The sequence below is a fragment of the Antedon mediterranea genome, chromosome 3 (assembly GCF_964355755.1).
Source record: "Antedon mediterranea chromosome 3, ecAntMedi1.1, whole genome shotgun sequence".
In the NCBI taxonomy this organism is placed as follows: Eukaryota; Metazoa; Echinodermata; class Crinoidea; order Comatulida; family Antedonidae; genus Antedon; species Antedon mediterranea.
In genome coordinates this window covers 28,660,084-28,786,171 of record NC_092672.1, presented here as the reverse complement: position 1 = coordinate 28,786,171, position 126,088 = coordinate 28,660,084, and the positions used below count along the sequence as shown (strand labels likewise).

The window sequence follows — 126,088 nt, the reverse complement described above, 5'->3', positions numbered from 1 at the left end:
CCTTGGTTGCCATTCTGTTAATCTGTATGTCCATCTATTATCTTGAAATCTCGCCACATGCCCAGCCCATCTCCATTTGGAGTGTCTTACTTTCTCCATTATATCTGTAACACCTGTCTTTTTTCTTATGATTGTATGATTTACCCTGTCTCGAAGCGATAAGTTCATCATCTTCCTTTCCATTGCTCTTTGAGTAGTTGTAAGTTTCTGTTCAAGTTCCTTTGTTATTGCCCATGTCTCTGAACCATATGTCATAATTGATAGCACACAATGGTTAAATAATTTCTTTCTCAGTGACATTGGTATACTCTTGTCAGTCAACATGTGTTTGTGTCTGCCAAAATTCATCCATCCTGCTTTTATTCTTAACATAACTTCTTCCTTCGTGGTGTCTTCCATTTTCAGTGTTTGTCCTAGATATTTAAATTCTTCCACTTTTTCTAGTTTCCGGCCCTCTATTTCAATGTATTCATGTGTGTCAAAGTTAGTCATGTATTTTGTTTTGTCTTTGTGCATAGTTAGTCCGATTGATTTACTCTCCTTATTCAGACTTGAGAGTTGGTTTTTCATATCTGCAACTGATGTTGAAATCAATGCCACGTCATCCGCAAAACGGAGGTCTGTAAGCATTTCTCCATCAATAGTTATACCTCCATTAAGCTGAGCCTTTTTGAATACTTCTTCGATGGTTGCTGTGAATATCTTTGGGGACAGAGTATCACCTTGTCGTACCCCCCTCTGTATATGAACCTCTCTTGATATATCATTATCAATATGGATTCTGGCTATTGCATCAGTGTAGATATCTTCTATGATTCTGACGTAACCTTCATCAACATTTATTTTTCGGAGCGCCTCAAACATATCCAAATGATCAATAGAATCGAAAGCCTTTTGGTAATCCACAAAGCCAAGACAGAGTTTGAGTTGGTATTCACTTGCCTTTTCAATTAGCTGGTTTATTGCTTGTAGATGATCTATTGTCGAGTACCCTGCTCTGAAACCTGCTTGTTCTCTAGGTTGGTTGTTGTCTAAAACATCTCTTATTCTGTTATGGATTATTTTAGTGAAGATTTTGTACAGATGAGACAAGAGGCTAATGGGACGGTAGTTTTTAACATCTGCTTTGTCCCCTTTCTTGAACAAAAGAATGATCTTGGCTTCTTTCCATGCTCTTGGTATCTTCTGTATCACTAAGATTTGGTTGAAAAGTTTTATTAGCTGTTGGATTATCTCCTCCCCTCCATGCTTGATGATGTCGCTTGTAAGTTCATCGTTTCCTGGTGCTTTATCATCCTTCATGCTCTTTAATGCTTCCTCCACTTCTTTTTCCAGTATCGGTGGTATATCTGTATTTCTTGATGAAATGTTTATATGTTCAGACTGTTGGGTTGATGATTTGTAGAGATCTTGGTAGAAATCTGCACAAATATCTTAGCAGTTCAGATCTCTTTGAGGTTTCTGTTCCATCTTTTTTCTTTAGTTTACTCATTGTAGATTTTTTGCATTGCTTTGTTTTTGTATTGTCTTTGGCCCCCCTTCTTCTTTCCAGTGATTCTAAGATGAATTTAGCAGTTCTCCGCCTCTTTCTTTGTCTGCGCTTCTTCTTCACTGTTTTCACTACTTCAGCATATTCCACCTTTTCATGTACAGACATTGTTTCTTTTAATCTAAGTTCTTTCCTTCTTTGATCTAACTCCTCTATTTCTTTATCCTCCTCCGATCTTTGGACCTTTATTTTTTCTGCTGGAGCTACAGCTCTGGCTTCTTCTAACATAATGGTTGTCACCATATTACATTGCTCATCAATATCCGACTCTTCCAACTCCAACCCTGCGAAGCGGTTTTTTATTTTTAGTTGAAATTCCTCTCTATTCTCTTTCAACTTCATGATGTTAATTCTTCTCTTCTTTTTATTTTGGATAAACTTCAGCCTGGCTAGTCTTTTGTTGATTTTGAGAGTTGCCCTGACCATTCTATGGTCACTTGCAATATCTACACTGGTTATTACTTCACAATTCTGAATTATTCCCCGCTGGTTGCTTAGTATGTAGTCAATCTGGTTTTTGTGTTTTCTGTTGGGACTCTTCCAAGTCCAGTACCTAGTTTTGTGTTTTTTGAAATACGTATTTGCCACATTTAGGTTGTGTTTCATTGCAAATTCGATCTACCATTCTAACTCCTCTCTTGTTCCTTTCTCCTAATCCAAATGTTCCCATTATGTTTTCTTCCCCCTCTTCTCTTTGTCTACTACACATTAATAAAGATCAAATTAAATATATTCATAAAGCATCGGAGTATATTGTGGGGAATAGTATATAGAATTACTTCGGGAGAACTGATGATAAGACCATTTGTTTGAAATCGAGTAGTAAAACCCCGATAGCCGAATTTCTGAGTAAACTGGCAGGACTGTATAACTGTGCGCTATCTGTGTCCCGTTAGGATAGGACCCTGGGATATTTTTCCCATGTTGCAAGCCGTCTAAAAAGTTTCATTTTTTAGGTCTAAACGGCCCACTGTGTTGCAGAAGTTAGTTTCAAAAGATGTTTAAACTAAATAGTGTATTAATTATACCAAATATGATGGTATTTATTTGAATAAAAACGCCCAACACCTCCCCGAGTTTCACTCGATTTCACAACAAAAGCCATTGAAAACATGCAATACAAGTTTGACTCTCGTACACATGACGTTATTCTCCTCGGGGATTTTAACTTGCTTGAAATTATATGGAATGAGGATGTTATAGAAAATTTTAGGATGGCGAGAAGTAATTCAAAAAAAATGTGTAGATTAAAGCACAAAAAGTATATTCATTCATTCATTCATTCTCAGTTAACATATGGGTAAAAATCCAAAGCGCTTTCGGTCTTGGGTGAATACAACAAGAAAATATTCCAGCACTCTCCGTCTGTAATACAATATGACTGTAACGGTAGTGGTGTCGAGGGCCAAGACAATAACGATGGCACACAATTATTCAATGTACAAAATATAATATTTATTCAATCAAAAAGTAATATTATAAAACAATGTGAAACGTAGTGATTCTGACTGATGTTATAGTCTCAAGAATCAATACCCGAACTAACTAACTTAACTACAAAACATATATTTATATTAAGGGGACAGGAAGGATGACTAATTAAATGGTACCACATCCTGATTGACTTTCCTTGGAAGACCCACCTCAGGAATGTAGTGTTCCAAGTTAAGTAGGCATCGGGGAGAGTAAGGGGTGAATAGCCTGTGTGACTAATAGCAAAGAACTTATAACACAAGAATCTCCTGTTCTTCAATTTGCATTCAAAACACAGTATCGGAAGTACAGGGTTAAAAGGTCAAACTGGGCGACGCCATTTCACCGCATGGAGCAGCGCCCCCTCCAAACTAGGAAGTCAATTACTCTACCCCCCTAGAGTATTAGCAGATCCCCTCTATGATTTTGACTTTCTAATTTGATGCGGGCGCCCTACTCCTCAGTCAATTACTCTATACCCCCTAGAGCATTAGTAGATCCCCTCTATGATTTTGACTTTCTAATTTGATGCGGGCGCCCTACTCCATGGCTCACAATGGCGCCACCCATAGCTCTATTCTATCCCACAATGCCTTTCGAAATTGTTACGCGCTTCGGACGAACAGGAGATTCTTGTGTTATAAGTTCTTTGCTAATAGGGTTTGGTCCCACCATGTTACAATGACAATGATAGCGCATATACATCAAGTTTTACGATTTAACTCCTAACCATTACCATTACCATTACACTTATATCAAATTAATAATCAGAACTTGGACAAAAGCCAATACCATAAGCATATTGGTATATTGTTCGATTCCAAAAGTGAGTGAGTGGCCGAGCGGTTAAGACAGTGGAACCGTAATCACGTAGCATAACATCGGCAGGGGTTCGAGGCTCACTCACTCCATGGTTCTGGTGGTAGAACGAGTCTTCTCGGATAAGGACTATAAACCGTAGGTCCAGTGTACACAACTTGCTCGTGTGCACTTTAAAGAACCTAGTACATCTTTCGAGACGAGTAGGGGGTTACCCCGGTGTACTAGTACATCACAGCCACTGATCACCAACTGGGCCCTCTGGGAGATCAGTCTTTGACTGAAGAGGTCACCCAGTATAAAGATAAAACAAACAAACAAACAAACAAACTTTTATTTTCCAAGCATTCCAATAAACACCCTTCCTTATTTATACACAACATGCCAGAAATCCTTGATACCCGAGTCATTATCATTCCGAGAAGCATCGTCTACATTTCTAAGAGGCTAGTACAAGTAATTATACTTAAATGAACTAATTACAAGTCTACCATATTATGGTATAATAATCCTTAGAAAGGGCAAGAAGTTCAGCTTCAAAATACTGTACACATGGAGTGTCAACGTTTTTAATAATTTCCACTAGAACGAAACTATGATTGATTTTGATCCATCGCGTCGTGATTAATCAAATTAGTCGCGTTTACGTCCTTACGTATCGCCTTACGGCCAATTTACAGATACAAGCGGTAACGATGGGCGGTTAAAGGAAGCGGAAAACTAAAACATAAAATGTTATGTTATTTCCTACGAATATTTTACAAAAAACGCAGAGCGGGCGTTTGAGCGGAAAACCATCCGCAAGCTACGCGGTTTTCCGCTTACCGTTACACCTCGCATGTGTAAATTAGCCTTTAATGGGAACCAAGCTTAAACCAATGTAAATGCTTTCTATTAAGATTATTAGATACTTACCAACTACTGTGCTGTTTGGCTTACAAATAATGCTTCCCCAACCACTTTGTTTTTTGTCAATGCCATACCTAAGGGAAACGGTACTTTGTATTATTATGGCTCAGCTAGCTTAGTAATTTTCACTCGAAAGAGAAAAAAACAATCTTGGTAATGAACGAGTCACACAACCTGGTTAATTCGATCGATGCCGAATTGATCTAGCTATCGAGTGTTGATCCGAATGATTGGTAGGCGATGATTATACAGTATACTTACACAGTTCCTGTTTCTTGGTCAATAGGGTCACAAATGCTGGATCCCATATATATCCTTAAAATAAAAAAAAAATAAATAAATTTAGACTGAAATGAACCACCGTCGTTGACTCTAGCCATAATGTATTGGATACTTTCCTGATGCTTTACTTTGGATTAAAGAAATATAGTAGCTATAACTAGTAGTCTAGCCTAGATAAGCCTCTGTGCACAGACAGCATATATGGGGTAGGGCCTACTAATCTAAGATTCTCAGACCATTGAACATACATATGATAGACAGTCGTCTGTTCGTTGTCTTTTTCATTTTTTTTCTTGTTGTGGCAAGCACCACTTTTATTCAATTTCATTCAATAATATCATGTATATAATGCATAATAAAAAAATTATTGTACATAATCAATACATAGCTATAATCATTTACTCATTTATCAACATTAATCATAATAATTTTTTAATTATAGAAATTATAGAAGTGTAAAAGGATAGGCATCAATAAATATAAATATAAAAACGAACTGTACTGTAGAGGTCCGCATGTAATGGACTGTACATCATGTATCCATACACGCAAATCTTTGCACATATTATAATATTGATATTAATTTACTATTTTATTGAGTTATTTTTATTCTACAAGGTTTTAATAGATCATTACTTTAAATGCACACAACATATTATTTCTCGCAATAGTTACTTACACAAATACGAATTGATGTTTACAGCAATACATTATAGTTCATAAGAATGTGCAAAGTACAAAAAAATTTATCCTTTTTCATTATACGATATTTTTCACACGCCCGTTATCCTTTAATAATAGTAATAGCTTACCTTTGAATTTCAACTGCGGTATTAGAATCTCTATAATCATCTGATTGAGTTTGACTGGGTGTAACAATATCAGATAAAATGTACCCATATATATTCAATCTGGTATCTATAAAAAAAGAACCAAAGTAAGAATATTATTTGTTTACCCACTAACGACAAAATAGGTTTAATACATTAGTTACTTTTTTAGTTATTATTATTATTACTATAATTGTTATATATAAAACATGAAGGTCAATGCCAAGTACAATAACGCTTAAAAATTAGATTTTGTTATGAGCATGCGCAGTGTCTAAAATGACTTATTTTTACGCGTTTGATAGTTGTATAGCATAACACTGGCAGTATTCTGTTTATTGGGTGCTGTGCGTGGTCCCTTGATCTACATTCGTTGTTTCTTCATTATCTTCATACTTCCTCTATTGTTTAAACAAAAATTCATAAAGGAAGCTATAAGCCTTGTCTACACTATCAAACTTTATGTGTAAACAAAGTTTGATGTGCCCATATATATGGTAGTGCTATGCTTAAATATGGTAGTGATATGACATCATCATGTCCATATGGGCACATCACATTTTTTGACACTTTAAGTTTGATAGTGTAGACAAAGCTTTAGGCCTACCAGAAATGGAATTTCGAACTTACCTGGAGTTCCAGATCGTGGCGAGACACTTTTTATTGTTGGTGTTTTGCTACTTGTGTACTGGTTAGGAATAAGAAATTAATAGAGATATTACGTAGGCCTAGGTTTGTCACAACCTGTTTAGATTGAAGAACACTATAAACCACCACCAAGCTGATAACGGTAGGCATACTTTATGTTTAATAACTTATTTATTGCCTGTACAATTAGATAACGTTACATTAATAAAGTATCATTAGGCTAAGCTAAACTACTTTCCTACCTCAAATTTGCATCTATTTTCAAATCTCAAGCAATATTTATCAACTTCTTTCCCATCGATTTCAAGGTAAATAGTATATTTACCGGGAGTTGCAGCTCTAAAAATAACAAAAACCACAACTCGTTTACATACATTGTTTGCTTCATCGTTTTTGTAATTTACAAACTTGTGATATTTAGTTATTGGCAACAAATAACTTAAAAATAACGAATATAAAAAAAAAACACTAACCGATCAATAAATCTATAGTAGTAATAGGATTTGTTAAACTCGGAAGAACGTAAGCTCAACGTAAGCAACTTGACCAAATCACAAGCGATAGATTATCCGAACTGTCGCTTGTCATTGGTCAATTCGGTTGCGTTGGGCTTACGTCCTTGCGTTGCGTTCTAGTGGGATCCAAGCTTAAGCGAACATTTCCACAAAAGTTTTAAAAAACTCTATAGATAAGTAATACAATTGCTAATAATTTAAATTATTTAATATATAATTCATTAGAATCATCTCTAAATGAAGCTAATTATATCATAAATAGCGATACAGAAATGGAAATGCTATTATAATTGCAAACCTATACCTTGTATCACAGTAAATTCTCTTTTCTGTTGTCCAATATGCGATGACGTCACACTCTACAGTCGCTGTGGTTGATCGTAAATAAACACGATTACCTTTGTTTTCATTGCCATAGCCATAACTAAATTGATCAGGACTAAAACCTAAAGTGGTTTGACAAAAAAAGTGTGATGTGCTCAAATTACATACTGCAGTCAAGCATACAACAGCATTCAGATATAAAAATAAGTTATCTATTATAATCTTTATAAAAGGAAAGGAATACGAACGAATATCAATACGATATCCAGCAGCACGTTGCCCTCAAATGTGCAAACAACCACATTTTTGCAAACATGGTGCCCTCAAATGTGCAAATCTGTAAAAATGTATAATCAACTAATGTGCAAACATCACACCGTTAAATATAACAAAAACTATCAGTTTTGACGTTAAATGTGCCAATGAAATTCTACAAATGTGTAAATCGTTTTCTCTTAACAACATTAATTAACAGGAAAATAATAAAGTAGGTACAGTATATAGATAAATATGGTATAAATGTAAATATGCGTTAGGTTAGGGTTGGGGGTTAGCGAAGATGTTGAGCAATTTGAATCTGCACAGCTTTGTGTAATTTTAAAGAATTAATGTTTTATTCTTTTACCTGCATTTTTTTATAAATGTATACGGATTTATATGAGCTTTGGTTTTATCAAATACTGAAAATACTATGCGCTGTTCGAAATTTTCTGCGCAATTTAAATATTGATTCAATTTGCGCAAGAAAGTCCTCACAATTTAAAATAGTTCAAATCGCACATAACAGAAATACATTTTACAAACAATAAAACATAGTATAAAATCTAATGAACTCAGTTAATTATGTTTTGTGAATTTCATTTAAAATAACGGACTGGAAGTTACAATCTCCGCAAGCAGCGACTACGTGTCAGTCCTGCATCCCCGTACATGATTGTGTGTTTTTCTCAAAACAGATTATTTCAGCCTGTATTACTACAATTAAATATGTAAGTCTTGAAATCATTGTTAGAAAACCCCGTGACTGTTTAGAATTAGGTTATCATTTTTAATCAACGAGTTTGTTTGAGGGCAGTATGTTTGCACAAATGTGGTTGTTTGCACAAATGTGACTTTTTGCACATTTCACGTCTCAACACGGGTATGACTTTAGCGGTGGCCTACATGTTCACACGCACTAGTAACAAAGCGCATACGACTTAACTCTATACCGCTATATATTTTTTGCAGCAGACACATGCATGTAAATAGTGATTGCTACAAATGATAATAAATAAAAAATAAATTACCATTTCCATATATGGTTATTCGTGTTGCGCCTCGATAACTTCCACTTCTTGGCGATATCTTATTAATTTTGGATTCAGCTGCTCCTTTAAAAAAAATATACATCAGACTTTATCATAGGCTATGTGTGTAATATTGGTAATACAAGTTGTGTGTTGTGTTTGTATTTGAATGGCGTTATTTTAATGTGTTTCAATCAATCGCTATAGCTCAGGAGGAATATTTGATTCTTAAACAAGATTAATAAGGTGATTTAAGTTGTTCAGTGGAAACACGCCCCTATAATTATAGATGAAGTACGATTTTACAATCGGATAATCGTGCTTTGTCAAAGTTTCGCTGTTTTTAGTGTCACATTGGTATGAAGTTTACATGGATATACGTTTACTAAAACTTGTTTTCTACCACGGCTGTACTCTTTGATGAATTATAGTCAAATTGTCTAACATACCGCCGCCCACGCCTTCTTAAAAAGGTGAAAAAAGACAGACCAACGCGGTATACAAACATCTACAGGATTTTAGGAAATCATCCAAATTAAAACAGCATGAGACGGGCATAATTCCCTTCACAAACGCTTCTTGTTTCTGTTTATCACAACAGAATAATTAAGCGATTATTTGTGTTACTTTTTCTGTATTTAGGCCTAAGTTTATTTCATTTTCACACTTTAGGGGCATGGGTCACTTGTTAGTGTTTTTGTTTCACTTTTTGAAAATCCCGTCTACCCCCAAACGTGCTCTGTACCTTGTGACCTGTTGGTTTGTTATTATTTATAAAAAGACGAAATGAATGAAATGAAATGAATTAACAATTGAATAATAGTATCGCTTTTAATAATAGAATTGTTGTACATTTCGAAGCATGCATAATCATGTTGAATTGGATTATTATTACATTATCAGCAATTTATAATAGCCTACTATGTATTACTACTGTTTTTTTGTGTAGTAAACAATTACAAAACACAAAATGTATTCTGTTATAATAGCTAGTTAATTATATAGAGTTATAGTTGGCCTATATGAGTATATGGTATGTATGTGTGTTGTTATGTATTTTAGTTTTACGATGTCTGTGCAGTTTGAAGTTTTTTAACTTCTTGTTCACTTTACAAGGTACCTGTATATGTATTACGGAAATGCACAAAGTATTATCCCCCGATGGTGAACTTTGTCAACTTCTACAATAGGCCTTATGTCAAGCACGATTTATATTACCAATCTGAAGATTTCGTCATGGTGATACAGTAAACAAATACTATGTTGATATGGTGACCGACACAAACAAGAATATTTGAAGAAAAAAAACATTCAAACCAGTTTGCATAGTAATTAACTAATAATAATTAATTTCCGCTTTTAAAAATTGTGCATGGTATTATGATGTTTTCCTTTCCTCCTTAATTAGACCTAATCATATTTTTTTTGTAAGTGAATATTATTTTTTTTTTAAATTGAGGATGTTGAAACGTCGATTCTAGGAGATTATCAGGTGTTTTATTCTGTTTAGTATATTAATTAATAACCAAATTCCGTATATGATCGTATGGTTGAGGGTAATAATAATGTATTGTCCCCCTTGTGTTGAATATGCCATTTTAATGTAACATAATAATTATCAACTTTCTACGGAAGTGATTAAATTTATTAAAACTTATATATCTTTAATTTATAAAGTAAAATACAATTCTAAGCCTACGAACGCAAAACATTAACAAAAATAAATAAACAAATCTATAACTTACCATATTTCCAATGTGTAAAGATGAAGAATAATAAAATCAAACGAGGAGGCACCATGTTCTAACTATCTATTGTTGTTTAAAACAATAACAATTTAATCTATGAAACATATATGAAAAATACTCGTCTATGCAGATTGCGGCAGGTGTGAACGATTGTTCATGATCTTCATCCAAAAGTTAATGAATACAATGATTGTTGACAATATGAGCTTGAGACAGTAATTACAGGCAATTGCTCCGAAGAAGAAAAGAAATGTTGCGAGAAGCGACTTTAAGCCGATTTACAATATGGCGAATTTGTTTGCGTGAATCGAAAACATCAGCTTATACGCATGCGTATTCATGTTTACATCTTTCATATCTCCCTCTTTGCGACGAATTCTAGTTCCTGAATTTTTTGCTTCTAGTAGAGCAGTTAAGGCCATAAAAATAGCCAAGTTGTGCACTTTATTACCAAAGCATGAAACTTGCCACAAAGTTTCTTTGATGTATATAGATTAAAAATATCGGGGGGTGCCAAGTGTCCAACGTCCGGTATGGCGGCCATCTTGATTTCAAAATGGCCACCATAAAAACAAAAAGTGTTCATATCTTGGCAACTATAAACAGTAGAGACTTGATTCTGGTGTTAAATTGTTCACAAACCACATATTTCTATTTGCTCTAATGAAAAGTTTCGTCAAAAAATGACCGGAAATGACGTTTCTTCCAGTTTGACCTTTGACCTCTTATCTGTATATCTCGGTAACTACTGATCATTTTCAATCGATTTTGGTGTGATTTTGTTCAGAATAGAGACATTTATATTTGTAGTAATGAAACATTTTCACATAAAATGACTGGAAAGACAATTTTTAACCTTTGACATATATAATTATGTGAACATACTGTATGTGGTTTACATTGGTATAAATGCACCTAATTTGTTTTACCGAAATAAATGACACTTAATGCAAAAATGACCAGGAATTTATTATTCTGAATTTTTGACTTTTGATGTGATAGGATAGGCGTAAAATATGACAGATCACTGAGAAACAGCAATCACTGAGCTCATCTATGCCGACTTGTTTGCTAAACTGTGATGTGTCAATCGTTATATAAAAGTTTTGGTCCTCTCTCCTTCATCTTTTCTTTTTTTTTTTGTAATGTATTAATTATACCATATGGACAATTGTCTGAAATAAAAGTTGAATTGAATTGTTAGATGCCATTTGGAAATATTTTTGATGTAAAGTAGCATTCTTTCGTTGGCCTCTTTGATGTTGCATATGAGACAAGTTCGGAAAGTTCTCATTTTCATGAGTTAAGAGAACACCGTCTTTCAAAGTACTTACTACAGTAGACCTACTTTCATTAATCTTGGTCATTTTCGTTGCATCTAAACAAATGTACTCAATTTTTATGGTAATGAGCCTTTGCTGTAAACCATCTGAATCCTTTTCCTCGATTTTCTCTAGTCATTGATTTTTTAGCAAAATCCGAACCAAATCAATTCGTAAAAGACATCTCAATATAATTATTCAAGTAATCCTCAAATTAGTGACATGGACCTACAATATACTGTTCTGTACAAGACCTTTTTAGGCATCCACTTGTGGACTTTCACTTTGAAGTTCTTGGTCTCCTAATCATACAAGAAACAATGTCTGATTTAATCAATCAAAGTAGTGGGTCCAGACCATCCACAGACAAAGAAGGGGGTATAGGACCACTTACAGACAAAGAAAGGGGTATAAGACCATCCACAGACAAAGAAGGGGGTGTAAGACCATCCACATACAAAGAAGGGGGTGTAAGACCATCCACACACAAAGAAGGGGGTATAAGACCATCCACAGACAAAGAAAGGGGTGTAAGGCCATCTACAGAAAAAGAAGGAGGCGTAGGACCCTCCACAGACAAAGAAGGGGGTGTAAGACCATCCACTGACAAAGAAGGGGGTATAGGACCACTTACAGACAAAGAAAGGGGTATAAGACCATCCACAGACAAAGAAGGGGGTGTAAGACCATCCACAGACAAAGAAGGGGTATAAGACCATCCACACACAAAGAAGGGGGTATAAGACCATCCACAGACAAAGAAAGGGGTGTAAGGCCATCTACAGACAAAGAAGGGGGTGTAGGACCATCCACAGACAAAGAAGGGGGTGTAAGACCATCAACAGACAAAGAAGGGGGTGTAAGACCATCCACAGACAAAGAAGGGGGCGTAGGACCCTCCAGAGACAAAGAAGGGGGTGTAAGACCATCCACTGACAAAGAAGGGGGTATAGGACCACTTACAGACAAAGAAGGGGGTATAAGACCATCCACAGACAAAGAAGGGGATGTAGGACCATCCACAGACAAAGAAGGGGGTGTAGGACCATCCACAGACAAAGAAGGGGATGTAGGACCATCCACAGACAAAGAAGGGGGTATAAGACCATCCACATACAAAGAAGGGGTATAAGACCATCGACGGAGAAAGAAGGGGGTGTAAGACCATCCACAGACAAAGAAGGGATGTAAGACCATCCACACACAAAGAAAAAGGTGTAAGACCATCCACACACAAAAAAAGGGGTGTAATACCATCCACACACAAAAAAAGGGGTGTAATACCATCCACAGACAAAGAAAAGGGTCTACCATCAACAGACAAAGAAAAGGGTGTAATACCATCAACAGACAAAGCAAAGGGTGTAATACCATCAACAGGCACAGAAGGGGGTGTAATACCCTCCACAGACAAAGAAAGGGGTGTAAGACCATCCACAGACAAAGAAGGGGGTGTAGGACCGTCCACAGACAAAGAAGGGGGTGTAAGACCATCCACTGACAAAGAAAGGGTATAGGACCACTTACAGACAAAGAAGGGGGTATAAGACCATCCACAGACAAAGAAGGGGGTGTAGGACCATAATCAGACGTACTGTAGCCCCACTTGACAGTCACATGATTGGTGGGAACATTGCAGCAAGACGTGTAGGGAAGGGTGTGGGACATCAGGCAGAATAGGCCACGTTAATTTTAGAAGAAGTTGGTCATGAACTTTGTTTCATACTGTCTTGCAACAAAAAAGACAAAAAAAGATACCGTACTGCTCTGAATTGGAAGAACGCATTATAAGCCAAAACCATAGTTTTGAAATATTGAGCAAAAGGCGTTTTGTGTTAAATTCATTTGTTTAGCAATTATACTTACTATATATTGGAAAATTTATACAAATAATTTTGTTATCATTTTATATCTACAACCATATTAAAGTGTACACCATGTATAGTATAGTATAAATAAACTATGCATTAAAATGTTCAATCGTCAATGTACTTGTTTCTCAACTCGTATATTATCAGGACCGTACTTAGCCAGGAGTTCCTCTGTTGTGTAAATGTTTATCAAGTTTATCTATAATAGTTGCCTACATTTGACCACATAAATTATATTGGTCACCTTTAATTAAAAGGTAGAAGAAATAACATTGTTGACTATTATAATATGTTCACGAAAATGATAAGTCCATGTACATTATTTTTTAAAGTTTTGTTCTACCAGTAACAATTAGGCACGATGACATTGACGACGATTTGTCTCTAAAGCCGATTTTCCACTAAAGCGAATTTTGTGCTAGGCCTACTCTTTCCACTACATGAGCGAATAGCAGCGATTTCCATGTTCCTCGCGTGGCTGCTGAGCTTTACGATTCGCATGAGTGCTCATGAACGTGTCGTAGTAGCTCTGATTGGTTGCGCAATATTTCGCTTCTCAAAAAGTAGAAATAATTTGAACTACCAATTTCGCTGAATAGTAGAGCAGTTAATGACATGAGCTGTGCATTTTATTACCAAAGCATGAAACTTGGCACAAAGTTTCTTTAATGTATATAGATTCAAAATATCGGCCATCTTGATTTCAAAATGGCCACCATAAAAACAAAAAATGTTCATATCTTGGCAACTATACACATTAGAGACTTAATTATGGTCTCAAATTGTTCACAAACTATATATTTCTATTTGCTCTAATGAAAATTTTCGTCAAAAAATGACCGGAAATGACGTTTCTTTCAGTTTGACCTTTGACCTCGTATTTGTATATCTCTGTAACTACTGGTCATTTTCAATCGATTTTGGTGTCATTTTGTTCAGAATAAATACATTTATATTTGTAGTAATGAAACATTTTCACCTAAAATGACCGGAAATGCAATTTATGACCTTTGACATTAATTTATTGATTTTTAATTATGTGAATATACTGTATGTGGTTTTTTTTGGTCTTAAATGCACCTAATTTTGAACTGTGACCTGATTGGCGTAATTATATTAAATGAGTAATGGACTTAAATTGTATATAGTACATAAAATTGGTAAACATTGTGCTTGGTGGTACCATAATAGTTCAATGATGTTGGCACCTTCTGATTCGTTAAAAGTTTTAATAGTTTGACAGAGGAAATAACATACATGTTATTGAATACCGTAAAACCTCGAAAAGGTGATAGTATGAGCTTCTTTTCGAGACTGTATTTGAATGTCAAATGAATAGTATGATGATCGTGTTTATATCAATATATTAACTTCAACTTCAACTTTATTTTCCAAATAATATTTTGTTTCAAAATAATAAATAATATCAAATTTTAAAACATAAGGAAGGAGCTAGAAAATAGTGTAAACACTAATCAAGTCCAGCCCCTTTTACATAAATTATACTTAACTCAATTTTTACAACTATGGGCAATAATTTCTTAAACACAGGCCTAAATATAAAACTTAATAAGTTAAAACAATCCCATTTATATATTTTAAAACTTAAATATTACTACACTTTTTCATAAATAAGATAAATAAAATAAATAATTATATAACTAAAGTAAGAATTGCTTTAATTTCCGTTTAAATATAATTTTAGAGTCATGTTTAATATTTTCTGGTATCTCGTTCCATGAATTAGCACCAGAATATCGGACAGAAAATTGACCAACATTACTTTTGTATTTTGGAATCGCAAGATTTCCCCTTGCTTGAAATCTCGTTGAGTGACGATGCTGGCATGTGAAAAATATTCTGGAATTCCCACGGGAAACCTGCCATTAATTATTAATGACCATACAAAGAACTTTTTATATTTCTGTGTCTGCTGATGGTCTTACACCCCTTCTTTGTATGTGGATGGTCCTACACCCCCTTCTTTTTCTGTGGATGGTCTTACATCCCCTTCTTTGTCTGTGGATGGTCTTATAACCCCTTCTTTGTATGTGGATGGTCTTACACCCCTTCTTTGTCTTGACCCACTACTTTGATTGATTAAATTAGACATTGTTTCTTGTATGATTAGGAGACCAAGACCTTTAAAGTGAAAGTTCACAGGTGGATGCTTAAAAGGTCTTGTACAGAACAGTATATTGTAGGTCCATGTCACTAATTTGAGGATTACTTGAATAATTATATTGAGATGTCTTTTACGAATTGATTTGGTTCGGATTTTGCTAAAAAATCAATGACTAGAGAAAATCGAGGAAAAGGATTCAGATGAAAGGTTTACAGCAAAGGCCCATTACCATAAAAATGGAGTACATTTTGTTAGATGCAACGAAAATGAACAAGAATTATCTGAGTTTCTGACTAATGAAAGTAGGTCTACTGCACAAATGCATAAAGTTTGTAGTAAGTACTTTGAAAGACGGTGTTCTCTTCTCTTAACTCATGAAAATGAGAACTTTCCGAACTTGTCTCATATGCAACATTAAAGAGGCCAACGAAAGAATGCTACTTTACATCTAAAATATTTCCAAATGGCATCTAACAATTCAATTCAACTTTTATTTCAGACAATTGTCCATATGGTATAATACATTTTTTTTTTAAAGATGAAGGAGAGAGGACCAACATTTTTATCTAACGATTGACAAATCACAGTTTAGCAAACAAGTCGGCATAGATGAGCTCAGTGATCTGTCATACTTTATGCCTATCCTATCACATCAAAAGTTAAAAATTCAGAATAATAATTCCGTGTCATTTATTTCGGTAAAAAAATTAGGTGTAAACAACATACAGTCTGTTCACATAATTATATATGTCAAAGGTTATAAATTGTATTTCCAGTCATTTTATGTGAAAATGTTTCATTACTACAAATATAAATGTCTCTATTCTGAACAAAATTACACCAAAATCGATTGAAAATGATCAGTAGTTACTGAGATATACAGATAAGAGGTCAAAGGTCAAACTGGAAGAAACGTCATTTCCGGTCTTATTGGACGAAACCTTTCATTAGAGCAAATAGAAATATGTGGTTTGTGAACAATTTAACACCAGAATCAAGTCTCTACTGTTTATAGTTGCCAAGATATGAACACTTTTTGTTTTTATTTTGGCCATTTTGAAATTGCTAGGTTGGCGTAAAAGTAGAGTAGGTTTTTTTAAAATTATTTGTTAATTAGCATAACAATGTATCAATGAAGGAAATAATTATTGTACATGGTACTTTTTTCAGTTCCTAAAAAAAGATATGTTCATCCCTTGTGACGTCAGTATCAATATATTTTCCCCTTTTTCAATTACAGGGTCAAACATCACTCATTTCATATGACTGGATTTAAGTTGTATTTAACATTATTATCTCTAGTTGACAAATTGTGATTAGCTATAGATCCTGATGATTTATGAGAAAAATAAAATAATAATAATAATAAAATCTAATCAAATTCTAAATGAAATTTAAACGACGTTTCAAAAACTATTAAAATTAGAGGACACAATCCCATTAGAAAAATTCAGGAAATTAAAAAAACCACACAGGACATTTATATTATATTCCGTTCAAATAATATAAACTTTATTGTTAATCTTATAGAATGGATAATCAAATATTGAAAACCATCTATAATCGTCAATACGTACATCTATAAAATATATTTTACACATTACAATGAGTCATCACATTTTCAAGCAATTTATTTGTGTATTAAAATGTAAAAATAGAAAAACACAGCATTTAAAACATTAGATATTTATTATTATGTACACTTATTTGTTAAATTTTCCGTTTGATGTCTTTTCAAGTGTTAGGAGCGCTGATTCCCCTATGCTAAACGAGATACATTCTGGCCATATCCTCACCACGACTGTGTTTCTTTTACTAGCTAGGCTACGCATCTATGTTACGTCAAAACGACCTCTTTAATTATTACCTAAACTTCATTCGAATATTGTAAGAGGTGTTTTTAGAAAATGTCTTACTACTTTTAGTATGGTTGTCCCCATTTTTGTGTACATACTCTACCGCAAAAAAAATGGAGATAGATCCGTTTACATTCACAACTCACTCAATTGTAGTTACGTCATCGCGGTTAAGCATTTCTCTCTGTACCCCTGAAAATGAATTATTACCCGATAGAATGCAGTATTAATGAATGTATTCATGTTTATTTTGTACTTTTCATTGTAAAATGACCTTTAAAGTATACCATAAAAATCAAAATCAAACTTCATTTCTATCAACTTAGCTCACAATCTTTGCTAAAACTATAACTAGGCCCACATTTATATTTTAGTTAAAAACTGGACAAACACGATAATTACTATACAATATTAATTTCTTCAACGATAGTCAGAGAACTGGTCTATATACATAATTCATGACACAGTCTACCAGACATTGTGCAACATTGTTTGTCTACATCATTCCACTGCATGTTTTGCAGTGCTTCGCCCAATCAGATGACTGGCAGGTGGGGCTACAGTAAGTTTGACTATGACACAAAGAGCATTCAAATTGACCAATCAAACCACAGATACACAACTTCGATAAATCTGTAAAAACAATTGTTGATTTATGTATAATTGTTTTATAACAAGATAAAATTATTATTGAGTGTAAAAACACATATGCCAAAATAATTCTGCAGTGAAAAAATAGCCTTTTCATAAATGTTAAAAACTGAACAATCCAATGGCTACCAGATGTCAATTAAAATCACAAAATTCCCATCCCATTAATTAAAAGAGTTTAAAAAATGCTAGTTTAAAAGAAGTCAAAATCTTTCTTTCATATGGCATGCTTTTTATTCTACTATTGAAGAGAAAACATGTTATCATGTCAAATATTTTCTTTCATTTTGTAACTTACCTTTGCCTTCAATGTACCGAATAAGAACACTGTCAGACGCATATGTCTCATGGACCGTCCTCCTTCGCTCACTAGCCCCATCAATATCAACAAGGCTCTCACTTAAGAAAGCGAATGGTAGTTGTTGGAGTTTGCTACCCAGATTTTCCTGCAGATCTGCACGGAGAGTGCTAAGAGTTCCAACTAGGTTTACGGATAGTAAACCGATCTTCTTGAATGACCGTTCAGGCGTGGATAACATGACATACATATTGGCTCGATCTTCCATAACTGATAAAGAGAATAATTTATCCTTTTTAATTATATAAGCAAATCAGAAGTATTGCTATAAAAGTGGTTCTTTATGAGAATTTACTATTTCAAAGAATGTTCTCTTTATTGGCCCAAGCTTGAATTGCCAATAATACTTAAGTGAGATAATTTTTTCATTGCTCATAAATCGGACAGTAAATTGTGAAATTTTACCTGAGCTACAATGCCATATAAAAAAAAATCTAATTACACTTTCTTAAAGAATTTACCTTGTTCGTGAGAACCGTCGGCAAAACCTGGTGGCAGGGCTGTTACCATTACTTCTGGTGTTCTAGATGGCGTGTTAAAACCTGGTGACTTGCTACGACTTGAAGATGCCCTAGGCACTTGCAACTCATCCATAGAAATCCTGTCAAAATAAGCAAACAACTCTGCTGTAACAGCTTCAAAAGAATGGCCAGTACTGAAGCCAACTCAGAGTCGTCTCATCGGCAGAAAATTAAACCTTCCGACAACCTAAAACTATGCTCTCTCATTAAGACTCGTCTCGTCGGGATTCAACTCAGACAGCACCGACGAGTTCAGACGTCTCTTCGGGCCTCGTCGTACGATGCTTATATGAGTTGGCCTTAATGCATCGTAATTTTTTCGTTAAGATTCATTCTACCTCTTACGCGCTGTACATTTCCTTTAGAGCCCTACGGTACACGTCATTCTCCAAAAAATGTTGAGACAGTTTAATTTTCTCTTACTATTTCGATGATGACCATGAAACCTTACTAGCGCCACATAAATATCCTAATTTTTATTATCATCTGTTTCTTAATTGTTCTAATTTTTTGTTGTATAAGACCTTTTTGTAAGAGGCTTCCTACATATTTTTAGAAATGACATAACATAATTATTGAATTGTTTTTCTTTCTGTACATTTTCAAGGTATCGTTTTTAGTCGCGTGGAAGCGACTCTATAGTTCACTATGTCGGTCGGTCTGTCTGTCTGTCTGTCGGTCTGTCTGTCGGTCTGTCTGTCGGTCTGTCTGTCTGTCTGTCGGTCCGGTATCACTATGCGTGTTATCGCTTTATGACCTTATCTTGATATCAGTTTAATCTAGCTAAGTCAATTTTTCACAGAATATTCCTTATGGCCAGGAATCGCTGTGGTTATGTTTTCACGGTGCGCAATAAAAAATTACGCGGTCTACGCACGATTTAACGAAATCACGTTTGTAATCATATCTTAACAACCATGAATCACAATTAAATAAAATTTGGTACTCATAAATTTCAGGGCATAAATCATCATATGGCAATACAATTACGTGCGTAGCGCATGTAACGCATGCGTACGCGCGCTTAAAATTTTTAAAATTTATTTTCGATGAAATAAGAGTACGTTTCAGGCAATTTTAAGCGTTTACAAAATTGCCATGAGTGCGCAGATTTTTGCGCGCGCACTGTGCGTTAAATGTTATTGCGCACTCTTTTTGCCCGATTTCTGTTTTCTTGACTTACTTTTCAACTCGAAATTACGTTATACGAGCACGTCAAAAGTAACAGGCTACGCACGTGTAAATTAAAAAAATATAAATGTTTTTAAACATTTCAACATTTTTAAACATGTTCAGTAATTTCGGTCAGTATAGTTCACTATGTCGGTCGGTCCGTCTGTCTGTCGGTCTGTCTGTCTGTCGGTCTGTTTGTCTGTCGGTCCGGTATCACTATGCATTGTAGCACGCGACTTAATGGCTGTTGGCCTTGTTGTAATGTAAGGCGCTTGTTAAAAATTGTATAGAAATAAAATAGAATAAATAAATAAGATAAACTAAACTCATGCTTGTTAATTTTCCAAAGAAGAGAATTCTAAAAGGGCCGATCAACAGTTAATTAGTGTACAAATAAACAGTAGTTAAAATAGCACTATATACTGAACATAAAGAAGAATAAAATATTCTAAATATTTACTTGGCATAAAACTTACAATAGTTGATTAGATCCACTGCTAGCACTCAGTGAAGTCTCTTCTTCAGATTCATTCGCATAGCCTGACATTTTAACTGGAGATACCTTCTCAGTCAGTGCCATTTTCTCTATTTTAGAAACTTTGTGCTCTACAAACAAACACGCATATTATATTTAATTTTAATTCACAATAATTAAAAAAAATGACAAATAGTATATATAAACGTATACATGGTAGGTGTATAATGATCAAAGTATTTAACATATTGCTGTATGATGAAATCACTATTAAAAGAACGGTTGCGTTTGTCGACATTTCAATCAACATGCTGTACTGCAAACATATCATTTTCATGGACGCTGAACGTTTTAGGACATAGCGCACTTAACAAGACTTCTCTAATCAGAGCGATTATTCTCCAAAGTGTACATCGACTTGTTTATTTTTGGTTTTTTTTCATTTTCTATAATTTCATCCATGTGATTTTGAGTCGTCCCCTTGGTCTCTTGTATGTTCTCATTGTTTGTTTCCTCGGATAGATCTCTTTGAGCCGGGATATTAGAGTACAGACGAATAAGGTGTCCACACTATGTCAACATATGTATTTAACAATTACAAACTTAATTTTGTATATGAAGGCAGATTATGGCACTCCTTATCTTAGAGACTCAAAATACACAGCCTGCCTTTAAAACGGATATATTTTTAGTAGCTACCAGAAACGCTTTAGTAAGAAGTTTAAGGCGATGTGGGTTCTCAAATGAAAACTACTGGAAATGTCAATTGATGTCAAAGGTTGAAAAAGCAATGCGTTGCTCAATAATATAATCGATGACATTGTAAACGCATTTGACTGAAAAATATGAAAATGCTCATCTTCATCTGAAATTTAGAGGATCTGTGTGTGTAGCATCCAATAAGAATTTAGTGAAGTTCGAGAAGCTGGGAAGAGTAACCCTGTGTTGATCTGGGCGTACGTGGATAAATTGAACTTATTAGGCCTATATTTGATTCATGGTAACAGTAACGTTTGTTATTTTCTATCCTCATAAACAATTGATACTTACTTGGACTGTAGCAAACTCTGACCAAAGCAGCTCCCATGATTAAAATCATTAATAAGCTTATTATTACAATCAACACAATGGCCCATATTGGAAGACCAGACGGATCGTCCTAAAACACAACATATTATTGGTTAAAGATGATGAATAAATACTAGTAAAGAGATTTATTTTGCGGTAAACCATGCGCTTTCATAAAGGAAATAAAGTAAAGCTGAGTATGTCTCAATATTTCGTTTATGCTCTAGAAGGCGATTATAGCATAACAAACGAAACTTAAAGATTACCTTATTTTACTTCATTTTAGGAAACGCATTACCACAAAAACTTACTACTATTGAATGATCATTACAAAAAATGTACTTAGTTTAGTTAAACATATTTGTACCATACAGTATAGGCATATTAATAATTAATTCTGAATTGTTCTGAAATAAATTAATGCAATGAAATAATTACCGGTTGTATATTAAATAAAAACAAACTATTTGACTTACAACTTCAGACTCGTAAGGTTCACCATCAAGCATCATATAACTTGGATCTGCTTCAAGAACATGTCCATCAAAGATTAATGATATGCGACCTGCATCGAGGTCAAGATGAATGGCTTTTAGTGTGTTTGAAGTATCTCCAGTCATTATAAAATCAATGATGATTGAACCTGAAATGACGAAAACATTGTACAATGTTAATGATATGCGACCTGCAGAGGTCACGATAAATGACTTCCTTTGTTTTTTTTATCTCCACGGTTATGAACCTGAACCTGACATTTTTGTAAAAAGAGGTTAACGTTATCGAAACCTGCAATGAGGTCAAGATTTTAATAATAATTCAGCATTTATTATTTTCTACCAATGGTAAAAAATACAATACAATAAGAAAGATATATAGCTTCGTTTGTTCTTGCAGAATCTCCAGTCATCAAACAATTAATGATGATGAAAGCAGTTAAATTTAACTCTTCCCTGTAATTTAACTCTTCCCTGATGAAACCAAGTGACAAACATCCTTAAAAAAATATTGAACTTTAGCAACCACTCAATTTGCAGATTGTGAACTTACCTTCACTGATTTCTACTGAAAAAATAGTGACATTTGAATATGAAACAGCAAAATTATTAATGAAGTTGATTGCAAGATAGTCTTCTTTTCCTGCGGCAACTGTTGCATAATCTCCGTAAAACTTCAAGCCTACTTTGACTGGATTTTCTGTATGCTTATCAACATTGCTTACATCAAAAGGATCTAACTTTGCAGACAAGTAAAAGTCACTGATTGGGATGGTAACCACTTCAATGTGTAAGACATATTGAAAACCAGTAGCACTGATCGATAAGTTGTAGAAGACGCCTTGTGCTGATGTCAGGTCCACTTGAGTAGTCAACTGGCCTTGTAAAATGCCCCGATAGTTTTCCGGCATGTATAAACTTATGTTAGCTGTCCAATTGTAATCCTGAAAATAGGACATATTGGAACGTTGGAACATGACATTAATTTGGATTTTGATTTAATGCGGAAGTTTGTAACTGGATGTAATTATTATTGATGGTCTTAAATTTAGCTTAATGGAAACTTATTGAGTGTCGTAGTATATAAAATAGGGTTAGGGTTAGATTTTCTATGGGAGTGACTTGTAGGTACTGTAGTTTAGTCTTCAACAGAAGTTGCTCTTAGATTGGATACACTAGTCTACGACTGAAGTTAACTTATAATGAATAAAACAACACCAACCTTAGAATCCAGATGTTCTGCAATATCCATTGTAAAATCTTCAATTAGATTAAACTGAACATCAAATTTCTCCAAAACTTTTACTGGACTAGTCGGTTGATCAGCGATTGATATGTGGAAAACGCTCTCCATGACAGAAAACTCCGTTGAGTTGGTACCTTCTAGCGTGGATGTATTGGGATAAACAATACTAAATTCCAAGAAGTATCCACTTCCCGGCAGATTAATGGCAAGATCAGTGAAGTTGGCCCAGCCATGAATTATATCTACAGTGTTGTTGCTGACCAGCTCTGCATCAGATACTCCTTGGTTTTGCAAAACTGCCTGCATTTTCCATGGATGTGAAGAATGTCCTAGATTTTCCACAATTTCACCCTGAAAAAAATAACAAATCATTGAATAATTCCTTTTTTCCGTCAGAATATATTTGTATCAAACGTATGGTGTATTACCAAGCTTGATATTGGAGTTTAGAAAGAATTGTGTTAAACCTACACTGGTATCCAGTATACAGATACAAGGTTGAACCCCAAATGGATGGTTCTCCGTAGCATCAGCCGGCTGTACACGTATGCTCATCGTGCTTGGAAATTGATAGATGATTTCTACTCCTGGGTCACTGGTCGCCTCTTCTTCAGCTTGCTTCTTAGAATACCTGTGAACCAATTAGTTGTGTTGTTTTTTAATGATATAGGCATTAGGGTTATATTTGTTGCAAGCTACACTTGAGAATACAATTTATGACTTTTGACAAGACGATACAAGTCAGTTCTTTAATACAGTAACTCTACAGAAACTCTACTTCAACACATTATTCCTTCTTTGAAGGCTTAAAATGTGACTAACGTTTCATTGCCTGTACTTGGACCTCCTGTTTCATTTGTTGCTTTGACACCTCCTGTTGGGTCTTCGGCTGGGGGAGAAGGATCGGTCATTGCTAATGATGTAACCTCAACTTCAAGACTATCGGACAAAGTACCGGTTTGTGCTGCATTAACTATTTCTGCTTGAAGATTAACTAACTCATCATATTCAAGGGTTGAATTGCCTATAAAGAGGAAATATTAATTATTGCTTAGATATTAAAATAATAGTCAATGAAATCAACTTTAATTGAAACTCATTTCTAAACACATGAAACTGAAAAAAAAGATGAAATCTGGATAGATTATGTGATACTTTAATATGGTTAAAGAACGATATTTTCTTATTATATACACAAGAAAGAACATATTTAGGTCTACCTGAATTCTCTGAGCTGTTCGATGATGCACTTGGTGATTCTCCAATCTCCATTAAAACTTGAATTTCTGTGGATCTTCTTCTACGACCACCTTCTCTGACAACATCAACGACTCGAATCTGAGACTCATCAACACCAAGCAAACTGGCAAGATTGTTAACAAGATCTTCTTCATAGAAGTCATCAACATCAACTGGAGCCACACCAACGTCAACCATTATAACCGGTGTAGTGATGATGTCAATCGGGTCACTACCACGTATAAGTATCCAAAGAGTCTGCCAATCGCGATCAAAATAGTTCTCGCCATAAATGTTGGAGTCAGGAGTTGGCATGAACTGATCATCTGGTCCGTTTGGATCTTCTGGAACCCATATAAACGTATCTCCATCCATCTGCCCATTATTTGGCATGACATAGCGACCTTGATGGTACACATCTAAGCGTTGAGGATTGGCATACCAGATGCCGACTACTATTTTCTGATCTGGAGTTGTGTTCAGGAAATGAAGTCGTAACATTTGAGGATTTGTTGAACTCATATACATCTCATAAGTCTCTCCAATTGCAACGATAGACATAAATGTGCTGATGCGCTCTTGACATGTGTACCCATGACACCAGCCGTGATCTTGTGGTCCATTTATCAAATCAACATAACCGTTAGACCCAATGGCGATTGGTGAAAGACGTCGTACTTCTGTGTCCGGATCAAGACTTTCAATAATTAACATAGCGTAATCATAGTCATAGCATTCAAAAGCCTGCCAAGAGTCATGCCATATGCAGCCTTCTGTACCAATGATACCTTAAAGAAAATAGAAAGTTATATAAAAGATCACAGCTACAACACACTTTTACTGGACTAGTCGGTTGATCAGCGATTGAAAAATTAAAGCAGACAACCAACCTTTATGTGGACATTTTTCATCATAAGGGATTTTACTACCATCGATGTCTGTAACCATCATGTTGGGAATTCTATAATCACCAAGTCCACGTCTCGGATCTCCATCCCATTCGTATGCAGAATCAGGAATAACATAACCAGGCCGTGATCCTCCTAGAATTCCACCATCTTCATCTCTGATCATTGCTTTCTTAAATGCATCACAATCCATGTCCACGCAATCAGAAGGATTAACCTTACTATTAAGATTAAATAAAAAAGTATTGTAGACTAGTGGTTGGTTGATGAAAATAATGCAACTAGCAAGTGAGGATACACAATGATTTACCATGACGTAACCTGGATAAATGCACGAGGTCCGTAGATATATAAGATACATACTATTAGTACTTACCCTAAATTAGGTCTATGTATGTAAACCTTGTTCTCATCTCTGACTGTTACCATCTTTGTACCTACAGCGGACATCGGGTGGATGCCATCATCATTTGATGGATTCGTCATAATAGCGTATTGATCTTTATTACAAGCAGTATCAAAATGAGCGAATGTGACATCTATTTATAAGAAAGAGCAAAATAGCTTTATTTGTAAATGAATAATTGTGTTGAAATATTTTCATTTAGTAAGTTTCACCAAAATGTATTCCGATATTAGGGAAGACATATATGATAAAACAGTACAATAGCATTTTTATGTTTTCCGAATAAGTATGAGTATAATACATTGTAACTTTGCGTTTCCTGCAATAGAATTCAAACAATGGCATTTGTTGCTTTTTCTAAGTAAGAACCAGCGTATGTCATGCTTTTAATACCTTGCAATCTTGTGCTTCCAGCAATAGCTGGATAATTATGGATACCATGAAATGGAAAAAATGGAGCACCATTATCACCAGACATGAAATTTGCCCACACGAATCCAGCATTTCCGTTGTCTGGACCACGAGGTGCACGCTGTTTTGCACTTTGACCTGCATTCTCCGGTTGATTCTGAAATATTTACATAAAAATGTTAATGCAAAATGTAATATTTTAATCAGAATTTATAATTTAAGTGAGTAGACAATGGAATGGTATTAGCAGTACACGTTAAGAAAAAGAAGGTAGAAGAGTAAGAAAGTCCTTTGACAATGTTCCTTTCGAGTAAAAGTCACGTATGCATATATACTATATATATATTGACAGAATGCAAAATGACAATATAATAACATTTGAAAAACAGAAATAAGTACATCTTTTAAAATGAATAATAAAAATGTTCATATTTATTGAATATGTTTATATATTACTGAACCAACCTGTAACTCATCGCAATCAAAGAACGGGCTTGTACCAATTATAAACGATGAATCCATAATCACATACTTATCAACAGCTTCATGACTAAGAGAAGATGGCCCAATGACAAATGGCATCACCCCTATGTTGTTGTCAGCAAGAACAAGATCAGTCATTAAAACGGAACTCGAAATTTGGAAAAAGACTCCATAATCCCAATTCTTCCAGATGAAGAAATTCGCAATCTGTGTGCAGTCTCTCTGACCATCCCCCGTCATAAGATGAACACCGTGCAAAGAAGTATGCCCTTCGTTGTTGCTCCACTGACTTTCAACGTCACAGATCTCACCACTGATATGGTACAGCACCCTCTCAGAGCCTGCCACAGTGTTATCTTGTAGGATGACATCTCTGGAGCTCTCAATTTCAATACCTGCTGGCCATGATATATCCTCAGCATTGTAGCGGTCTTGATATGTACCAGGAAATACTGTAAGTGTTACTAGGTTATGCAGGATTTGATGATCACTACCCCATGCAATAATACCTTAGTAATGTCAAAGTTAAAATTTAAAAAAAAGCATATTCATCTAAATTGGTGGAGAACAGCAGATTAATCTAAAATGTTACTATATAAGGGAAAGAGAAGTATTTTGCCATTGCTTACCTGCTCCAACTGTGTGGTGAATTACATTATCCTGAATTGTTAGTCCTGAAGTACCGAACACTCCGATAGCAGGACTGAAGCCATTATGGAATGTACATTCTCGTACAAACGATGGGCTTTCTACAGTAACTTCTCCAATATCCAAGAAAGCAACTGAATAACGTGGGTCATAAAAATCGGTCCAGCCTTCTTGACCAGAATGTTTAAATTCAACATTTGAGATTTTAGCATAACCTAAAATAGAAAATAAAGTTAAGAGATTACGGAAACAGGAACAGCAAGAACTTTAATCAATAACCAATTTATCTGGATTTACCTTTTAAAACGCGTGGTAACCATGTATTGTGCAGCGACACTGTGATTCACTTAATGCTGCTTTCCAGGTAAATTGATAAAATAATACGTCACAACAATATTTATATAATTTGATTTTATTACCTTTGTATTCAATACCGTCTTGATTAAATTTGCCAATCAGAACTCTAGCTCCAAATGACTCTTCAAACAAATTACTGTAGTCAGCACCAATAATTTGAATGTTTCTCGTAAGGAGACCAACCTCAGCAGCTTCGGTGTATGTCAGAGATCCATCTTCAAGAGTGACCGTTTCAGCTGAAATGTAATAATGGGGTTATTCATATCTTAAAGATAGGATACGCAAATAAATACTGATAGGCTTCGTAAATTAGTTGTTTGAAAAGTTCTTCCAGAAAAATTGTAAACACTTGATATGTTATTGAATTAAAAAAATCTATAAATACCTATATGTTTGTACTTGGCTGTGTCATTGATTCGTACAGTATGCTTATTAATAATTTCAATTATCATGAACGTTTCAGTTTCCCAAGCCTCATACGATGTTGATGCCACAACAATCTCATCTCCTACTTTCCAAGTTACATTTTCTCTTAGATAGATGATTTCATCGCCAGCGACGAGCGAACTGCTCAAATGTGTCCATGTGATATTGGGAGAAACTCCATGCATCTCCAATCGACCAAATACACCTAAATATATTAACATGATTTAGTTAGAGTTGATGAATAACGTGTTTCTTCTTTATATTTAGCTGCAGGTTATTAGACTCTTTCTATCAGACTAAATAGATTGCAGATTTACCATACTTTATATTGTAATGCCATGACTTACCCAAAACTTTGGCTCCCATATTTGGTCCGTTTGGTAGTGGAATGTCTTCAGTGAAATGGTTTCCATTTAAGAAAATTTGTAGTTGATGCTGAAATGGCGATTTCTCCCATCCAATAACCAAAGTACCGCCATGAATAAATATATAAGTTGCATTGATATAATTGTCTCTGGTATCTTCAATTTCCAGGGTGCCATAAATATAGAGTCGATTCATATTTGGCAAAGGAACATCAGCAACTACCCATTTCCCTACAAACAAAAGAAAGCTTAAATTACAACAATGACATTAACCATGAGTCGGTGGTTAATATCCCAGACCCTTTGCCACAGCATCTAGATTTTCTTCAAGAAAAAACAATATCACTGAGACTCCGCATCCTGTTTGGATTGTTTAGGCCTAGGCCTACTATAGTGAGATTTTGTGGAAATAAATATGCCGTTAAATATACAAATAAAACCAAAGTTAAAACGCTCTTAATTTTTTCCAGAAGAGATTATTTTTTATTATATCACACATACCAGGCATGATCATGACATCATCACCGTCTGCTGGCAGTACAAATGATCCATTATCATTGCCACCCCATCCATCCTCCACTCCTTCCCAAGCCTCAGCCGTGGACCAAAGAAGCACAGAAACGTTATCTGGTCTGCCTTCTGGAGGAGGTTCAGGAACCGGTGGAATACAGTCAAGGTAATAGCATCTGTAAACTTGCAGATTAATTGGCAAAGTGTCTCCTTCAGTTAAATGTATGTCTTTTCCGGATACTAAAGAAAAAATTAAAATATAGTAGATAAATCGATACTTTACTTTACAGATAAAAGTAAAAGACTCAAGCTTTAGTATAATATAATTCAAATTATTCAAAAGGTAAAATATGTTTCATGTTTTGGATACATTAAAGAATACAAAGCTATAGATACACATACATTAGCTTGGAGAATCATCTGTTTTGGTGTATATCAAATTACCAGCTGTATAATTTTTCATCTTTTATTGTGTTGTGATCAAAAGTTAAATCAAAAACTATTTATTTGATTCATTGCATTGCATTGTGATATCTTCTATGATAAAGCTAACTTCAGCATTTTTTTTTCTTTTTTCGTGCTACTTTATATTATATATACTGTATTTGCAACTTACCTAAGTAATAAAGGTTGTTATTATCATTATTAAAATAATATTCTCCATAGCTATTGTTTTCGTATGTCACCATTTGTTTTGTGCTGTTTGTAACGTACCCGATCGTTGCAAACACATCAGGACTTTGTGTAAAGTTATGATTCATAACAACATAGTCACCATCGTTGAAATTATAGAAACCTGCGCTGTACGTAATGTTAGTCACATGATCAACGTCTTCGAAAATGAAGTTGTATGTGTCACCCTCTATTAATGTTATCATCCAACCTTCAGGATGTGTTATACGTTTCTTATGGTATGGTATACGGCTTGTACCATGTTGATTCGTGAATAAGGTATCTTTATAAAGAAGAGAGGATGGAGAAACACCGTTGAATGCCATGCGGTGAAGTTTTACCGTATCATCACAAAACACTCCATCTAAATCTAAACTGAATGCATCATCGTTAGTACAATGAGCTGGTGGAAGATTAGGATTGTTGGGTAATACAATCTGATTGGCTGATCCTGTTAGTGTACCATCCAAATCTTCAAACCAATGCTCATGTTGCCATTGGAACGCAGCCTTGTTTGGAGAGTCGGTAAACTCAAGATTATTCACTCGTGTTTTGAAGCCACCTTGATCTGTTTTACAATGAGCACAAGCACGCAGAGCTGCACAACGGCCTTCATTAAAATTAATGAACTGGACACCATCAATGGTCAGACCAGAACTCTTCGGACCATGGATACCAGCTGATGTGCATTCGGATGCATTCGATATGGCACTGTATCCAATAATTGTGGAATCCTTGACAAGTGCCCCATCATTATCAAATGGAATGTCACTATCAATTGATTGATATTCAATTCCTGATTTATCAGCATCTGAAATCAAAAAACCATGAAACTGGACACCGCCGACGGCAGTAGCTTCAGCGCCACGTTCTACCTTCCATGCCGTTAGACTGTAAAACTTTGCCTGCGTTGGTATGTTGGAGTTACACTGTCCACCTTCCATTGGGTGATATTCTGGGAAAATCCAGATTCCATACCAACCTTGGGAATGAGCAGTATTGTTTATGAATTCACCCATAACCATTTTACGGGGACACATTGATGTTGTATAAGAAGGGCCTCCTGGATGTGCGGGCATATTGTACCAAAACCCAAAATGTGATCCACCAGCAGCTGCATTATGTCGCACAGTATTGTTTGGATTTGTTACCCAGAATGCAGCAGGTGTTACGTCAACGTTAAGCAGACTAGAGCTACTTTTGACAAATACTCCAAGATTGTATTGGATAGTGTTTCCCATTTCAATACCATCTTCCATAAAGATGGCGTGACCCATGATATCATATGCAACATTATGCTCAACTAACAAGTTGTCTACGGCATGAATTGTGACTGCACGGTTAAAGGTATGATGGATTCCACATCCACGAACATAAGATCCACTGACGTCACCATTTAAATGAAAGTGGATCGGATACCGTCCGAGACGGAATGCTTGTCCTGCGTGCGTCACCTCCACGTACTCAATACGGCCTGTTACCAATTGTTGATTCTGATATTTTCCGAAAAGCATTATCTGGGATCCATATTTATCACTATCAATCTCCTCGCCATATCGGCCCTGGAAACATGTCTGTGTTGCAAATTGATCTGCAAAACAAATAGCAATTTACATTCAATTTGTTTTCATTATTTGTATATGCTTTAAATATCATAAAACATGAACATTTTGTTTGTTCATGCACTGTAATACGTTTACGTTAAAACCAAGAGTAAAAGAAACATTTACTGGTGTTGAATTCTTCCTCGCATGCTTCAATGGTCTCTGTCCATTCGTCTTGCACTGATCCACGGACGACAACGTTATGGGTCAAAAGACCAACTTCAGCTTTAGTTGATAAAAACACGCCATTTAGAGTTTGTTCAATTGAGATGTGCTCATACTCAAGTGCAGGCTCAACTTCAAGTGTCAGTCCATCAGATGATATATCTAACATAAATAAAAAATTATCTTTTAAATGAATAGGTCTACTGGATACGAGCAAGACTCTTCAATGGTAGGCCTACGTTTGAGATGGGTTAAAGTGTGCATTTGTATTTATTTCTACTATTTAGCACATAAATTATATACTGTATACAAAGTAGAGTTTGTTTATATTGGTATTACGCTAAATACATGCATTTAAATTTGTTTCTATTAAACATTAAGCTTATTACTAAACATAAAGATTGTAGCCTATTCATTTGGCTATTCCAATGGGTAAATAACAAAATTAAACCATCAGTGACATATCCAGAATTGTATTTGAGGCGCTAACTGAGGCTACTCGATACTTACCAACAATTCGAACCATTTCATTTTCTCGCTGACTATGCCGATGCCCAGTTGAAGCAATTGCTATCTGATCACCAACATTCCATGTGACGGATAGTTCCAACACAAGTTCAGTGCTTCCAGCCACAGCGGTTTGTGCCAGATGCGTCCATGTAACAGGAACTGGGATACCTACAAAAGAACGAAAAGTGTGTAAGTATGTCTTATTTTAGTCTAGGTTCTAGACTGTGTTTCGATCAAAAATGTAAAACATGTAGTAGAAGTATAGTAATAACATATTCTCGCAAAATTAAACTATTGTGTTGTTAGAGCCACAGCGTCTTGCTAAAAGAAATTCTAGTTTTTAGAATGCATTTTTAATAGCAAAACAAATCTGTGACTTTGAAATAAACTTTTGTAATTTTTTTAGGTTGCACATGGAAATGGTATTGATGTGTGGAAATAGGAAATGTAGTTACCATGTAGATCAAGTGTTCCATTTCTTACAGCAAGAGTCTTGGCGCCAAAAAGAGGAAGTTCTAGTGACCTCGGGTGACCATGCATCATAATGGTTGCATTGTGCTGGAATGGTTCTTCTTCTGTGCCAACTTGTAGCAATCCTCCATCAGTGATGAGAATGTTTTCTGCATGTAACTCTATATTTTTTTCATCGAAAATAAATTCACCTCCTAAGAAAAAGAATAATTACAATCAAACTGTTTTAGTGTTTCTTTTCCCTGTTTTTACAGTGATGAATACAGAGATGTCTAAGTTGCTAATTTAAATAGAAATGGAAATAACATTAAAATAAACATTACCTTCAATTAAAAGCATTGATAGTATAGGTGTATCGACATCTAATAGTAATGTTTGTCCGGCAGGTACTATGACAAAGTCACCTGCAATGGGAGGTTCAAGTCCTCCCCAAGTCCAAACAGATGACCAAACGTCTATGTAATAATATTCCGCATTGTCCTGATAACGGTAAAGATAACCCACATTAGTGGCATTCTGCATGTTTTGTTTGCAGTTACGTAAATGATTAATTTAGGACTATATTACTCTACATTCTGTTTAGTAAATTTTAGACAATATAATTTTACAGATCAAATGCCTACTGTTTAATGGTCAAGGAGTTACATGGCATGCTTACCTGTGTGGCGATGTTGTCATCGTCATCTGTTACAACTCTGACATGAGTCTTGATGGATCCTTGGTGAGCTTCTGTTGTACACTCTATTACGGTAGTCGATTCAGAGGAAATGATGCATTCAGAACCATCAAGAGTCACCACATTGCCAGACGACCTGCAGAAACATAATAAATGTATATTTTTTTTTAATATACAACTTATTTATTATTCATCTTGTAAATAACCTATGTGAGTATTATGTATAAGTTCACAATAAAACAATTACTACACAAAAGTTTTAATACCTGAATCCAGTTCCAATAATAATCAAATCGGTTCCTCCACCCGTTCCTCCTCTTGTTGGTTCTACTGAGTCGATAATAGCTGTTAAAGAAGACTTGTAAGTGAATGCATCCGACAAGGTAGCATTCAATCCACTGTCAACCAAAACCACAATGTCACAAGATACTGTAGACGAAGCTGTTAACAAAGAAAAATAGTATAATAAACTAGAGGGTAGAGTAAACCAAGACCAATTTGCACTTTATAAGTTAGTATTGGAAGAAAATTAGGTCCCCGTTATGTATTTGTAATAATTTTTTCTGTATGTTCTTCAATACTTCTAAAAAGAAACTTCTAGAGCAGAACTAATTTCAAACAAGAATAGCTAGCATGCTCAAGTTAACACTGTGACATTTATTTTTGAGTTAAAACGATAATAAAAATTACATTTCAAAAGTAACACCAGTTAAAACATATGAAACAAGTGTAAACGTACAACTTACCAATTCCATCATTGGCCGGTATTAGGCACTGAACAAATGTATATGTTCCTGATGTGACATCACATGGGTTACCACAAACTGTTACCTTTGTTCTATCTTCGTCGAAACAAGAACCTGTTAAGTTAAGTGTTTTTGTTCCAGCGAAACTTCCTGTAATGATAAATAGAAACATGTTTACAGAACTGGAATTATTCATTTAAAATCCCGTTCCCACTCTGGCAAATATTATGATTCAAATATTTGTAAAAGGGCGCAAACATTCAAGGTGATGTAATACAAATGTTAAGAGTACTAATTATTTAACTTTTCATGATGTAATTCAGTTAGGATCCAAACAGATTAACATATTCAAATTTTAAAGAAACTCAAAATAACCACCACTATAACCATGTTTTGATATTCAGATCAAATATCTTGTCATCTGATAATTCTAAAAGATGCAAAATAATGAGACATAATGATGATGATGAATAATCACAACATCTCCATTACTGATAAAGTCTCGGCAGTTATTTAATCTTTTACATTTATTAGATTCCTTTTGAAGTAATATTGCAACAAGTAATCTTAGCTTACCATCAATTGGAAAACTTGAAGCAATTGAGAGAATATACTCGAATGTTACCACTGATGAAGCTTTCCCAAGGTTAAAGACAGCAGCTTCTACTGTGTACACTCCAGCGCCGTGTGATGGAACTTCACAGATAATCTCTGTCACTGTTACACTGCCTACAACTGTGCACTTTTCGCCATCAACTGTTACTTCAACATCTGTTGTCGATGATCCAAAATTGAATCCACGTATTGTGATACTGTCGCCAGAAATTCCAGACGATGGGGAAACTGATGTTATAGTTGGAGTTGCCGAAGACGTGAACTCAAAACTCTGAGTAGAAAACTCTTCCCCATTCGATGTAACAAGGAGGTTTGTAGTGGCAGCTGAGTGAGAGTTTGTGATACATGTGACCATTGAGATGTTAACAAAAGTAATATCACAAACATCACCATCAATTAATACAGATGTGTCATCAGTATGGAATCCACTCCCTTCGATGGTAATCAGAGTTCTACCTTCAGTACTTCCCTGTTGTGGGCTGATAGTATCGATAACAGCATTTCCCCATACATTATCAAAATTTACTAATTTTGCATTTCCGTATCTCTTTCGATGGACCGTGATTGGCAGTTCACCTACTGGGACATAGCCAACCTCACACTCAATCTCTTCACTATTCACAGCAACCACAGCACAATCAACATTTCCGAACGTTACTGTGATGTCACTGATGACATCACCAAAGTCAGATCCATTTACATAGATGGTGGTCAAGGCACCACTAATAGTATCTGGAAAAACGTCTTGAACCTGCATTGTCAGATGTTGCTGGTAGGTGAAATTGAAAGGCTGACCACCGATGTTGATGGATGACTGGTGGTTTAATTCGATAGCAACATCAAATGTATGACCAGATACATCATGAGAAGTGGTGGCACAAATTATGTGAGTGTAGTTAAATGATTGAATGAGACAAGACTCTGGTCCAAGTGAAACAATCAATTCATCAATAGATGAAGCAGAAAACCCATTTCCCTCAATCGTTAGTACGGTACCACCATTTAGAGAACCTTCAGATGGATCAACAGAGGTTATGCTAGGCACTAAGATATAACTTCTTGCTGCTAGCGTATCAATAACATTCATAGCGTAACCTTGATTTTTCACATTAACTGATATCTCGTGATAATAACCAACCAGCAGTGAGTTATTAGTTTCGATAGTGCATTGAATAAGAGTTGCATTACTGAAAATGACGCTACATGTGTGATCATACCCAATCATAACTACATTCTCACAAGCCACATCACTGAATCCAGATCCTCCGATAGTTATAGTCTGCTCAGCTGAGCCAATCACTGGTTCAATGACGTCAATAGTAGCTGTACTGCAATCCCAGAATGCAAAAGAGAACAACGAGGTGTAACTTATGGTTGGCATTGCTGAAGAACAACCAGATATAGTGTCTTCATCTCCTGGGCAAGAACTACTATCAGATGGAGTATTGCTCTGAGCACTGACATCATGGTTTGCAGAAATGTCATTCAATTTTACAGACAGGGGATAAGCTACAGATCCAAATGGAGCAACATAGATAACTCCAGTTAGATAGAATTTGTCTTCCTCTGGGACATCAGAATTTACAGGACCACTTGAATAATAATATTCTCCTTCGTTGTTGAATGTGTAAGAATAAGTACCTATTTAAAAACATAGATTAATGTTAAATATATTCATTATATATAAAAGGTTAACAAAATTAGCACTATTGATAAAGTAATTTAAATTTGATACGACATTTAAATAACTGGGCAATTAATAGTAGAATTTATCTCCCTTAAGTTTCATTATATTTGTGAATGGTTTAATATGTATAATACTTGAGTGGCCAAGCGTTTAAAAGAATAGCCTATACACTTGTCACATTAATATAGTTCATGATGTGTCGGGTTAACCAGAGTTCTGGTTCATTCAGCTTTGTTTAAGGAATGGAGGAATGCTGTGTCATATAGCCCTTTGCTACCACTATGAAATATCATGACCAACAACTTCGTACACGAAGACGGCCAATGAGAGACTATAGGGGACTACATGCCAGCAAAAACCCTTCAAACAACTACTTGTTGTTATGAGTGACAAACATACCACTTTTTGAGCTTGATCCTGCATAGAACCCTTTACCATCATATTCTACCGAATCTGCATCTGCAGTTTGTTGAACTGTATAACCTACAGAGTCAACAAGAGCTGGTGTTGACCATTGCCACATCACTGTATCTCCTGCCATTATTTTCAACACCTGTGGATCCCACTTATAACCAACTCCATAATCTTTAAAAGAGCAGAAAATGCATTTTATAGATAAATGCCTGAACCTAAATAGCTTGTTTTAAGAATGCATTTACAATATTCGGAAGAGTCTTTCAAAGAAAGAGAAGATTGGACCTTAGCAGAATCTATACTTCTCTGTAAACATTATTATATCATTGCCAGAATGATAATTATTTAATAGGTCAATGTTAGTATATCACACACGTATTTTAGTTTTAGATTAATAAATATTCCAATGGCATATTTGTTAATTTGAACATCAACATACCTTCATGTTTTCCTTGATTGGTCACAGTATGTACAACTCCCGAGCTCCCGGATGTACATTTAATCAGGTCATTATTCAGATCTGTGATGGCACAGGTCACAAAACCAAAACTTACATCAACCAAAGAGGTATTAGTACCAAAACCAGAACCAGTAATGAATACCGTTGTACCGCCTTGCAGAGAACCATGATCAGGGAAGATGCCTTCAATTACAAGATCATACGAAAATTGTTGTCTGAAAAAATAAATATTTATATTGATTATTATTCATCAGGATTAAGATATTTATTTAACCATGCCTTGTTCAGTGATTTCAAACTCATGCCTCATGGGCGTCGCTTTCGATGGCCGGCATGTAGAACAAACCGGAAAAGAAATTCGTTTTTGCCAGTGGCCATCCGACTCTTAAATTCTTGAACTTTGACTCTTGTTATATTGTAATATGTATTGTGATATTTTGTATATTTTGTAAGATCATTTTAATTCAGACCTTTTTATTTGAATTGCCCGTGTGGGATGTTTAAATAATTTCGAATTGATTATTTTATGTTACTATAACACAATGGCCATAATTATTTACACTTATGTCGAAGGAAATGTAAAAAGTCTACTAAGTGAAAACCACTTTAAGTTAAATCCTTCTATACTGACTTAAGCAAAATCATTTTCAGAGAAAATTAGATAATGGTCTTGTATACTAATGCTGTAGTTCTTTTCAAGTATCAAAAGACACATTCATAAAATCTCTATTTAAGCATAGCTTGAAACATACCCAGTTTTAGCATAACCTTTTCCTGGCACAGATACTGTCACGTCATAGATTCCAGGTTCGTTGCCAGGAACAGTACATTGAATTTCGGTGTCATTAAATGATGTCACAGAACATTCAAGTTTATTAATAGTGACCATAGGCTCTTTGGTACCGAAGCTTGAACCAAGTATAACAATGGTGCCTCCTCCTAAAAAGAAAATAAAATATTCAAAATAAATTTTGCGCCAAATCCCAAAAAAAAAAAATATTTAAAACAACATCATAGCCCTGAATTTCACATCGCAAACGCATATTTTAAAATAAATAAAGTTCTGTAGTAATTTTCTTTTCATAATTTCTCTGCATTGGCCTATAAAAGATAATTATACAATCATCACTTTTGTAAATCAAGTAACACTATTTTACACAAAGTAAAACTTTTGCGCGCGCGCACATACAGGTAAAACCTTTGCACATCAAGTAAAACTTTTGCACACAAAGTTAAAATTTCAACCATGGTGTTTAATAATCCTATAAGAAGCCGATGTATTAAATTACAATGCATGTTTTTAAATCTTTTTTCACCTTAATTGTAACTAATGTTATATCTAATACCGGTATTGTATATAAGAATTGATAGGCTAACTTGTCCCAACCTACTGTAGTTAGGATTTAGTAAAAGAACCCATTATCATAAAACAATATCAACAAATTTGTATTAAATCAGCAAGAATAACAAACCTAGAACACTACTTGAAGTTGGTGAAATACTTGATATTGTTGGCGTTAAGGCTGGATCTTGGGTAAATGCATTGACCTTACTGTGCGATTGGTTATCGATTTCAACATAAACATCTACCGTGTTTGTTGATCTTCGTCGTCTAGACTCATTCTTTAAAAGAAACAGTAAAATGTATTGTTAATATTAAAGCTTTAATAAGCCATATAATAATTATTGTATGTGTTTTATTGTTTTCGATCAGTACATATTACAGATCAAAAGTAAAACTTTTTGGTTGAATATTTATGCTTTGCTTTGATTTTGAAATAAGCAGTTAGAAAATTCTTTAAAATACTCAATTTTCCACATTCCGCGTGCATCATGAAGAATATAAAAGTTTCACTCATTTTAAATACAGCTATTACGACTATACGATCGTATTCAACCAGCTTAACAATTGTTGTAAGACTGTAAGTAAGATTTTTCTATTTATTGATGATTTTTAATGTTATTCCTATATATTTTAATTTTATTTTGATATACTATTTTTATGCATTTTCTAAATTGTGTTTGTATCCTATCAGTGCAATATGAGTCCTACTGTATAGTATTTATTTCTGCCTGGTTTTGAATGAATGTTGTTTTTTGTTTGTAATTTTATTTAAGGAGACAAATAAAAATGAAAAATAAATAAGTGGTAAGTGTTTTACTAGAAGGATCCTATAAGCTATAATAGAAAACCAGTTTATTTCAAGCCTATGACAAAGAAATTGTGTTGCTAACCTGGACTTCCAATGTACAAATGATAACATTAAAGCTTGAATGAGTGACGACACATCGTGTACTACCAATGAAAACTGTGTTCTCTTCTGGAATATCACTAAAACCGTGACCATATATAGTTACTTCAGTTCCTCCTATAAAAGATAAACATTTCATCAATGTCAAGTTTATTTACCACAACATACAGTTGTTTCTGCAAAGCTCTTAGTCAAGTCAAGCAAGCTCTTAGTCAACCGCCCACAACAATTCTCACCCTGAATCTTTGACTTTATTTTTAAGAGGGGCTTTATACATAGCCTCTCCATGCCTTGCTTTGCTGTTTGCTGTAAGTAAACAATGTGTCTGCTATATCAGAGAGAAATTAATGTTTATACCTGATTCACTGCCTGATTCTGGCTCAATACTGGTTATATTGACAGTGTAGTTAAAATATACATCAGCTGAAATATGGAATAAAATCATGAGTTACGATATCTGATCATAAACAACAAAAAACCCAACTCAACTTTTAGCCTATTTTAATCAAAGTCAAACAGTAAGTCGAAACACTGTCGCGCCTCCTCATATGTATAAGGTGCAAAAAAATTAATTAAGTATGAATCGCCATAAAAATACCTTTTCCAGAATTAAAAAAAGTTAACCAGTGAAATATACAAAATTCCAATACAACATAATATTTAAAATATATAATAATGTAAATTAATACACACTACTGCTTTCAGCATATCCAAAAGGTACAACGTTGACTTCAACTTCATAAATTCCCGCCTTTCCGTTTTGGACATCGCAGACTATCTGAGTCTCGCCACAGGATTGTACTTCACATGCTATATCACCAATGGTCACGATGTTCTCAGAAATTTCCACGCTGAATCCGGTGCCTGTGATGGTGATGGTCGTCTGTTCAACTTCAGAACCTGATCAACAGAAAACATGGATAGTTAACACATATGGACGTGCACACAATGTTTCTTATGGAAGACATTCTAGATGATATTATTTAAGAGGAAGAAGTTAAAGCTGTAGGTTAGTCTGGGAAAGTCTGGCGTCTTCTGTAACATATGCGTGTTTATCGCAACACATATTGTATACCACTAACCCAACCAGGTTACTGATATACAGGTGTCAAATTTTAATTTCCTGCTGGGAAGGCCAATTTTCGTAATCGTTTTCCTCGAACTTGGTTACAACTAGTAAACAACGCAAGTAAGTTTACCAATCACCAGGGACAGTTCGGAAGATTCATCGTGACGTGATTGGTCAACGCACTTGTGCTGCGCCTTGTGGGAACAGGGCTTTATCAATCTGTCAGATAAGTCAATATTCTTTACACTAAAAGTCAAGAAGTCATTGGAAACCGAGTGTGCTTATTTTATTACCTGCATGTCTGTCAATGTTTGTAATTTCGGCAGTGTAATCTTCATTATAATCAAATGTACAATTATCCGTGGCACAACTGGAGATCACTTCATTTATATAGACTTCAACCTGAAATAAAAATAAAAACTGACGGCTGAAGATCTGACAAGAGTCTGTTTTCAAAAATTTAATTTTGTTTCGTGACTATTGTCGAATGTGGTTATTTTCTAATTGCTTATGCTTTCTCTTGTTTTGTTTCCAGTACAGCTCGGTTTCCATTAGAGATACAACGCAAGAACGTAGACACAAAGTTGACCAATGGCAAGCGACGGTTCAAATATTTCATCACATGTGATTTGTCAAATCCCTTACGTTGCGTTACGTACATGCGTCTGTAGTGGGACCCAAACATAAAACTACTTTAATCTTGACTACTTACTTGAGGCGACGAATGTGGAGTTCGTAGATAGTCACCTGGAATAGGAGCAAGGACTAGTGCGCCATCAACGTCTGTAGAAGCTGTAATGTCAACGTCATCACCTACTAAACCTGTTCCATTAATCTGAAAATATCAAACAAATTATATTTGTTAGATGCACTAAAATCCTGAAATTAGTAAGCCTGGATACACTGTGGCTATAATGTAACATAACATATGAATCTACGAGGATTGTTGAGACACTGATGCCTAAACAAAAAGACATTGTTCAGGAACTATACTACCAACTGAGAATAGTAAGCGCATGGATGTACCTAAAAACATACGGGAAAATTGTGAAAATTCCAGGGGTAAAACACAACATTTATTCTTTTTATGTCTTTCTTTTTCCACACACAATATGTATTAGATTATTAGATTAGATTTAATGTTTAATTTATTTGCAAAGACATTAAGTATTGCCTTTACCTCTATGGGTTCATGATCACCACCAATGTCAGTCCATTCAATGTTCCAGATAGAAGATGAGCATGTTGACGTCTTTTCTACAGCCACCAGTCCAGTGGCAAAATATCCTTCAAGCAATTCTTTCATTTGTTTGGCTGAATACGTGGCAGATACAGCTATGGAAAAAATATATATATTTTTTTTAATTAAAAGGAAGTAAATAACTAAACTAAATACTAAACCATTTTTGATGAGTGTTATACGATTTAAATATTAAAGCGTACTAAAATGGCTGAAATTATATATTTAAAAAGACAAATAGAACAGAATTATTAAGTGAACACGGGAAAATCCGGCTCACGGTTGTGTGCATTACTGCTACTGTACCCTAAGAGTGGAGCAATGATTTTCTGAGTAAGCCGCCTGAGTTTTGCCTACTGAATGAATTTGCTCAATTTCTGTATTATCCCTACTATAGTTGTGGTGGTGTATGATGTACCGTGACGAATGTCTGAGTTAGTTGGCCCAAATAATCAATTATTATCAGAGTACAGTATACATCTGTGATGGCAATGAAACGATTTTTTTAATGGTATTATTGCATAAGTTTCTCATGTAACTATGGGCTTATTTATAGCTGTTAACAAATGTTATAGGTATAGTAATATTATTAAAATGACCTTACCTGAGCTTTTACCATTCCATTCCATCATGAAACTACCAGATATTGGTTTTGAGGCTGCTATCATTCTTTCAACAATAATCGTTGTTCCATTTCGCCAATCATTGCTGCTAAATTCGACATAATCACTTTCGTCTTTAACTGATCCATTTGTAATATTTGCAGATTTAACTTGGAGAAGAGGAAATCCGTAAGCACAGTTTGCTGCAAACAGTGTGATATTAAAGCTGTTTGTGTCTTTTACAACGGATACATCTGTAACAAATATATCGTTTGGTCGAGCTGCAGGACGAGTTTGAAGATCTGAAAACCACAAATAAACATTATTAAAAGAGAGCATATCTATTAAATCAGGATTTAAGAAAAACAACAAATTCCACATTGTTATACTTAAAAACTACATGTGACAAAAGCAGTGAAGAAATCAGTTCCTTTTCAAGCGTTACAATATTTAGTATAGAATCTATACTTTTAAAACATGTTTCAAATATTAAAAAGGCGAATTCATATTGGGCTACTCTTAGTATTTTCTGCGATTTTCATTTCGATCACGTGTCTGCCAAGTGTATTTGCCTTAAATATTGCTTGAATGATAGGGTGGGGTTGAACTGAAAGGAGGAAATGTTCTTTTAAAAAGATGCAAACAAGCTTTTTTTTCCTTTCGTTTTCACCTTACAGAAATCCCCCCCACCCCCTCTCTTGAAACGTTTGACGTTATTCAGACATCACGCTATCCACGACTCCACGTTTCTATATTTTTCTGTTTTGAGCAGGAAGTTTTCTTACAGATATATCGGTATCTGTAATGACTTACATCTTATTTCACTGGACCCAATATTCAAGTTATCAATGTAGAAGTCACCGCCATCTTGGTAAAGTGTAATGACCTCAACATCAAATGGAGAATCGGGACTGCTATCAAAATTGAGTTCTTCATCTAGTTTTATATAGCTGTATATATCAAAGCAGTCATAACTCCAACTGAAATTTAACAAAATGTGTTTAACCAAGTTTTCTGTTTATTAAAGGATCAGTTTCTACAAACATTTAAAATAAACATATACAAATTTATTTGCCAATCGATTATCAAAGAGAACTAGAAAGGATTGGGTAGAGTATTACTTTTCTTTATAATTTGTTAACATTCCAATAAAAATAAAAGAGGTAAATAGGTTTGTTGTTTTTGTTTTTTGGTTTTTGTTTTTTTTAAATATATTGTATTGATTTAATGTTGGTCAAATAAATAAACGAAACGAAATAAAACATGTCATTAAGTGTAGTTAGTCCCATAGTATAAATTTTGCAGAAGAAGAAAATATCACATTTTTCAGATGGGATTTATGCCCATAACTTCCATAATTTATTAGTTGGTTGGTTGTAGTATTTTTTTTCCGACGCTACTGTTACTACACTTTTCATTGTTATTTACAACAATATGAATTTAGAATATCTGTTATTGTTTTAATATTAGGCTATCACGTTTTTATTGTATATGTTTATATATAGTGTAGTGTATTTATAGTCTAGTGTATTTATAAACCAAAGCTATTTTAACGAAATAGATTGTTTTTGTGAAATGTCAGGTCTGATGCTAAATAAATCCAAGACAAGGAGAATGTGGATTTGATGTGATAAAAAGAAAATTAGTAACTCTTGCAAAATTCCTTTAATCAAGAACCTATTAAGTTTCTAGGTATTTACATTGGTTATGATAAGGATATTTGCAATACAAAAAATTGGTATGAGAAAATTGAAAATCTAAAAAAGATCCTTAAAACTTGGGAAAAAAGAAAAATATCATTCTTTGGGAAAATCAAGGTAATCAAAACACTAGCGTTATCAAAACTTATTTATAATGCAAGTGTCACAGACTTGCCAAAATATATTATTCCTGAAATAAACAAGATGTTATACAACTTTTTATGGAGTGGTAATAAAGAAAAAAAATTAAAGAAATACTCTGATACAAAACATGGTGGGATTAAAATGATTGAATTTAACTCTATGATTGAATCTTTAAAGTTAGGCTAGGTAAAACGTTTACTAAGCCCGGATCCAGGAAAGTGGAAATGTATTCCATTATACAATTTATATCCAATTGATTATACATTAAGTATGACGGAAGAAAACTTTGAGAAGCATAATGCACTCAAATATGTGAATACATTCTATATAAATATGCTTAAAGCCTGCATACGGTTTAATAATATTTATGCTAAAAAACCTCAATGTATATGTAAAATAAAAAAACTCAGAGGTTATGGGAGAATATAATATGTCATGCATAACAAAAAATCACTATTCTGTAAATCTTGGGTGAATTCAGGTATAAAAACAGTAGGCGATATTATGGTTAAGTCTAGATTTAAGCATATTAATGAAATAACTCCACAGTTGAAACGAATGGAAAATGCATTTTTAATATATATGGCACTAATTGACGCTATTCCGAGAAGCTGGAAAGTTATAGTGGTTGAGAAATCCTATTGTTATATACATAAAGAGGTTGATACAATAGACAAAAATGTTAATGTTACTTCAAATTATACAACTGTCAAACAATTCTATTCCACTTTTACCGATGTAGCATATAAAGCGTGCATACCAAAAGCACAAGATAAATGGGAAAACCAACTTCAAAATTGTTTTATTGACTGGAATCTATGTTGGAAAAACAAAGTTAAGAGTATGTTGCACATAAAAAGAGTGGCTTTCTTTAATTTTAAGTTTCTACATAAAATTTTACCCAACTAAGTGTAAGCTACAATTATGGAATTTGTCCAACAGTAATTATTGTGAATATTGTAATGAGGAGGTTGAAAATGAAAAGCATATGTTATTTACATGCAAAGAAGTAAAACATTGCTGGGTAAAATGTTGCGCTATGCTGAAAACATGTTTTGCATTTACTCAGGAAGTTACATTGGAGAAAATTGTACTTGGAAAATATGATGTCAAAATTAATAAAATATTTTTCATTTTAACTTTCTGTGTTTATAAAAGTAAAGTCAAACATAGATTAGGACTTGTTAAAAAATGTCCATGGTTAATGTTCACTGCGGAGTTAGAAGGTATAATCAATTGTGAGTTGTTAATAAATAAAGAAAAGGCAACAAAATGTGGTCAGATATGGACCGTAACAATTTAGCAAGGTATAAATTTAAAATTTATAAAATTGATATTTAGGTAAAGTAAAATATAACTTTTTTTGATTGCCATAAAGAGATAAAAGAGTTATAAAATAAAGAATTCTGTGGTAAATTATACGTACATTGTTAAGGATTGAAAAACGAGTGTATAACATAGAGTAAAGTTTTTTTTTTTCTTCTTTCTTTATACTATTATATATAAAATGCAATGGTAGGAGTGAGATATCAGATGTACTGAAAGTTATTTAATGTCAGTTATATTGTATTGTATCATTACATTACTCATGTACAATGCATTGTAAACGAACACTTTATTGATGAAGAAATAAAAGTGGGTTGATCCTATATAAGACAAAAAAAAGCATCCTGTTATCGTCTTCTTGCTATTGGTGTTTGGTATTTGAAAAAAAAGTATTAATAATGGGTAATAACAAATAAAATAGTAATAATAATCGCCATGCTTTTACGTTGATTAAGCAATGCATAGTATTAAGCCTTAATATTCAAAAGTTGATTATACCTGATACGAACTCTCTTAATCGTATAATGCAGTACCAGTTCAAAAGACGCACAGTAACACATGGTCTTCTTACCTTGTTGTCTTTGTCAGTTCAGACACTCTGTAAACTCTCTCACTTCTTTGATCTCCATCTTCATTATGTTTCCAACGAATTGTGAACTTTACTTCCTGTGACAGGGCTCCATTATAAGCAAAGCATACCTGTAATTAATGTAATTACATTATGTTTTTTGTTGTTCTTGTATATAGAAAAATGTGTAAGGATAGCCGTAATTGAATTCATTTACAATAAAAACATATACAAGAAAAACATCCCAAAGTATTCAATTTGTGGGATTTTAGTGTAGTTGAAATTTCATAAGAAACAAAATCCCGATAGTAGACAGATTTGCATCTGGGATTTACAATTTATCTAGTTATAGTGATGTGTTGCTTTTCTCGGGATCAATAGGCCTAATTAAAAGAAAACTAGAAGACTTTGGTTGTGTTCGTTTTCGTTCCGATTTACTTTAAATAATAAGAAACAGTACAAATACAGTGACAAGAGCAATTCTTTGCTTTTCATTGATCTTCTGTCGTTTTCCCGCCAAAGCTGGCATGCACTAAACCTTATTACGCGCATAAACCACGTAAAAGTCAACAACAAAATCTTATAATTATTACCTTTCCATTTTTTTTGGCATCGATTACATCAACAGTCTCTCCATTAGATGACACAGTTTCTCCTGCTGCGTAAATTATACTAGGATTCTTCAAAGAAGCCTGTCCACAGTATGGTTCCACATCCATCACCCGTGCGCCGGACTCATACCCACTTGCAGTACCCTCGTAATCATTTGTGTAAAGACCACTAGATTCTGAATCTTGTTGACATTGGACAGTGAACATCTGTGTTAAAGCTTCTTCAAAATCTCCAGCAGTTGATGAACTTGACAGTTCTGCGCTTTCAATTTCGTCAAATTTGACAGTGAAACTGTCAATGGTAGCCATGCTTCCTTCAACCGTGGTGGAGCTCTCGACCTCGAAGTCATCGGACATTCCAACCAATTGTTGAACATTACCTAAATAAGAATAATATTACAAAAACCTTTTTTTTTTGTATATTTAAGAATTGAAGACATTTTTAAAGAATATACTATTGTTACTGAATTCAAAGGAACGTAATTATACTGTGTCTAGAATATTCCAATATTAAATTTTAATTAACAAACTCTGCTTTTGTCAAGCAAAAAAGTTACATTTATTTTTAGTAGCAGTAATAGTTGTTTAGGACATATTAAAAGCAACTACATTATACATATAATTGGAATTTCATCGGACACGATTAACTAAGTTATATATTAATGGTGATTGGCACACCTCTTGTACTTTATTCTCCTTCATGCATTTTCTCATGCTCTCGTAACCTCTTTTAAAGGTCATACGATTTATAAAAAAGAGTTCAATATTCAAGAGGAAGAAAACAGAGATATAGAATATAGAATTTGCAATACAACAAAGCCATGTTTCATGAAATTATCTGCTTACCCGAACCTGATGGGAAATGAATCACAAACACATTTCCAGCAAGTCGTATTGTTTTATTGACAGACACAGAATATGTAACGTTCTGTAGGTTGTTAATAGCATCTTGTACCTCATTGGCAGTGGCATCAGCAGATAATGAAGCTAAATAGAGGAAAACATATTGTATATTGAATTATTTATAATTGTATTATATTATTATATTATTATATTATATAGTTAGAAATGAAACTGGCATCTTGCGATGGTGTAACCAGTATTGGAATTATTGATATTGTTAGTAAGTAAAGTAAAGTGTTACCTGTGGTTTCATCCATAAATGAAATGCTGAAAATTCCTTCCAGATCTTCGCATACTCGTACATATTCATTTTCCGTGTCTTCATTTGAACAGTTTGAAAACAACAACAGTATTTCTTGAACTTCTCCATCTCCTCCATTAATACTTAAAACCTTTAAAGATAATGAATTGTTTTGTCGGTTTTTTACTTAAGTCATACTAAACGAACTGCTAAATTATTTATCTGGTGTTAACTGTCATGTGAACTCATCTAAAGCTCTGTCTACACTATCAAACTTTAAGCGAAAATGTGATGTGCCAATATATGGAAATGATGATGTCATATTTGGGCATATCACTACCATATTTAGCCACATCGCCATTTTTTGTCAGACTAGTTTAATAGTGCAGACTGAGTTTAATGCGAGAGACACTGCCAGTTTAACAAAAGTAAATCCTTCAATAGCATAGTTTAAAACATTTCGATAAAGTCAAACTGTACATCATGTAGTCATATTCTTTGTTGGTCTTGCTTGACAATTTGTCTTGTTTTTCAGAATGACCTAGGCCTGACTTACTTTTACAAGTGTCCTATTATTAGCGGGCATTTGTATTCAAGTCAGTGTAAGTTTTGGAGATTGATGCAATGTCATGGTTACATTGATAATAGAGCGGATTTTGCAAAGGAAACTAATCCAGTACAGGTGTGAAAAATAAGATAAAATCAAGGTATGAACGGCATGGTACTTAAAATAAATTTAATTTAGGTCTACCTGTTGTTCATTATTCTTAGTTGATGTAATTGATATTGTTTGTTCTTCGTTAACTGCTCCGCTATAATCAGCATTACTAATCGGCAGATCAAACATCATCAAACCAACGTTGATATAGGCTGATCCGTATCCTTCACGAAGATAGGCTTCGATGTAGTAGTGGTTCCCGCCAGTTAGTGTCAACGCGTCGGATATCTGTTCGTCGGGACGGGTGTAAAAGTTACCTGTTACCCATGAATTGAATGCAATTTTTACCTACAAAAAAAAGGGAATAAATGGTTTCTTTATGGATACCAAAAACTCATCTCATTTCATCATATTTGGAATGCGTTTGCACAAGTTAGTTTTGATTCGAGAAGAAAGAAGTCATTAAATGTATCCGAAATGAGAACTAACATCCTGATGGATCCTAGTGTAATCCATTTGTGAACGGGCAAGTAACATCGTCATCATTTTGAACGCACATCTCTATTTATTACGTGTCTCTTTTTATTAATAGACTGTTTTTATTACTATAACAGATAATACTATTAAATACATTTCTTTATAAATACACCTTGACAAAATACATCAGAAAATTATTCTTTTATGTCAGAAATATACGAAATAGGCACATAAAGTAATACAGTGTTATAATAGCATTTTAAAATGTCTTACTTTATCTTCCGGATTCTCTGTCATGCTGAAGTATAGTTCTGATTGGTCATCGCTGTAAATCATGAATTTAAATACACCGTCGTATGGTGCCACAAAATAGCCCCTATATCTGGACGAGTAGTAATCGGTCTCTCCAAACGTGGGATCATCTGGAGACTGGAACTCGTCTCGCACCTCAATGTTGTAATCACTGGCCGATGTGTTCCAGTTAGCATCAGAGAAGTCACTAAAATGAATTAAAATGAGGAAAAAAAATCAGTTTTACTATCGTATATGTTTATGTATATGTTCAACAACTTACACCGAAGCATATTACTTACAGTTTTTAAAACCAAACGTGTGCATCTAGGACTACTATAACTAAAGCCGTTGAAGTAAGAAGCAAATATGTCAATTAATATGGATATATAAAATCGTGACAGTTTACGATTATTTTGGAACAGCTTTTGAAATAGATTCTCAAGGATTATACACATAAAAAGTGAAGGAAAACTTATCACACTTTTGCAAAAGTACCACAAAGATCAACATTATGTTAGGTTTACTTATTTATTTTGTTTCATTCATTTATTTTTAAAAATTCCCGAAGGAAAAGCATAAAATACAAATATTTAAAATACAAGAATAAAATGTTAACAAGGTGAAAAAGGCAATATAGGTCTAGTGCAACAATACGTTATTTCTAGTGTTATATTTATCGTTTTAGATAACAGACAATACCAGCACTTCAAAGATAATTTTTATCTGTTGTGAAAAAGTAGGCCTAGGCCTAAAGTTCGTACAGACATGTTTACCAATCATATTATATGCCCTGGACAAGGATTTAGCCTTTGTCATTTAGAAGATCAACGTTCTGAACCATTATAGTTATTATCATCTCAACAAGTTTGCAAATATGTCCTGCATTTTATGATTCAACGTGTGAGCCGATAATTAGGCAAATATTTGGTTATTCTTGAAACATACATCAATTATGATAACCCTAAAATATTAGATATCGACAAAAATTTGTCAATAATGTTGATAATACACTCAGTAAATTTGTCAGAACTTACAAATTATGATTATCTTTACAGTCATTTAGATAAAGACGGTTGTTGAAAATGAGTGAAAACCAGGTGAGGTAATTTTGATAACACTGCTGGTGGTAGTGTAAACATCTGACTTATTGCTCTCATCGTAAACTTGACAAACTAACTAAAAGTTTGCATGAAAGTGACATTGAAAAAAATCACATGTATAACAGCTTGGTCCAAAGTTTGGCTTCCTCAAATGTTCAATCTCAATGGCACATCCTGCGACTCGGTTTTAATTCGCGCTGACCGCTTTGAAAGTCATTTTTGCAACGCTACTATAACATGGAAAAGAAAACGAAAAGGAAAGACTCTTTTTCTTGGTCATAATGTCAAAGTTACGTTAAAATAATCTACAGTAAATACGACCAAAAGGAGGAACAGAAACTTAAGAAATTAAAACATTTCCAAATTTCAATTAAACAATATCGTTTACCTGTTAAAATATGTGTCTGTCCATACTTCTCTGTAAATACCTCGGTTGCCGGGAAAGGTTGTTTGATTGCTAGGCTGTTCTCCAGTGATGCATTCAATAGCATTATCTTTAACGCTGACTAACTCACATTTGACTCCACCAACATCAACAGCAACGTTTTCTATCTTGGTTCCAAAGTATTTACCAGCAATGGTGATATGGGTACCTCCTCTGTAGCTGCCGTAATTTGGTGTTACTCCTTTAATATCTGAAAAGGGTATCATTTTGCTTTATTACATGATGACGCAATACTGCATTTTTGTTATTGTTATTTACTTCTTATTATGTTGATTTGATTTGATGATTTGATTTTTGATTATTATTATGCAATAATTTTGGATTTACAGATTCAACATTTAGGACTACGTTCTTACCGGTGTGTAGTTGATATAAATAAAGTTCTCCTCCAAAGCTAACAGAATAAGTACCCGACTCGGTGTATGAACGACCCCATTCAGACGACACAAGGAACGTTATGTTCTTCGAATCTGGCAAAATAAGATGAAGAAACATAAAGCAATACCATAATAATAGCTGTAGGATTTTTATAAACAGAGACAAAAGCAAAAATTTATTTATATTGTCATTCATTAACTCAGAGTAGCAAAAACTAGGCGGCATTCATAATCTTCTCCGTTTCGACTCCAGTTCCAGTTCAGGTTCGTGATAACAACATATCTTTTTGACGACGCGCAACGCGGCTACACGCATATGGAGTAAAATGATTGGTGCGTAGCCGGCCGCGTGGAGCGCCGTGAAACGAAACAATGAGATGCGATTTTATTTTGAGCCGGATCGGCGCAGGTGTGAAAGAGCATTCAATGTAGTTTTTCGATAATGTGTAATAATTGCTCAACCCAATGTAGAGTTGTTTTATTGTAATAAACATGATTACTGCTATTGCTAAACACTACTATATTAACACGTGTTGATCACTTGACCGCTCTCTAAACTGGTACATTTTCTGTTGACCAAATACTATTATTAGTTGACTGACTGTGTAATCTATATTTGATCAATGACACGTTAGTGTGTAGATTCAGGTGTGGTAATGGTTTGTATTTATCTTGAAGATATCTTGACCAATACAATAATCACATATAATAACAGCATTTAGGTACGTTGGCCCATCTCGTTATCTAATCTATCTTTCAACGCTTAAAGATTCTATCCGTTCCTCTAAACACATATCATTTGTACAGTATATGCTTATTTATTTACTCTTTTTTCTTTTTCACTTTCTCTGTTCTAGAACTTATTTTATTATTATAAATGGAAACAAATCATTTGGGGAGGAGTTGTGGCTTGGTGGTTACGATGCTTGACTACCACTCCAAGGGTCCTGCGTTCAAGTCCCGTCACATGTCAGGATTTTTTCTAAGGACAAAATTACAATTTCACTCACAAAGACTTGTAATAAGACTTTGTTTATGTAGAGCATCTTGTGTATATGTTTGTCTCTGAGGGTCCCTGATGATCATCAATTGCTGGATGAATCACCCTCATTAAATATGGTTTAAAAAAAAGGAAATCATTAAGCGCTCCTACATAAAACTTGTTAGCAGACGATTTCTGTAATTATTTGTTTTAGTGATGTATATATTTTATTTTTTTATGTTCTTCAGACCCTACTCCAAATTACGAGCTGATTTCCGATAATCTCATAGTCAATTTTGTGACAACCAATTCTGTTAAAATATCTATTGCTGTGTGATCTCTTAAACGTCGTTATATCAATAGGCCGACTAATACAGAAAGGGCTTAATATTCAATGTGTATTTTATGACCTATTGTTGTTATTTTCTTTTTTTTAAACACTTACCAACAATTGTACTGTTCGGTTTACAAATAATGGTTCCCCAACCATTGGAAGCCTTGTCAATACCATACCTAAATGAGTTGATATTTAAAGAAGAAAATATGAAATTACTAATTGCTCATCTTCATGTGTAGTGTAACATTATGATTAATGGGTTAATTTCTAAAAGCGGAATGTTATTTTTGATTCAAATAGCACTCTCGGTTTTAAATGTCAGTTTTAGATAGTAAAATACTAGAATTATAAAACACATTACTGAATTATCATTGAACTAGTATTAAGTCATACTAGATATTGTTATGCATGGTATAATAGATTTGTCATAATTGTGAACTTGTCATTGTGGTATAAACAAAGACCTATATATACCCAGGGTATGACATTTACCAATATCTCTGATCATTTGATCGAGTTAATAATAAATTCGGTAATAGAAACTGTAGGCCTACTTAAAACATAACCAACACATGAATACTTACACAGTTCCCGTTTCTTGGTCAATAGGATCACAGATACTAGATCCCATATATATCCTAAAAACAACAAATTTGAACTACAGTTATACGATTGAAATTTTGCATCAGGTGTTTTACGTTGTGGCTCTGCTTAAAGATGTATTGTCCCCCAAAAACACTTTATATAGGTTATTTTGTAGTAAAATAAAGTTATCAACTTCCGTAGAAAAAAAAGAAAACAAATAATGTTTCACTTATACAATTGCAAAATCAATTAATTACACAAAAAATGGTTAAATTCTACCACAAACCCATTGGATTATTTTTTTTATACTTTAAAATTACATATTCAACAACAAAATTGTTAAAAATTATTTTTTCAGGAGGATCCTTAAGAATCTTTTTATCCTAAATTCATACATTTGAAACAAAAACAGGCTAGACGAATAATGTTATACTAAATACTACTGTACTCCACCTTTAAAGAAGGTTTCTAGCATGTATAAGATTTAATTATACAATTCCTAATAATGTAAAAAAATTAAGATTGATTGTACAGCAGTAGTTACACAACTGTATGCTTAGTTTTTGTTGTTTCATTCAAGTTCTGTCTACACTATCCAAAAAATGGATGTGCCCATATATAGACATGATGTCATATCACTACCATATTTGGGTATATCACTGCCATTATCTGTGCACATCACACTTTTTATTCAAACTAGTTTGAGGGGGTAGACAGAGCTTTACGATTTTCTGTTTTTCAGGCGTACCTTTGAATTTCAATGTCGGTATTTGAGTCTTCATATTCATCAGATTGAGATTGACTTGGTGTAACAATATCAGTTACAATATAGCCATAGAAATTCAACGTAGAATCTGCAATGCGTGAAAATAAACTCAGGTCGATTAAACTCAATTTAAGTCTTTAGTGTGATATAGCATACATTTCATTCATACATTTAAAAAGGACAATTTACACAGAGGAGCGGGTAACACTACGCGGTAAACGGTAAGCGGAAAATAACAAGGCCATATAGATGTCTGCAGTCGCGTGCTCATTAGTGTTTACCGACCGACCGACCAACCTACCAACTGACCGAAATTACTGAACATGTTTAAAAATGTTGAAATTTTTAAAAACATTTATATTTTTTTAATTTACACGTGCGTAGCCTGTCACTTTTGACGTGCTCGTATAACGTAATTTCGAGTTGAAAAGTAAGTCAAGAAAATAGAAATCGGGCAAAAAGAGTGCGCAATAACATTTAACGCGCAGTGCGCGCGCAAAATCTGCGCACTCATGGCAATTTTGTAAACGCTTAAAATTGCCTGAAACGTACTCTTATTTCATCGAAAATAAATTTTGAAAATTTTAAGCGCGCGTACGCATGCGTTACATGCGCTACGCACGTAATTGTATTGCTATATAATGATTTATGCCCTGAAATTTATGAGTACCAAATTTTATTTAATTGTGATTCATTGTTGTGAAGATATGATTACAAACGTGATTTCGTTAAATCGTGCGTAGACCGCGTAATTTTTTATTGCGCACCGTGAAAACATAACCACATCGATTCCTGGCCATAAGGAATATACTGTGAAAAATTAACTTAGCTAGATTAAACTGATATCAAGATAAGTTCAGAAAGCGATAAAACGCATAGTGATACCGGACCGACAGACAGACCGACAGACCGACAGACCGACCGACCGACCGACCGACCGACATAGTGAACTATAGAGTCGCGTATAGAATCTATGTTATCCATTTATTTGCCATTTACACAAAACGCGGAGCGGACGGTTGTTGAGCGGAAGATATATATTCTATGTGGGACCAGGTACGCGGCTTACCGTTACCGCTTTTCTGTGTAAATTTAGTCTTGGAAATACATAATATAACGTGAAATTTATGCGGCCATGCTATTTTTTTAGTTTATTTAACGTATCGAGTGGTTATTATCAGGCTAAATCAATATTTAAGTATAGAAATATTTTATTATCTTATTACAAATTCTAACTTACCTGGAGTTCCAGATCGTGGCCAAACAAGTCTTACTATTGGTGTTCTATTACTTTTGTACTAGTTGAATAAGTATAAAGAACAGACAATTGTAATATTGTTTTATATAAAACATTTCTGGTAAAAAAAAATATAGCAAAAATGATCGCTTTGTTTGATTCAATTGCGGTACTGAAATGTGTATCTAATGTTGCAAAGGTTTATATCTCGTTCCTCTGACAAATCATATCTTATCTGTTCCATTTGCCGCACTAAAGTTTTGTTTACAAACTAATTTATTACTAAATTGGTGTTTAATTTACTAACGTACACTTTATTCTTCTTGATGAAGAATCATTAGGCCTACACATTAGGGCAAACTAAATAAAACCACTTTATTATTACCTGAAATCTGCAATTATTAGAGTTACTACAGTAGGTATCAACTTCTTTCCCATCGACTGTAACGTAAATGTAATAGTCACCGGGAATCGCAGCTCTAAAAGTGAAACCAAATGCCCAAACATTGTTTAAAAGAAACTAGATAACATTACGTCATTAGAATTGATGAAGTCATGGCTTTCAGAATGCTGATACAGTTAGAATTGATAGTTATTTAGCCGGGTAAATCGGTCGAAATTAGCTAACTGTGCACATAAAACCAAATTATCATTACATACCTTGTATCGCAGTAAATTGTACTTTCTGTAGTCCAGTAAGTGATTACGTCACACTCTACGGTTGCTGTAGTTGAGCGTAAATAAACACGATTACCGTTTTTCTCATTCTCATCACCGTAATTAAATTGATCAGGACTAAAATCTAAAGTAAAATAAATAATAAATAAAACCATGCGAATATTATATCAGGTCTTTTATTTTGTGTTTAATATTATTTATTTAGGTTATTTAATTTGAATTTGATAATTTAAAGTTTGAATATAATAGACAATTACCTTTTCCAGATATAGCTATTCGTGTTGCACCTTCATAGCTACCACGCCTTGGCCATATACTCGTAACTTTTGACGCAACTCCTAAAAATATATAACAAGTTAAGCAATCAAAATTGATGCGACGACATGCCTGAGTTTATTTGTATAAATTATTAATCATTTTTCTTAGAAATAGATGTCACAAAAAACACAACGCAGTATAGAATGTGTTACCAGCGGAAATCCTCCTTTCGACATCCTTAAACTCTTTTTTTTTTATATATGCTTTTGTCATGAACGGGACGAGGGGTAATAATGGGTTGTATTTCGCTTAAGTGATCCGTAAATTGTATTTCTTTAAATTGACAAACATTTCTATGTTATCTTATTTTATAAGTAACAAAATACGCATTAGATTTATTTTATTTATTATTTTTTTACGAGGGGTAATATTTTTTATATTTTGCTTAAGTGATCCGTAAATTATATTTCTTTAAATGGACAAACATTTCTATGTTATCTTATTTTATTTATAACCCAATTTCTTTTTAAATTCACTCGTTTGATTTTCGCGTTGCGTTAGTCAACTGAAGCTATGTTAATTGAAAGGCTTGTTACATAACACCAAACTCGCATACACATGCTTGTAGTGAAATTAGCCTAAATCACTAACAGCATTAAGACAACACAAATATATATATATATTATATTATTATTATATCTAATGGTTAGGACATCTGTATATCAAGCAGGCGGTCCGAGTTCGAGTCTCGGTTGGGGCGACTTTTTCTCATTCTCACAGATTTCCTCATCTTTATCGTTTCAAATTAATTAATTAAATTTCAGTATATCACCGGGCGGTTTAGAATTAAAAGTTCTTTGCCTCTTGTGTTTATATATATATATATATATATGTATATATAAATCCAAAGGCAAATTACTGAAAAAAAATGACAATGCTGTGGGTATCAGTGGCTGGATCTCAATGGAGATACAAAAATAAAAAGCGAAAAGCTTAATCAAAACGATAAAAGTAAACAGCCAGAAAAGTTAGCAGAGCTTTCGGGCAACACTAGCCCTTCATCAGTGCAAGTGAAGGAATTTGGATAACGTCATAGTATAAAGCTGGCAAGTTCTGCTTGGGTGGACAGGAATAAAAGAAATATAACAAAGGGAGCCAAGGTGGAGTCTGATATATATATATATATATATATATATATTTTTACCGGAGAAATCTTATGTAGGAGAATTTTACATTATTATTATGTTATCTTATTTTGTAAGCAACAAAATACTCATTATATTTATATTTTAAAAAAGAATACAATTGTTCATATGCCACGAACACCTGACATGTGAAGAAACATGTTTGGTTATAAGAGTAACAAAGCAAAATTGTATTTATTGTTTTGTAAGAAATTGTGTTTAGTGTTACTTTGGTTACACGATGAGCCAATCGGTTTTATGGAGACTTCTCACACAATTTGCTCTTTCATAGGATCTCCAAAAATAAACTTGTTTTTTTAAACTTCAAACAGATTAACGAAATCAAAGAATTAGTATTCGATTTTGTCTATAAGCTATGCTATTAAAACGAAAGCCGACAATGTGAAACAATGTTTGAAGTTTAGTTCATTTTCAAACAATCAATACTTAATCAATCTTTGTTATTTTATACTAGGTAGTTGTCGGATCTAAACAATACAAATCAATAAGGCAACGAAGTGGCTAACGATTCGATGTTGCATAACAGCACTAAGGTGGTCTGGTAATCGATAAGTTTGTTGGTGAACTTTGACTGAACTTTTTAAGTAGCACGTGTGCTCATAACATAAGATTAAAATGCATTATACCACACCTCAGTATATCCTTGCTATTTGATTGGTAAATTTTGTACCACGTGCTGTTGAGTATACTATCTATTGCACGGTGAAGTTGTATTTCATAGGCCTATTACAGGTCAGATGTTTTAAGTTTAAATTAGAACATTACATTTTTTTGTATTTGTTGAATGAGGAAAAACTTTTCATTTTTCGAAAGCCTGATTCCGGCTTTATTAGACTCTATTAACCTCATGAAAATACTCTCCTTTTTAACTCGTTTTAATTTATTGTGAAACGCCTAATTATTTTGAGACATTAATAAGACAATAAGGAAGGAGGATTAGGCCTAAAGCAAAATAAAATCCCATTGCGACATTTTCTGAAAATGCCAATAGCTAGAACCACCTGCTAATACGCGCAATACTCAATGAAGATGCTAGCCCTCTGTTCCGTGGTCGTTTTTGTAGATGCTCGTCGCGCCGGGCAGCATGCCACCGGGCATGAGACATCACCGTTGACGCCACCACTGCTTCAAATGCAAGCAATATATGCTTGAACCCTGATTTCACAATTCAAGAATGTTATCGAAATATGTTCCGTTTAATATGGCGTTATATTATCATATTGAGGTGGATAGTTTTGACAGTGCTGATAACACTTAAATAGGTTCAGTACAAATACATCCCTGATATATTGACCCCCATGGGGTTGCCATTTACTGTTGTAGTCTTATATTGATTGAATTTAGTGAAATATGTTATTTATATTGGGCGACCTCTTCAGTGAAAGACTGGTCTCCCAGAGGGCCCAGTTAGGATCAGTGGTTCTGATGTTCTAAGTACACCGTGGTAACTCCCTACTCGTCTCGAAAGATGTACATGAGCTAGATTATGTACACCGGACGTAAGGTTTATAGTCCTTCTCCAATATCTTTTTTACACTATCGACTGAGAGAGGAAAACGAGTTGAACTCGGAGGCAATTTCCATTTACACTAGCCAAAAAAACTGCGAGATGAACTCGAGTTGCGCCCATTTACACTACATCGATCACCCCGGTGCTGTCAATCAAATCACTATTGCAAGCGCACACGTGGAACTTAACTGACTAATGGTTTAAATGTTAAAATACTGGAACATATCGACAAATCTCATATAAAAACATAATAATCCGAATTTACACACAATTTATTTAATTTTGAATGTAGTCCAGTGTTATATTTTCTTTGTGGCTATTAAGATTATCATTTATTATTTAAAAATTAGGGCCTAACAATTATTTTTATTTTTAAAATGACTGCATTTCCGCCTTGTAGACTGTACGTACAAATAGGCCTTAAATTGTTAGGTTGGCGTAAAAATAGGGTAGGTATGGTAAGTATTTAAAATAAAAAATGTATTTGTTAATTAGCATAACAATGTATCAATGAAGGAAAATTATTATATGATAGGCCTACTTTTTCAGTTCCTAAAGACGTCAGTATTATATAGTTTTCCCTTTTTCAATAATTAGGCCTACATATAGAATCGGCCAGGGTAGAGTTACACCAATATTACATTATTTTAGGCTTTCTGGTTAAGGTAGAATGCACACGAAAAATTTCAATATTTTCAGCAGAAAAAAAAATCACAAATTTTTTTTTTGCCTTTAAATATAAATAAATAAATAATAAAATAACGAAGAGCACAATATATCGTACAATTATTATTTTAAGCAAAAAGGGTGTATTTTAAGCAAAAAACCTATTTTGTTCGCATAATATATTGTATTTCTGTGACAAAATGTTACATTTTCACATCAATGACCTTTAACAGCTCGGTGAACCACAAAAACCGTTTACACTTCTTGTCCCCGGTGTAGATTCGACTACACCGGAGAAGGTACACCGGAAAACATTCAGCTTCGTTTCACCCCGGGGAGACCACACCGGGGTGGTTGGATTTTCCCATTTACACCAGTCAATAAAAACCACAACACCGGCGTTTAACGAACCGGTGTACTAACAACTGCGGGGTTACACCGCTGTTACAGTGATAGTGTAAAAGGGGTACAAGACGACTTGTTCTGTCACCAGAGAACCATAGAGCGAGTGAGCCTCGAACCTTACGTAATTACGGTCCCACTGTCGCTCGGTCATTCACTCGAGTTCTGTAACCGTGCCGCGCGTAATTAAACACAATTAATAGGCAATATTAAAACACAGTTTTTACCGGGGATTAGTCGTATTCTCATGTCTCATATATGGTAATCGGTAGCGTGTGTTTGTTTGGGACCATGGTCCTAATTCTGGACCACTTTTTAGTATACTTTTCAGACCTGCTAGTGTTAAAAGACAGGACAGAATTTTTCAAAAGCTGGCGAGCAGTCTTAAAGTAACAAGTAAACTGGAATTGCATTTTCTCTAAAACTACTTGTCCAAAAAACTTCATTTTTGTACAAGAGGCAAGTGTTATAATTTGTGATTTGTAATTTTAAAACATATTTTGATTTAATGTGCACGTTTTGTTTATGCGAGTAGTTTAAAAACACAATTTCTTTTTAAATTTACTCGTTTGATTTTCGCGTTGCGTTAGTCAACTGAAGCTATGTTAATTGAAAGGCTTGTTACATAACACCAAACTCGCATACACATGCTTGTAGTGAAATTAGCCTACATCACAAACAGCATTAAGACACACACAAATCTATATATAAATTTACGTAAGGGCAAAATTCGGTAAATCGCGCGTTTTTTTTAGAATGTTTACTCGATGGTATATAAAGTTGGTTAGAATCTCGGTACTGATTTTAACCACCTGATGTAACCCTATTTACTAATTAAATTGAGTTAGATAATTAGTTATTGACAATTAAAACGAATTTAGGTTCAACGATTTGCCCCAAATAGGGGTGTTTTTCGATCGTGGTATACACTGTCTAATGGATGTCCGTCTTGAAAAATACCCACAGACAATAATACGAGGATGCTTCGCATTTTCCTATCTCCTCCTACGATAATTGTTTTTAATGGCTGAAAACCGGTTGAACAGCTCGAGTACAGCATCATAATGTTGAAGACAGGCCACTTTTCTTTAAAAAATACTATTTTGATAGATTTAATGTACGTTTATACAAATGTATTGATTTGCGATGAATGGAACATTCCAATCTCTGTTCCACAAGTTTCTATTCACTCAGGCGTCGTAAAGGCAAGTACTGTATACTCATAACAGAAATTCGATCCATTTTTTTTCAATCTGTGCTGCAGAGGTTGGATATAATTTTTTTTAACGGATAATGAGCTAGCGTTTTCAGTCGCCGTATATTATGTACAAATCTTTATTATTGCATTTAAACCACCCACATCATCACCCTTCCCTCACTGGCATGAGTAGCGTTGTAAAGCCAGTAGAGGATAGGCCTACGGTGCATCAAATCCCCTAAACGCAGGGTGGGTAGGGTAGGAACCAACTTAAGTATGAATTGGCTTTAAGAAACAATTGAAAACCATTAGGCCTACTAATAAAGTTGAGTTAGATAATTTAATTTTTATTGACGATTAAATCGATTTTATGATTTTCCCCGAATAGAGGTGGTTTTCACAAATTGTTTTACATTATATAAACATACACGTCGTAGTGATGTATCGTTACATGTACTGTACTATTTCAATCGACTAGGACGGTGATAGTTTCAACAAAGTATTACATAGCAATTTTTTACTGTGTTTAGTGATATATTATTTGTAAAGCATGAAAACAATTAATATTTCGGTTCTAAATGGATAAAGAATATATTTAATATATTTAAAAATTGTTCCCCTTGCACCCATCCTCTTCCCCATCCCTCACCCCTAATGTTACATACAAAACACAAATTAAGTTTGTTTAAATTTGACTTAAACAATTGGTCTCATTTTGTGACAAGTTTCTCTTTCAGAAGTAATTCTCAGGGTGCTAATTTTAGTTGAGTACATAAATCAGTGTCTATTTATTCGTTCCTGTAAACGACATGTATTATTGTACGTACATTTGAAATCGCCAGTTTTTTAACGCTGAAATTATTATGTATTCGAGAACCATCTGTGGGCACGACCTAGATGGTACGCGAGCGAAGCGAGCGTACCATCTAGTATATAGGCTATAATTATATATATATTTTTTTTACCGGAGAAATCTTATGTAGGAGAATTTTACAGTAGGCGGAGGTATGCACTCTCGGAGTGGCTTTCAAGTTATGCTTTTTTTGTGCTTATTGATTTGTGACTCTGATTTCTAACTGGTGACCATGCCTTAAAGTTTATTTTCAAACTTATTTTGGTCTTCATCCGCACGCAATACTTTGTTTGAGAAATCTAACTTGTTATTTATCTTAAATTATGTTCAATTCTCAATTCATTATTATGTTCATTGTTTGTGGTAAAACAATAAACAAACAAAAACAAAACACATTAGGCCTATTCTAGGATTCATATTGCGGAATAAGGTTTAAAAGGATTGCTGACATCATCACATTTTGCGTTTAGAGATTGCGTGGTGCCAGATTAGTGTTTCCGTATAGTCAGTGTTAATTTTAATTTGACAATTCATTGCAAATTTGAATTGAATTTTTGAAAAATCATTTGAAACTTTGCCACTTTTTCTATTTCTACTTCTTTGCCTGTTTACCTCTCTATAATGAGTTTTGTCGTATACTCGTAAATTCTATTCTCAGATAATATAATAATATATATAGGCCTAATGTATTATAAAAAAAAACGTTAAAAATATGGTTAATTTGAAGCTACTCTTTTTCGAATATTTATTTTTCTTTTAATCATGTCTTTCCCAGAAACACGAAAATGCATTTAAATATTACATGAGTTGATAAAACTCATACCGATTCATCAAACATTACAGGAAAACGATTTTTATATTTTGTGATTGTAAATGTGTACCGGTAATGAATTAGGAAAAAAAACAGATTCCTGTAAAATATAAATAATAAAAAATATAACATTTGGTGTCTTTTCCTATTATTGGTTTCAAAACCTTCTAAAAACAGCATTTTCTGCTTTCTGATTGGCTATTGCTCTAAAAATGTCCCATTATTTGCACGGTACCCCTGTAAGCATCTTAAAAATTCAACACAACAAAAATATGGGGTAAACGTGATTTTGTTCAACTTGCACAATAACGAAGTACGGAATTTATAACCAATTCGTGTTGCCATGGTGGTACAATAACAAATGTTTTGTTGATATGGCAACCGGCACAAACAAAAATAAAAGAACAATAACTACAAGTTAGTATAGTGTCAAAGATAACAATACGACCAGTTGGTGATTAACTTTGTATTGATAAGCGTTGAACGATATCAAAAATACCTATCAGTGAATTGACAAAATGAATAAAAATGAATTCATCATTATTATAAAGTTGACACACTTACTATTTCTGAATGATAATTGTGTAATATTTTATAGACCTATGATAGTTGTGTATTTTGTCGAAATATTAAAAGTAGGCTACTTTTTAAAAGTAAATGTGTATATTACTATCTAAAATGATCGGAATTACTGAATATTTAAGTTAGAGTTTTCTCCTTGCTTCTCTTATATGTCACATAAATACAATAAATAGGCCTACTAACTATGCATGTAGCTAGACGGTGGGGAAAACGGGCAACATTGTAATCATATTACCGATGTTGTATTGTTTTAAATGTACCTCTACATGTTTCACTCTTCACTCTTCTCTGCGTTCTACTAACCGCTTTGTCTGTAGAGTACGTCTATGTGTGTATAGTTTATGGTTCCACACAAGTTTCAATTGGAGTTTTCTTGGGGCCGGTTTTCTGCCTTGTTATTTTAATTCAATTAACAAATTTAGCATAGGGGCTATCACTTTGATTTTTACTATTTTAATTTCACCAAAAAATTGTAGACAATGCGTTATTAACTACAGTAGTATATCACAGTAACATTATTACAGCGGTAATATATTTACCGTAATATATTACTACTGCGTTTATTACAGTAATATAATAATTACATTACAAAAACGTTATTACAGTAATATTATATTGCAGTAATGTTACTATACGGTAATATATTAAAATACTTTTATCATATATTATAGTAAAAATGTATAATGATTAAGAAACGATACAATACATTTAGAGGTTATACTCATACTATCACAATGTAAAAAAAAAAATCAGTGACACCACAAATAAGGTACGCGCGCGTACATACTACACAATGTTATCAATGCTAAAACGCGCGCATCATGTTCCGAACTATACTGACGATTTTATTGTTTTCATTTCAGTAAAGAAACAATTCATTACTTACAAAAATAAAATACAATGTTCCATTTTATAAAAATAAAATACCATAATTTAAAATAATCTATTACTTACCAAATTTCCAAAGCGCACAACAGGTGAAGACAAATAAATGTACACGCATTGTGGCCATTTCTCGTTATATTCAATACTATTAACAAGAAACTAAATAACAGTATAAAACCGTCGAGGTTGAAAAAATAACAACTCAATCACAAAGCATATTCTAACAAAGATCGCGAAAAAATGATTTTTTCCGGATCAAGACACTGTAATAAATAGAACCGATTTGTGACGTTACAAGCCAAAACTACTGGTATCAGTTTGGCCAATGCGAGGCGGTCTTCGTAATAACTAATAGTTGTTAAAACATAAAAGAAAGTTACATCGATCGATAAATATCTGGAGTTAATACCGGCACCGTGTTGACCAATAGAATTTGAGCAGACAATATGATAGTAGTGTTTTGTTTTGTGGTGTACAAAATTTGATTGGATTTTGTAAAGGGTGCTATTTTGTTTGTAGTAGATACGTCGGCCTTCGTATCACCTGCATAACATGTTAGGCCTAGTTCATTTCGATTGGATTTTGCAAGGGGGATGTTATTGTTTTGTAGTGTGATCACACGCTTTGCATGTGGTGTTTTTTTGTTTTTGTTTGGTAACCTCAAAATAATATGGTTTTCATGCAATACAATCGTTTCCTTAAACATCAAACAATTTTCTCCTGTTACCCCAGCCATTAAAATATGTGTACGTAGTGTAATTCCCTCTGTATGTGGTAACTCACGACCTTGAACAATATGACGTAAAACAACCAAGATTAAGGATTTTGTAAGATTTATTTATTTATTATTTGGAATTACAATGTATCAGTACCACTCGCCACAAAGGCAATACATCCAGGGCATAAAGTAGAAGAATCAATACAGAAGAAACCAATAAAAATTAGTAGTAGAGAGTTCATAAAGAAAGTTAAACAAATATACACACCAAGAAAAAACAATCCCACCGCACAAGATCCGCTCATAAGTAAGTAAGTAAGTAATATTTATTGCTTTCCAAATACAGTACAAATAAATAAAACAATATAATGTAAATGAAATAAAAAGAGAAACATTAAATATAAAAATACAAGACTAGACAAGAAAATAAGCATGGAAAGCAGGGGATGGCCCTTTAAGCCCAGAGGCTTGTTTCCAAAGGGGTCCCCAACATAATAAAATAATATTACAATAATTATACAAAAATATGGATCTATTATTATTATAAACTGAGAGAAACATGTCATATATTTTCTTTGATACATATTCATAAACAATTAAGCTTAAAACGTTTTAGGAATTAAAGACACAAAATCGCTTTAAAACATTCTTTTTATAAATTGATTGTATTTATGCGTAGCCGTTCGTATTATATCTCTCTATCGCGGCGGAGGTATTCAACCATGACACACAACCAATGACGCACCAGGGAACGTGTCTCGCAAACCAGGACTTTGTAACAGTTTCTACGACAACGACCAATTATTGGTGAATTTGATGATGACACGAATTCAAAGAATCGCCAGAGAATACAACTCTTTACATACAAGTCAATGACATTTTCGAGAATCTGGTTTACCCATTTTTGTAGGCCTACTCGGGAGGCCTATTCCTTGGTTCTCAGTGCGGGCTGCAAGTAATTCGGACCAATCATGATGCGATAGATAAATTCAAACAGTCGCTTGTGATTGGTCGACTCACTTGCGTGTTGATGCAGAATATAGTGTTGTTGTCACTAAAGCACCAGAACAATTTATTTCAGCCCATATTAAATTATTAATATCTTTTTTATAGGAATACAGTTCGCTTGCATTCCATTTACGCCCTCTACAGTTACACGTCGTTCTCTTATAAAGTTATTTTATTGTTTATGTAGTTTAGCTTAGAAATATATTTCTTTGAAATGTATATCATGTTTTACGTCAATCCTACTAATGCTTTCTTTTCAGAATGCATGTTGATCTTTTGTTGTTATACGTTCTACTTTAAAAAAATGTAATGTTACATAAGCGTGTGGAATAAGTTAGAAGTACAGTTGTGCCATGTTTTGTATGATGTTTATATACATTTAGTATAGATTCTAGCATGAATTAAGGATAAAAAATTAATCCATGGAGACACGGAGTTAAAAAAGCGTGTTTGTTTGATTGGCACCAGTGCAATGCGACACCTCATCTGTCTGACGGGACGTTACGCTGTTGACCTAATCTATAGCCGTCAGTAGATAGCGTCTCACTATCGCAAGTCATCTAGATACGTCTGCTTGTATTAAGTACCTACAATACACGGATTACACGATATCGCTGACTAGGTTAGGGTCTAGGATAAAGTAGGCCTACACTGGTAAGAAGAGAACACATGAAATTTAAAAAATGTTTTACCTGCTTAGACTATAGCCTATACAGATGTACATTAATAATTATTTTGGTACATATGACAATGAAACAAAACATTACTTTAAATAACTTTATTTTTATGGGATGGAAATCTAATAGAATGGTACAACCACTTCCACACATAATAGACCAGTGAAATAGTCTATATGCTTTTATTATTTTATACAGTTGTAGCAAATGCATTTGTACGTATAATAGACTAATTATAACTAAACTTATAAATCTATATATAATATTTTATAACAATACTATTAATTATAATAATGATTTATACCTAGATTTTATTTTATGCATTTATATATATTCTTGGAATATATAATTTGTTAACACCAAATTGAACTTTATAGGATTTATATTGCTAAATACCGCCGCCGCTCGGCAAGGCTTGGTTCGTACAAGGGAAACAAAACGCGTTGCACCCAGTATAAACGCAATTACTTTCCTTTTGGGAAAAACCATAATTATAAACCCAAGAAAAATTGCTAGCAAATTATGATCATTGGAAACATTAACATTTACTTTGTAAGCCTATCTTTTGTATAGGAACTCACTGAGGTGTAGGCCTACTCACTGAGGTGTAGGCCTACTCACTGAGGTGTAGGCCTACTCACTGAGGTGTAGGCCTACTCACTGAGGTGTAGGCCTACTCACTGAGGTGTAGGCCTACTCACTGAGGTGTAGGCCTACTCACTGAGGTGTACTCAATATATATCATTTCTAATTCTAGAGTCTACAAAATAAAAGAGTTTGACAAAAAAAGAGTGAAAAGCCCAAATATGGTAGTGATATGACATCATGTCCATATATGGGCACATTACATTTTCTTGTCAAATAAAGTTTGACATTATACAGAGAGCTTAAGTCAACAAAACAATCTTCTCTATGTGTTACTACTGTAGATGCTAAGCCCATTCTCGGCCCATAAGGAAAGTCGCTAAAATAATAACCAATATTGAAATTAATTGACTCAATTCAACTGAACAGTTGCTGAGCGTGCGCAGTGGTCGAGTCGCGCGTTGTATAAAAATAAAGGTCAACTTTTTAATCGTATGATTCTTTTTAAGTTTGTATATCTCTCATATGTCTTAATAAATTCAATCTACCAACATTGCACCATTCCTACCTCAAGAATATTTTCTTTTTACTTTTCCTTTAGTAATACCTTCAGTATAATCTTCTCTAAACAGTATATGTCCTATTCATTTATTCTATCTGTCGTTACACAAACACATTGGCCATATGGATTAAAACGAGAAATCAATTATTAACATGTTAATCGTTCATTAACAGAAAAGAGTAGGCAACTTCATTTATTTTATATGTATATATTGCTATGTCTATAACCATGGAGTTATAAATGTGTATTGTTATACATCCACGTCTATAATACCCTTTTTACACTATCGACTGGGAGAGGAACACGATTTGAACTAGGAGGAAATTTCCATTTACACTAGCCAAAAAAAACTTAACTGGAACTTAACTGACTATGAATTAAACGTTTAAACTAGAACATATTGACAAATCTCATATCAAAACATAATAATAATAACTGAATTTTCACACAATTTATTTAATTTTTAAATAATTGTTTTAAACATTAATTTTCTTAATTACTTTTCTTTTCAATTAAAATGACTGCATTTCCGCCTTGTAGTAAATCAATTAAAAAGGCCTTTAAAAATTGCTAGGTTGGCGTAAAAATAAAGTAGGTATTTTTTAATGTATTTGTTAATTAGAGAAACAATGTATCAATAAAGGAAACAATTATTGTATATGGTAGGCTATTTTTTCAGAAAAAATGTTCATCCCTTGAGACGTCAGTATCAATATATTTTTCCCTTTTTCAATTAAAGGGTCGAAGGTTACACATGCTATATGACTGGATTTTTTATTTAACATTAGTATCTCTAGTTGACAAAATGTGATTAGCTATAGGTCCTGATGATTTATGAGCAAAATAAAATAATAATAATAAGATCTAATCAAATTCTAAATGAAATTGAAACGACGTTTCAAAAACTATTAAAATTAGAGAACACAATCCCATTAGTCCTAATTCAGAAAATTAAAAAATCACACAGGACATTTACATAATATTCCGTTCAAATAATATAAACTTTAATGTTAATCTTATAGAATGGATAATCAGATATTGAAAACCATCTATAATCGTCAATATTTACATCTATATAATGTCTTTCCAAATGTTAGAAGCACTGATTCCCCTATGCTATACGAGAAACATTCTGGCCTTATCCTAACTACGACAGTGTTGCCATCTTTACAAGTTAAGCATCTATGTTAGGTCAAAAAGACCCTCTTTAATTATTGGTTTCCATACACTCTTTCGTGGCTTTTATGTACTGTAATACAAATGTAAATAAATGTTTCGAATATTATAAGAGGTGTTTTTAGTACATGGTTTTCCCCATTTGTGTACATACTCTACCGCAAAAAAAAAATGTAGACAGATCCGTTTTTGTTTACACTCAATATCCAACTCACCAATTTTAGTGACGTCATCGCGGTTTAGCCTTTCTCTCTGTACCCCTGAAAATGAATTATTACCCGATAGAATGCAGTATTAATGAATGTATTCATGTTTATTTTGTACTTTTCTTTGTAAAATGACCTTTAAAACATACCATGAAAATCAAAATAAAACTTCATTTTTATCAACTTAGCTAACAATCATTGCTAAAACTATAACTAGCCCCACATTTATATTTTATTTATATTTTATTTAAAAACTGGACAAATACGATAATTACTATACAATATTAATTTCTTCAACGATAGTCAGAGAACTGGTATATATACAGTCATAATCTATGACGACACAGTCTACCAAACGTTGTGCGAAATTGTTCGTCTACATTCCACTGCATATTTTGCAGTGCTTTGCCCAATCATATGACTGGCAGGTGGGGCTACAGTAAGTTTGACTATGACACAAAGAGCATTCAAATTGACCAATCAAACCACAGATACACAACTTCGATAAATCTGTAAAAACAATTGCTGATTTATGTATGTTTGCGCTATAAAAAGATAAAATGAATATCATTATCTAGTGTAAAAACACTGACATAATAATTCTGCAGTGAAAACAATAGCCTTTTCATTGGTAAAAACCAAAAACTCAATGGCTAACATGTGTCAATTAATCACAAAAAATTCCCATCTCTTTAATTAAAAAAGGTTTTTGTTTAAATGCTAGTTAAAAATAAGTCAAAATCTGTCTTTCATAACATTGCTGATATTTATATTCTACTATTGAAGAGAAAACATGTTATCATGTCAAAACTTTAGAAAGGTAAAATATTTTCTTTCATTTTGTAACTTACCTTTGCCTTCAATGTACCGAATAAGAACACTGTCAGACGCATAAGTCTCATGGACCGTCCTCCTTCGCTCACTAGCCCCATCAATATCCACAAGGCTTTCACTTAAGAAAGCGAATGGTAGTTGTTGGAGTTTGCTACCCAGGCTTTCCTTCAAATCTGCACGGAGAGTGCTAAGAGTTCCAACTAGGTTTACGGACAGTAAACCTATCTTCTTGAATGACCGTTCTGGCGTGGAAAACATGACATACATATTGGCTCGATCTTCCATGACTGATAAAAGGAATAATTTATTGTTGTAAATTCTATAAGCAAATCAAAAGTATTGCTCTAAATGGTTGTACTATTTTGAAGAATGTTCTCTTTATTGGCTCAAGCTTGAATTGCCAATAATACGTAAGCGAGATAAATTCTTCATAACCCACATGAAAAATCAAATTACATTTTCTTAAAGAATTTACCTTGTTCGTGTGAACCGTCGGCAAAACCTGGTGGCAGGGCTGTTACCATTATTTCTGGTGTTCTAGATGGCGTGTTAAAACCTGGTGACTTACTACGACTTGAAGATGCCCTAGGCACTTGCAACTCATCCATTGAAATTCTGTCAAAATATATAACTCTGCTGTAACAGCTTCAAAGTAATGGCAACTACTAAGGCAAACTCAGAGTCGTCTCGTCGGAAGAAAATTAAACCTTCCGACAACTTAAAAACTATGCTCGACGCTATCTCAAGAAGACTCGTCTCGTCGGGATTCAACTCAGACAGCACCGACGAGTCAAGACGTCTCTTCGGGCCTCATCGTACGATGCTGTATGAGTTGGCCTTAATGCATCATTATTGTTGTTGTTAAGATTCATTCTACCTGTTAGCCCTTTAAATTTCCTTTGGATCAAACTTTTACTACAAGTTATTCTTCAAACAATGTTGAGACAGTTTAATTTTCTCTTACTGTTTCGCTAATGACCATGCCACATAAATAGTCTAATTTCTATTATCATCTGTTTCTTAACTGTTTTACTTTGTTGTTTTTTTTGTATAAGACCTTTTTGTAGGAAGCTCCCTACATATATTTTGAAAGGACGTAACATAATTATTTAATTGTTTTTCTTTCTCTACATTTCTAAGGTATTTTTTTTTTGTAATGTAAGTTGCTTGTTAAAAATTCCATAGAAATTAAATCAGAAAAATAACTAATAATACATTTTTTTATTCCAAAGAAGAAAAAAAGGCAACAAAATAGAATGCTATAAGTTTGGACTGACAAGCAGTTTAGTATACACATTAACAGTAGTTACTGGCACTGTATACTTAAACACAAAGAAGAACAAATATTCTAAATATTTATTTATTTATTAGGCATAATACTTACAATAGTTGATTAGATCCACTGCTAGAACTCAGTGAAGTCTCTTCTTCGGATTCATTCGCATAGCCTGACATTTTAACTGGAGATACCATCTCAGTCAGTGCCATTTTCTCTATTTTAGAAACTTTGTGCTCTACAAACAAACACGTATATATTTAATTATAATTCACAATAATAAAAAAAACTGCCATACAGTATATAAACGTATACACGATAGGTGTATAATCAAAGTATTTAACATGTTGCATTGCATAATGAAATAAATATGAAAAAAACGGTTGCGTTTCTCGACGTTTCAATTAATATGCTGTGATAGTTCGGGATCGTAAACATTATTATCACGGACGCTGAACGTCTTGCGACATAGCGCACTTAACAAGACTTCTCCAATCAGAGAGATTAAGTGTGCATAGACTGTTTTTTTCATTTTCTATCCTTTTAATCCATGGGTCGTCCCTTTGGTCTTTTGACTCTTCTCAGTGTCTGTTTCGTATACAGCTCTTTGAGCTGGGATATCAGAGTCTAGACTAAGAAGGTGTCCACACAAAGTCAACATACGTATTTAACAATTAAAGTTAAATGTGAGTCCCTTGTTCATTCTGAACGTAAGGGAATGAGCTGTTAGGAGCTCATTGTACTGTAGCAGACCTACCACATAGCTTTTAAACAATTCAACATTTGCTTTTAATTTGATTATTTATACATCCTCTATATATCTCTTTATTTAACCTCACATTGACAGGTTACCTTCCTGTTACCTTCACTTTTCTAGCTAATGGATTTTAAGAATGTTAATGACTCTAACAGAAAACCACATTAATTCTCTTAATCCTAATTGGTCAGATGAGGTGGGCCAAGCCCAATATTACCATGCACTGACCACATTATTAACACACTCTTTTCTCAACCAGCATCTTAGCTACACCGTTTATTGCTCTGTCTTATCAAACATTGTATATTGTATATTTTATCTATTTATTGAGAATCCTCACTTGATTCACTTGGAATAAATTGCATAGTTTACTGTATACATTTAGTAGTTGTTTTATTTTACCGTTGCGCCGACAATTACTAAAGTGGTGACCCTCGACTTTCTTATACCGAATTTAACTTAAAATGGAAGGACAACAGCAACAACGACAGCTACCGCAACCTCCAGCACAACCCCAGCACCAGGAACAACCTGTGGTGCCCGCTCCTGACGCAGCAACCGTCAACAGGCCAATTTCTTCGGTAGCGTTGAAACTGCCTCCATACTGGCCCAATGATCCGATATTGTGGTTCACCCAAGTGGAAGCACAGTTCACAACGCGTGGGATTACAGTAGATGCTACAAAATACGCTTACTTAGTCGGATCATTGCAACCTGAAATTGCGCAGGAAGTTCGGGATCTACTTCTCAACCCGCCTACTGCTAACAGGTATGTGAACTTGAAAGATACCTTAATACGTCGGACAACTGACTCCGACCAACAGCGCCTCCGCCAACTCCTGACGGCCGAGGAGTTGGGGGATAGGAAACCGTTGCAATTATACCGACGGATGTTACAACTCTTAGGCGACAGGCCACTTGAATCTTCAATTATGAAACAACTATTCTTAAGTCGCCTCCCAACTAATGTACAGCTTATCCTAGCTTCAACCAAGGATGAGTTGGACCTGGGAAGCTTGACATCATTGGCTGACAAAATTATTGAAGTATCTGTAACTGCAACTGCGCCAACAAGTGTATCGGCAGTACACACGGACAATACACCCTCCTTGTCTGCGACCCTTGAAAACCTGCAAAAACAGATTCAACAACTGTCAACGCAAGTTAATTCCTTGCAATCTGACCGACGGCACAACAGATATCAGAGTCGCAGCACAAGTCGACATCGAAATCGATCGAGTGGTAGGCATTCATCTCCTGCTCAACCTAACAGTACCAATCGCTCAGCTCAACATTCAAACAACACTCCTCAACTCTGTTGGTACCATGAAAAATTTGGAGTAAATGCTCGAAAATGCAATCCGCCGTGTTCGGAAAACTCCAACGCCGACAACTAAATGCGACGAATGTTGCTGGCCGTCAAATCGTAAGTCGCCTTTTCTTTATTGTTAATCAATTATCCAAACAACGTTTCCTCATAGACACTGGGGCAGAAGTTAGCGTTGTTCCACCTACTCGCCATGAGCGTCTACATAGGCGACAAGAGTCTACTTTGACTGCCGCAAATAATACATCTATCAACACTTATGGACATCGCTCTGTAACCTTAGACTTAGGTTTGAGACGAACATCTCAATGGTTATTTGTTGTCGCAGACGTCACACACCCCATCATAGGGGCTGATTTTTTAAGACATTTTGGACTGTTAGTCGATATGAATAATCGACGACTCATTGACACTACCACCAACCTGAGTATTCAAGGTGTCGCCTCCAAAACTTCGCCTCTCGGTCTTATATTTACCACCCTTGAGGCTAAGTCCAATTGGGACTACATTCTTACAAAATTCCCAAACATTACACGCCCTTGTTATCAGGAAGCGTCGCTAAAACACGATGTGACACATCATATTCAGACCCATGGTCCACCAATTTCGTCACATCCTCGACGGCTCGCACATGACCGCTGCAAAACAGCCAGACATGAATTTGAACACATGATGCAGCTTGGAATTATACGCCCCTCTAAAAGTAACTGGGCATCACCTTTACATATGGTGCCTAAGAAAACTCCTGGGGATTGGCGTCCCTGTGGGGATTATCGAGCATTGAACAATGCTACTGTTGCAGATCGGTATCCTATCCCGTACATGCACGATTTTACAGCATCTCTGCACGGATCCACTATATTTTCTAAGATTGATCTCGTCCGAGCTTACCATCAGATACCAGTTGAACCTGCTGATGTTCATAAAACAGCAATTACTACACCATTTGGACTTTTTGAATTTGATAGAATGCCATTTGGCCTCCGCAATGCCGCTCAAACTTTTCAACGTTTTATTGATCAGGTAACGCGTGGATTGGATTTTTGCTACGCTTATATCGACGACCTGCTTGTTGCAAGTTCCAACGCCGAGGAACACGAAACTCATCTTCATCAACTATTCACACGTCTTAATGAGTATGGCGTTGTTCTCAACCCAGCGAAATGCCAATTTGGAGTTTCGTCACTCGAGTTTCTTGGACATCATGTTGATTCGCAAGGTGTCCGACCACTTCAAGTAAAGGTCGAAGCGATACAAAACTTTCCACAACCAACTTCTTTACGCAAACTACGTGAATTCCTTGGACTTATTAACTTTTATAGGCGATTTATACCGCAGTGTGCCCAGATTTTACAACCTGTCACAGCTCTACTTGTTGGGGCAGGTAAGAAACAGGATCTGGTATGGACCGACGCAGCTTTATTGGGATTTAATAATATTAAAGTCGCCCTCGCAAGTGCTACATTTCTCACCCATCCGCAGCCAAATGCACCTTTAAGTATCATGGTTGACGCTTCGGATGTGGCCATAGGGGGTATACTACAACAATGCATTGACAACAATTGGCAACCTATTTCATTTTTCTCACAGAAGTTGAAACCAGCGCAGACGCGATACAGCACATTTGGTCGTGAACTTTTGGCGGCATACCTTTCAGTTAAACATTTTCGTCATTCACTTGAAGGACGCTCATTTCATATTTTTACTGACCATAAGCCACTTGTGTATGCTTTACTCGCCAAACCAAATCGTCACTCGCCACGCGAAATCCGTCATCTCGATTTCATATCTCAATTTACAACGGACATACGCCATGTGAGTGGAAAAGCTAATGCAGCAGCTGATGCATTGTCGCGAATCGAACTTAATACGTTCAGTCACAACACAACTAACATTGTTGATTTTAGTCTTATTGCTGCTGCACAAAAGAATGACGATGAATTGCACAAGCTACTTGAATCACCGTTTTCACTACAATTTCAAAACTTTCCAATTCCAACTTCTGACTCTACAATTCTTTGTGATATTTCCAAAGGCAATCCACGTCCATATATCCCACAAGAATTCAGACGCATAATATTTGACACTCTACATTCGCTATCACATCCTGGTATACGAGCAACACAACGTTTAATTACTGACCGTTTCGTATGGCCAGCAATCAATCGTGATGTACGACGATGGTCTCAAACATGCATTCAATGTCAACGTTCCAAAGTACACCGGCACACCGTTTCGCCACTCTCTACTTTTTCTACACCTGACGCCCGTTTTGACCATGTACATATAGATATTGTTGGACCTCTCCCTCCGTCAAATGGTTTTTCTTATTTACTCACTTTTATCGATCGTTTTACTCGATGGCCCGAAGCCGTACCTATTCCGGATATCACAGCCGATACTGTCGCACACGCATTTGTCAATCGATGGATCGCTTCATTCGGAATACCTTCAACCATTACAACAGATCGAGGAAGACAATTTGAATCTGCATTATTTCATTCACTCGCCAACTTACTAGGAACTAAGCACATTCATACAACTGCCTACCATCCTATTGCGAACGGACTTGTAGAACGTTTTCATCGACATTTGAAGGGTTCTCTCAAAGCACATAATGATCACACTAAATGGACAGAACATTTACCTATAGTACTTTTAGGCATTCGTACAGCCCTTAAGGCTGATCTAGGTCATAGTGCAGCTGAACTTGTTTATGGCACTACTTTAAGATTACCTGGACAATTCTTTAATTCAAACTCTGAACATTGTGATTATTCTAATTATATTGATAGATTGCGTGATAATATGAGTAAACTACGTCCCACACCTACCCGCACCAACTCTAACCGTAAATCCTATATCAATCAAGAAATATTTAATTGTACCCATGTTTTTGTGCGAAGGGACTCTGTTCGAAAACCCTTACAACGTCCATATGATGGTCCATTTAAGGTATTAAGTCGAACAGACAAACACTTTGTTCTCGATCTAAATGGTCGACAGGACACAGTCAGTATTGATCGCTTAAAGGTAGCTCATTTGGATACTGATATATTTAAAAGCCAAGAGCAAACCCTCACTCCCAAGCTACAAGCATCACCCCTAGTCAAACCAACCAACCCGTCACCCATTTTGGCAACCCCTCCCCGTACTACTCGTTCTGGTAGACATGTTCATTTCCCTCAACGTTTTGTCTCGTTCTATCATTAATTCTTTCACTGGAAGGGGGCTCCTGTAGCAGACCTACCACATAGCTTTTAAACAATTCAACATTTGCTTTTAATTTGATTATTTATACATCCTCTATATATCTCTTTATTTAACCTCACATTGACAGGTTACCTTCCTGTTACCTTCACTTTTCTAGCTAATGGATTTTAAGAATGTTAATGACTCTAACAGAAAACCACATTAATTCTCTTAATCCTAATTGGTCAGATGAGGTGGGCCAAGCCCAATATTACCATGCACTGACCACATTATTAACACACTCTTTTCTCAACCAGCATCTTAGCTACACCGTTTATTGCTCTGTCTTATCAAACATTGTATATTGTATATTTTATCTATTTATTGAGAATCCTCACTTGATTCACTTGGAATAAATTGCATAGTTTACTGTATACATTTAGTAGTTGTTTTATTTTACCGTTGCGCCGACAATTACTAAAGTACTAAGCCTCGGTATTATGTGGTAGGATGGCCAGTTCCTTTCAACGCCGCCTTTTTTCTTCCCTAGTATTTCAACTAGGTACTCATTTACAGCTGAGTGGACTGGAAGTTGTCGGGAATTGAACCAGGGTCTATCTGTATGACAGTCAACTGTCCTAACCACTCGGCTATCCAACTCCGTTTTAACAATTTTAACAATTAAAAACTTCATTTTGTATAAGAAGACAAAGACTAAAAAGAGAGAATAAACAGCCTGCCTTTAAAACGGATATATTTTAAGTAGCTACTAGTAAAGCGTTAGTGAGAAGTTTAAGGCGCTGTGGACGATCAAATGAAAATTACTGAAATTGTCAATTGATGTCAAAGGATACAAAAGCAATGCGTTGCTCAATTTCTAATCGATGACCTTGTTGTAAACACATTTTACTGCAAATGTGTTCAATTAATGCACAGTATGTATACATGTATGAAAATGCTCGTCTGCATCTCAAATTTAGAGGATCTGTGTGTGTAGCATCCAATAAGAATTTAGTGAAGTTCGAGAAGCTGGGAAAAGCAGCCTTGTGTTGATCTGGGCCTCCGTGGATAAATTGAACTTATTAGGCCTATAGTAACATTTGTTATTTTCTCTCTTCATAAAAAATTGATTCTTACTAGGACTGTAGCAAACTCTGACCAAAGCAGCTCCCATGATGAAAACCATTAATAAGCTGATTATTACAATCAACACAATGGCCCATATTGGAAGACCAGACGGATCGTCCTAAAACACAACATATTATTGGTTAAAGATGATGAATAAATACTAGTAAAGAGATTTATTTTGCGGTAAACCATGCGCTTTCATAAAGGAAATAAAGTAAAGCTGAGTATGTCTCAATATTTCGTTTATGCTCTAGAAGGCGATTATAGCATAACAAACAAAAATTCGAGATTACCTTATTTTACTTCATTTTAGGAAACGCATTGTGTACCACAAAAACTTATTTTACTATTGAATTATCAATAATTACAATTAATAAATTTAGTTTAATTAAACATATTTTGACCATACAATATAGGCATATTGTTTATTAATTCTGAATTTTTCCTAAATAAATTAATGCAATTTGAAATAAATACAGGTTGTATAAATAAAAACAAGCTATTTGACTTACAACTTTAGGCTCGAAAGGTTTACCATTAAGCATAATATAACTTGGATCTGCTTCAAGAATATGTCCATCAAAGGTTAATGATATAAGACCTACACCAAGGTCACGAAAAATGGCTTCTAGTGTATTTGAAGTATCTCCAGTCATTATAAAATCAAAGATGATTGAACCTGAATTAACGAAAATTGTGTACAACGTTAACAATATGCCACCTGCAGAGGTCACGATAAATGACTTTCTTCGTTTTAGTACATCCGTCATAATGAGCTAACGAAATGTTGTAAAAAGACTAAGAATGATATGCAACCTGCAGTGAGGTCATGATGAATGACTTCGTTTGTTTTTGCAGTCTCTCCAGTCATCAAATAAATAATGATGATGGAACCAAATGAGAAACATTCTTAAACAAACATTGAACTGATCAATAAAAAACGTTAACAACCACTCAATTCGCAGATTGTGAACTTACCTTCACTGATTTCTACTGAAGAAATAGTGACCTTTGGATATGAAACAGCAAAGTTATTAATGAAGTTAATTGCAAGATAGTCTTCTTTTCCTGCTGCCACTGTTGCATAGTCTCCATAAAACTTCAAGCCTACTTTAACTGGATTTTCTGTATGCTTATCAACATTGCTTATATCAAATTGATCTAACTGTGCAGACAGGTAGTAATCATTGCTTGGGATGGTAACCACTTCAATTTGTAAAACATATTGAAAACCAGTAGCACTGATCGATAAGTTGTAGAAGACGCCTTGTGCTGACGTCAGGTCCACTTGAGTAGTCAACTGGCCTTGTAAAGTACCACGGTAGTTTTCCGGCATGTATAAACTTATGTTAGCTGTCCAGTTGTAATTCTAAAAATAAGACATATTGGAACGTTGAAACAGGACATTAAGTTGGATTTTGAGATGATAACTGGATGTAATTATTACGGTATTGAAAACGGCCTTAAATTTGATTTTAGCTTAATGGAAACTTGTAACTTATTGAGTGTTGTTAGAGTTAGATGTTTTATGGGAGTGACTTGTAGGTACTGTAGGCTAGTCTTCAACAGAAGTTGCTCTTAGATTGGATACACAACAGTAGTCTACAATTGAAGGTACTTTTAAGCTTGGTGTAAGGGGAATTGTATAATTCATTAAGCAATCACCAACCTTAGAATCCAGATGTTCTGCAATATCCGTAGTAAAATCTTCAATTAGATTAAACTGAACATCAAATGTCTCCAAAACCTTTAAAGGGCTAGTCGGTTGATCAGCGATGGATATGTAGAAAACACTCTCACTTACAGAAAACTCCATTGAGTTGGTGCCTTCTAGCGTGGATGTGTTGGGATAAACAATGCTGAATTCCAAGAAGTATCCACTTCCCGGCAGATTAATGGCAAGATCAGTGAAGTTGGCCCAGCCATATATTATATCTACAGTGTTGTTGCTGACCAGCTCTGCATCAGATACTCCTGGGCGTTGCAAAACTGCCTGCATTTTCCATGGATGTGAAGAATGTCCAAGATTTTGCACAATGTTACCCTGGAAAAAAACAACAAATCATTGAATAGTTCCTTTTTTTTGTCCGAATATTTGTATCAAACCTATGGTGTATTACCAACGTTTGATAGCCTATAATAAAGTTTAGAAAGAATTGTGTCAAACCTACACTGGTATCCAATATACAGATGCAAGGTTGAACCCCAAATGGATGGTTCTCCGTAGCATCAGCCGGTTGTACATGTATGCTCATCGTGCTTGGGAATTGATAGATGATTGCTACTCCTGGCTCACTGGCCGCTTCTTCTTCAGCTTGCTTCTCAGAATACCTGTGAACCAATGTAATGATATAGGCATTTAATTAGGGTTATATTTGTTGCAAGCTACACATAAGAATACAATTTAAGACTTTGGAAAAGACGATACAAGCCAGTTTTTTACTAGTGGAACCCTACAGAAAACTCTACTTCAACCTTTTATTACTTCTTTGAAGGCTTAAAATGTGACTTACGTTTCATTACCTGTACTTGGACCTCCTGTTTCATTTGTTGCTCTGACACCTCCTGTTGGGTCTTCAGCTGGGGAAGAAGGATCGGTCATTGCTAATGATATAACCTCAACTTCAAGACTCTCGGACAAAGTACCGGTTTGTGCTGTATTAACTATTTCTACTTGAAGGTTAACTAACTCATCATATTCAAGGGTTGAATTGCCTGAAAAAAAGACATATTAATTATTGTTTAGATATCAAAATAATAGCCAATGAAATGAACTTGAATTGAAACTAATTTCTAAACATGAAACTAAAAACAGAGAAGAAGAAATCTGGATAGATTATGTGATACTTTGGTATGGTCAAAGAAAGATATTTTCTTACTATATATATTATATATACAAGAAAGAATATATTTAGGTCTACCTGAATTCTCTGAGCTGTTCGATGATGCTCTTGGTGATTCTCCAATCTCAATTAAAACTTGAAATTCTGTGGATCTTTTTCTACGACCACCTTCCCTGACAACATCAACGACTCTAATCTGAGACTCATCAACACCAAGCAAACTGGCAAGATTGTTAACAAGATCTTCTTCATAAAAGTCATCAACATCAACAGGAGCCACACCAACGTCAACCATTATAACCGGTGTAGTGATGATGTCAATTGGGTCACTACCACGTATAAGTATCCAAAGAGTCTGCCAATCGCGATCAAAATAGTTTTCGCCATAAATGTTGGAGTCAGGAGTTGGCATAAACTGATCGTCTGTTCCGTTTGGATCTTCTGGAACCCATATGAACGTATCTCCATCCAGCTGCCCGTTATTTGGCATGACATAGCGACCTTGATGGTACACATCTAAGCGTTGAGGATTGGCATACCATATGCCGACAACTATTTTTTGATCTGGAGTTGTGTTCAAGAAATGAAGTCGTAACGTTTGAGGATTTGTGGAACTCATATACATTTCATAAGTCTCTCCAATTGCAACGATAGACATAAATGTGCTGATGCGCTCTTGACATGTGTACCCATGACACCAGCCATGATCTTGAGGTCCATTGATCAAATCAACATAACCGTTAGACCCAATGGCGATTGGTGAAAGACGTCGTACTTCTGTGTCCGGATCAAGACTTTCAATAATTAACATAGCGTAATCATAGTCATAGCATTCAAAAGCCTGCCAAGAGTCATGCCATATGCAACTTTCTGTACCAATGATACCTTAAAGAAAAAAGCAGGTTATATAAAGATCACCGCTACAACACAGTGATTCTCTTACCCATCAAAAACGGGATGCAACAAAAAAATTGCGTGGACTGTACTAGTCATGTTTAAGAGTGCAACTTTATTAGGAGAAAAGATTTTAGGTAAAAAACGCAGTTACTAGATATTATCAAGGTTTACAAAATCTAAAATAATTCAAAATTAAAACAGACAGCCAACCTTTATGTGGACATTTTTCATCATAAGGAATTTTACTACCATCGATGTCTGTAACCATCATGTTGGGAATTCTATAATCACCAAGTCCACGTCTCGGATCTCCATCCCATTCGTATGAAGAATCAGGAATAACATAACCAGGCCGTGATCCTCCTAGAATTCCACCATCTTCATCTCTGATCATTGCTTTCTTAAATGCATCACAATCCATGTCCACACAATCAGAAGGATTAACCTTACTATTAAGATTAAATAAAAAAGTATTGTAGGTAAGTGTACTAGGTTGGTGAACATAATGCAACTGGCAAGTGAGTTTACACAATGATTTACAATGACGTAACTTGGATAAATGCAAGAGGTCCGTAGATATGTAACAGGTATGCTTATACCCAAATACTTGAATGATTTATCTGCTGAATTTGACTTGAATCTGAGAAACCTTGTGGGACCCATTAAAGTAAAAGCTGGAATGATAAGTGACCATGCTATAAACAGATGAGTGGCGGGAAAATGGTCATGAATATTTAGTGTATAATGTTTCAGTATGGGTCAGTTCATAAATGGACAAGGGATTTTGTTAATTGATTTCTTTTTTAATAGTTTCCTTTTTGTATAACCGAACTTTAAAATTGATAATTACATGTGTACAATACAATCGGTCTGTAAACTACGAAATAACGTTATGGTAAATGTATATACAATCGGTTATAAATTGTCATAGTACCTAACTGGGAATGGATGACACTTGCTAGTGCCTAGCCCAAAGTGAAGGTTTTCATCTCCTTCCGACTGGTTACTAGGTAAGCATCTATATTTTTATCTCTCTTAATTTTAGAATTGTTTTAAGTTAATATAGTTGATTAGTTATTTGATTGTTATACTAGACACAACGCAATAGTAGCCTATACTGTCGTTAATGATACGATTGATCGATCGATCACTGATATGTTATTTTAAATATAGTAACACTGTTTTTGTTACATCTCCTTCCAACTGGTTACTAGCTTCAATAAAAGAATTTAACTTTTCAAAACCAAGAACTGTCTTTGTGGATGATTTTATTGTGTTTGTGCCAGTGCTGCAGCTCCGGAAAATACTACGCGATAAAGCTACGGTGCTAGTAGTACGAACCTGTTACAGACATAAAGGATACCTACTATTAGTACTTACCCTAAATTAGGTCTATGTATGTAAACCCTGTTCTCATCTCTGACTGTTACCATCTTTGTACCTACAGCGGACATTGGGTGGATACCATCATCATTTGATGGATTGGTCATAATAGCGTAATGATCTTTATTACACGCAGAATCAAAATAAGCAAATGTGACATCTATTGATAAGAATAAGCAAAATATCTTTATTGTAAATAAATAATTATATTGAAATATATTCACCAAAAATGTATTCCGATATTAAAGACCTATTTATGATAAAACAGTAATAATGGAAAACCTCAAAATTACGGTGGTGATAACTTGAATGCAATGAAATGTTTATGTTCATCTAAATAAGCATTCAGCATTGTAACCTTGCGTTTCATGCAATAGAATTCAAACAATGGTTTTTGTTGGTTTGTCCAAGTATTGACTTGGTTTGCCAAAGTAAGAACCAGCGTATGTCATGCTTTACATACCTTGCAATCGTGTGCTTCCAGCAATAGCTGGGTAATTATGGATACCATGAAATGGAAAAAATGGAGCACCATTATCACCAGACATGAAATTTGCCCACACGAATCCAGCATTTCCGTTGTCTGGACCACGAGGTGCACGCTGTTTTGCACTTTGACCTGCATTCTCCGGTTGATTCTGAAATATGTACATAAAAATATTAATAAAAAATGTAATATTTTAATCATAACTTATGAATTAAATGACTGATTACACAATGGAATGGCATTATCAGTAAACGTTAAGAAACAGAAGGTAGAATAGTAAGAAAGTTCTTTGAAAATTTTCCTTTCGAGTGAAAGTCAAGTATGCATATATAATATCTATATATATTGATATCATTTTTTGCAAAATATAGTTCCCTAAAATGACAATATAATAACATTTGAAAAAACAGAAATAAATACATCTTTTAAAATGAATAATAAAAATGTTCATATTTAATGAAAATGTTTATATCTTACTGAACCTACCTGTAACTCATAGCAATCAAAGAACGGGCTTGTACCAATTATAAACGATGACTCCATTCTGACAAACTTATCAACAGCTTTATGACTAAGAGAAGATGGCCAAATGACAAATGGCATCACCCCGATGTTGTTGTCAGCAAGAACAAGATCAGTCATTACAACGGAACTCGAAATTTGGAAAAAGACTCCATAATCCCAATTCTTCCAGATGAAGAAATTGGCAATTTGTGTGCAGTCTCTCTGACCATCTCCCGTCAGAAGATGAACGCCGTGCAAAGAAGTATGCCCTTCGTTGTTACTCCACTGACTTTCAACGTCACAGATCTCACCACTGATATGGTACAGCACCCTCTCAGAGCCTGCCACAGTGTTGTCTTGTAGGATGACATCTCTGGAGCTCTCGATTTCAATACCTGCTGGCCAAGATATATCCTCAGCATTGTAGCGGTCTTGATATGTACCAGGAAAGACTGTAAGTGTTACTAGGTTATGCAGGATTTGATGATCTCTCCCCCATGCAATAATACCTGAGTAATGTCAAAGTTCAAATCAAAGAAATATAGTCATCTAAATAAACACTGCTGCAAAAACCACAAACTATCTAAAATCTAAGTTACTATATAAGGGGAAATATACGTATTTTTGCCATTGCTTACCTGCTCCAACTGTGTGGTGAATAACATTATCCTGAATTGTTAGTCCTGAAGTACCAAACACTCCTATAGCAGGACTGAAGCCATTATGAAATGTACATTCTCGTAAAAACGATGGGTTTTCTCCAGTAACTTCTCCAATATCCAAGAAAGCAACTGAATAACGTGGGTCATAAAAATCTGTCCAGCCTTCTTGTCCAGAATGTTTAAATTCAACATTTGAGATTTTAGCATAACCTAAAAAAGAATATAAAGTTAACAGAATACGGAAAACAACAGCAAAAACTTTCATACTTCAGAACAATATTTATATATTTGAATTTATTACCTTTGTATTCAATACCATCTTGATTAAATTTGCCAATCAGAACTCTAGCTCCAAATGACTCTTCAAACAAATTACTGTAGTCAGCACCAATAATTTGAATGTTTCTCGTAAGGAGACCAACCTCAGCAGCTTCGGTGTATGTTAGAGATCCATCTTCAAGAGTGACCGTTTCAGCTAAAATGGTGTGCAATAATGGGGTTATTCATATCATAAATATGGGATGTGCAAATAAATACTCATATGCTTCGCAAATTAATTGTTTAAAAAGTCCAAAATCTCTTCCAGAAAACGTTTTGAAATTGTAAAGACTTGATAATTATGTTATTGAATAAAAAATCTATAAATACCTATATGTTTGTACTTGGCTGTGTCATTGATTCGTACAGTATGGTTATTAATAATTTCAATTATCATGAACGTTTCAGTTTCCCAAGCCTCATACGATGTTGATGCCACCACAATCTCATCTCCTACTTTCCAAGTTACATTTTCTCTTAGATAGATGATGTCATCGCCAGCGATGAGAGAACTGCTCAAATGTGTCCATGTTATATTGGGAGAAACTCCATGCATCTCCAAGCCACCAAATACACCTAAATATATTAACATGATTTAGTTAGAATTGATGAATAACGTGTTTCTCCTTTATATTTAGCTGCAGGTTATTAGACTCTTTCTATCAGACTAAATAGATTGCAGATTTACCATACTTTATATTGTAATGCCATGACTTACCCAAAACTTTGGCTCCCATATTTGGTCCGTTTGGTAGTGGAAAGTCTTCAGTGAAATGGTTTCCATTTAAGAAAATGTGTAGTTGATGCTGAAATGGCGACTTCTCCCATCCAATAACCAAGGTGCCGCCATGAATAAATATATAAGTTGCATTTATACAATTGTCTCTTGTATCTTCAATTTCCAGAGTGCCAAAAATATAGAGTAGATTAATATTTGGCAAAGGAACATCAGCAACTACCCATTTCTCTACAAACAAAAGAAAGTTTAAATTAAACAATAACCATGAGTCGGTGGTTAATTTCCCAGAACCTTTGCCACAGCATATAGAATTTCTTCAAGAAAAAAACAATACCAATGATACTCCTAACAAGCATCCTGCTTGGATTGTTTATGCCTAGGCCTACTTTAGTGGGATTTTGTAGAAATAAACGTGTCGTTTAGGCTACTATACAGACAAAAACAAAGTTAAAACGCTCTTATATTTTTCAAGAAAAAATAATTTTTTATTTTAACACACATACCAGGCAAGATCATGACATCATCACCGTCTATTGGCAGTACAAATGATCCATTATCATTACCACCCCATCCATCCTCCACTCCTTCCCAAGCCTCAGCCGTGGACCAAAGAAGCACAGAAACGTTATCTGGGCTGCCTTCTGCAGGAACCGGTTCAAGAACCGGTTCAGGAACCGGTGGTATACAGTCAAGGTAATAGCATCTATAAACTTGCAGATTAATTGGCAAAGTGTCTCCTTCTGTTGAATGCCTGTCTTTTCCGGATACTAAAGAAAAAATTAAAATATAGTAGATAAATCGATACTTTATTTTAAAGATAAAAGTAAAAGACTCGTGTTTAGACATCCCATTCGAGCTTTAGTATAGTAATTCAAATTACTTCAATTCATCGACATTTTTATTCCATAATCAAAATAAAAACATATACAAATACAATACAAATAATAAGATAATGGAATGGGATACAAAATAAGCACAAGTGCTTTAAGCATGTAACCCTAACAAAAAGATCAAACAATTAGTACAAACAAAAAAAACAAACCAAAATAACATAATGTGATTTACTTAATTTAGATATTTCTATTGTTATAATATTGCTTTAATCTCTGTTTAAACAAACTTAAAGTGGGGGATTGTTTTATATAGTCTGTTAAATTGTTCCAAATATGTGTTCCTTGGTAGGAAATACATTGCTGTCCGACTTTGGTGCGTTTTAGTTGTGGACAGTAGTTTGACCTGTTTCTAGTTGAGTAATTAGGGAATGAGGCAGATGTACTAAATAAGTTATTAAATGATTCAGGTAATAGATTATGTTTATATTGATACATAAATATAGCAGTGTGTTTCGTATAAAGGTCAAAAATATTTAATGTTTGGGTTGAAATAAAAAGTGGATGAGAAGGATGCATAAAATGAACATGACAAATATTTCTAAGTGCTTTTTTCTGGAGAATATGTATACGGTTTAAGTTTGTAGCAGAAGTAGCACCCCATACTGTGATAGCATACATTATTCTAGGTAATATAAGTGCATTGTATACCGTTAACAAGATTTTACTTGATAACATAGACTTCACTTTGTTTAAGACACCAATTATTCTAGAAATACTGTTTGCTACATGAAAATTAAACGATAAAGTTTCATCCAGAAATAAGCCTAGAAATTTAACTTCAGTAGCTTTTACTATACATTCATTTCCCATCCTCAATTCTAGTGAGGTAGTGTCAGCTGACTTATTTCTAGCCTTAAATATAACATATTTTGATTTGTTTACATTTAGCGTTAATTTGTTAGCAATAAACCAGTCCGAAAGTATAGATAACTCCTGGTTCATTGTATCAAAAGCTTGAGTAATATCATTGTGACTATAAAACACATTTGTGTCATCTGCATACATAATCATGTCTACATGGTTACATGCTAGACTAATATCATTAATGAATATAAGAAATAATAATGGACCCAATATGGATCCCTGAGGAACTCCAGTGTTTACTGTCATTTTACTAGATGCAGTATTAACAATAAATGTGTATTGTAGTCTTTTTTTAAGATAGTTTGAGAACCAGTTTAGCGGAACTCCTCTTATACCATAAAATCTTAACTTATCTAATAATATATCATGATCGATTGTATCAAACGCTTTTGATAAATCAAGGAAAACTCCTAGTGTGAACTCTTTATTCTCAATAGCGTTTGTGATTTTTTCAATCGATTGTATTAAAGCATGACTAGTTGAATGGTGTTGTCTAAATCCATACTGTGTTTTACTCAGTACGTTATATTTTGAGAGGTAACAAATGGTTTGATCATACACAATCCTCTCAAATATTTTGGAAAAAAAGGGTAAAATGGAAATAGGCCGATAATTATTTATATCGGAGATGTCACCATTCTTAAATACCGGGATAACTTTAGCAATTTTTATATCAGCCGGGACACAGCCCGATGATAATGACGTATTAATAATATGCAATAAAGGTTTTAAAATAAACGGGGAAGCAGATTTTATGAGTTGGGCACTTATACCATCATGGCCAGGAGAAGTATTCTTTGTGTTTTTAATATAGTGGTTAAGTTCATGTTCAGTAACAGGCTTAAAAAACATGAAGGCTAAAATATGTTTCATGTTTTGGATACAAAACTAGCATCATCTGCATTAAAGAATACAAAAGCTAGCTATAAATACATATACATTAGCTTGGAGAATCATTTGTTTTGGTGTATATCAAATTATTTGTCTACCAGCTAAAAACTTTTTCTTCTTTTAATGTGCTGTGATCAAAGTTAAACTATTTATTTGATACATTGCATTGCATTGCATTGTGATATTTTCATGACAAAGCCAACTTTAGAATTTGTAAATGTATTAGTTTCTTTCTTTTTTCGTGCTACTTTATATTATATATGCTGTATTTGCAACTTACCTAAGTAATACAGGTTGTTATCATCATTATTAAAATAATATTCTCCATAGCTGTTGTTTTCGTATGTCACCATTTGTTTTGTACTTTTTGTAACGTAACCGATCGTTGCAAACACATCAGGACTTTGTGTGAAGTTATGATTTATAACAACATAGTCACCATCGTTGAAATTATAAAAATTTGCTCTGTACGTAATGTTGGTCACATGATCAACGTCTTCGAAAATGAAGTTGTATGTGTCTCTTTCAATTAATGTTATCATCCAACCTCCAGGATGGTATGGTATACGGCTTGTACCATGTTGATTCGTGAATAAGGTATCTTTATTACCAAGAGATGATGGCGAAACACCGTTGAATGCCATGCGGTGAAGTTTTACCGTATCATCACAAAACACGCCATCAACATTTATACTGAAGGCATCATTTTTAGTACAATGAGCTGGTGGAAGATTAGGATTGTTGGGCAATACAATATGATTGGCTGATCCCGTTAGTGTACCATCCAAATCTTCAAACCAATGCTCATGTTGCCATTGGAATGCAACCTTATTTGGAGAGTCGGTAAACTCAAGATTTTTCACTCGTGTGTGGAAGCCACCTTGATCTGTTTTACAATGGGCACAAGCACGCAGAGCTGCACAACGGCCTTCATTAAAATTGATGAACTGGACACCATCAATGGTCAGACCAGAACTCTTCGGACCATGGATACCAGCTGATGTGCATGCGTATGCATTTGATATGGCACTATGTCCAATAATTGTGGAATTCTTGACAAGTGCCCCATCATTATCAAATGGAATGTCACTATCAATTGTTTGATATTCAATTCCTGCTTTATCAGCATCTGAAATCAAAAAATCATGAAACTGGACACCGCCGACGGCAATAGCCTCGGCGCCACGTTCTACCTTCCATGCCGTTAGACTGTAAAACTTTGCCTGCGTTGGTGTTTTGGAGTTACACTGTCCACCTTCCATTGGGTGATATTCTGGGAAAATCCAGATTCCATACCAACCTTGGGAATGAGCAGTATTGTTTATGAATTCACCCATAACCATTTTACGGGGACACATTGATGTTGTATATGAAGGGCCACCTGGATGTGCGGGCATATTGTACCAAAACCCAAAATGTGATCCACCAGCAGCTGCATTATGTCGCACAGTATTGTTTGGATTTGTTACCCAGAATGCAGCAGGTGTTACGTCAACATTAAGCAGACTAGAGCTACTTTTGACAAAGACTCCAAGATTGTATTGGACAGTGTTTCCCATCTCAATACCGTCTTCCATAAAGTACGCATGTCCCATGATATCATATGCAACATTATGCTCAACTAACAAGTTGTCTACGGCATGAATTGTGACTGCACGGTTAAAGGTATGATGGATTCCACATCCACGAACATAAGATCCACTGACGTCACCATTTAAATGAAAGTGGATCGGATACCGTCCGAGACGGAATGCTTGTCCTGCGTGCGTCACCTCCACGTACTCAATACGGCCTGTTACCAATTGTTGATTCTGATATTTTCCGAAAAGCATTATCTGGGATCCAAATTGATCACTACCAATCTCCTCGCCATATCGGCCCTGGAAACATGTCTGTGTTGCAAATTGATCTGCAAAACAAGTAAATACCAATAGTGTACATTCAATTTGTTTTCATTATTTGTATATTATAAAACATGAACATTATGTTTTTTCATGCACTGTAATACATTTACGTTAAAACCAAGAGAAGAAAAAAAGAAACATTTACTAGTGTTGAATTCTTCCTCGCATGCTTCAATGGTCTCTGTCCATTCGTCTTGCACTGATCCACGGACGACAACGTTATGGGTCAAAAGACCAACTTCAGCTTTAGTTGATAAAAACACGCCATTTAGAGTCTGTTCAATTGAGATGTGCTCATACTCAAGTGCAGGCTCAACTTCAAGTGTCAGTCCATCAGATGATATATCTAATATAAATAAAAAATTATCCATTTATTTATATTAAACTTTCAAATTAATAGGCCTACTGAATACGAATAAGACTCTTCAATGGTAGGCCTACGTTTGAGATGGGTTAGATTGTGCATTTGTATTTATTTCTACTATTAAGCACATAAATACTGTACCCAAAGTAGAGTGTAAATGAAATTTTGTTTGTATTGGTATTTACACTAAATGCATGCATTTACATTTGTTTCTGTTAAACATTAAAGTTGCTACTAAACTTAAAGATTGTAGACTATTCAATTGGCTATTCTAATTGTTAAATGACAAAATTAAACCATCAGTTACATATCCAGAATTTCATTTGAGGCGCTAACTGAGGCTACTCAATACTTACCAACAATTCGAACAATTTCATTTTCCCGCTGACTATGCCGATGCCCAGTGGAAGCAATTGCTATCTGATCACCAACATTCCATGTGACGGATTGTTCCAACACAAGGGTAGTGCTTCCAGCCACAGCGGTTTGTGTCAGATACGTCCATGTAACAGGAACTGGGATACCTAAAAAATAACGAGAAGTGTGTAAGCATGTCTTATTTAAGTCTAGGTTTTAGACTGTCTTTTGATTAGTAAAAAGATAATATTTCGGCACATATGGCGTTTCATACGTATAATACTTTGAACTCGCAAACAAAAATTGAAATGTCAACTGGTAAACTAACATAAACAAGACAATAAACACATATTTGTTTAGTCTAGTTTAGTAACGTTTCTGTGGTGGGTAAGAGTAGGCCTTCAAGGTTTCAAATTATTTTTAAATTGTATATGAAATGTAAACCATGTAGTATAAGTATAGTAATAACATATTCTTGCAAAATTAAACTATTGTGTTGTTAGAGCAACATTCTAAAAAGAAATTCTAGTTTTTAGAATGCATTTTAAATAGCAAAACAAATATGTGACTTTGAAATAAACATTTGCCAGTTTTCAGGTTGCACATGGAAATGGTGTTGATGTGATAAAATAGGAAATGTAGTTACCATGAAGATCAAGCGTTCCATTTCTTACAGCAAGAGTCTTGGCGCCAAAAAGAGGAAGTTCTTGTGACCTCTGGTGACCATGCATCATAATGGTTGCTTTGTGTTGGAATGGTTCTTGTTCCGTGCCAACTTGTAACAATCCTCCATCAGTGATGAGAATGTTTTCTGCATGTAACTCTATATCTTTTTCATCGAAAATAAATTCACCTCCTAAGCAAAAGAACAATTAAACTTAAACTGTTTTAGTGTTTCTTTTCCCTATTTTTACAGTGTTGAATACAGAGATGTATAAGTTGCTAATTTAAATATAAATGAAAATTACATTAAAATAAACATTACCTTCAATTAAAAGCATTGATAGTATAGGTGTATTAACATCTAAAAGAAGTGTTTGTCCGGCAGGTACTATGACAAAGTCACCTGCAATGGGAGGTTCAAGTCCTCCCCAAGTCCAAACAGATGACCAAACGTCTATGTAATAATAGTCACCATTGTCCTGTTGAAGATAACACAAACTATAAAGTGGCCTGATGCATGTTCTGTTTCCAGTTACAACGTAAACAATTATTTGTCAGACTATAATACTATAAATTATGATTAGCAATATGGACAATACATTAATACAGATCAAATGCACCTTATGGAGATAACGTACTGTATAAAGGCCAAGGAGTCAAATGGCCTGCATGCTTACCTGTGTGGCGATGTTGTCATTGTCATCTGTCACGACTCTGGCATGAGTTTTGATGGAACCTTGATGAGCTTCTGTTGTACATTCTATCATGGTAGTCGATTCAGAGGAAATGATGCATTCAGAACCATCAAGAGTTACCACATTGCCAGACGACCTGCAATAACATATTAAAATGTTAATTTTTTATACAACTTATTGTATTATTCATCTTGTAAATAACTTCTGTGGGTAATATGTTCACAATAAAACAACTACACTACAGTTTTAATACCTGAACCCAGTTCCAGTAATAGTTAAATCGGTTCCTCCACCCGTTCCTCCTCTTGTTGGTTCTACTGAGTCGATAAAAGCTGTTAGAGAAGACTTGTAAGTGAATGCATCGGACAAGGTAGTATTCAATCCACTGTCAACCAAAACCACAATGTCACAAGATACTGTAGACGAAGCTGTTAACAAAGAGAGATAATATAATAAACTAGAGGGTAGGGAATAAATAAATAAACAAATAAGAGAGAGAGAGAGAGGCAAGAACATTGTACCCTATCTCGGATGAAAATTAGGATTCCATATACGTATTTGTGTAATAATTAATGCTGTGTTTTCTTCACTACTTCTAAAAATAAATAATTCCTTTACAAAAATAATAACAGTAGTTATTAAAAACAGTAAATAAAGTGCTAACAACTTACCAATTCCATCATTGGCCGGTATTAGGCACTGAACAAATGTATATGTTCCTGATGTGACATCACATGGGTTACCACAAACTGTTACCTTTGTTCTATCTTCGTCGAAACCAGAACCTGTTAAGTTAAGTGTTTTTGTTCCAGCGAAACTTCCTGTAATGGAATAGAACTATGTTTACAGAACTGGAATTATTCATTTAAAATCGCATCTACTTCACTCTGGCAAAAAATATGAAAATTCAAATGTTTTTTTGTTTCTTCACTAAAGAAAATGGCGCAAATATTCAAAGAGTGATCACACATAAGATGATGTAATACACAAATTCAAATTTTTTTTTGTTTCTTCACTAAAGAAAATGGCGCAAACATTCAAAGAGTGATCACACAGCTGTGGCTTGGTGGTTATGATGCTTGGCTACCAATCTAAGGGTCCTGGGTTCAAGTCCTGTCATATGTCAGGGTTTTTTTCTCATGACAATTTACAACTCCACTCCCAAAGACTTAATAATAAGTCTTTGTTTATGTAGAGCATCTTGTGTATATGTTTGTCTTGTGAAATTTTAAATAGTTTATCCATCCTGTAATTGGCGGGTTACTCGCTGTTGGATGAGTATGAAATAAATAAATAAATAAATAAATAAATTGTAAGATTACTATTTATTTTACTTGTCATGATATAATTCAGTTAGGGTCTAAATAGATTAATATATACATATTTTACAGAGGTATAAAATAACCACCACTATAACAATGTTTTGATATTAAAATAAAATATCTTGTCATCTGATGATTCTAAAGAATAAAAATAATGAGACATATGATCACAACGTCTCGTCATTATTTTTATCTTTTTATTATATTAGGTTTCATTTTGAAGTAATATTGCAACAAGTAAGATTTGTTTACCATCAATTGGAAAACTTGAAGTAATTGAGAGAATATACTCAAATGTTACCACTGATGAAGCTTTCCCAAGGTTAAAGATAGCAGCTTCTACCATGTACATTCCAGCGCCGTGTGATGGAACTTCACAGATAATTTCTGTCGCTGTTACACTGCCTACAACTGTGCAATCTTCGCCATCAACTGTTACTTCAACGTCTGCTGTCGATGATCCAAAATTGACTCCACGTATTGTTATACTGTCGCCAGAATTTCCAGACGATGGGGAAACAGATGTTATTTTTGGAGTTGCCGAAGATGTGAACTCAAAAGACTGAGTATGGAAATTCTCTCCATTCGATGTAACAAGAAAGTCTGTAGTGGCAGCTGAGTGAGAGTTTGTGATGCATGTGACCATTGAAATGTTAACAAATGTAATGTCACAAACATCACCATCTATTACTACAGATGTGTCATCAGTATGGAATCCACTCCCTTCGATAGTAATCAGAGTCCCACCTTCAGTACTTCCCTGTTGTGGGCTGATAGTATTGATAACAGCATCTCCCCATACAGTTTCAAAATTGACTAAGTTTGCATTTCCGTATCTCTTTCGATGTACCGTGATTGGCAAATCACCTACTGGAACATAGCCAACCTCACACTCAATCTCTTCACTATTTACAGAAACCACAGCACAATCAACATTTCCGAACGTTACTGTGATGTCACTGATGACATCACCAAAGTCAGATCCATTTACATAGATGGTGGTCAAGACACCACTAATAGTATCTGGAAAAACGTTTTGAACCTGCATTGTCAGATGTTGCTGGTAGATGAAATTGATAGGCTGACCACCGATGTTGATAGATGACCGGTGGTTTAATTCGATAGCAACATTAAATATATGACCAGATACATCATGAGAAGTGGTGGCACAAATTATATGAGTGTAGTTAAATGATTGAATTAGACAAGACTCTGGTCCAAGTGAAACAATCAATTCATCAACCGATGAAGCAGAAAACCCATTTCCCTCAATTGTTAACACTGTACCACCATTTAGAGAACCTTCAGATGGATCAACAGAGGTTATGCTAGGCACTAAGATATAACTTCTTTCTGCTAGCGTATCAATAAAATTCATAGCGTAACCTCGATTCTTTACATTCACTGATACCTTGTGATAATAACCAACCAGTAGTGAGTTATTGGTTTCGATAGTGCATTCAATAAGATTTGCATTACTGAAAATGACAGTACATGTGTGATCATACCCAATCGTGACTACATTCTCACAAGCCACATCACTGAAACCAGATCCTTCGATAGTTATAGTCTGCTCTGCTGAGCCAATCAATGGTGTAATAACGTCAATATTAGCTGTACTACAATCCCAGAATGCAAAAGAGAACAATGAGGTGTCACTTATGAATGGCATTGCTGAAGAACAACCAGATATAGTGTCATCATTTCCCGGGCAAGAACTACTATCAGTTGGAGTATTGCTTTGAGCACTGAAATCATGATTGGCAGAAATTTCATTCAATTTTACAGATAGTGGGTAAGCTACAGATCTAAATGGAGCAACATAGATAACTCCAGTTAAGTAGAATTTGTCTTTTTCTGGAACATCCGAATTTACAGGACCACTTGAATAATAATATTCTCCTTCGTTGTTGAATGTGTAAGTATAAGTACCTGTTTAAAAAAGTTAATATTCATTAAATTAAAAATGGTAACAAAGTAATTTAAAATTAATGTCAAAATACTGTATTTAATAACTAGGAAATAATTGTAACATTTTTCTCGCTTAAGTTTCAACTATATATACTTGTGAATGGTTTACTACGTATAATACTTTAATTGGCAGAGCGTTTAAAGAATAGCCTATGTCTCTGAATAAAGTTCATGATAAGTCGCGTTACCCCAAAGCAGTTGTTTCTATAGCCCCTTGCTATCAATATGAAGACCTGGAGGCCAACCTTTGTACACGAAGACGGCATGGGCATGCCAGCAAACCCTCTTCAAACAACTACTTGTTATGAGTGAAACACATACCACTTTTTGACCTTGATCCTGCGTAGAACCCTTCACCATCATATACTACAGAATCTGCATCTGCAGTTTGTTGAACCGTATAACCTACAGAGTCAACAAGAGCTGGTGTTGACCATTGCCACATCACCGTATCTCCTGCAATTATTTTCAACACCTGTGGATCCCACTTGTAACCAACTCCATATTCTGTAAGAGAGCAGAAAATGCAATTTGTAGATAAATGCCTGAACCTAAACAAATGCATTTAAAATATTCGGAAGAGTCTTTTGAAGAAAAAGAAGATTGGACTTTAGCAGAATGTACACTTCTCTGTAAACCTTATTATATCATTGCCAGGATGATAATTATTTAATAGGTCAAAGTTAGTATATCACACGTATTTTATTTTTACATTATTAAATATCCCAATAGAATATTGGTTAATTTGAGCATCAACATACCTTCATGTTTTCCTTGATTGGTCACAGTATGTACAACTCCCGAGCTCCCGGATGTACATTGAATCAGGTCATCATTCAGATCTGTGATGTCACAGGTCACAAAACCAAAACTTACATCAACCAAAGAGGTATTAGTACCAAAACCAGAACCAGTAATGAATACCGTTGTACCGCCTTGCAGAGAACCATGATCAGGGAAGATGCCTTCAATTACAAGATCATACGAAAATTGTTGTCTGAAAAAATAAATATCTATAATAATTATTATTTATTAGATTTAGATATTATTTTATGTTATTATAACTCAATGGCCATAATGCACGATTCAAATTTTAAAAGTATTCTAAGTGAAAACCACTTTAAGTTAAATCCTCTTTACTGACTTAAACAAATTAATTTTCAAGGAGAATTTGGTGAAATTTATTGTCTTGGGTAAATGGAGAACTAAGAAGATATGCATTTTATGTTTGCTTTTAACTTTTGCATTTTGAGAATTTAATATATTTTGTTTTGCCTCTTGTCACGCTGTATCGGTTTTTGTTTTTTTTTTGCATATTTATACTGAATAAATAAAAAAAAAAAATATGTACGCTAATGCTGTAGTGCATTTCAAGTATCAAAAGACACATTCATAAAATCTCTATTGAAGCATTATAGCTTAAAACATACCCAGTTTTAGCATAACCCTTTCCTGGCACCGATACTGTCACGTCATAAATGCCAGGTTCGTTACCAGGAATAGTACATTGAATTTCGGTGTCATTAAATGATGTCACAGAACATTCAAGTTTATTAATAGTGACCATAGGCTCTTTGGTACCGTAACTTGACCCAAGTATAACAATGGTGCCTCCTCCTAGAAAGAAAACAAAAATAATAATTAAAATTAAAATTTGTTTTGCGGCAATTACAATCATCACTTTGTAAATCAAGTAACACTTTTTCATACAAAGTAACACTTTTGCACGCGCGCACATACAGGTAAAACATGCACATCAAGTTAAACTTTTGTACATGACGAAGTAAAGCTTTCAAACATGGTGTTTATTAATCCTATAAAAAGCAGTATTAAATTAGAATGCATGTTTTTAGTCGCGTGCAAGGCGACTGTACAGCTCACTATGTCGGTCGGTTGGTCGGTCGGTTGATAAACACTATCTTAAGCACGCGACTGCAGGCATGTATATGGCCTAAATCTTTTCACTTTAATTGTAACTAATGTTATTCTCCAATCTAATATTGAATATTAGAATTGATAGGCTTACTTGTCCAAACCTACTGGAGAAAAGAAAAAGAACCCATTATCATGAAAAAGTCAACAAATTTGTACTAATTCAGTAAGAATAACGAACCTAGAACACTACTTGAAGTTGGTGAGATACTTGATATTGTTGGCGTTAAAGCTGGATCTTGAGTAAATGCATTGTCCTTACTGTGCGAATGGTTATCGATTTCAACATAAACATCTACCGTGTTTGTTGATCTTCGTCGTCTAGACTCATTCTTTAAAAGAAACAGTAAAATGTATTGTTGATATTACAGCTTTAATCAGCCATATAATAATTAGTGTATGTGTTTTATTGTTTTCGATTAGTACATATCAAATGTAAGACTTTTTAGTTGAATATGTTTTGTTTTGATTTTGAAATAAGCAGTAAGAAAATTCTTTAAAATACAAAATTTTCCACATTCTGCGTGCATGAGAGGGGGGACTACCGGAAGAAATAAGAGATTCACTAACTTTAAATACAGCTATTACGACTATACGATCGTATTCAACCAGCTTAACAATTGTTGTAAGATTGTAAGTAAGATTTTGCTATTTATTGATGAATTTTATTTTGATATATTATTTTTATGCATTTTTAATGTTTATAGAAATTATATTCTAAATGGTTTTTTTATATCTTATCATTGCAATATGATACCTACTATATAGTTATGAAGTTCGCTTTTAGGAATCCTGTTTCTGCCTGGTTTTAAATGTTGTTTTTTGTTTGTAATTTTAAGGAGACAAAATAAATGAAAATGAAATAAGTGGTAAGTGTTTAACTAGAAGGATCCTATAAGCCATACTAGGAAACCAGATTATTTCAAGCATGACAAAGAAATAGTTTTGCTAACCTGGACTTCCAATGTACAAATGATAAAATTAAAGCTTGATTGAGTGACGACACATCGTGTACTGCCAATGAAAACTGTATTCTCTTCTGGAATATTACTAAAACCGTGACCATAAATATTTACTTCAGTTCCTCCTATAAAAAACATTTCATCAATGTCAAGTTTATTTACTTTGACATGTAGTTGTTTCTGTGAAGCTCTTAGTGGTTTTAAAAAGGGTCAAGCTAGCCGCCCACAACCCTATTGAATCTTTGTATTAATTTTTAAGAGGAACTTTATACCAAGTCTTAAATACCTAGCCTCTAATCAGTAATTAACTTGGCTTGCTTTGTTGTTTCGGAAACAAGTAACGTAAGTAAACAAAACGTTTGCTATATCAGAGAGAAATTAATGTTTATACCTGATTCGCTACCCGATTCTGGCTCAATACTGGTAATGTTGACAGTGTAGTTAAAGGATACATCAGCTGAAATATCGAATAAAATCATGAGTTATGTTGTCCGATCATAAAAAACAAAACAAAAACTCAACTCAACCTTTAGCCTATTTTATTCAAAGTCAAACAGTAAGTCAGTCACACTGTCGCGCCTCCTTTTATTTGCATACTGTACAAATAAAAGAATTACATTAAGTATGAATCACCATATCAATAAATTTTCCAGAATTAAAAAAAAGTTAAATATTGAAATATACAAAATTTCAATATAACATAATTATTAAGTACATGTATTTGAAATATATAGTATTGTAAATTAATACACACTACTGCTTTCAGCATATCCAAAAGGTACAACATTGACTTCAACTTCATAAATTCCCGTCTTTCCGTTTTGGACATCGCAGACTATCTGAGTTTCATCACAAGATTGTACTTCACATGCTATATCACCACCAATGGTAACAATATTCTCAGAACTTTCTATGCTGAAACCGGTGCCTGTGATGGTGATGGTCGTCTGTTCAGCTTCAGAACCTGATCAACAGAAAACATAAGACGTGTACACAATGTTTCTTATGGAAGACACTGGCTGGTGCTATTTCAGAGGAAGAAGTTTTAACTTTAAAAAGCGCTAAGTTAGTCTGAGAAAATCTTACGTCTTCTGTGACGTATACGTGTTTATCGCAACACATATTGTCTACCCTCAACGCCACCAGCCCAAAACCAATATTCGTACATCGTTTGCCTCGAATTTGGTTCTCACTTAGTAAACAACGCAAGGACAAAGGCCCTGTTCAGACCCATGGCGTTAGATCGTTTTAGCGTACGACGCTAAAAGAATGTGTGTCTGAACAGTTGGGGATTAGCGTACAACGCGTCGTACAACGGTTGTAGCGTTGTAGTGGAAAACGGTTGATAGTACCGTTTTAGCGTACGACGCTACTGTAAGTCAACGTTGTATCCAATCAGAACGTTTCCTGTTATGACGCGAAACAAGGTTTGACCTAGGCTGACATCTTGTATCGTCAATGTGTGAGATGGATTTCAATAACAAAAAGGCCAGAATAAATAAGGCCTAACTACACTACAAATACAACTGTTACAAAGGCTACAAACTACCCAAACTACTACCAACTGATTACCATTATATTTTCTAACAAATGACATAAATAAATGCACCTTGTATTTAAACATAGGGACTACGATCCCATCCGCTTTTAGGCCTAGCTAGGCCTAGAGCCATTCACGCATTTCATTCAAGCTAAAAACTAGTGTGGGACATCAAGTCACTCATTCATACAAGGCAGACTAGACTGGACAAGTTTAATGCTGAAAACCCCCTAACTCCTAAAAAATTTAGTAAACAAACAAAGGGAGCTGTGTCCCTTTTATTAGCAAGTTAAGGGTTATTTTCAACCGACTGGACCAAAGAATATAATTATCTTTGACTGGACTGGATAGACTAATCACAATCAATTTTGTCTTCATCATTAGGAGGCCTGCTTTATTTTCGTAACAAAGAACCTGGGGAAAATGGTTTTTACTACAAAATAAAAACAATAGAAACAGAAATTTGGCTTTACTATATTTTTCTTAAATAAATGCTGAGGTATGTTTTATTTACGGCAAATTTTGTCATAATTGTAGGGCTGAGATCTAGGCCTATATACAGTGGAAATAATGATGAAAACATGTGGGTAAGAACACATGAATATGCAATAGAAACAACCTGAATGACGTACTTCCGTTGTAACGATAATCGTGCTCTATGGGTCTGAACACCTCGTTTTTTTCTCTGCGGTTTGTAACGTGACCTTGCTAGTAACGTTGTACGCTAAAACGGTCTAACGCCATGGGTCTGAACAGGGCCTTAATCGCAACAAAAAATAAGTTTACTAATCACCAGCGACAGTTCGGACGATCCGTCGTGAGTGATTGGTCAATTCACCTTGTGGGAACAAAACAATCTGTCAGATCAGTCATTAGTCTTTCCAACATACACAAAATCTATTAGTCATGGGAAATCGAGTTTGGTTATTTTACCTGCATGTTTGTCAATGTTGGTTATTTCGGCAGTGTAATCTTCATTATAATCAAATGTACAATTATCCGTGGCACAACTGGAGATCACCTCATTTATATAAACTTCAACCTGAAATTAAAATAAAAACTGACGGCTGAAGATCTGACAAGAGTCTGTTTTCAATAATTAAATTTTGTTTCGTGGTTATTATCGAATATGGTTTATTTTCAATAGTTTTATGCTTTCTCTTGTTTTATTTCTGACCAGTACAGCTTGGTTTCCACTAGAGATACAACGCAAGAACGTAGACGACAGTTTGAATATTTCATCACTTGTCCCTTACGTAGCGTTACGTAGTGGGACCCAAACATAAACCTCTTGACTACTTACTTGAGGCGATGAATGTGGGGTTCGTAGGTAGTCACCTGGAATAGGGGAAAGGACTAGTGCGCCATCAACGTCTGTGGAAGCCTTAATGTCTACGTCATCACCTACTAAACCTGTTCCATTAATCTGAAAATATCATACAGTTGTTTTTTTATTTAGAGTATAACATAATATAGTATAAATAAAGAATAATTAGATGCACTTGAGACCTATATTTCCTCAAATTACTGAGCATTGGGATACTGTGTCTAGAAAATAACGTAACATTTCTCTACGAGGATTGTTCAGGCACTGAGGACTAAACAAGGAGATAGAACATGTTGTTCAGGGACTACTGAGAATAGTAAGCGAACGGGTGCACCTAAAAACATTATGGAAAATTCCATGGATAAAACACAAAATGTTATTCTTTTTCTTTCTTTCTTTTTCCACATAATATTTCTTGAATAATTAAATTAGTTTCATTCCTTAATTTTCTTGCAAAAACATTAGTCATTGCCTTTACCTCTATAGGTTCATGATTACCACCAATTTCAGTCCATTCAATGTTCCAGATAGAAGATAAGCATGTTGACGTTTTCTCTACAGCCACTAGTCCAGTAGAAAAATATCCTTCAAGCAATTCTTTCATTTGTTTGGCTGAATACGTGGCAGATACAGCTAGGGAAAAAATTTAAAAATTAAAAGGAAGTAAAAAATCAACTGAACCATTTTTTTATGAGTGTTATAAGATTTATGTTAAAGCTACTAAAATGGCTGAAACTATATATAACAGACAAATATATTAAACAGACAAATAGAACAGAATTATTAAGTGAACTGAAGTGTGCAACACGTGAAAGTCCGGCTTACGGTTTTGTGCAATATACTGCTATTTTACTCTGAATATGCATAATCGTGGAGAAATGTCAGTGGACTAAGCTATGACTCTGGGTAAGCCTGGGTTTAACCGACTAAATAAATTTGCTCAATTTCTGTATTAGTCTCGTAACTCCAATTGTGGTGATGGTGGATGATGTACCGTTAGTTGGCCTAAATAATCAATTATCATCAGAGTGCAGTATATCCATCACTGATGCCAATAAAACGAGGTTTTAATCGTTTTATTCCATAGGTTTCTGATGCAACTATCATCTTCTTTACAGCTGTTAACAAGATGTTATAGTGACAGGTATATTGTAATATCATTAAAATGACCTTACCTGAGCTTTTACCATTCCATTCAATCATGAAAGTACCATATATTGGCTTTGATGCTGCTATCAACCTTTCAACGGTAATTGTTGTTCTATTTCGCCAATCATTGCTGCTAAATTCGACGTAATCACTCTCATCTTCAACTGATCCATTTGTAATATTTTCAGCTCTAACCTGGAGAAGAGGAAATCCGTAGACACAATTTTTTGCAAATAGTGTGATATTAAAGCTGTTTGTGTCTTTTACAACGGATACTTCTGTAACAAATATATCGTTTGGTCGAGCTGCAGGACGAGTTTGAAGATCTGAAAACACAAAAAACATTGTACCTAAAAACTACATGTGACAAAAACAGTGAAGAAATCAGTTTCTTGTCAAGAGTTACTATCTTTAGTATAGAATCTATACTTTTAATACAAACGAATTCATATTGGGCTACTTTTAGTATTTTCTGCGATTTTCATTTCGACCACATGTCTGCCTAGTTTATTTGCCTTAAATTTTACTTGTTTAACTTGAATGATAGGGTGAGGTTGAACTAAAAGGAGGAAATGTTCTTTTGAAAATGCAAAAAAAGCTTTTTTTGTTTTCACATTTAATACAGACACACTTCCCCCCCCCCCGCCTCCCCTACTCCCCTCTGTCTGTCTCTCTCTTTCTTCAAACTGTTGCCATTATTTAGACATCACGCTTTCCACGATTTATTTCCATACTTTTCTGTTTTGGGCAGGAAGGTTTCTTACAGATATATCTTTATCTTTAATGACTTACATTTTATTTCACTGGACCCAATATTCAAGTTATCAATGTAGAAGTCACCGCCATCTTGGTAAAGTGTAATGACCTCAACATCAAATGGAGAATCGGGACTACTCTCAAAATTAAGTTCTTCGTCTTGCTGTATATAGCTGTATATATCGAAGCACGTATAATGCCAACTAGAAGTAAATCAATCCGATTAATCAATAAGGAATACGAATATAAGATTAACATAAACAAGTATTTAACAATAATACATAGTATACTAATAACAGGATATCTTTTAGGCAGTGCCGTACTCTTATGCAGGTACGATGCTACGACTTTTTAATGAATAACATTGATTTGATTTGATACCTTTTCCCTCATTAAAAATACAATAATTAACGTATATAGCAATTACAATAAACATAGACAAAAAAAATATGCTGGAAAAGACAAAGAGATAATATAGGTCTTTAATGTCCAGATAAACTTATTTCCAATGGGCAAAGGCAAACCACAGTGAAAATAAAATTTAAAATAACATTAATATGAGTTAAAATTTACTATTCAGTTGATTTGCTTTCATTTAAAAAAATGTTTCTTAAATTTTGTTTAATCTATCCAATGAATAATGTATTCAAATTCTTAATAGCTGAATTTATAAACGTATTATGAGTAGCTGATTTATCTATTATATAAATTGTTGATGATATAATAGAATCCAAGCTCTCCATATTTACTACATTGTAAGATTGTATTCAAGCCTGAAAAGATTGTGTTCTATATTAACTATGAATAATCAATGTAACAATGAATATTAGTTTCAATAACTTTCAATAATGCAGGCCTCAATGTAGTGTACAAAATATTATTCTTACCTTGTTGTCTTTGTCAGTTTAGACACTCTGTATTCTCTCTCACTTCTTTGATCTCCGTCGTCATAATGTTTCCAACGAATTGTGAACCTTACTTTCTGTGACAGGGCTCCGTTATACGCAAAGCACACCTGGAATGAATATAACAATTAAATTAACAATTGCTTTTGTTTTAATATTATATTGCCAATTATCCCAAAGAAGGTAACACATGTTAAAAAAAAAATTACAAAGCATCATACATAATAGAGAGGTTTCGCAATCTTACGAATACGATAACAAAAACGGATACGTCACGCACACGTATTCGTTTTCGACACCAAATGTTGTTTTTTTTTTAATATTAACTTATAAATTTAAGTTTAAAAATAAAGAAGAATACAATAGATCTTATGCAAACTGATGTTTTCATGAAGATATAGACCCAATAAACAAGAAAATTAAGGTTAAAGATTAACAAAAAATAAATATGTAATCGTTTACAATTATGGGGTATGGGGGTAACATTTTTGCAAATAACTTACAATTTAATAAACAGATTTGAATTTTCTTGCTATCAGTATGTAGTATATAGATTGCCTAAATGTAATATACTTTTTAAAAATGATTCTAACATTTTATTGATATCTTTAGAGGTCAAAAAGTCACTGACCTTTAGTCAAAAATGCAATTTTTTCTAAATTAGCTTAAAGATTTCAATTTTAAACACAAAAATAAAAGATATCTTATACAAACTAATGTTTTCTTAAACCTATAGACACAATAAATAAGAAAATTGAAGTTAAAATTTTTTCAAAATTGAATATGCTATGCATTATAAAGAAATTTGTTTGTCATTAGTAATCGTTGACAATAATGGGGTAGGGGTAACATTATATCAAATAACTTAAGGTTTAATGAACAGATTTGCATTTTCTTGGTATCAGTATGTAGTGTATGGATTTCTTTATTTTTTTTTAAATATTAATCCGAACATCTATTATTATCTTTAGAGGTAAAAAAGGTCAATGACCTTTAATCAAAAATGCAATTTCTTCTAAATTAACTTGTACATTTCAATTTTAAACACAAACTTATAAGAGATATTATGTTCATATTTTACTAAACATATAGACAAAATGAACAAGAAAATTGAAAATAAAAAACAAATATTCAGAGAATGAAGAGATTTTGTCCGGTAAATTAATTTGTTATAACAATTATAGGGTAAGGGGTTCAATTTTTCCTAATAACTTTGTATTAATTAGTGAACAAATTTGCATTTTTTAGTATTAATATGTACTTTGTAGGTTGCCTAATTGTTATATTCATTTTGAAAAAAATAAAACGTAACATATATTTACATCATTGTTAGTCAAAGGGTCATTGAACATTTTTTTTAAATGCAATTTTGTCCAAATTGAACATTAATAAAGTTTCAATATTTAACACAAAAATATAACAAATCTAATACAAACTTATGTTTTTTTTTATTATATAAGCATCGTTACCTTTCCATTCTTTATAGCATCAATTACATCAACAGTCTCTCCATTAGATGACTCAGTTCCTCCTGCTTCGTAAATTATATTAGGATTCTTCAAAGAAGCTCGTCCACAGTATGGTTCCACATCCATAACCCGTGCGCCGGACTCATACCCACTTGCAGTACCCTCGTAATCATTTGTGTAAAGACCACTAGATTCTGAATCTTGTTGACATTGGACAGTGAACATCTGTGTTAAAGCTTCTTCAAAATCTTCAGCAGTTGATGAACTTGACAGTGATGCGCTTTCAATTTCGTCAAATTTGACAGCGAAACTGTCAATGGTAGCCATGCTTCCTTCAACCGTGGTGGAGCTCTCGACCTCGAAGTTATCGGACATTCCAACCAATTGTTGAACATTACCTAAATAAGAATAATATTACAAAAACCTTTTTTTATATATTTAAGAATTGAAGACATTTTTAAAGAATATAATATTGTTACTGAATTCAAAGGAACGTAATTATACTGTGTCTAGAATATTCCAATATTAAATTTTAATTACCAAACTCTGCTTTTCTCAAGCAAAAAATGTACTTTTATTTTTAGTGGCAGTAATAGTTGTCTAGGTAAAATTAAAAGAAACTACATTATACATGAAATTTGAATTTCATCGGACACGATTCAGTTAACTAAGTTATTTATCAATGCTGATTGGCACACTTCTTGTACTTTAGTCTCCTTCATGCATTTTCTCATGCTCTTGTGACCTCTTTTAAAGGTCATACGATTTATAAAAAAGAGTTCAATATTCAAGAGGAAGAAAACAGAGATATAGAATATAGAATTTGCAATAAAACAAATCCATGTTTCATGAAATGATCTGCTTACCCGAACCTGATGGGAAATGAATCACAAACACATTTCCAGCAAGTCGTATTGTTTTATTGACAGACACAGAATATGTAACGTTCTGTAGGTTGTTAATAGCATCTTGTACCTCATTGACAGTGGCATCAGCAGATAATGAAGCTAAATAGAGGGAAACATATTGTATATTGAATTATTTATAATTGTATTATATTATTATATTATATAGCTAGAAATGAAACTGACATCTTGCGATGGTGTAACCAGTAAAGGAATTATTGATAGTGATAGTAATAAGTAAAGTAAAGTGTTACCTGTGGTTTCTTCCATAAATGAAATGCTGAACATTCCTTCCAGATCTTCGCATACTCGTACATATTCATTTTCCGTGTCTTCATTTGAACAGTTTGAAAACAACAACAGTATTTCTTGAACTTCTCCATCTCCTCCATTAATACTTAAAACCTTTAAAGATAATGAATTGTTATGTCAGTTTTTTACTTAAGTCATACTCAACAAACTTCTAAATTATTTATCTGGTGTTAACTCTCATGTGAACTCATCTAAAGCTCTGTCTACACTATCGTACTTTAAGTGAAAATGTGATGTGCCCATATATGGACATGTGTCATACTTGGGCATATCACTACCATATAGGTCACGTCGCCCTTTTTTGTCAGACTGTCCTAGAATTTGTATTAAAGTCAGTGTAATTTTTTTCGATTGATACAATGTCATGGTGACATTTATAGTAGAGTAGTTTGAGAAAAAAGAAACTAATCGAGCGAGTACAGGCGTGAAAAATAAGATAAAATCAAGGGATGAACGGCATGGCACTCAAAATAAATATAATTTAGGTCTACCTGTTGTTCATTATTCTTAGTTGATGTAATTGATATTGTTTGTTCTTCGTTAACTGCTCCACTATAATCAGCATTACTAATCGGCAGATCAAACATCATCAAACCAAGGTTGATATAGTCTGATCCGTATCCTTCATGAAGATAGGCTTCAATGTAGTAGTGGTTCCCGCCAGTTAGTGTCAACGCGTCGGATATCAGTTTGTTGTTACCGGGTGCAACTGAATTGAATGCAATTTTTACCTACAAAAGAAAAAAAAAGGATAAATGGTTTCTTTATGTATACCACAAACTCATCTAATTTCATCATCTCTGAAATGCATGCGCACAAGTTAGTTTTGATTTGAGAAAAAAAACCTAGTCATTAAATGTATCCGAAATGAGAACTAACATCCTGATGGATCCTAATGTAATCCAGTTGTGAACGGCCAAGTAACATCTTCACCATTTTTAACGCACGTGTCTAATAATGTTTCTCTTCTTGGAAAAATACAAATTGGTTTAATTAATTTCGACAAGTCAAAAAAATTAAAAAAATAGATAAAGAGCACATCAATTTCCAATTGTATTTTTGTAATAATTTCTACATACAGTAGTTTTCCTTTTTATGACTGTTTTTAATACTATAAAATATAATACTATTAAATACATTTGTTTATAAATACACCTCCAATTCTTCTTTTATGATGTCAAACATATCATAATATTTCATAAATATACGAAATAGGTACATAAAGTAATGCAGTGCTATAGTAATATCTTACTTTATTTTCCGGATTCTCTGTCATGCTGAAGTATAGTTCTGATTGGTCATCGCTGTAAATCATGAATTTAAATACACCGTCGTATGGTGCCACAAAATAGCCCCTATATAATATAAATACAAGAATATAATGTTAACAAGATTCAATATAGGTCTAGTGCAACAATACAATATTTGCAGTGTGTTAACCTGAAAGAGATTATTTCTAGTGTTATATTTATTGTTTTTAGATAACAGACAATATCAGCACTTCAAAGATAATTTTTATCTGTTGTGAAGTAGGCCTAGGCCTAAAGTTCGTACAGACATCATAATATATGCCCTGGACAATGGTTTAGCCTCGTAATTTAGAAGCTCAACTTTCTGAATTATTATAGTTATTATCATCTCAACAATTTTGCAATATGTCCTGCATTTTATGATTCAACGTGTGAGCCGTGGGCAAGTGGGCAAATATTTGGTTATTCTTGAAATATACATCAATTATGATAACTTTAAAATATTAGATATCTACACACATTTGTCAATGATTTTGATAATACACTCAGTAAATTTGACAGAACTTGTATAACAGCAAGTTTGGCCTCCTCAAATGTTCAATCTCAAGATCCTGGGACTCGGTTTGCGCGCTGTCCGCTTTAAAAGTCACAATCAACTTTTGCAACGCTACTGTAACATGGAATAAAGGAAATACCCCTTTTTTCTTGGTCATAATGTCAAAGTTACGTTAAATACGACCAAAAGGAACAGAAACTTAATAAATTGAAAAAATCTCCAAAATGTCAATTAACTAATATCGTTTACCTGTTAAAATAATATGTGTCTGTCCTTACTTCTTGGTAAATACCTCGGTTGCCGGGAAAGGTTGTCTGATTGCTAGACTGTTCTCCAGTGATGCATTCAATAGCATTATCTTTAACGCTGACTAACTCACATTGGACTCCACCAACATCAACAGCAACGTATTCCATCTTCGTTCCGAAGTATTTACCAGAAATGATGATACGAGTACCTCCTCTGTAGCTGCCATAGTTTGGTGTTACTCCTTTAATATCTGAAAAGTGTATCATTTTGCTTTATTACATAATGACGCAATATTGCATTTTTGTTATTGTTATTTACGTCGTATTATTGTTATGCAATTTTATTTGACCAACAATACTTGGATGTACAGATGTAAAATTTAGGATTACGTTCTTACCGGCGTGTAGTTGATATAAATAAAGCTCTCCTCCAAAGCTAACAGAATAAGCACCCGACTCGGTGTATGAACGGCCCCATCCAGACGACACAAGGAACGTTATGTTCTTCGAATCTGGCAAAATAAGATGAAGAAAAATTAAGTACATTTAAAGCAATCCCATAATAATAGCTGTAGGATTTTTAAAACCAGAGACAAAAACAAAAATGTATTTATAATTTCAATCATTATCCCAGAACAGCAAAATTTAAGCGTCATTCATCTTCTCCGGTCCGGCTCCGGTTTCAGTTCAGGTTCGCGTCAGAACAACATTATCGACTTATCTTTTTCACTACGCGCCACGCGGCTACACGCATATGGAGTAAAATGACTGGTGCATAGCCAGCCGCGTGGAGCGTCGTGAAAAAAAAACCAAGGAGATCCGATTTTATTTTGAACCGGATCGGAACAGGTGAAAGGGCCTTCAGTCTAGTTTACCGATAATGTGTAATAATTGCTGAACTTAAGCAATATCAACCCAATTTAGAGTTGGTTTATAGTAACTAGATGGTGCGTACCATCTAGGTCGTGCCCACAGAAGGTTCTCGAATACATAATAATTTCAGCGTTAAAAAACTGGCGATTTCAAATGTACGTACCGCAGGACAATAATACATGTCGTTTACAGGAACAAATAAATAGACACTGTGATTTATGTACTCAACTAAAATTAGCACCCTATTACTTCCGAAAGAGAAACTTGTCACAAAATAAGACCAATAATTGTTTAAGTCAAATTTAAACAAACTTAATTTGTGTTTTGCATGTAACATTAGGGTTGAGGGATGGGGAAGAGGATGGGTGCAAAGAGGAACAATGTTAAAATATATTCTTTATCCATTTAGTAACGAAATATTAATTGCTTTCATGTTTTACAAATAATATACCACTAAACACAGTAAAACATTGCGATGTAATACTTTGTTGAAACTATCACCGTCCTAGTCGATTGAAATAGTACAGCACATGTAACGATACATCACTACGACGTGTATATGTTTATAATATAATGTAAAACAATTTGTGAAAACCACCTCTATTCGGGGAAAATCATAAATTCGATTTAATCGTCAATAAATATTAAATTATCTAACTCAACTTAATTAGTAGGCCTAATGGTTTTCAATTGTTTCTTAGAGCCAATTCACACTTAAGTTGGTTCCTACCCTACCCACCAAACTTGTTCTGCGTTTAGGGCATGTGATGTACCGTAGGCCTATTCTCTACTGGTTTTACAACGCTACTCATGCCAGTGAGGGAAAGGTGATGATGTGGGTGGTTTAACTGCAATAATAAAGATTTGTACATAATATACGGCGAGTGAAAACGCTAGCTCATTATCCGTTAAAAAAAAAATTATATCCAACCTCTGCAGCACAGATTGAAAACAAAAATGGATCGAATTTCAAGTATACAGTACTGTACTTGCCTTTACGACGCCTGAGGGAATAGACACTTGTGAAACAGAGATTGGAATGTTCCATTCATCGCAAATCAATACATTTGTATAATCGTATATTAAATCTATCAAAATAGTATTTTTTAAAGAAAATCGGCCTGTCTTCAACATTATGATGCTGTACTCTAGCTGTTCAACCAGTTTTCAGCTATTAAAAACAATTATCGTAGGAGGAGATAGGAAAATGCGAAGCCTCCTCGTTTTTTTTGTGGCGGGTATTTTTCAAGATGGACATCCATTAGACAGTGTATACCACGATCGGAAAACACCCCTATTTGGGGCAAATCGTTGAACCTAAATTCGTTTTAATCGTCAATAACTAATTACCTAACTCAATTTAATTAGTAAACAGGGTTACATCAGATGGTTAAAATCAGTACCGAAAGTATGAACCAACTTTATATACCATCGAGTAAAAATTCTAGAAATAAACCGAGATTTACCGAATTTTGCCCTTACGTAAATTTATATATAGATAAACATCCATTTTTACCACTAATATTGCTAACAACTGTAGTAATACTTGTTGATCACTTGACCGCTCTCTAAACTCTCTGGTACATTTTCTGTTGACCAAATACTAGTATTAGTTATCAAGTGACTGTGTAATCTATATTTGATCAATGACACGTTAGTGTGTAGATTCAGGTGTGGTAATGGTTTGTATTTATCTTGAAGATATCTTGACCAATACAATAATCAAATACAGTATAATATCAGCATTTACGTACGTTGGCACACGTCGTTAGCAGTCTATCTTTCAACTCGTAAAGATTCTATCCGTTCCTCTAAACACACATCATGTGTACAGTATATGCCTAATTATATTTCTTTTTCACTTTCTCTTTTCTATAACATACTTTACTATTGTAAATGGAAAGAAATCATTAAGCACGCCTATATAAAACTTTTTAGAAGACGATTTCTTTAATTATTTGTTTTAGTCATGTAGATATTTTATTTATGCTCTTTAGACCCTACTCCAAATTACGAGCTATTTCCAATGATCTCATTGTCAATTTTTTGACAACCAAATGTTAAAATATCAATTGCTGCGTGATCTCTTAAACGTCGGTATATCAATAGGTCGATAATGCAGAAAGGGCTTAATATTCAAAAGAACCTTTTCACAATGGGTATTTTATGACCTATTGTTATTTTCTATTTTTAAAACTCTTACCAACAATTGTACTGTTCGGTTTACAAATAATGGTTCCCCAGCCGTCGGAAGCCTTGTCAATACCAAATCTAAATAGGTTGTCATTTTAAAGATAACAATATGAAAATACTAATTGCTCATCTTCATGCGTAGTGTAAAATATGATTAATTTCTAAAAACGGAATGTTATAATTTTTTTTGTTATTCAAATAGCACTTAATATCGGTTTTAAATTTCAGATTTGGATAGTAAAATATTATAAATATAAAATACATTACTAAATTATTAGTAATTGAAATAGTATTAATTCATATACTAGATATTGTTATGCATGGCATAATACATTTGTCATAATTGTGAATTTGTCATTTTGGTATAACCATGGACCTATATATACCCATGGTATAACATTTACCAATATCTCTTATCATTTGATCGAGTTGATAATATCGGTAATAGAACTTAAACATAGCCGCAATAAATACTTACACAGTTCCCGTGTCTTGGTCAATAGGATCACAGATGCTAGATCCCATATATATCCTAAAAATAACAAATTTGAATTACCGTTAAAGTACGATTGAAATGTTGCATCAGGTGTTTTAACGCTATGCCTATGCTTAAAAGATTTAGTGTCTCCCCCCCCCCCCCCCCCAAAAAAATAAAAAACACTTTGAATGGGTTATTTTGTAGTTTAATAAAGTTGTCAACTTCGATAAAAATAGGAAAACAAATAATGTTTTCACTTATACAATTGCAAAATAAATGATTTTTTTCACTAATAAAATTACACAATAAATGGTTAAATTCAACCACAAACCCATTGGACTACTGATTTTTTTTTTTAACTTTAAAATTACATATTCAACAACAAAATGGGTAAGAATTATTTTTAAGAGTCATTCATGCAACTAAACAGTAACAATCCTTTTTTCCTTGGCTAAATTCATACATTATTTTCACACAAGCTAGACGAATAATGTACTACTTGATATTTCATTTTTCAAGAAGGTATATAGGCTGCATATATAAGCTTTAATTATACAATTCCTAATAATGTCACAACATTAAAATTGATTTTATAGCAGTAGGCGCACCACTGTACGCTTAGTTTTTAATTTATAATTTCTTTTTTATTAAAGTATACACTGCTGTATCAAACTTTATGCGACAAAAAAAAAATTGATGTTCCCATATATGGACATGATGTCATATCACTACCATATTTGGGCATATCACTACCATATCTGGGCACATCACACAAACTAGTTTGATAGCGTAGACAGAATTTTACGATTTTTGTTTTTCAGGCGTACCTTTGAATTTCAATGTCGGTATTTGAGTCTTCATATTCGTCAGCTTGAGATTGACTCGGTGTAACAATATCAGTTACAATTTTGCCATAGAAATTCAACGTAGAATCTGCAATGCGTGAAAATAAACTCAGGTCGATTAAACTAAATTTCAGTTTTTTATAATAGTGTGATATAGCATTCATTTCATGTTACATTGTAAAGGCCCATTTACAGAGAGGAGCGGGTAACGGTACCGGTAAACGGTAAGCAGAAAATAAAACAATAGAATCTATGTTATTTCCATTTATTTTCCCTTTACAGAAAACGCGGAGCGGACGGTTGTTGAGCGGAAGCTTGTTCTGGATAGATATATATTCTATGTGGGACCAGGTACGCGGTTTACCGCTTACCGTTACCGTTATTCTGTGTAAATTCATAATACTAGATGGTGAACTCGCTTCGCTCGCTTCGCTCGCTCCCCCTCTAGGAAGTGTAGACGATGGTTCTCGGAATGATAAAAATGTTCTCCTTGTACGTTTTCTGTCGGTTACCATTATTGAAAATGCTTGACATTCGTAAAACTAAACTACTCTGTTTCACAGTGTTTTAGATGATTAACAGGCCCGTAGCCAGGGGGGTTTTTTATGGTTCGGGCGAACCCCCCCCCCCCCCCCCCTTTACAGCGAACCCCCCTTAACCGACTGCGAACCCCCATCCCCGACATGCCCAATACCTCACCCTCATCTCCAAAAATCGTCCAAATACGTGCCCCACAGTACAAAAAGTTGTTCGTAAATTAAAAAATTCGTAAACTCGTTCGGAATAACTCATACAGTACCTTCTTCCCTGTATGAGCGTACTTCGAGCGATATAGTCTGTAAAGAGTTGCAAATGAATTGCGGATTTTAACCTGAAAAATAAATGTTTGGTCCCTGCATGTAACATGATATTGACGCGTCTCACAGTGAGCTGGGGGACGAACGATTCGTACAAAGGACACCGCCAGACAACTGCGTACCAATTGTTTAGATCACTGGCAGTCAGGCAGCATGCATAAAGTATATAGCCTTCCGACATACATCAGTATTTATGTGTGGCTATGAAGTATAATGTATCATAGAGGATTATAGTGAATATTAATATTTTACACTATAATATCTATGGTATCATGTACTGTAGTTCACATTATGGCATCCGATTATTTTTTTCTAGACCACCAGCCGATACGTAGGCCTACTCAAATGTATCAATATCACCTATTTACATTGGCATATTTAATTTCCTCAACACATTGCTGTAAATAAATATTATAGATAGAGCTATAATAAGAATTGCATTTGCCTTCACCCAGTGTGCTTTTTTCGGGGCTTCTCCTAGACGTACGTTCGCATTGAACTTGAACGCAAAACAAAATATCGAGTAAATGATCAAACAATCGGCGGTTCCGCACAGAGCACGCGCATCTAACATACGGCAACAAATGTTATCGTTGAAATAGTCAACGAGTCCAAGTACGATCGTTTTGCTCATTGGTAGCATGCTGCATGCATGAGAGTGTCTTTTCCGGCCATCTAGGGGTGTCATTTAACAAAATTTGCTTCGCCTCAGGCCCCACCTGGGGGTGAGGGGGGGTAGGTATGGGGGTGGGGGTGACCCAAATACTTAGTGTGACAGATCCTGGCTACGGCCCTGATTAATAACATTTTAAAGTATAGTGTTTATTGTTTGGTAGGGCCCTTTGAGGAGGCGGAGTTCATTTGAGGGAGGTGCTTATTCGAGGGATATATGTTAATTTTTTTAGTTTTAATAATATGGTAACATTTAATCAAATGAAATTCTCTAATAGGTATAAAAAGTGGTAAAAAAGAATAACAAATGCTTGGTAAATTGTAGATAACAGTGCGATGAATTCTACTACAAATAGTATATGATTATTATTCAAAGTGATGTTTTATTGGAGAGGCGTTTATTCAAATAAATACCATCCTAATAATTATTAATACATTATTTAATTTAAACCTCTTGAAAATAACTGCCCTGACAGAGTATGCCCAAGAAAGAAGACATTACGGCTTGCAACATGGGCAGACATCTCGGTCCTAACGGGACACAGATAGCCTACAGTTATTCCTGCCAGCTTACTCAATCAACTATCGGGATTTCACTCGAGTTTAAACAAAATGTCTTATCATCAAATCTCCCTATGTAATTTTATAATACTATTTCCCACAATATATTCCGATTCTTTATGGCGTATATTTAATTTGATCTTTATTAATTTGCAGTAAAATTTTTATTTTTTAACTACTGTACCTTCACACACGCACGGTCCGTTCCTAAAATAAACTAAAAACTGAAATGGCTATGCAACTAGTCCTACTATCGGTTTTTTTCTTCCTTCTTTCAAAGGGACACTGTATTGATTGATGGAAAGTGCCTGTTTCCAGTCACCTTTATGGTCAAATCTATTATTTTAACTGCTCCCTTATGTATAAAAGAGAGAAAATAGTTGAAACCAGGTTGTTGCAAGGTGAACCCAGAAATTACTTTGACCCGCGAAGAATTGAAATTGAGTGGAAAATCTACTGTTGAAATCTTAAATTGTGTTAAAAAACTCTTTATAATATCTTCCTAAGATAGAAATATGGAACAATAGCGTCGATGTGAAAACTAATGTTATCAAATCTACGTTTCGCGGTACATCTGAGATAGATAAGGCGGAGATTTGTACGGAAGTTTTTGCATTGTGCTCGCCTATGTCAGAATTAACCATAATTTATATATAGATAACGTGGAATGTATGCTCTCATGCTATTTTAGAGTTTATTTAACTTATTGAGTTATAATTATCAGGCTAAATCAATATTTAATAACTCAATTTATAAATATTTTTTTATGTTATTAAAAATTCGTACTTACCTGGAGTTCCAGATCGTGGCCAAACACGTCTTACTCTTGGTGTTCTATTACTATTGTACTAGTTGAATAAGAATAAAGAACAGACAATTGTAATATTGTTTTATAAAATATTTCTGGTAAAAAAAATCTATCAAAAATGATCGCTTTGTTTAGTTTAATTGCGGTACTGAAATATGTATCTAATGTTGCAAAAGTTTATATATCGTTCCTCTGACAAATCATATTTTATCTGTTCCATTTGCCGCAGTAAAGTTCTGTCTACAAACTAGTATATTGAATTTGTGTTTAATTAACTTTTTCTTGGTGAATAGTTATTACACATTGGGCCTAATTAAATAAAACCGCTTTATTATTACCTGAAATCTGCAGTTATTGGAGTTACTACAGTAGGTATCAACTTCTTTCCCATCGACTGTAACGTAAATGTAATAGTCACCGGGAATCGCAGCTCTAAAAGTGAAACCAAATGCCCAAACAGTGTTTAAAAGAAACTAGATAACATTACGTCATTATAATTGATGAAGTCATGACTTTCAGAATGGTGAGGAAATACAATTAGAATGGAAAAGTTGGAAACCAGTCTGTTGCGGTTCATATTATAGTTATTTAGCCGGGTAAAAAGTGTGTCACACCTGTTCCGGTCCGGCGAATCGAACATCAATGCTTCACAGGTGTGAAGGGTCTTTCAAATTAGCTATAACTGTGCGAATAAACCAAATTATCATTACATACCTTGTATCGCAGTAAATTGTACTTTGTGTTGACCAGTAAGTGATTACGTCACACTCTACGGTTGCCGTAGTTGAGCGTAGATAAACACGATTACCGTTTTTCTCATTCTCATTACCGTAATTAAATTGATCAGGACTAAAATCTAAAGTAAAATATATAAAAAATAAAACCTTGCGAACATTATTTCAGGCCTTTTATTAGGTGATCATTTAGAATAAAATTATAACCTATTGTTATTGTATGAAATCTTTATTGGTTATCCGCCTCAAGCGGATAAGCCCTTGAAGTTGTAGTGTTACTTTTTGGTTATCCGCCTCAAGCGGATTAGCCCTTGTTATTGTCGTGTTACTTTTTTTTTTATTGGTTATCCGCCTCAAGCGGATAAGCCCTTGGAATTGTCGTGTATAAAAACATTACACGCAAAATCATTTATTTTTTATGTAATTTTACTTAAATTAAATAATTAAATATATCTTTACTTATCTGGCCTTGGAGGACCAGACTTAAAGCCTTGGCTTAATGCGTCCTCCTCACACAATTGTATTTATTAATTTATGTTTCTGTATTATCATATTGTATTGTATTGTATTGTGTGAAACAATAAACTTGAACTTGAACTTGAATTTATAATTTTAAAAGATATATCCAATTTTACAATTTGTTTTTGTATTTTGATTTTCAGATATTTACCAAAGTTAGTAAATTTGGTGTAGACGATGTAGCCATATCAAAATGGAGGCAAGTGGCCGAGGAGGCAAACCAACTAGTTATTGAAAAACGTTTCAATGACTGCCCTTATAAAAAGAGAGTAATCAGTTAGTTTCGACGCTGTCAAGCAAAATTGAAGTAAATATGAATTTAATATATTAATATACTACGTTCATGCATATTAGTGTGACAATGGAAAATGATTAGTACACATTGTTGGCCTTAGTAAAACATGACAATTGTACTTTGTCGGGTACATTGTATTAATGAAAAGTCGGAGTACATTCTGTTTTTAAATTGTATTTTTCAGGTGTCGGAATCTCAGAAAAAGGAGGAATCGTTATGGGTATTGATTATTCCAATGGGTATGTAAATTTCAGACCACTGCTGTTCAGAGATTATAGAATATTAACTATTCCATAGTTGATTGTTTATACGTTTTTTTTCTTTTAAGATACCCAATTGACATTGTCCTAGAAAGTGGGGAAACCATTCTTGTACCAGAAGAGGTCAACTTTGATGTTGATGCAGAGTTACCGATAAAGATTAAGTTTACATTATCGAAAGAAAGAGTAACATCTATTTCTATTGTAGATTAATAAATTTAAAAAAATAAAATTGTCTATAACCCTTTGTTTTCCATTTCAAAATGGATTATTGCTAAAGCGTAAGGTATTCAATGTTTTATTTTTGTACCGTGTATTAATAAAAGGTAAATTTAACATAATTAACTTATTCATTTAATAAATAATAAAACATAATTATCTATATCAAGGCATTCTCAATATACGAAAACCAATAAACAATAAACATAAGGTTTGCCGTTTTCCGTCACCTGTTATAATTTATGTTGCATATTATCTATAACATTTTTGAAATTGTTATCATCAAACAAACAATAACATTTTCAAAGAGCAAAACAATAGGCCTAAATATAAAGTTTATCTCTTTATAAAACTTGAAAGTATGCACTTTCATAATGTGTCACTGATTAACATTTTTTAAGGTTTCATGATATTAAGGGTTAGGGTTAGGATTACGTTTAGGTTTAGGGTTAAGGTTAGAGTTAGGGTTCTTTTGCATAGATTGTGCTTTTCAAACTTCTGTTATAAACGTAAACATTTAGACATTTAACTGAAGCGAAGGTTTTAGACGCTGTCAGAGCCACGTAGCGTAAGTTACGCGCGATTTTCTAAAATTCTCAATTTGATCATAACTTGGAAACAATCATCAAACAAACAAAAACATTTTCAAAGAGCAAAACAATAAACATAATGTTTATCTTTTTTCTTCTCATGTTCATATATATAAGACTTGAAGGTATGCATTTTCATAATGTCACTGTTTAAAATTTATGACGATTTCATCATAGTAAAAAATATGATTTAGTTTGGTATGTAATAATCCGATTTTCTTCAGCAGGTGCTCATATAGCGCGTCGTGAAGTGCAACTGACTTTGGTATCAGAGGTACCGGGATCGCATCCCGTCACAGAAAAACAACTAAATAAAAGGATTTATTTGGTTATATTACACTGAAAAGGTAGTTTTACTTTTTTTTAAAGGCTACATTTTGGAAAAATCATAACTGAAGCGCAAGATGCGTTTTTTTGTGGGCGGAAGATGTGCAGCCAAGCTTTTTGACGATGTCAGCTCCGCGTAGCGTAAGTCACGCGCGATTTTCTGAAATGCTTAAATCGGTCATAACTTCGAAACCGATAAATATTTTTTAACGAAGTTTTCAGCCACGTTTTCTTCACATCAATGGCTAACTTGTTTTATGTTTAACAAATTTTTGAACATTAGAAAGTGTGTGCGTAAACGGCGTTTGAAATTTGTTATTCTTCTTATTTTGTGCACGCTGTTTCTCTTCAACGTGTAAACACAATATGTTGTAACTTGTACATCATTTAGACATTTAACTGAAGTTGTGCAGCCAAGCTTTCTGACGATGTCAGAGCCGCGTAGCGTAAATTACGCGCGATTTTCTGAAAATCTTAAATTGGTTATAACTTCGAAACAAATATATATTTTCTAACGTCATTTCAGCCACGTTTGCTTCACATCAATTGTTAACTTTTTTATCGCTACCAAAATTTGTAACACTGGAAAGTGCGTGCGTAAACGGCGTTTGAAATTTTAAAATTCTTGAAATTAATTTCTGATTAAATTAGAGCACGATTCAGGTCATTTTAAGCGTAAAAGAAATTGCCACTGGTGCGCACATTTTTACGCGCGCACGGCGCAGGGAACGCGTATGAACTTTTATTTTACATCGTGTTTTTCAAGCTTCGGTTAACAATTTTACGTTATTTTATTTACTTTTCAACTTGAAATGGCGTTCTACGAGCACGTTAAACATCACTGGTTGCGCACGTAAACGTTAAAAAATTTGAAAATGTTGTAAAATATGTCTACTTTTAAAAATGATATAGTTCATCAGAACCCAAGGTTACCCCCGTTTTTTTATATTTTTTTTATTACACGTTTTGACATTCAACACTATAGTGTTGAATGTCAAAACGTGTTTGATGGCTACATTATTTGCATATTAAATTTAATTTTAGAAATTGTTAACATCAAAAACAACATTTTCAAAGATCAAAACAATAAATATAACGCTTATCTTTTTCTTCACGTACATGTTAAGGGCAGTTTTTTAAATTTCGAATAGGCTACTTTTTTTGGAAAATTCAAAACTGAAAAGTACTTGAATGCGCAAGATACGTTTTATTGCGGGCGGATAACCAAACTTGTCTTAAGTAACGAGTTTAAATCTAGTTGTTATTATTGTTTCTGGACACTATTTTTTGTAACAATTATCTCAAAAAGTTTAATGTCAATGATTACTAAAATTTCACAATATTTTTCAAATACTATAACTTAATCCTAATAAGCTTTTCAGCGTGATCACTCATCTGTGACGTAATTTATACGCCATTTTGTGGAATCACATTATCAATCATATCTCTATAATTCATTATCACATATTAATGAAATTCACTAAGTAAACTTCAGGTCAAGGGTAAAAATATTAGAAAATAAAAACTTGCGCGTTTCAAGGTCAGGCGCGTGAAATTGCGCGTTAAACATTTAAAAAGCTTAAGATTAAGTTTTGATCAATTTAGAGCATGAATTAGGCCATTGCGTGTTATAAAAAATTACGACGCAAAAACATGTTTTTGCGCCCGCGATACTTAAAAAAGCGTAAAAATACGATTTTTTGTACAAATCGTATTCTACTCGCCATCCTTAGTACATTCACCAAATTTGAGTTCGTTCCGACTTAATATAACGCTATACGAGCAGGTTAAAAATGACATTTTACGTACAAAATGACGTGACGTCATCAAATGGCCACTTGAATTTAAAAATTAGATTTTTTTTACTTTTTTTGTAGGTTATCACATTCAATAGAGCGCATCTCCGTTATTTAATCCCGATTTTCGCTCACATTTCAGTATGTGCTAAATTAATTATGCTTATCATGTTGCCATCATTTTCTTTTTGTTGACGTCCTCACGCTCAAAAACTTGTATAACGTAGGTCGTGTAATTTCACCTGCAGCGTATATTTGAATATCTCACAGCTCTTCAGAATTAAAGGTTATCACATTCAATAGAGCGCATCTCCGTTATTTGAGCCCGATTTTCACTCACATTTCAGTATGTGCTTACTAAATTAATTATCCTTATCATGTTGCCATCATTTTCCTTTTATTGACGTCCTCACGCCCAAAAACTTGAATAACATAGGTCGTGCAATTTCACCTGCAGCGTATATTTGAATATCTCACAGCTCTTCAGAATTAAAGGTGACCTTGATGATTAAAATTTATTCTGAAAGCTAAATGTAGATCTGAATTCATATAAGAATTAAGCCTATCGGATGTTGTGACGTTATGATATGGCCAGTTGAAATTAAAAAGTATTTTTTTCATTTCTTTAGTCCAAATTATACAAATTTCAAAGAGCGCGCACCGCGCTTCTACGTGCCAAATGCTCTTCTAAGTCTTATATTTTTTTTTCAACTCGTTATCGAATTTGTCATCTTCAAGTTTTGTTTATACGTTCTTCTACCCAAAAATGACAACATGATGTGGATCCCGTAATTTCACCCATGCTCCACTGTATATAGATATGCAGTATAATATACTGTATACTACTGTACTATTGATTGAGCCCCTTTCTCTTTATGATGGTATCTAAAAACATGATGACGCCCTCATTGTCGTTGTCCTTTAAAAAAATGTTATGTTAAAGTTGTATTGTCCCCCAAAACATGAAAAATGAAGATCAATTAAATCAAATTTTGAATAGACCATATTGTAGCTATAATAAAGTTGTTCACTTTCGCCGAAAAAAAATCCGAAAAAATTATTAATTTCGCTAAGAAAAAAGCAAAATAAGTTAATCAATTTCCCAACTTGTCAGCTCAAAATTTAGGCCGATAGAGCTAACTCATAAATATGCATGATATGTTAATGAGCATCGACACAGCTGGGATCTGATCTAACAAACATGGATGATGCACGTTGTGTACACAACACCCACAGATCGACGCGACTCGACTGGGGGTTTCCCCTGATCGTATGTAAAGCTAAGCTGTTAATTTGTCGGTAAATAGGCCTAGACGGTTATTTTAAATATAATAATTATATATATAACGCAAACTAGACAGACGTTTGTAATAACAGGAAGGTAATTAATTAACTTAGCCTGGGATTTTTTCAGGGCTAGGCCTAGAATAATACAAGCATAGGCCTAGGCTAGTAGTAGTAGTAGTAGAGGAGTCAGGCTGCTGGGACAATCGGGTCTCTGCAGAAAATGCCCAGCTAGGCCCTATACATTGTACTCTTCATAGACTGGCCTAGGCTAGGCCATCAATCCGAAAATACAGCCAGCCTGCTGTACCATATACATAATTTACAGTTGAATCTTGTTTAACTAGTTTTTATGATAAAAATAAAACAAACATTTTTTCAGGGAAAATGGTTACAATACAACTTACAAGCCTGAAGTTGAGAACCTTCCTCCAGCAGCACTGTACAAGTAGACAGAGGGGAAAAGCCAGCTTAGCCATTTTACCACACAAACTACTGTTCTTTACCATGTAACTCTGTACTGTAGTAAGTCAAATATTTGTTTTCTCTTTATTAAGTCTTAGTTGTAATGTGTTTTACCATAGAAAGTTAGTGTACTTATTTGTCAAAGCAAGCAATTTCACTAGCCCACATTTTGCACTAAATGTGCATGATCTAGACCTATTTATAAATACCAAATTCCAGGTTTTCGTACTTTGCCGAAATTAAAAACTTTAGATTTTGTGAAATATTTAACTTATTTATACATCATTATTTAAACATTTTTATTTAAAGACGTTGAGCTGATGAAGACTGGAACAGAGGTCACATTTGTACTTCATAAAGACAACTGATGATAGACTCTGTATATGATTGGATATTGCAAGAAAAATATTTGTGATGCTGCATTCGGCCAATATGTTCCTGTTCAGCTTGTAAAATGTTGTATAATTTTTTTATAAAGCAATAATATTTGTACAGTATATTATTTTGTAAACATAACATTCAATAAATAAAAAATACTACTACAACAGTACACAGAATAAATTCTTCAATTTTACTTACACTTCATAATGTTACTGTAAATATTACATTGCAAAAGGAGTTAATAAAAAATATATATAGGCCTATATACAGTTACAGTATATCTTATTGAATTCCTGTATTGTTTTTTGTGTCAATTTGTCTACTAATATCAATGTGTTGATTGTGGCAGTAATTACGGCAGCTATAGTCTTCTAAGATCGCTCATATCCATTACAAAGTGTCATTTTAATAGTAAGAAATGTTTCAATAAATTGTGAATGTTGCCACTGTATGATACATTTTGTGTTTCTCACTACTTCACTTGCTCTTATTGTTCAATCAATGTTAATACCTGAAAAAAAAGAAGAAAATTGTGTCAAATATCTGCATAAAATGGTTAATTGTGCAAATGTTGATTTGAACCTATTGCATTTGATGCAGAAAATATTTTTAAAATACTGTACAGTAAACATTCAAAACAATATTTAGATTTATTTGGTAATTTTCTCTGCAGAATAGATAGTTGAAATCCTAACAAATTAAACCAATTTATCAGGATGCCAAAAAAAAAAAATTAAAAAAAAATACATCCCTCCTGGTGGTGGTCTAGCCCTAGCTAGTAGTGTACTGCCTAGCCTAGGCCTACTACCTCTACTTATAGAAACAGGAGGCAGCAGTAAGGCTACTCGAGACTGCCTGCCATGTGGTTGTGCTAGTTAGTACTACTAGTATGTAGTAGACTAGTATACAGTAGCAGAAAACTCGGGCCTAGGGCCTAGGCCTAGCTAGGCCTCTCCTGCTAGCGAAACAAAAACTCACCTAAATGAATAAGATTCAACATCAAAGTTACCAACTGCAGTTCTACTTAGTATTCTGCTAGCTATAGTTTTCGTGTTTTCTTCAAGATCGTCTCGCGTCACTACTCGACTCTCTCTATGCATTGCTATCGTCGCGTTGTTGGCTGTTTGTTGAGAGAACCATCATCCACAAGATGTATCCATACAATATGAATATTTATGAGCTAACTCAGGTCAAGGGTTAAATTAAACCGGAACACGTTTGTCTTCCAGACAAATAGCTTCCGGTTGGTTAATTTTTGCTTTAAATTACGATTTTCTCGAGTAAAACATTTTTTTTTTCGATCCAATTTCAGTTCAAAGTGAATAACTTTTATGTGCAATTAAAATGGCCTATTCAACAAAAATATTTAAAAAAAAAATGTTTTCAGGGGGACAATAATTCTTTAACGAACATGCATGTTTAAAATTTTTTAATTTCATTAAAATTATAAAAATGATCACCTATAATTTGTGACGAATTAAATTCTAGTTTTATATTTAATTTTGTTTTATTTAGGTTATTTAATTTGTATTTGATATTTTAAAGTTTGAATAGACATACATAGGCCTAATCATTACCTTTTCCATATATAGTTATGCGTGTTGCACCTTCATAACTACCACTCCTTGGATTTATACTCGTAACTGTTGACGCAACTCCTAATAATGTATAAAAAAAATTAAGCAATCAATATTGATGAGAGTTAGTGTTACAGTGGAATTCATACTTTGGACATCTTTAAATCCTTATTTTGGTGGATATGAACGGAACGAGGCTAGGGATAATAATGTGTTTTATATTCGTAACGTGTATTTCTTTAAATAAAAAACATCTATATGTTATCTTATTTTGTAAGTAACAAAATACACAATATATTTATTTTTAAAAAGAATACAATGCTACGTGCACCTGACATGCGAAGAAACATGTTTGGTTATAAGAGTAACAAAGTCAAATGGTATTGTTGCTCTGTAAAAAATTGTGTTTGGTGTTACTTTGATTAAACGATGAGCAAATCGGTTTGATTGAGGCTTCGCACGCAATTTGCTCGCGTTCTCTTGAATTATAAAAAAATTATTCTTCCATACGATCTCCAAAAATTAAAATTGTTTTTCTAACGTTCAAACAGATTAACGAAAACAAAGAATTGCTATTCGATTTTGTCTATAAGCTAGGCTATTAAAACAAAAGCTGACAATGTGAAACAATATTTGACGTTTAGTTTATTTTCAAACAATCAATACTTAGTCAATCTTATTTTTATACCAGGTAGTAGTCGGATCTAAACAATACAAATCAATAAGTCAACAAAGTGGCTAACGGGTCGATGTTACATAACAGCACCTAAGGGGGGGGGGGGGTCTGGTAATCGATATTTTTGGTGGTAAACTTTGACTGAACTTTTTTAAGTAGCGCGTGTGCTCATAGAAAACATGTGCACAATGATCTTGTAAATAAGAAAGTTAAATCTATTATCGCTGATGATACGCATAGTTTATAGTTAATAAGTCTGGTAGATTAATAATGATGCGTATTAAAACAACTGGATTTAGGAATTCCTTTCTACCTTCAGCAGTCAGTGTATTCAATAAAAAATAAACCTAGATAAGATAATTAGAATTGTCATTGTCGATAAAATGTTTGGTATTTTGCAAGTGTTTTCTGATTAAGTGTATTCTTTTTCGCAACAAGAAGACAACATTTCATACTGTACTATTTTGGTTTGTATGACAATAAAAGATCTGTATCTGTATCTGTATAACATAACAAGATGTAAATGCATTATACCACACCTCAGTATATCCTTGCTATTCGATTGGTAAATTCTGTATCACGTGCTGTCGAGTATACTATCTATTGCACGATGAAATTGTATTTCATAGGCCTATCACTGGTCAGATGTTTTGGAATTTGAATTAAATGGAAGCGGAATAATATAAGTTTAAATTAGAACATTAGATATGTTGTATTTGTTGAATAAGGAGAACCTTTTCATTTTTAAAAAACCTGATTCTGCCTCTATTAGGTCTATAACATTCCATTTAACCTCATGAAAATACTCTCCTTGTTTGTTTGATTCTCAATTCATTATTATGTTTTATTGTTTGTGGTAAAACAGAACAAATAAAACAAAACA

General features: G+C 34.2%; 3 protein-coding genes and 2 long non-coding RNA genes across 5 annotated transcripts; 1 reads left to right on the top strand and 4 right to left on the bottom strand.

The window, feature by feature from the left end:
* Positions 1–17,201: 17,201 nt before the first annotated feature.
* On the bottom strand, positions 17,202–64,504 carry LOC140045154 (fibrocystin-L-like). Its single transcript, XM_072089922.1, has 57 exons — positions 64,351–64,504; positions 56,169–56,249; positions 55,894–56,035; positions 55,619–55,712; positions 55,237–55,294; positions 53,979–54,084; positions 53,230–53,283; positions 52,754–52,821; positions 51,306–51,419; positions 50,893–51,139; positions 49,384–49,609; positions 48,727–48,981; positions 47,976–48,126; positions 47,678–47,818; positions 46,814–47,211; positions 46,224–46,351; positions 43,296–43,462; positions 42,485–42,784; positions 41,821–41,975; positions 41,353–41,475; positions 40,934–41,042; positions 40,265–40,471; positions 39,929–39,994; positions 39,555–39,688; positions 38,792–38,942; positions 38,072–38,258; positions 37,299–37,534; positions 36,845–37,030; positions 34,720–36,399; positions 34,144–34,293; positions 33,664–33,838; positions 33,380–33,533; positions 33,045–33,201; positions 32,706–32,915; positions 32,251–32,418; positions 31,702–31,902; positions 29,916–31,562; positions 29,291–29,539; positions 28,772–29,020; positions 28,384–28,629; positions 28,061–28,234; positions 27,623–27,856; positions 26,976–27,502; positions 26,493–26,667; positions 26,070–26,232; positions 25,676–25,914; positions 24,767–25,573; positions 24,369–24,570; positions 24,018–24,177; positions 23,523–23,897; positions 22,854–23,244; positions 22,283–22,449; positions 21,789–21,897; positions 20,740–20,869; positions 19,031–19,170; positions 18,510–18,779; positions 17,202–18,193 (listed from the first exon to the last, which is right to left on the bottom strand). The coding sequence occupies exons 1-57, from the start codon at positions 64,406–64,408 to the stop codon at positions 18,057–18,059; spliced, it is 14,028 nt and encodes a 4,675-aa protein (XP_071946023.1). The 5' UTR covers positions 64,409–64,504; the 3' UTR covers positions 17,202–18,056.
* Positions 64,505–65,157: 653 nt separating this feature from the next.
* On the bottom strand, positions 65,158–102,579 carry LOC140045153 (fibrocystin-L-like). The gene is made up of 40 exons (XM_072089921.1): positions 102,421–102,579; positions 101,724–101,878; positions 101,222–101,344; positions 100,852–100,960; positions 99,133–99,342; positions 98,770–98,835; positions 98,370–98,503; positions 97,598–97,748; positions 96,915–97,101; positions 96,246–96,481; positions 95,806–95,991; positions 93,766–95,445; positions 92,863–93,012; positions 92,445–92,619; positions 92,174–92,327; positions 91,819–91,975; positions 91,480–91,689; positions 90,833–91,000; positions 90,258–90,458; positions 88,489–90,117; positions 86,064–86,327; positions 85,540–85,788; positions 85,152–85,397; positions 84,805–84,978; positions 84,480–84,713; positions 83,824–84,350; positions 83,314–83,488; positions 82,848–83,010; positions 81,678–81,916; positions 80,649–81,455; positions 80,241–80,442; positions 79,899–80,058; positions 79,397–79,771; positions 78,706–79,096; positions 78,240–78,406; positions 77,737–77,845; positions 71,432–71,561; positions 70,523–70,662; positions 70,065–70,334; positions 65,158–69,723 (listed from the first exon to the last, which is right to left on the bottom strand). Exons 1-40 carry the CDS (start codon positions 102,446–102,448, stop codon positions 69,590–69,592), a joined length of 11,265 nt encoding a protein of 3,754 aa, XP_071946022.1. The 5' UTR covers positions 102,449–102,579; the 3' UTR covers positions 65,158–69,589.
* On the bottom strand, positions 102,481–124,879 carry LOC140044260 (fibrocystin-L-like). Its single transcript, XM_072088738.1, has 18 exons — positions 124,861–124,879; positions 124,530–124,610; positions 116,797–116,938; positions 116,421–116,514; positions 116,065–116,122; positions 113,167–113,272; positions 112,340–112,393; positions 111,872–111,939; positions 109,194–109,307; positions 108,797–109,046; positions 107,994–108,096; positions 107,233–107,472; positions 106,684–106,834; positions 106,391–106,531; positions 105,525–105,922; positions 104,038–104,165; positions 103,159–103,353; positions 102,481–102,589 (listed from the first exon to the last, which is right to left on the bottom strand). Exons 1-18 carry the CDS (start codon positions 124,877–124,879, stop codon positions 102,481–102,483), a joined length of 2,451 nt encoding a protein of 816 aa, XP_071944839.1.
* LOC140043805 (uncharacterized) lies at positions 121,993–123,217 on the top strand. Its single transcript, XR_011844407.1, has 3 exons — positions 121,993–122,121; positions 122,489–122,631; positions 122,881–123,217. It is a non-coding gene; the product is annotated as an uncharacterized lncRNA (long non-coding RNA).
* On the bottom strand, positions 123,129–124,334 carry LOC140043806 (uncharacterized). The gene is made up of 2 exons (XR_011844408.1): positions 123,931–124,334; positions 123,129–123,463 (listed from the first exon to the last, which is right to left on the bottom strand). It is a non-coding gene; the product is annotated as an uncharacterized lncRNA (long non-coding RNA).
* Positions 124,880–126,088: the final 1,209 nt, after the last annotated feature.

Excerpts from the sequence above, each read along its gene's own strand:
- LOC140044260 (XM_072088738.1), bottom strand. Across the intron at positions 113,273-116,064 it reads GCCACGATCTGGAACTCCAG|ATTCTACGTTGAATTTCTAT; the intron begins GTAAGTACGAAT and ends CACGCATTGCAG. Across the intron at positions 108,097-108,796 it reads GACACATATTATTTTAACAG|GGGCTATTTTGTGGCACCAT; the intron begins GTAAACGATATT and ends TATATTATATAG.
- LOC140045153 (XM_072089921.1), bottom strand. The coding sequence starts at position 102,448 with ATGATTGAATGGAATGGTAAAAGCTCAG. Across the intron at positions 98,836-99,132 it reads TGGATATGCTGAAAGCAGTA|CTGATGTATCCTTTAACTAC; the intron begins GTGTGTATTAAT and ends TCGATATTTCAG. Across the intron at positions 79,772-79,898 it reads TCTGTATATTGGATACCAGT|GGTAACATTGTGCAAAATCT; the intron begins GTAGGTTTGACA and ends GTTTTTTTCCAG.
- LOC140045154 (XM_072089922.1), bottom strand. The coding sequence starts at position 64,408 with ATGGCCACAATGCGTGTACATTTATTTGTCTTCACCTGTTGTGCGCTT. Across the intron at positions 39,995-40,264 it reads TGGATATGCTGAAAGCAGTA|CTGATGTATATTTTAACTAC; the intron begins GTGTGTATTAAT and ends TCCATATTTCAG. Across the intron at positions 21,898-22,282 it reads AACCTTACGAGTCTGAAGTT|GACGATCCGTCTGGTCTTCC; the intron begins GTAAGTCAAATA and ends GTTGTGTTTTAG.